The 144,179-nt window shown below is 43.1% G+C and overlaps 3 protein-coding genes across 3 annotated transcripts in view; 2 read left to right on the top strand and 1 right to left on the bottom strand.

Moving 5' to 3' along the window:
* Positions 1-12,255: 12,255 nt before the first annotated feature.
* LOC137676309 (neuronal acetylcholine receptor subunit alpha-7-like) lies at positions 12,256-74,040 on the top strand. Its single transcript, XM_068423016.1, is given in 11 exon segments — positions 12,256-12,334; positions 37,888-38,027; positions 53,123-53,166; positions 54,939-55,049; positions 57,488-57,567; positions 60,121-60,288; positions 63,012-63,206; positions 64,504-64,590; positions 67,205-67,314; positions 73,280-73,636; positions 73,638-74,040. Coding segments are annotated over 11 exon segments (1,536 nt in total). The 3' UTR covers positions 73,803-74,040.
* Positions 74,041-111,297: 37,257 nt separating this feature from the next.
* On the bottom strand, positions 111,298-122,131 carry LOC137676905 (monocarboxylate transporter 13-like). Its single transcript, XM_068424018.1, has 4 exons — positions 121,930-122,131; positions 116,867-117,010; positions 113,386-114,192; positions 111,298-111,524 (listed from the first exon to the last, which is right to left on the bottom strand). Exons 1-4 carry the CDS (start codon positions 122,129-122,131, stop codon positions 111,298-111,300), a joined length of 1,380 nt encoding a protein of 459 aa, XP_068280119.1.
* A 13,169-nt stretch (positions 122,132-135,300) lies between these two features.
* ERMP1 (endoplasmic reticulum metallopeptidase 1) overlaps positions 135,301-144,179 on the top strand; it is a 19,990-nt gene continuing 11,111 nt past the window's right edge. Inside the window, exons 1-7 of the mRNA XM_068422736.1 lie at positions 135,301-135,581; positions 136,502-136,803; positions 139,476-139,603; positions 139,959-140,064; positions 141,000-141,146; positions 142,658-142,750; positions 144,150-144,179. The exon at positions 144,150-144,179 is cut by the window's right edge and continues 183 nt beyond it. Coding sequence (XP_068278837.1) covers positions 135,301-135,581; positions 136,502-136,803; positions 139,476-139,603; positions 139,959-140,064; positions 141,000-141,146; positions 142,658-142,750; positions 144,150-144,179 — 1,087 coding nt within the window. The remainder of the gene's footprint in view (positions 135,582-136,501; positions 136,804-139,475; positions 139,604-139,958; positions 140,065-140,999; positions 141,147-142,657; positions 142,751-144,149) is intronic.

The following is a 144,179-nucleotide window of genomic DNA, read 5'->3' on the forward strand; positions in this document are numbered from 1 at the left end:
CATAGGGATGGGGGTGTTTAGGGGCATTTAGGCAGGGTGTGGGGCAGTGGAGGGAAGCAAAGAGCTGTTGAGGAAGGTTTGTGGTGGGCTGAAGCACAGTTGGGGGTGTTTTGGGACCCTGGGGTAATTTTGGGTTCTTTGGCGTTAGTCAGGCAGGGATTCACGACCCTGAAGCTGAGTCTCTGGGGGCCTCAAGCAGAGCTTTGGGAGTTTGGGGCCCTGGGGCTAGGTCGGGTTTTAGTGGGGGCAAGCGGTCTGGTTTGGGTGCATTCATGGACCGCTGAGTACCCTGAGGTAGGTGTGAGTGTCTTTTTAAATTGAGAGTAAATGCAGTGAAGGGCTGGCTCAGTGCTGGTGGCACATGTTCTGGGTTGGCTCTGCCGCTCCCCCGGCTCCCGGCGGCGACGGCCCCCGCACGCAAAGGACAACCCGCAGCCACCCGAGGGGCGGCGCCCGCCTCACCAGCCGCGCGCCCCAGCCCGGCCCACCTGCTCCCACCACTGCGCCTGCGCCGGCTGGGGAGGGGGGGAGGGGGCGGCTGCGACGGGTCACGACTTCCGAGACTGCGCAGGCACCGCCTTCGGACATGCGCACTTCTGCCGAGCCCATCCCCGGCAGGTGGGTGGCCGCGGAAGGAGAGTCGTGGTGCACGAACACCGCGGAGAGGCTGCGCTCACTCCCGGCTGACACCGATCCTCAGAAATGCTGTGCTGCCTGCCAGTGAGCGGCGGCGGCGGCGAGAGCGGCGGCCGCGGCCCGTCATTTTTCTGTTACTAAGGCGCGGGGAAGCAGTAAACACGCCCAGTGGCAGCGGGCACGCGTGAGGGGCTGGCGGCTGTGCTGCGGCGTAGCCCCGGGCAGGGCAGCGAACGCCCGTGCTGCCCGCCCGGGCGCAGGGGCCAAGGGCGATACTGAGGGCAGATTTCCGCGCTGCGCATGGGCAGCGCTGTGCCTGCAGTACGGCGGGGCTGCGGGAGGAGGGACTACGCATGCGCTCGTCTGCGGCCGCGGTGCTGAGTGCAAAAGGGGGCAGTGCGCATGTGCTTATCTCTACCCGCAGTGTGTCGGGGCTGCAGGGGGGCTAATGCGCATGGATTTACCCGCGGCGCTGATGGTAAGATGGGGGAATGCGCATGGCTGTGCCCGCCGTCCTGCGACCGAGGGCGAGAGGGGCACTGCGCATGCGCCCTGAGCGCGGTGTAGCCGTGCGCATGCGTGAGGCGGCAGCGGCCGCCACCCGGCGGGAGTAGCAGGTCGGGCGGCGGGCATAGCCCGGGGGAGGAGAAGGCGGAGGGGCCGGAGGGACGCATGGGGCGAGGGAGGAACACTGACCCGGGGGAGGACTGCCCGACGGGGAGCAGGCCGGAGTGGGAGAGATTGGGATCAGGGGAGGGACAGAGAAGTGGGAAACACGGGTGGAGTGAGGGCACTGGGACCGAGAGTGGAAGGGAGGGACCGGGAGAGGAAAAGGGGTTGTGAGACAAAAAGTGGGATACAGAGAAACAGAAACAAGGAATAGAGCAGGGGGTGGGGAAAGCGAAAGGGAGATGGGGTTAGAGATAGACGGGTGGGGATGGAAAAATAAGAATGAGGAGCCGAACAATGTGGTAAAGGAAAATGTATGAGGGCCTGCTAGAGGAGTAGAGGAAAAAAATTGGGATGTGACCAGAACAGAGGGGCAGAGTGAGAAAACCAGGGGATGGGACACAGAGAAGAAAAGGGGTGGAGAGCAGGAAAGAGGGACAGAGGGAAAGAGGGAGATGGACACTGAGATGGGGAAAGAAGTAGAGATGGGGAACAGGACAGATAAGAACATCCCAAGTCCTGGAGTCTTCTGGAGCACATATTCCAGGGCTGCATCCTGAGCTTCACCACCAATTTCCCCTCCAAACCAGGGACAGGACGCCCTTCATTTGTCACCACCCCACACAGGCATCAGGGGAAGCTGTCTCTCCAGCTGCCCTTGGCAGCCAAGGCCAGGAGGGAGAGGTGGAGCTTGGAGTCAGCATGGCGTCCACAGAAATTGGTGCTGCATCTTGGACGTTCCCACAGGTCAGCAGAGAGCAGGGTTGCTTTTTGGGCCCTACCATGTGACTGGGACAGCCAGGGCTGACCCCAGGATGAGGCCCCTGCCTGTGCATTGCACAGGAGCACAGTTTCCATCTTGGCTGGGCACTGTCCTGTCCCCAGTGAGCCCCTGACAGCTTGGCCAGGGGCTGGCAGTGCCCCCTTACCAGCTGCGCTTCTACCATTCCCAGCGGTGCAGACCCTAGCATCTCGGCCTCCTGCTCTGCTGCTTGCTGCAGTCCACAGGGCTTGGTTGGATGAGTACCTCAGTCACCAGTGGGGCTTCCCACTGCCACATGCACTTCCAGGGCCCATGCAGCACAGCTGCCCTGGCTGCCCATGTTGGGCAAGGGGTTCCCAGTCCCCACTCGGCATTTTCTAGCTGCTCCACCACCTCTCGCAGGTGGGCTAGTTCATGATGGAGCACTTGGGAGAGAGAAGGATCCAAGTCCATGTGGCCACTGCAGCCTTCCTCCAAAGCCTCCGTGCTAGTGTGCACCTCGCCATTCCCTTGTCCCCTTGGCATGGCCCTTCTCCACGCCTCTTGCCCCCACAGCTGCTCTTCCAGCTGGGGTGAGCACTATTTCTCCTGCAAAGCAAGGGGCACACAGTGCCGGGTAGCTAGGCTGGGACCTAGGGACACCCGACTCTCTCCAACCCTGGCACTGCGCCCACTCACCAGCTGCCCCCCTGCTCCAGGGCTCAGGGACACCTGGTGGTGACTCACAAGGCACATGGAAGTGATGGACCCTGGGACCGATGCCTTCCCCAGCCACGCTGCTAGCTGAGGGTGCTGGGGTGCACGGCCCCAGCACTGATGCCCCCTCCCTGTCACTGCCAGGATGCATCTACTTCACCCCTGTACCTTGTGCAGCCCTTTTCAGCCTAGTAGCTCTCTCCTGCTTCACTGTCTGCAAGTGCTCCTGCAGGAGAGAGAGGAACTGGTGAATCAAGCAGGGCATGGCGGAAGTCGGGAAGAGGGCGTTGGCAGTCCCAGGAGACCTCTGCCTGGGAGGAGGTCCTGGCATTTCCCCTCACATAACCCTTTGAGCATTGCTCTCACACTTAGGTCTCCTTTCCCAGCCAGCTCTGCAGGCACTGGGGGACAGGGAGAAGGACCCCTGGGGGCAAGGGAGGTCCTTACCTCCATCTGTAGCTGTGGCAGCAGCTCTTCCAGCCTGCAGAGCTCCTGGTGCCTGCTCTGGTACCACTGGGCTAGGTCGTGGCTCTGGGAAGAGGAACCAGAGACGGGGGTGAGCTCCAGTCACTGCCCCAGCCATGGCACAAGGGTTGAGGAAGGGACATCAACCTCCCAGCTGAGCTCGTATGGTGCACTGCGCCTCTTCTCTTCCTCCTGTGTGGGGAAAGCACAGAGCAGGGGCTGAAGTGTCAGAGCCTCAGCCCCCAGGGATGAGGGGCAACTGCACACCTGCCTGACACTGCCAGAGCTCCTTGCTCCTTGCTTTTATCATGCAGCTCTGCTCCATGTGCTGTTGGAGCATGCAGAGCCAGGCAGCAGCTGCACTGCCACCTTGGCCATCTGCTGGGGCCTCTGCTGCATGCAGGAGTGGGGCGCCATGAGAACCCCAGTTCATGCAGCCCCTCCTGCCACCGTCTGCCTTCCTTTGCACCAGCACTGAGGCCTCCCATCGCACACTTCCCCAGCCTCCTCTGTCCCAGCACCCAGCAGCGTTGGGATCACCCCCGCTGGCTCCCTACTCCGCCAGCCAGGCATTCGCGTCCTGCAGTGCCTTTCTATCCTCCTCCAGTGTCCCCAGCTTTGCCAGCCAGGCTGCTTGGCCTGCAGATGCATGCCCTGCTGTGTCAGAGGGATATCAGTACAGCCCTGCCATCCACCGTCCTTGGAGGGGAGCTAAACCCAACAAGTAGACTGTGCAGCTTGACATGCATGGGGAAACCCTGGTGACATTACTGATGACCAACGCACTGCTGAGCACATCCACGCCAGCACTTGACACCTTTGCCGGACTTCCCAAAACCACTCATAAGACACCCAAACCACTCCGGCGGAAAAATAGCTTTATGAAAATCAGAGGCTCTCCTGAAGATTCAAGACAGTCCCATGTCTTTTCCAGGGAATCAAAGCAGAGGGTCTTGGGCCTCTGCTCTTCCCTGGAGCCTGTGGTAGCTGACAAAAGCCAGCAGCTACACCTTGCAGTGCTGCCTTCAGTACAAGTGCTTTCTTCATCTGCTTTTCTCCTTGCTCAGCTGTTAAGCGTGTCTGGCTGACGTCCTTTATCTGTGTTAACTCCCAGACTCGGGTGCTGGGGTTCGGCTTGGAAGTCAAGCCAATGCTGAAAGGGCTGACTGGGAACACTCAGCAGCGAGCTTTGGGAGAAGTGGTCACAAGGGAAGAAGCAGATCTGGCCCCCCTGCAGGCACACTTGTCTGTAGAGGAGGGATGCCCAGTGCTGAGTTTGCTGAGGTGCAGTGCTGTGACCAGCAGGAGAAGCGACACCATCGCATAAATTCACAAGGTCGGAGCACAGCCCAAACCTGTAGCTAGAGCTTTGTTATGGACCTTCTATACAAGCCCCAGTCTGCAGTGGTCTATCCCAGTATTTCACAGAGGGAAATGGCAGCAAAAGAAAATGTTTACCTCACAGCTCTTTAGTGGAAACTCTTAGTTTCTATATTCATTTCATCTGCTTCTATAGGAAAGGGGGGCCGACCAATGAACCTAGCCAGAGCTGAGGGGCAGGTATGCATCCTCCCTGTAGGATCTCAGCCAGAAAAGCCTGTTTTTGTCATCTCTTGGAAAGCCTTTTGCAGTGGCAGGACAGTTCAGATGAACAGGAGAGAGGAGGAGCAACACAGACTTGCACGGTGAGCTTGCTCTCGCTGTTCCCTTCCTTGTCAGCAGCCTGTGAGCCAGGGACATGCTGTGCCTTGTAGCACCAATGCCTTCTCATGATTTTGAAAGGAGAAAACTTGTTTGTGGTTTATCCTCAGCCCCCACATGCCTGGCCTGCCAGGATCCTGTGCTGAAGCTGGCCCTTGCTTCTCACAGCCCCACTCTGTGGCACCAGGCCTGGCCCCCAGCTTCCCTCTCCCCAAGCATGTGATACAAAAAGCATCCATAGGTACCTGTCCGCCTGCCTTCTAGGACCAGAGTCAGAAAGGGTGATTTTTCAGTATGATTTTCTAGGCTCCGGGGCGTATATTTGCTAGTAAGACATGCTAATTTCTGACACCTGGCATGGTTAAATAGCTGTGGGACAAAGCAACCCAGGCATTTCCAAGGATTCACTTGTAGCCTAATTTTGGAACATGATTAAGGGCTGAGTAGCACAGAAAGCAGCTGGACTGCAAAGCCTCAGGATCCTGGCTGACTGCTTTTGCAGTCTTGAAGTGGTAAAGTGTAGCTCCACGCCTCCTGCCTGCAGGGAGCCGTAGAGTAGGTGTATTTGCCGTCCTTGTGGCACCAGCCACCCCTTCAGCCCGGGCCTCTGTGAGCCAGTTTCAAAACGGGGCTTCGCAGCTCTGGGAGAGCAAAAGTGATTTCCAGCCGTGTTGTGAGGAGTGGACAGCCCCATGCTGGAGGCATAGTGCAAAGACCTGTGGGATGAAAGGCTCAAAGCATGGGAACGGAGGTTTAGCAATGGATCCTGTTTACAAGATAAGGAAAGCTATTAAAAGCAAGGGGGACCCTTCATGCAGCTAAGGCTGTGTGCAGACAGGGCAGTATGAAGGAGCACAAACTCTTCCAGGTGAAGTGTAGTGACCGTTGGCCACAACAACAGGAGGAACACCTTGCAACAGCAGAGTGCAGGGGGTAGGAAGGACGGTTGCTGAGTAACCACAGCATAGCAAATACCTGTTTGGGGGTGAGAGGTGGCAAACAGGAGGGGAAGGTGATTTAATTTCAAATAAAACCTCTCATGTTTGCAAGCACCAAATGCATGGCTGTGGTGCACAAGAAGTCTGTCCTGCCTCAAGCATGCATCAAGGCTCTGGCTCCAGCTACAAAATGACCTCCGTGCCCTAGCCTGGGCTCGGCAGCAGGGTCCCAGGCCTGAGGCTGACCAGTGCTCTCAGAGCTGCTGCGAGGGTTGCTGCGTCCTGATGAGCCCTCCAGGTCTGAAATGAAAGCTCCTGCAGAGTCCCAGGCTCTCAGGGGCCAGCAGGCCCCTGTGTGTCTCACCAAAGCAAGGGGAGCCCTGGCCTTACACAGCCAAAGGCAAGACAAGGCATGGTGCTGTTTGGGCTGTGCTGAGCTGCCTCCCATGTCAACTGAGGGGGCAGCTGCAACTCAGCATCCTGGTGCTGGGGGGGCTTGCTCCAGCGCCACCATCCAGCCCCACCCTTGCCCCCAGAGAAAAGGCCAATTGCTGTGGGGCAGGGGACAGGAAGAAATGCCCCCTGTGTGGGCAGAGGCTTAGGGCTGGCTCTGTCTGTCCCCAGCAGCCCTTTGCACCCTCCCTGCTCTCACTGAGCTGCCTGTCTCTGCTGCACACCTCTCCTGGCAGTCCCCAGGGCTCATCACCTGCATACCTGCCCCAAGACCGGGAGCCTGTATTTGCAGCTCCTCTAACACACAGAGGACCTTTCCGTCCCCAACGAGCAGGCAATATCTCAAGACTCTCATCTTCAGGAGCAAAGGCAGATGTGCCTGGAGCACAGAGTGAAGTTGTCACATGTTGTGGCCCTAATCCTGGAAGGGAAGTAATACTCCAGGGCTGTGTTTTTCTCTCTCATTGTGGCTTGGGGTTACCTAACCCTGGGTCAGGATGGTGTCGAGGCTGTTCTCTTCCTACCTCAGGGAGCAATTGCAGCTGCCTTTGCCTTTTCTGCTCTGCCTTGAGCACTGATCCACTCTGGGAGAACTCTGAGACCCGAATTAAGGTAGGGCCTGCCCAACTGCCCTCCTTGGTTGCAGCCCAAGGCCTCTTAGGAGACTGGAAGTACAAGGTGATTGGCATCTAATTGCGTGTAATTAAGAAACTAGTAATTTTGCTTTGATTTTGAACGATTTTAAGCCATGTGAATTGAGCACTGTTCCCCTGCGACAGTGGAGGAATCAGAATTAGCTAGCTGAGGGAGGGACAGCAGTTCAGTTAGCATCATTTCATGGTGCAGGCTGTAGTTACCCCAAAGAGAACATGTGCCCTGGCCTGTAACTGTTGTTTGCACCCACTTTGGCTTGTCTTACAGGACACCTTGCCATGTCACTATATAGTGCTACTCTTGGTAAAGGAAGCCCTTGAAGATTTGGGTTTGTGGCCACATATGGGCCTGTTTCTAACATCCCCAAGCTGTAAGCACTCTGAGGTCTGACATCTTCATGCACAAGTAAGCCTTCACATTTCACAATGGTTGTCCCCGAAACGTGCATCACATCCCACTCCAGGGATGTGGAGTTACTGAAAAAGGAACAGATGAGGAAGCCCAGATCAAAATGGGCGAAATCAGTTATCTGGGAGTAGCTGAAAGGAGAGCTTTTTGATAACTCATTTCTCTGGCAAAATAATTTAAGTGTTCAAATAAGTCATGGATGCATGCCACCAACAGGAAACATCCCCCAGCCTCCATGGGAGGGAAAGTGCTACAGCATTTAGCAACTTAAAGGTGAATGATGAGGTTGGGAGGAAAGAGATCTGGCCTTGTCCAAAGCTGTACTAGAAGTCAAATACACATTGGTTGGGAGTCTTGGCTGGATTCATGGAGCAGGGTGTCTCTCGTGGAGTAGCAAAAATGTTTCGTCTTCCACCTCCATTAGCAGTGTTGGTATTGCTCAGCATGTCACATTGCAAAGGAATCCCTTTTCTCCAGATATTGATGTGGGTAAAAATGCACTATGATCTGTACAGCCGTTGGTCTGAATATGTAATTTTGCATTTGCTTTTTTCGTGTAAAAGTTCAAAAAAAGTCTTGCTAATTTTCAGGCCTATGGTAATGAATTTGGTTTTCATCTCTCTCTGGATCTGACCTCCTGAACGTGGTCTTTTCTTCCCCTTCTAAGGGGTGGCTGCAAGCAGCAGCGCAAGAGCTTTGTCCAGAGTGCATGGTTACTGTTGCTATGGTACTATTGCGTAACAGCCAACATGGCTTCACTATGGGCAAATCATGCCTGACTAATCTAGTGGCTGTCTATGCTGGAGTGACTGCATCAGTAGACAAGGGAAGAGCTACAGATGTCATCTACCTGGACTTCTGAAAGACCTTTGATAAGGTCCCCCACAACATTCTTGCCTCTAAATTGGAGAGATACAGGTTTGATGGATGGACTGGTATATGGATAAGGAATTGGCTGGATGGCCACATGGAGATCAGTAACAAGTGGAGTCCCTCAGGGTTCTCCACTGGGACTGGTACTGTTCAATGTATTTATTAATAGCATAGACAGTGGGATTGAGTCTTTGTAACACCCATCATCGGTCAGCAGCTTCTTTAAACTAGTACTCTCCTTTTTGGTGTTTCTCATTGCCAACATTTTTCATGTTTCTGTCTTGTTAGTGTAGGTCGGGGCTGGCTATCTGCATGCACAGATACATCGGCATGTCACATACACAGACCTTCCAGAACCTAATACTTCCACTCTTCTCCCTGAGCCTTGCTCTTCAGCAGAACAATGTCCCTTATGTTGCACCACAGGCTGAGCCATCTTGTGCAGAGACCCATGGATGTGGCTGTGCCTCCTGCAAGGCTGTACACAGCGTGTTCATAGGGTGTTACACTGGGGGAATGAGAAGAACGAGGAGATAAAACATACAAAACTCTGTAGTGTTCAGGCTGTAGTAGCTCAGTGCCCACCTAAGAAGAAAGGTGGAAACATTTCAGAGAACTATCAGTCCAGAAATGTAAGAGGCAATGGTTTTAAACTAAAAGAGGGTAGATTTAGATTAGATGGAAGAAATTTCTTATCATGAGGGTGGAGAGACACTGGAACAAGTTGCCCGGAGAAGCTGTGGATCTCCCATTCCTGGAAGTGTTCAAGGTCAGGTTGGACAGGGCTTTGAGCAACCTGGTCTAGTGAAAGTTGTCCCTGCCTATGGCAGAAGAGTTGGAACTAGGTGGTCTTTAAAGGTCCCTTCAAACCCAAACCGTTCTATGATTCTGTGATTCTATGAACTGGAGAGCCTGCTACATGTCGTAACTTGATTTTAAGTAGTCTTACGGACAAGCAAGTCTGCCCATCTGGTGCACTTGCCTGCAGGCAGAGCGAATGTCCTTCTCTGTCCTGACTCTTGCACTTTATCAGCATTTTGAATTTGGCTGGTGCTGGATATACGTAGAAGTAGTGACTAAAATTAAACGGGCTGTCAAAGCAAGTGACTCAGCTTCAAAGGAGAAAATTAAACAGCAGGAATCAGGCAAGGTACAACTTCCTAGTTCTGACTCTTGGAAATGTTCGTGTGGACAACAATAGCCTTTCAGCCGCTCTGTAAGCCCTTCATTTGGCCTATTTATTTGTCTTCCACCTCGCAATTTACAGATTATCCAGACTGTTATAACTGCTTAGAACTGAGAAGGGAGCCACGTTATGATGTCTTGCAGAGTAAAAGCCCACGGGCAAGGGAAGTGACGGGATGTCTCTGAACATCTCAGTGGAGAAGGGGAAGCAAGTGTCTGAAGTTTCTGATCATAAGGTGGCTTACAACCAACAATAATCATCACTATGTTTACATCAAAAATATGCAAAGGAAGTAGAACCCAAACCTACAGTGGCTAAAAAACCTGGGGCTGAACCAGCAGGAAGCGATTAATGCCTCCCACTTTTAGTGGTGTGACTTTTTGGACTTGCTTTACAATGGAACATGAGATGATCAGCAGTGATCTTAAGGTCAAGGGGTATTGCCTTCAACTTTCTATTTTTTTTTTTATGGCAACTTTCTGCATGGTTTACCAAACTAGTGATATTGTATTTGACCTACTGGATAAAATAAGATAAAACTGTTGATTAATACATTGCCTTTCTTTTTAGAAATACACATTACCCATGTTCTTGTGCCAAGGTCTTCCTTTTCTAGGGAAGGAAGCATGTCATTCCCTGCAAACACATCTCTCTTGTCACTCCTTCACCAAGAGTTGGGAAGGCTCTGCTCAGGGTTGGCACTGACAGCTGCTCCTGAGGTGTAGCTGCAGAGAGTCTCAGCGCAGTCAGTTTCTAAGCTTGTGCCAGTGCCACTGTTTACTGCTGTACAAAGCTGTGCCCAGAGCAAATACAACTTACAGTATGTTAATATCTACAATTCTTAAGTGCCAAATGCCAACTATAATCCCTTTACAGAACTGGTCCTAAATCACTATCCATGCACCCTGCTCAGCGCTGAATGTCAAGCGAGTGTTAGAGAGCACACCCCAAGCAGCAGAGAGCTCTGCCTGCCAGAAGAGACTACATTTACTGTCTCCTCGCTACTGGCTTAGCCTGCTCTAAAGAGCAGGGAACTACCCCTGTACATGCACAGTTGCCAGTACACCATTGCAGTCCTGGCTCTAAGCAGCATCATATAGTGAAAAGCTGTGGTTTCCTCTTTCTCTAATCTTAATTCTCCGGCGAGCCCTGAAGAGGAGGGCCAGCAGCTCCGAGGACCCTTCCCAGCCCCCCAGGAAGCCACCCTATCATCAGTGACACTGGGAGGGTGCCTCAGGGGCTGGCCAAACCAGGGCGGGGTCACAGCTGGGGCACACACCAACCCCTTGTGGTCCTGGCCCCCAGATCTAATTACCATATAATAAAAGAAAATTAAATCATGAAAACTGCAGAAAAAGTCTCAGTATTACTGAGTATTACACTCAGTGGTGTTGCTGGCCCCACCTGCGCTGCTTTTCCCCCCCTTCCCCTGGTGCTACGGCCAGCGGTTCCTCACGTGTCTGCTGGGCCCTACGGCCGCTGGGGTCAGCCTGGTGGGAGAGGGTGTGTGGCAATGCAACCCCTGGCCAGGAGGGCTGGGATGTTGATGCTGACAGGTCTTTCCACATGTGTGAGGTACTACTTTATTGTTCCCCCAAAAGCAAGTGCCACCCAGCTCCAGATCTGTTTCTCTGCAACTGGTCCCAGAGCAGATGTTTCCAGTCAGGGGTCTCCAGAGCCAGCCTGTGCCCCATCGCTCATCACCCCAGGCCTGGCCTCCTCCTCCCTGCACCCTCTCCCCCACGTCATGAGGCTCTGCTCTCCTAGCCGCTTGCTGGGTGCAACCTTGCTATGGCAGTGCCCAAATCATTCCTGTGCAGAGTCACGTCTTGTTGCTGCTCTCTGTGTCAACTAGGGTTGCAGCCTGCCAAGGCATTAGCCCCAAAAAGTTGAACCAGGGGAAGTGAAAAGTCCTGCACCTGTTTTCAGTTGAAAGAAAAGTTGCAAAGAAAAGAGAACAGGCAAAAGAATAAAAATGCCCCAATATTGAATTTCATGAAATGTATTCAAGCCTTTGCCTTGCCTTGCCTTTGCCTGGCTGGTGAATTAAATGGAGTGGGGAGGTAGAGGAGATGTCCCAGGAGAGCCAGGGTGTGTGCAAAATTCCGCAGTAGGGAGCCAGCAGCACTGGGCAGCTGGGAAAGAGGACATGCAGGGCAGTTCCCTGCCTCTGGTGGAAGTGATCACAGGAAGAGGTGCCTCAAAAAGGCTAGGACGCTGGCTAGTTTCACCCTCTCCAGCTTCTGCACTGTTGAATCTTCCCAGCCACCTCTGTTGGGAGAAAGGGCATGTACATGGCAGAGGGACCATACCACATGTGCTCGCTGCAAGTTGCACTGGCAGCTGAGAGAGAGCAGAGAGGGACACAAACTCATTTTGCTGGGAAACAGCTCTAGAGGCACTCAAGTACAAGCACTGGAAGCTCTGCTCGAGTTAGGTACAATCTGTGGAGATGTGGAAAGCATCTCCCAGGCAGCACGCTCCCCCTCCTTGTCGTACACACGCAACTGTGTGTAGGGATCACTAGCGTTTGCTTCTGACCAAAAAAAGACTCTGAGTGCCTGGGAATGTGAGTCCCAAGCAAAGTAACCAGCCCCTTTGTGTTTGGATTTACTGACCCAGCACTGAGCTGATTTGGCTCCTGGGGACTGGAGAAGCACACGAGCAAATGCACTTCTCTCTCCTAGTGGGAAGCTAGTTTGATGCCTTATCAATGATGGTAATTGCCAAATCCATCAGTCATTGCAGGCTGTCTCCAGGACGTCATCCTCTTTCACCCTCTGCTCAGGAAGGATAGCCAGCCTATTTTGACAATGCTCACAGGAAAGTGCTTGGGATTTGTTTATTCTGGACTATGTCTCTGGGCATCCTTGTTCCTGTCTTTCTTTAAAGGTAAGCTCATCTGTGGTTGTCCATTTTTTGTTGTTTTTTTGTTGTTGTTGTTTTTCTTTTACTTTTTCTAAACTCCAGTCACATTCTACCCCAACTCTATTTTCAGAAGGACTTCTATCTGTTTGTAGTTTAAGCTTTCTTAGAGTTCAGTGCTGGTCCCACTGAGTTTTGTAATCAGTTTGAACAAGTTTGTGGATCTTACAGTGCTGGGCACCTTCTTTCAAGAAAGGAAAGGGTGTGGAGGTTTTTTAATAGAAAAGTGTGTCATTTTCACTTTCAGAAATGAACTGAAATTATTGTGTTCCAAAAGGAATATGTTCTTGCTCTCCTTTAAAAAATTAACCTCTCCATGGTTTTTTGGGAATGAGAAATTGTTAACTCCAGGCTGGACAGGATGGCTGTGAGAATGCTGTAGGTGTGAGGGTGAAATTATGTTTTTCTACAAAGAAAAATGACCAGAAGAAAATTCTTAACTCTTTACTTCCCAAATATATCATTTGGGAAGATTTATAGCTGCATAAATACATAAATTTACTATTTCTGGTTTGTTTTTATCTTCTTTTAGGATGTTTAATAGGAGTCCTTCCAGGCAGTGATGGATATAAGTTGGAAACATCTAATAAAAATAATAATGGGCTTCTGTAGTCTAAAGTGTCACCTGTGACCAAGCTATCTTTTGAAGTTTCAGTATGTTACAAACAAAAGTAGGAACTGTGTGATTCTTCCAAAACATGGAGGATTGCAAGGCTAACAGTAAAGAATTTTTAAATGAGGAGGGAGGCTGAAATAGCCACAGTGTTGAAAGATATTCAGGATTCTACACAAAATGTGCTTTTATTGCTTCCTAACAGCTTGTTATATGAAACACGGACGCCTGCAGCAACTATAAATTCTAAAACTGATTATTCCATGCGTGAGGGACCATGTCATGTTACCCACGATTTATGCATAGAGAAAGGATTGTCTTTTAAAGCAGAAAAAGCGGTCCGCATATTTCAGAAGCCCAGGAGTACGGGAAACTTACATATATGTGATGTTGCACTGGACTATTCATGCCATGCAGATAATTCCTCATTAGTTTATGTGAATCTGCAAAACATCCATGCATGTCATTATTGCAGCTCCACATTTCAGTTGCCTAATATAACAATGGTATTATAGAAAAATGTTTCCTCGCTTTGCTAAATTAAGAACCTTGCTGTCTTTGTAAGACATTTCTGTGCTACTTCAGGAGCTGAACTATCAGGTAGGTGATGGCAGCTAGTTATAATGTGACTCACTTTGTGTGCAGTCCCATTTTGAGCAGTTGTGTAATGTGTAAATATTGCCTTTTAAATACTGAGTAATCACTAATTCATTAGGGGGGGTGCTTAGTTTCTCTGAGCAGCACATGAAGTAACAAACTGCTTTTATAAATAATTTAGAGAATTTTTTTGTTAGGTGCTTCTACCAGCAGTTCACAAGTATTCACTTTTACAGACAACTGCTAAAGCAGAATGAAATGAACCTCTGATTAAAATGGTCTTTATTTGACCTCTGCTTTGTGGAGAGTTTTTTTTTTTCTTTTCTTTAAAAAGAAAAGCCCTAGGAATTGTGCAGTTGGGGGAGAAGAGAAAAAAGTCAAGATGATCTTAGCGTGTTATCAATAGCAGAGTCTTTTAACAGTAAGCTCCACATGAACTCCTCTAAGATTCCTCAGTGCACCTACATGGAAGTAACAGCATGTCCATCCTAACTAATATCGCTTTCACATAGTGCTGAGTTGCTTCAACAGAATTCATAACAATTCTCAACTACTGAAGACTCCTGCAGGGCTGTTCGACAGGGAAGTTGTGAAAAGGACTACATAAAAAATAAACCAAAACAAAACATTAAGAACTCGGTCATTTTTTCCAGTCCTTTCCACAACTTTTTGCTTCAACTGGATTCTGCTTGCACTACTGCTAGGAGCCCTGATGATAGACATGTTATTCATGTTAGGTCATTGTGTCCCTCCTTCCTGAACAGTCTGAAGCTAGTGATGCTTTCCTGGGACATGGGCCCTGGAGAAAATCAGGAAACTAGTCCTCAGCCTCCCTGGGTCCCAGATGACATCTCTCAGAGCCAGGCATTCCTTCAGGCCAGGTGCAATCCTTGAAGGAGCACCCAGAGAATGGAAGGACTCTATGAGTCCCAGTAGCTACTTAACAACCTCAGGTGGAGGGACTTGAAAACCCTGCTCCAGGGAGAGACTGGAAGGGAGGGAACAGACCCATTCCTGCTTCTTTCTCTGAGCACAGAGCAGTCTGGGATCCAGGGTGCAGACGAACCTCCAAGGGAGTTCTCCTCCTGAGAAACATGTCCCAGTGACCACATGGGCACCTAGCCTCTCCAAGGAGCATTACCTTCAGCTCAGTGCACAGGCACCTGCTGGGTTTGAACATCCAAGGAAATTAAACAGGAATTTTGCTAGTCTCCAGTCAGCCCACACATTCTAATTACTGTGCTTTTATTTCCTTTCTTTTAAGTGAGGCCACTAAAGTGCCACATATGCCACACAAAGCAGAGCCAGACCTCTTAGTTTCTTTGCTTTGTGCAGCCTGACATCAGGGTCACGCTCTGGCCATGTGGCTTTGAAAAGCCCAACAAAAGCAAAGGTAAGCTGAGGATAGAGCCTCTCCTCAGCAGTTCAGTAGGAGTGTAATTGCTCAGCAGTATGGGACAAATCCTAAGGCAGGGGATGCTGCAAGCGAGCTAATCAGCTAAAAGATGTAAATTATGAAGTAACTCAGCCTGACTTGCTGTACCCAGCCGGTGCAAAACAGCTTTTCTTTGGCTCACTCACAATACAGAGTTGAATTCCTGTGCTACACTCATTTCATGCTTTCTCACAGCTTTTTTTGATTTAGATGAACTCTAGTGATCACATCAGAACACAACCGATGATCTCTAGGAGCAAAAGCTCACAAGGTTACTGTTCTTGCTTGAATTCTGTGCAAGCAGGCGCTATTTCTGCAGCAGCAGAGGCATTGGAAAGAGTCTCAAAAGGTCAGATTCTGCTGCCAAGCTACAATTTCTCTAATGTGAGCTACTTAGACTGAGGTGGCTTGAGTTTAGAGACCTGTGTAGCAGGAAGAACCAAGGCTAGTACTTGAATACCTATATATGGAGTCTAAACTTCGGGCCTCAGCTGGATAGGACTGATGGAACCACAGTGAGCTGTTAATCAAACTGGTTTACTCTGAAGAGACACTATTGAATAGATGTGAGAAGTTCTGTGCCTTAATAGAGTACAATGTAATGTCATTGATAATTTAGGTGGTTGGAGAACGAGCTCCACCTTTAGAACTCATAAATGTTACCACGCTAGAACCAGGTGTTCTAGTGTCAGACCATTTAGAATCTTTCATGCTCTTAATTTGAGGTCTGAAGGTTGTATTCACCTCAGTTCCCCACATTCTCTATGCTGATGCTCTGAGTTGTATCAGCCCACTGAGGGATACACAGTTTCAAAGATAACAAGATTTCCTGACGCAAATTTAAAACAGAAAAGATATGAGGAAGACCTTTGCTTGTACAAGTAGGTCTTTTCTTCCATATTGGTTAAAAAGGTGCCACACATGCACCTTGAAGAAATGGGAAATTACTGCCAGATCCTTGCCATTACTATGATATCTGGGAGCACAGACGCCAGAGTCTGGTCACTCTGGATTCTGCGAGCATGCTAAGGCATCACATACGCATGGAGTCAGATGGGATTGAATGTACTTGTCACAGCACATGTCTGTTTATAGGTGTCACTCTGTGATCAAGAACACTGGTGCAGAAACATGTGTCAACACATTTAAGACAGGCAGGCAGAGTCCTAGGCAAATCTCTGAGGTAATTTCCTGTGAGTTACTGTCTCCTACAGTAACTTGCTGTACATGCTTGCCTCTTGAGATTGGCTTTTGAGTTCAATGAACCAGACTTGGTGTTCAGACACTAATCTTCTATGTGTGTTCACTTGCACAGCTCTAAGGGTGCTCTGTATTATTGTAGGCACAGCTGCAACTGTGGAGCTGGCCCAAGCTTGTGGGAAGTCCCCAGGCTCCAGGAAAGTTGGAGGTATTTCCGTGCACATTTGCTGATAGTGATCTGGGCTAAATCTTCTTGTGTTAACTTTCCTCAAATCTCACTAGAAAAAGTGGGAAGGTCCAGAAGCACCTGGGCCCTGTCATCACCAGCACCTATTGTTATATGCATCTATTGGTGTAGCACTCTGCATGTAGGGAGGGGTCCAGAAGCAGATACAGTGCACGAGAAATTAGCATCAACCTGGTTTTTGGGATGATGCTACATGGTGCCTTGGGAGCCTTCAGCCTTGCTCCAGTGCAAGAGGCCTTCTGACAGTCTCAGAGCAGAAGTTCCCATTCCATGCATAGGATTCATGTCCTAAAGACATCTCCAGACGTTTTTTCTCCCTCTGGTTTGTTCTCCTAAGACATGTGGAGGAGAACATGAGTTAGTGATGGCGGTAACATATTGGATGATTTTGTCAGCAACAGTAAACTTTTCCAAGCAGTGAAAGAGGTATTTTATGTCTCTGATGTAGTGAGAACACTGAACAGAAGCATTCCTTCTCATATCTGCATGATGAAGTAACTCTTTCCACAGTCTAAGAATGGGCTACATCAGTCACAAAACAGGAAATATTTCTGTCTGAACATGGTGGCTGTGATTTTCAAGGGAACACATGTACTGAAGTACCATTCAATTTCACTGAATAACCTGAACAAAGGGTTAGTGCAGAATTTCATTGGTATGTTTCAAGCAAGGAGGGAGATACAAAGTATCTCTGGCCCTAGGGTGTGATTGAAGATCAAAACCCTTTGCATCACTCCTGACAAGGTTGTTCAAGGATTCCTACTGCCTAGAGATCCTGCATAATCTAATTAAGGAAGAGAGTAAATCTGCCTGAGACAGGTAGGGCTAGTCCTCACAATCAATCAGTAGCATCCATGGGAATGAAAGCGGTAGACAGTTTATTGCTCTTTTGGGACACACTCCTGAGCAAATATGGCTTGAAGAAAGAGTTTTTCTTATCAAGTATTTTCTGCATTGAGCAAAGCAGGTAATAACAATGCTGAGACCAGAAACAGATGACGTGTTTGGAAATAAGTCTTCCCACTTGGGGCTTGCATTAAGTCAGTAAATTGCAATGGAAAGAGAACTTGTAGTCAACATGAGTACTTACGTGTGTCAACAGTGAGGTGCAGGTGGCTCTGTCCTGCCTTGCTATCAATTGGCTTTGCTCAGAGAAGCTGTGGTTACCAGAGGGCTGAAATGGATGTCTGCAATCCTTATCACCTTCGAGAAATGGATGTCTTCAGTACTTATTGCATTCTGGAATGTTGCAGAGAAAGCCAAAGTCCTCATTTCTGTCCTTAATGCAACATAGATTTGGACAGAAAAAGGACTTAGAGAGAAGGGGAAGGCTTGAGGGGATCTCATTTCACGTTAAGGACTCAAACAGCCTAAAGCCAGTTTGCAGATTGGGCTGCAAGACTGTACACTGTGTTCCTTGAAGCTCTGCTGTGGCTACGTGGAAAAGAATCTCTGGTCGCTTAGATCTCCATCATGCCAAGAGAGAAAATTACATTGTGAATTGGAGAAGATATGTTTGTGGCAGCTGAGGTGAGAGAGGATCTGATCTATATGGATGCATAGACTGGTAGAATAATTTGGCTGGAAGGGACCTCCAGAGGTCACCCAGTCCAACCCCTCTTCTCAGAGCAGGGACAGTTCTATTATGTTGCTGCTTGGGCAGTCAAGCTGGGAAGATCTCCAAGGACGGTGGTCTTCCCTGTGGTGAGTAAACTTCAGATGCAACTTGTATCTGATTAGTGCTGTCCCTGTGCACCTCCCAGAAGAGTCTGGCTCCTTCATCATAGAGACCTTTCTCATGGCAGCTGAAGGCAGCCAAAAGAGCTCCCCCTTGCTTTCTCATCCCCAAGCTGATCAAAGGCATGTCTCTCCACCTCTCATTGGACATGCTGTGCTCCAGCAGCCCGTTGCCTCAATGGCCTCCACATGACTCACTCCACAAGGTCAGTGTATGTCTTGTGCTGCGCTGGAGAGACTTTATTAGGCACAGAGCTACCTGTGTGTCATGCAGTGGGTCTCACCATTGGTGAATCTAGGCTGGCTGTAGAGAAGGATGCTGCTTAGTGTTTTCATCATCTCTGAGTCAGTAGGTTTGGGAAAAAAACAAACGTAGGAGGTCATATAGTGATGCAGAATGATCTTATTTTGTGTCATTTTTAGAAAAGTCGTCGGCAAACTGAAATCTAGCTTGAGAAGCTATAACAATAGGAAGAGGCGATTAAAAAAATGAAATAAATAGTTATTAGATGGTTTGCAGTTTTCAGTGTTTCAAGTGGCAAATGGGAAGCAACTTTGAAGTGGACCCGTTCATTCACAGGCTTCACACACAATTCATAAAAGGCAACTGGACAGCTTCAAGAGCTCTAATCAAAAGACTTTCCTTTCTAATATAGCCAAACAGCTATCCTGCAGCATACTCTATGCAGCAGTGTTTCATTCAAGGTCTAAATGTAGTCTTCAAAGATATTAGGGTGCCCAGTTTCCATTTACTTTATAATTTACATCTGTTGGATTGGTATGCCCAAGCACTTCAGCACTCCTGAGTTCCTCAGATCTACTTACATGTTGCCTGACAAAAAGACAAGAGGGCAGGATGATAAAGGGTAGATCGAATGGGAGCAGGACTGTGGGTAAGTAGAAGAGACATCCTTCTCCAGAGGAGGCCTCTTCCCAAGTGGGCAAATCATTTCCCCTTTGTGTCAAAATGCTTTAGCAGACTCAGGATGTCTGTATGCTGGGGAATACAGGAGGGCAGGCCAGACAGCACAGGGTGACTTTCTGCTTTTCAGGGGATTTCAACTACCCTGATATTTGCTGGGAGGCCTACTCAGCCAGCCATCCTCAGTCCAGGAGGTTCCTCCAGTGCATTGATGATAACTTTCTGATGCAAATGGTGGATGAGCCAATTAGGAGAGGAGCGCTGCTGGATCTTATCCTCACTAACAAGGAGGGTCTGGTTGAAGAGGTGAAGGTTGAGGGCAGCCTTGGTTGTAGCGACCATGAGATGGTAGAGCTCAGGATCTCATGTGGCAGGAACACAATAGCTAGCAAAATCACAACCCTGGACTTCAGGAGGGCCAACTTTGGCCTTTTCAAGCAATTGCTAGGGGAAATCCCATGGGACAGGGTACTAGAAGGTAAGGGGGCCCAAGATAGTTGGTTAGCATTCAAGGACTGCTTCTTCCGAGCTCAAGATCAGAGCATCCCAACAAGTAGGAAGTGAAGGAAGGGTACCAGGAGACCTGCATGGTTAAACAGGGAACTGCTGGGCAAACTCAAGTGGAAGAAGAGGGTGTACAGATCATGGAAGGAGGGGCTGGCCACTTGGGAGGAATATAATTCTGTTGTCAGAGGAAGTAGGGAGGCAACTAGGAAAGCTAAGGCCTCCTTGCAATTAAACCTTGCAGGAGAGGTCAAGGACAACAGAAAGGGCTTCTTCAAATACATTGCAGGTAAAGCCAACACTAGAGGCAATGTAGGCCCACTGATGAATGAGGTGGGGGCCCTGGAGACAGAGGATAAAAAGAAGGCGGAGTTACTGAATGCCTTCTTTGCCTCTGTCTATACTGTTGGAGGCTGTCCTGAGGAGCCCCGGACCCCTGTGGCCCCAGAAGAAGTCAGGATAGAGGAGGAATCTGTCTTGGTAGATGAGGGCTGGGTCAGGGACCAATTAAGCAATCTGGACATCCATAAATCCATGGGCCCTGATGGGATGCTCCGCGGGTGCTGAGGGAGCTGGCGGAAGTCATTGATAGGCCACTCTCCATCATCTTTACTAAGTCGTGGGCAACGGGAGAGGTGCCTGAGGACTGGAGAAAAGCGAATGTCACTCCAGTCTTCAAAAAGGGCAAGAAGGAGGACATGGGTAACTATAGACCGGTCAGCCTCACCTCCATCCCCGGAAAGGTGATGGAACAACTTGTCCTTGGTGCTGTCTCTAGGTACATAAAGGATAGGGGGATCATTAGGGGCACTCAGCATGGCTTCACCAAGGGGAAGTCATGCTCAACCAACTTGATAGCCTTTTATGAGGACGTAACCCGGTGGATAGATGATGGTAAAGCTGTGGATGTGGTCTATCTCGATTTCAGTAAAGCGTTTGACACGGTCTCCCACAGCATCCTCGCAGCTAAACTGAGGAAGCGTGGTCTGGATGATCGGGTAGTGAGGTGGATAGTGAACTGGCTGAAGGAAAGAAGCCAGAGAGTGGTGGTCAATGGCACTGAGTCCCGTTGGAGGTCTGTGTCTAGCGGAGTCCCTCAAGGGTCGGTACTGGGACCAGTACTATTCAATATATTCATTAATGACTTGGATGAGGGAATAGAGTGCACTGTCAGCAAGTTTGCTGATGACACAAAACTGGGAGGAGTGGCTGACACAACGGAAGGCTGCGCAGCCATTCAGAGAGACCTGGACAGGCTGGAGAGTTGGGCGGGGAGAAATTTAATGAAATATAACAAGGGCAAGTGTAGAGTCCTGCATCTGGGCAAGAACAACCCCATGTACCAGTACAAGTTGGGGGCAGACCTGTTGGAGACCAGCACAGGGGAAAGGGACCTGGCGGTCCTAGTGGACAACAGGATGACCATGAGCCAGCAGTGTGCCCTTGTGGCCAAGAAGGCCAATGGCATCCTGGGGTGGATTAGAAGGGGTGTGGTCAGCAGGTCGAGAGAGGTTCTCCTCCCCCTCTACTCTGCCCTGGTGAGGCCGCATCTGGAATATTGTGTCCAGTTCTGGGCCCCTCAGTTCAAGAAGGACAGGGAACTGCTAGAGAGAGTCCAGCGCAGAGCCACGAAGATGATTAAGGGAGTAGAACATCTCCCTTATGAGGAGAGGCTGAGGGAGCTGGGTCTCTTTAGCTTGGAGAAGAGGAGACTGAGGGGTGACCTCATTAATGTTTATAAATATGTAAAGGGCAAGTGTCATGAGGATGGAGCCAGGCTCTTCTCAGTGACATCCCTTGACAGGACAAGGGGCAATGGGTGCAAGCTGAAACACAGGAGGTTCCACATAAATATGAGGAAAAACTTCTTTACGGTGAGGGTGACCGAACACTGGAACAGGTTGCCCAGAGAGGTTGTGGAGTCTCCTTCTCTGGAGACATTCAAAACCCGCCTGGACACGTTCCTGTGTGATATGGTCTAGGCAATCCTGCTCCGGCAGGGGGATTGGACTAGATGATCTTTCGAGGTCCCTTCCAATCCCTAACATTCTGTGATTCAGTGATTCTGTGATTCTGTGAAAGTTAAGACAAAATCAGGCTCCCCAGATCATCATTGTACCTCGTTTTCACTGTAGTTCATTTCTGCTCTTAGTCAGGATCAGTGACTCAGTTTGGCTGGCAGGGTGCAGCAACGACAGCCACATATTTCGTATCTCCACAGATCCCAACAAAACCAGGACTTGAGGCCTGTACCTGAGGAAAAGATAATAGCATCTAGCATTCTGAAAACAGACAGATCAAGGCTAACCAACACTCAGCTGTCACTGAGACCTTGTGACATTCAGAGTCTGGGAAAAGAAACAGCTGTAAACTTCATGATACAGACCATGCTCAGCCACTTCATATGCACATAAGCAAATCTGGGCTGAATTAGCAAAACAAAGCACTTCTTACAATTTCAAGTGTCCTATATCAGATCTCCGCAGACCTCGTTTGATTGGTCACAAGTCTAATTTGCTCAGAGCCAGTCATTTGTGTCATCAAGACACTCTCAGAAGCAGCTTTTGTCTTCAGTGTGAAATAAATTCAGTCCTTGCTGAGAATTTTCATGCCTGTATTTACAGCTCCCTTTTTCTTTGAAGACCTGGACCACCAAAGCCTCAGACTTCTTTCCCTTGGAAAAAATCCCTCCATAGCAGCCATTTCTGCTGTCAAAACCTCCAAACCATCACCAGCCAGCTAGCAGCACAGCATCTTTCACATAGACAGGCAGCAAGTTTAGCCTGGCCTAGTGAAAGCTCAGCAGTGCTGCTTGAAACAGGGCTGAGTCTCATCTATAGATGTTTTATGTAAGTTTTGCTTCCCAAATGGGAAACTATTTCAGATTTGGGAAAATACATCTTCATATTTCCAGTTCAGGTACTGAGTACTGAAAAGGAGGACAAATAAGCAGCCATTCAAGATGCAGTCAAAATTTCCATCAGGGTAGCCCACATCCCTTTCACAGGGCTCTAACACCATGTTTCACATCATCCAGCATTTGAGCTTCTGATATTGGAAAGTCAGGCTTGCAACTTTCTCTGAATTTCCAGATCCATGTTCACTTTGGACATTTGTGCCTTGCTTGTGCCTCGCAGCCAGTGCAGCTCAGTTTGCTCACAGGCAACAGCTGAAGCTTGAGCGATGTGGGAAGAAGGCAGAAGGAGCCATCACTAGCCTTGCCTATTGCATCCTCAGTACCTTTGTTGCTTAACATGGTTATGCAAGTACAACTGGCAGGCTGGCAAAGTTGTTCAGGAAACTAGCCATCTGTGGGATCATAACCATTGCCACTGACCAGCACTGCAGAAGGAGAAGGGAAAAGAATCACTGCAACATCTTTGGGTACACTGGGTGGTTCATTTCCACAACATTACTGTCTGTAACATTTCCACTCCAACCTGTCCTCTGCATGGCCCAGAGAAGTTAAACAATATCACCACTGCTTCGCTAACACAGTGAGGCAATGGTTTTGAGGCAAGATCCCTCCCTCACCTCTGAACTATGAAAAAAGGAACAAGCTTTCTATTCCTAGTAAAGGCATGTCTGTGACTAAGGAATAGCACTTGGGAGAACTAACTTTGTTTTTTTTATCTTTGCTCTCTTCATGTCTCGGGGACAAAATAACTTCTCTTTCTCTTCCTGGGAGGTTAACTTATCTTCCTCCTCTTCTAGAGTCCTGCTGCCCCTGGATTTGGCTTCTTTCTAATTATACTGTGATATTTTCAAGGTGGGAAGTAGAGTCTGAAGAACTGTGTTGCACAGTGAACTGAAGATTTCATTGCAGCCTCTATCACTTCTATTATCTGCACTGGGTTTAGGAAAAAAACCCTCTTCCTACCTATTGCCTTCTCAGCTGTAACCAGACTTGCTGATCTGTTTCCACTGGAATTATTATTACACCTGTCTGTTCACATATGGCTTTCCCAGATCTGAGCTCTCTGCATGTGCCTGGCATGGTGATGAGTGGGCTTTTGTTGGGGAGGTGCAGATTCCCTTTTCAGAGTTGTCTGTAATGCTGTGCAGATTGGCTGCTTCACTGACAGACTTGGTTAGTGAAGTTCATGATGCTTTCCCAAGAAGGACTTTCCCTTGCTTTGCTGGTTTGAGTGCTGAAACATGTAGAGGTGAAGGGATGTGACAAGCTGCTCTGCAAGTCAGTGAGAATGGGGAGTCCAGAAGCCCACTCCAGTACACTGATTACCATATCACTGGTATCTCACTTTTGTCGTATGATTTTGTTTCTTTCCATTGGCTTCCATTACTGCTCCTCCCCACAAATCCCAGGATGTCTGGCAAGAGTCACCTTAAGACAGCCACAACTCTCTGTAACTTTTCTAGCAAGGGGAGTCCCTCTCTTCAGCATGGCTCCAAATCCCTCCTCCTGTGCTCCCTCTACATCTAGTATTGCAGTAATCACATTTACATTGCATGGAGCTAATGTAAACTAGTATTACACTAAAACTACAGGTTTTTTTCCATTTCGGCCTGTAGCCAGTTACGTTTCTGACCTGGAGTAATGAGGCAGTTTAGATAACTGTCATACATTTGAAAGGTATCGCACTGTTAATATCTTAATGTGTATCTCTTCACCTTGCACACGTATATCAGCCTTTGAAACATCTGCATCAAGCCAGCAGGACCAAAAATGTAATCCCATCCTTTCATTATGTAATGGCCTATATTCTGTTTTCAGCATGTTGTCATGTGCCTAAAGTCTTTGAGATGAAACCTTTCCTAGCATACCCTTTAATATCCGTCTCTGCTGGAGCTCTTTATCTGCTATGAAAGAACAGAAATGACCAATATCAGGAAGATTAGGTCCTTTTTTTGCCTAAGAAAACATGGCATTTCTCACATACCTCTGTGTATCTATCTAATGAGTTTTGTGTGTAAGATGCAGAAAAAATCTGCACAGTGAGAGCCAAAAATTAGAGTCAAAGATTACCCAGAAGGGAAGTAGATTAAAAAGAGGTTTTAAATGAGAGAGATATACAGATACACAACATGCAAACACACACACACAGACTTACAGAGGGTTGAGGCAGCTGATGTGATTCCATTGTTACTTATGTGAGGACTCTTCCCTGAAGCTGTGATGGCATGCATTTTAAATCAAAGGATACTGAAAGAAATAATGCATTTGCAGCCACAGATAAAAGCCACAACACTGCACATAAGAGCAAAAGTAGATGGGCCACGTGTCTGTCTCTGGGGATTAAGTGACATATGACAGTGACATGCTTTACATTCTCAGAAACTTGCAAAATATACAAAATAAGGTGGGTGGTTTTTTTACAGTTACCAAAGCATTAGAACATGCCACATTTTTGTAGGGCTGTTACCATGCCAATTCTTTATGCCAATGAAGTGAAACAAATTGCTTTTTCTCTAATACTACTCCTGTTCCTTCACAGATAATTCATAATTGCATATATTTGCATTCCCAATGAAATATCTTAAAATCCCTATAGGAGTACAGTGATAAACTAAAAAGAAAATAAATAATAGAAGAGGAGATATGGCAGAAGAGTCTGCAGGCTGTTAGGAAAATACTTGGAAGTTCTAGGATTTAGCTCTGGTACCCATAGGTTTTCCTAATGGCTTTTTGCACTGTAAATGTTCCAGTTATAACAAGATTGTATACAATCATTACACAACAAAATAGAACAATACCTCTCAGTATAATGACACTGTTATTCAAAAAAGGCCAGAACTCCACTCAGTTTCTTTTAGGAAACAGTAAAACAAACAAACCAACCAAAACAGAGGGAGTGTGGCAGAGTAACAATACAGAGAGAAAAAAATTACATAGATGTGGTGAAATACCTGCAGAAGGTACAAGGGGAGTGAATAAATACCACAACCACAATATTGCTGCAGTTTAGGACCTTTTATGAAGTAGCAGGGGACAAAATATTTAAAAGCACCAATGTGGAGGACCAGGAATATGGTGTTGATTTTAACTTACTGCACTCTGCAAATAAGTTGTATATGCAAATGATTCTAGGAACCGTTTTTGAGAAGGGAAGAAAAAAACACGTTTTGTAATTCTGAGACATGTTAGCATGCATGTGTGTAAATATAAAGTGATACAGGAAGAATATGATATTTGGTCTGAAAACCATTGGTTCTTTAGGCACCAATAACTCCCATAATCTTGTATGAATAAAGTAATAACTTGTGGGTAAGGCTCAGAGCTCTGCCAAAAAGAAATGAGCAACAGCTAGACAACATTCAGCTAGCAGCTGGCCCAACAAAAAGTTCAAAGATTATGAAAATAAAACCAGGGAACACTATGAACCAGAGGTGGAATGGACAATAAATACAGGTACCATGGCTGAAAACTTCTTGAAAATCCATGTCTTTCCATCTACCCTCTTGTTAATATTTCATTACTTATTCTTTACGGTGCACAGCAAGCCATTATGTGGCCCACACCAGGGATGCTCAGTCAAGGAGCTGACCACTTTTGGAGCAAACCTGGGAAACTGGCAAGGGCTGGACTCTTGCCTTGTAGCTCAGGGAGCTCTGCATGCAAAGCAGAGCAGGACTATCGACCAGCCAAGATCAGACACGACAGCACAGCTCCTAGGAAAGGAGAAAGCATCTGCCTTCCTTGGGATGTCATATGGATAGTCTGGCCAGAGCTAGCTGCAATTTTGACAGCCATTCCTACCAGACAACACTGCACATCCTCCAGCCCCAACAAACACTCCCCCGGATCTGAACCCAAACCTGCAGAAGAAGCAAGCAGTATTATGGTGGCACAGCAGGGAGGGCAGGATGACACTCAAGCATGGTAGAGGCAATCCATAATCAGAGGATCACACCCAGAGAAGGTGGAAGAGAAGAGGTTTGTTGTTAGTCCGCAGCCACATGCCTAGAGCCCTCTGTCTCCTCAACAGGCCAAGCAAAATTGTAAAGGAAAAAACCAATGCAACCAGTGAAACCATACGCAGCACACAAGGAAGGAAGAAAGGCTTTGCTAGTTTTAGTCAGGTTTATTTTATTTTATTTTTATTTTATTTTTATTTTATTTTTATTTTATTTTTATTTTTATGTTATTTCTTTATTTATTTTTCTCCTTCTCTTTCTCTTTCTTTTTCTCTTTCTTTTTTTTCCTACCTAGAGGTAGTATTTATTTTACTAAAGAGGGTAGAGGGTATTTATTTTATTTTTAGCTTTGCATCCAGAGCAGATATCTGAGTTACACCAAGATCAGCATGTCTTAGGTCACCATTAAACATGCAGACCAATTGTGGCAGCTCTCCTTGCCATCACTGGCAACAGGGCATGACGAGTTCAGTCTGAGCTTGAGCTTAGCCATGCACAGCTGCTGACTTCGAGCTGACATCAGCCAGTACCAGGATGATCTAATTTAATTGCAGTGTCCCAGAGAATTCAAGCCCCTTTATAGATATCATGAGGGCTCACACTCAGTATGAGACCATCTGTGCAAGCCTCATCAGAGGTGTCTCTCTCCGTCTAACTATGAATCCACACTTTGTCCAAATACATGGATGCAGTTATTAACTTACTTCTAGGCTTGGTCTGAGTTACCTGCAATTTTTTTTAAATATACAATTATCCCATGTTTCAGTCCTAGTCTCTCAGCTTAACCTGTCTGTGACATTGCAACAAGTCTGCATTTAATAAAGAGGATGAAATCTCACATGCAGACCATGCATGTGGAGGGAAAGACAGAGCTCAGACTGTAAACTAACACTAAGATGACTTATTTCCTGCTTAAATAATTCCAAGTAAGCGTGTTATAGGGGAAGAAAGGAGGTGAAGGACAGCTTTTGAGATACGTTACAGAAATAAGCCCATAGGAAAGCTGCCATCTTCTGTTTTCTTGCTGTAGGTTCTTCCTTCACATCATAGGACTCCCTGATCCAGCACAGAGAATATCACACAGTGCCACCCTACCTAGGGTGTTCCCTGGTCTCACAGCAGTTTGGAGGGACCCACATTTTCTTGTGTCTCCTGTTAGAGCAGGTAGTAGCATTCTGCAGTAGAGAAATAGCTTTTAGGCAAGTTATCTTGCTTTGCAATTCTCAGCAGTTCCATCCTAGAAAGAAAGATGAGATTCAACTATAGCATATATTCCCAAGAAACTGGTAGCAGTTTATAGGTCATGTTTATCAATCAGCGGGCTTCTTGCAGACTTCTTTCCACATGCAGAAACATGAGAGGAGCTTCAGAGAGATATTTAAGAGTGGAATGTAGTCCATGAATACCTCTGTTTTCCATAGAGCTCTTAACAAAACCACCAGGGGATTAGTTGCCTTGTGCTTCCCAATTGTCTGCAAACTCCAGGAGAAGTTTAGGGAACCATTTCAGATTATTCAGAGAGTAAAGCTTGAGGGACAACCTAGTCCTTGGTCTAGTAACTCCATGTCTCCTTTGTACTGAGGAGCCCAGAACTGAACCCAAGACTTGAGGTGTGTCTCATCAGTGCTGAGGACAAAGGAAGGATCACCTCTCTTGACTTATTGGTGAGTCTCTGCCTGATGCAGCTCAGGATGCTGGTGGCCTTTGCTGAAAGGGTGCATTGCTGGTTTATCTATAAGGTATCTATAAGGACCCCCAGGGCTTTTCTGTCAACCTCGTCTCCAGCCAGTAGAGCCCCTCAGTCTACCCTGCTGCCTGTGGTTACTCCTCTTCAGGTGCAGGACTTTGCACTTCCTTTCGTTGAACTTCATGAGGTTCCTGTCAGCCATTTCTCCATTTTTTTGAGGTCCATCTGAATGGCAGCAAACCCATGTGCTGTATCAGCCACTCCTTCCAGTTTTGTGCCATCTGACAACTTGCTGAGCGTGCACTCTATCCCATCATTCATAACGATGTTAAACAGCGCTGGCTCCAGTATCCATGCCTGGAGTATTCCACCATTGGCTGGCCTTCAGCTGGACTTTGTGCTGCTAACTACAACCTGTCTGAGACCGTGGGACATAAGAGGCTCTCAGTAGCTCAAAGATCTTTTATCTAGAAAGTGTCATACCCTTTGCCGGTTACTCGTACTTTCTTGTAACATACATAGGCAAATAAGTCTGGCATTGCTTTTAGGAGACCGACCTGGCAATCTTAAATATTGTCATCCAGCTTCTAGCCTAGTTTAAAAGATGAAACAGTGTCACTGCTTTTGGTTAGATTTCTGTGACTGAAGGGTAGGCAGTGGTAAAGTTTATTCTACCACTACTCCTGAGAGATCCAGACTTCCCCATCAACAGCAAACAGTCCATTTAGCATACAGAAATGTAGTGTCACAATGCATTAGCACAAGCATTAGAGGAGAAAAAAGCAGCAATCTCTCTGAAGTATGAAACATTAAGCATTTGAAGATTACAATTTAAAGAAAACGTCCATGAAAATACAAATCTGACTTGTCATTCACCTCAGTTCTTTCTCCAAAGAAGCTGTAGCAGAGAGATGATAGTGTGATTAGACTAGCCAGGTCTCTGTGGTACCAACAGCTACCATGGCTATTTGCCAGGACACCCCAAAGTCTCCACTGCAAGCACACAAACATGTGGTCACCAGCGCCAACTCAGCAGACTAAGAATAGATCAGCTAAGGCTATGTTAACAATTTCAGATACAAGAAGTTGCACAGTAATACGGACACATTAGAGAGGGGATAGCTGAAGAAAGGATGGAAAAACAGGTGCAAAATTGCAGTACTGGGCTACTTCAGCTCACAAAGTTTAACACGGAAAAGGGCCTGGCTTCAGCATAGTTGGAGCACACAGTACAAAGACAGCTTCCCGAAGGACACAGTAAAGGGTCATGCTCAGATCTCTCCGAGTCAGACCTCTGTTGGGGTGGGCTGCTTTAATGCACCATAACAGTGATGGTACTAGGGCACTCTAGCAGCCTAGTCAACTTCCAGAGACTGGTGAAAGGCACTTTTCCCTTGTAAAAGCTGAGGCAGCCAGTTTGAAAGGAAGGTTAAAGGCAAATATTACATAAGTACTCAAGATGAGAGCAATAGTGCAGGAAGTCATTTCTTCCCTAACGCACAGGAACATAGGAGGGTGGTGGTGGTGGAGTGGGCCAGTGAGAGAAAGGACAGCAGATTTGCTCAAAACACAGACCCTCTTTCCATAGAACCATTTGTAGTGATTTTCATTGGTTTCCTTTCCACAGAAGGCTCTTACAAGGGAGTCGCTGTCTGCTGAGGCGCTGGAAAGCAAGTACTAAGGCCATAACAGAGGACCTAAATCACTACCTTGCAGAGAAGCTTACTTGAGCTGGTGAATGACAGATACTGTGGCCAAAGCTTGTCTTTGCTGATAGTGAAAGCGTAGCATCCAATACTGACATGTCAGCAAGGGCTATTGGCGTAGCACTTACAGCATCTGCTCCTCTGGATCCCCATGATCATGTAATGTATTACGCAAGAGCAGAGAGGGCCCATGAAGATGATGTGTTGGTGTAACTTACCAAAATAAAAATGCTCTTCCTCCTTGTTCACCAGGCACTGCTATACTGGAAAGCTACAAAGCTCCCTTCAGTATCAGGAAAGATGAAGAGAACACAAATTAAACAGACTTGTAAGCTGTTTGTAAACTAAATTTATTATTAGGTTTAAAAGGCATGACTGCTGTGTTGGAGAGCAGCTTGTTCCAGGCTTGCAAGGTTTGCTCAGCACAGTAAGAGTCTGGGGAAAGCAGAACTGGTTGTTATGGTTTATTTGCATTGTCAAAAAGATATTCATCACAACCACTGTGAGAGGAGTCCTGTCTCAATGTGCAGAGAGTTAACTCTCAGCTCTGCTCAAGAGTTAAAAAAAGTCACACTCAGAGACTGGGAGCTGCAGTAGATAAAAAATGCTTCAGTTCAAAGTAATAATAATGTAGAGTGCAGACTCCCTGCCAGGGATTGGATTTCTACCGTTCACAGAACATGCACTCATGCTGACAGTGTTACCGGAAAATAGTAACCAAGAAAACTCTCCAAACCAAATGATAGTTTAGAAAGCTGACATTGGTTTATTGCAGCACTGGGTGCATGGGCGATCTCTCCTCCTAGCATGCATACCTAAGAACAAAAGCTTGCTCCTCATATACATAATTCCAAGAAAAGCCCACCCATTCCAAAAAAAAACTTATGCATAATACGTTATGTAATGCATTACGTAATGTCTTTACGCATGCGTACTAAATTGGGGAAGGGGTCTTGGGTGGTCTCTGGGGGTCGCTGGTGGTCCCAAGCTCCCTTTAATCGTGCTTGTGCGCAAGCGTGGTCAAGGTCTTCTTGTTTACAAGTACATGTGTTCTCAAGAAGAAGATATCGTTCTGGACTTATCTCTCCTCTGACACAAGAGTTTATGAATCAAGTTAATTTAGACATCACAAAGTTGTTCTTCACAGTTTTGTTTTGTCTTTTGGCCTTATATAATTAGCAGAGACCTTTATTTTTCTGGGACTAAGCGTAAACAGCATGAATCTTTGTTTACTAGAACCTTGTTATCAATCCCCTAAACAAACTCTATCTACAAAACATGTAGTTTGCTTCAGAACCTATTGTTATTCTCTATTATTCTAGCTAAAAGGAAAATTATTGACAGGAAATCTTGTTCTGTGTAAAGGTAACACAGAGCAGGCCTTTTAGAGCCTACTCTGAGGCCTACTCTTGCTAAACCATTGCTGAACTGAACCGTCTGGTATCAATTCCCCCCTTTGGAAGTAGTTAGATTTATTATCTCACTACTTCCATATATTTTTCTCAATGATTCTCTTAACACAACCCATGCAGATCCCTATGATAACTATAATCACAACTACATAAACTATCCCTTCTAATAATGCAGCTAACCATCCTTTTAGAGATAATCCACCTAATTCTTGCAGGATTTTGTTGAGCCAACTATTTTCTGCTGCATCCCTGATTGCCCTGCTGTCTTTTGCTACTCTCTTCATTTTATCCAATTGCTCTTTCAGGTTATCAGTGATGTTTGGGATGTGGATGCAGCAGGACTCTTTGTCTAACTTAAGATATCCACACACTCCTTGTTTTGACTAATAGCAAGTCTAAGGCCAGTCTATTTTGCAGAGTCATTTTAGTATTGGCTTGGGTCTGTTTGTTAACAATTTGGAATCTCTTTTGAGTGGCTCTTGATAAAGATTCTACTTGCCACGTTAGATTTTCTATTAGCATCTGATTTTCTAAAGTCATCAGTCCTGGTAAAAGGAAACTTTGAAATCCCCATTCAAGTTGTGACCCCAGGGGACAGGCTGACTGGCTGAATGAGGAATTGGGATGCATGCTGTTACACTAGTAAGATTGCACATTCTACCAAACCCTTGTATCAGAGTTAGAATTAAGTTCTCATTTATGTCTGTATTGGCCTCTCCATCTGTATCAATTTCTGCATTTCTGAACATCACTGCAAGAGAGATAACCCAGAACCTTGTGATCCCCAGGTTAATCTTAAATGTAAAGGTCCTTCTTGTTATATAGTCCATTCTGATTCTGGTGATGAAGCTGGTTTTATCCTGCTGTGATGTATCCACGGAGTGACTCCCTCGAGCTTGACAGCTGTGTAGGTGGTGAGCAAAATCTGGAAAGGTCCTTTCCACTTCTCTTTTAGCAGTTCATCTGACCATGTCCTCAGGCACACCCAGTCTCCAGGTTGGTATTGATGCACAGGCACGTCCAGGGATAATGGTGCGCTCACAGTGATGTACCTGTGGAGAGAGGACAGAACCTTTCCTAGAGAGATAACATATTCTTTCAAATACTGTTTCTCCATGATCTCAGGATTAAGTCCTGTTCCTGTCACATGATAGGGTTTACCATAAATTATTTCAAAAGGACTAACCTTTTCTTTAGTTTTAGGATTAGTAGCAAAGCTAAGAGTAAAGCACCTGGCCATTTTATCTGAGCCTCTTGGCAAATTTTTACTCATCTGTTTATTTAAGCTTTGATTTTTTTTTTTTTCTACTTTTGCACTTGATTGAGGTCTCCATGGGGTATGGAGGTCCCATTTTACCCCTAACACTTCAGCTAAATTTTGAACAGCCTCTGCTATAAAGTGTGGACCCCTATCTGAAGATAGTCCTATAGGAGTCCCAAATCTCAGTATTATTTGCTTAAGTAATATTTTTGTTACTTCTCTTGCCTTGTTGGTGCGACAAGGGAAAGCTTCTAGCCAGCCTGTGAAAGTATCTATCATTACTAAAAGATATCAATACCCATTTTGCCGCAGTAATTCGTAAAAGTCTATTTGCCAATAGTCTTCTGGATTGTTTCTTCTCTTTGTTACCCCTGATAAAGGTCTCTGCTGGAGTATGTTTGTTCCATCGCCTGCAAACAGTCATGTGTTAATTTTTCCTACCAGGATCTGTAGTTAGAAAGGTTGCTGGATTCAGGATACTGGTTACTTACAGTTCCACATCATCTTGTTCCAGAAGGAAGGCTTGATAGTTCAGCATCCGGCTCGGTGACAGCCAATGTCATCCTTTTTGTTCTAGAACAGTTGTAACTGCATGGGGCACAAACACAGTTAGCTTTTGCCCGAGTGTCAATTTTCGGGCCTCTTGGATCAGTAGTACTGTAGCTGCCACTGCTCAGAGGCATGCTGGCCATCCCTTACTGACATTGTCTTGTTGTTTTGAAAAGTATCCCACAGGTCTTTTCCGTGATTCTAGTTTCTGGGCCAACACTCCTAGGGTAATATGCAGTCTTTCATGTACAAATAGTTCAAATGGTTTTTCTAAGTTCGGGAGGCCCGGAGCTGGAGCACTCATTAAAGTCTGTTTTAGTTTTGCAAATGCACCTCTGAATGCAAACAAGGAGGTTTCCTTTCCCTTGTACTACTTCATATAAGGGTTTGGCAATGAGTCCAAAATTCATTATCCACAGGCAATACCATCCGGCCATCCCGAGAAATGCTCTAAGCTCTTGTTTCATTTGCTTTCATCTTACCGGTCCAGCATCTGGCTTTGACTGGATGGTTACCGGTCCTGCCGCTCGGGATCGTCCTGGTGTTCCTGAAGCCCATACGAGAGGTGTCACAGCATCTTCTGGTATCTCCTGTAACTCAGCTTCCTTCTGTAATATAAAAACTTGGGCATCCAAAGCTTTATTTTCAGGGATGTGGTTTTGGATTTTCCCTTTTGTAAAAGTAACTTGTGCATTCAATTTACTTAGCATATCTCATCCTAACAGCGGCATGGGGCAATCTGGCATGTAGAGAAATTGATGGGTTAACACCCTTTTCCCAATTCCAAATTTTAAAGGCTGGAAAAATGGCCGATCTTCTTTCTGCCCTGTGGCACCAATAATTGGCATGCTTTGATCACTCAAATTACCCTTGCATGTATTTAATACTGAATAGATAGTTCCCATGTCTACTAAAAATTTTACTTTCTCATTTTCCAACTTTAATATAACCAGGGGTTCTGTTGGGGAGGGTTTCGATTCTTCCCCCAGTCCTCCTCAGTCTGAATCTAAAGTCATCATGTTAGCAGCTTTCCTTGGCATTCCCCTAAGGCCTCCCCGACCTGATTGTGGACACTCCTTTTTCCAGTGCCCTTTCTGCTTGCAGAAAGCACACTGATTTATTTTTTTTTTTAATTGCTTTGCAGCACCTGGTACTTCATTGGAAGATTTTCTTCCATTTGCCCTCCCCCGATAATTCCGTTCTCTAACCTCATTATTTTCCTGGGCTATAGCTGCTGCCAGTTGCTGGTTGTTTTTAAACACCTTTTTTTTTTTTTTTCTCTAACTTTTCTCTGTTGTTATACACTTTCCAGGCATCTTCCAACATTTTGTCTAGTAAGCAGGCATCTGCTGCCTCTATTTTCTGCAGTTTCTGTTTTATATCTGCACTAGATTGTCCCATAAAAATGTGTATTAACGAGACAGCATCTACATCATTTTCTGGATTCAAATCGGTGTATTTTCTTGCAGCCTCTGTTAGTCTTTCAAGGATAGAGGAGGGATCCTCATTGTTTCCCTGAACGACCTGATACAATTTAGACCAGTTCTTTGACTTTGGAATAGCATTCCGAACACCATGCAAAATCAATCGTTAGTATTCGGTCAATAACAACCTCTGTTCATTATCCCTTCTATGACCAACTAACATTTGAACATCCTCATCGTTCTCCTCTTCCTCTCTTTCCTCCTTATACTTGTTGCACCGCCTGCCGATGCTGCATGCTGAACAACAACGCTTAGGCACTTTCTTTTTCCCTGCCTCTAATGCAAATACCTCACCTTCACTTACAATCGAACCACATTCCTTTCGCACATCATAATCATCCCGTAATGCAAAGAACAAATTCACATACGGCATCTCATCCCACTTTCCCTCTCGTCTACAGAACAACATTAATTTCAGTATTGTGTTGTAACTTACACTCCCGTTCTTTGGATATTTCTCCTTATCATCTAGGATATACAAAGGCCACCATTGATTACAATGTTCTACAAGCTGCCTCTGGATGAGAGAGTCTCCCCCCCCACACCTTTTTCCAATGTTTCAATATACATCCTAGAGGAGATTTTTCAGAATCCCCCTTCCACCAAGGGTTGTTATCCATTGCAAAATAATATCAGAACACAAAAGCAGTGTTAAAACACAGAGACACAAAAGCAACGACAACACAGACACAAAACCAACGACTTAACACAAAATAACAAGATTCTGGGGTCTCAAACCTCTTATACATTTTCAGGTGACTCGAATCCCTTATACCACTTTCAGGGGGACTCTAATCCACCCCTTCAGTAGACTGTTTGTTTCCCATTTTACAAAGTTTCAAAATTAACACGAATACCCGAACAAAGTTATACAAGTACCACAATTACCACAATTACAAATAAATCTGTCACAGTTCAAAGCCGGACTGGCTGTTAAACTGATAGCAAACAGTAAACGGCAAAACGCCGCTCACCCCCCCTTTTCTCCTTTCCCTCCCCCAAAAGGGAGGAACGGAGAACACAGAGAGAAACTTGCAAGCCGAAAGTCAAAAGCAGTTTCGCTAAGCAGCAATGAATATACAAATATATACAAATATATACAAAACCAATATTCAACCAAAATCCGGACTCCAGGCATCCCCGTAGTAACGTACGGATTATCACAATTGTGCACACCGATACCAATAGCTTAACAACGCACACTTAATTCAGGTACGACTTATTTGTAAGCAATCAAACAACCAAGTTAAAATACCGGTACCAATACTCACAACCAATGTCGTTAATATCCCAGATAGCTGTTAGCTGTCTCGGAAACTCACCCGACCAGGGAATCGGGGGCTTCCCGAAAATACTCCGGTGCGCGCTGGAGTCCTCACAATTCCTCTGGTCTGTGGAGATTCTGGAGAGCTTATCCCATCTGGGTCACCAAATTCTGTTACCGGAAAATAGTAATCAAGAAAACTCTCCAAACCAAATGATAGTTTAGAAAGCCGACATTGGTTTATTGCAGCGCTAGGTGCATGGGGGATTTCTCCTCCTAGCATGCATACCTAAGAACAAAAGCTTGCTCCTCATATACATAATTCCAAGAAAAGCCCACCCATTCCAAAAAAAAACTTATGCATAATACGTTATGTAATGCATTACGTAATGTCTTTACGCATGCGTACTAAATTGGGGAAAGGGTCTTGGGTGGTCTCTGGGGGTCGCTGGTGGTCCCAATCCCCCTTTAATCGTGCTTGTGCGCAAGCGTGGTCAAGGTCTTCTTGTTTACAAGTACATGTGTTCTCAAGAAGAAGATATCGTTTTGGACTTATCTCTCCTCTGACACAAGAGTTTATGAATCAAGTTAATTTAGACATCACAAAGTTTTCTTTACAGTTTTGTTTTGTCTTTTGGCCTTATATAATTAGCAGAGACCTTTATTTTTCTGGGACTAAGCGTAAACAGCATGAATCTTTGTTTACTAGAACCTTGTTATCAATCCCCTAAACAAACTCTATCTACAAAACATGTAGTTTGCTTCAGAACCTATTATTGTTATTCTCTATTATTCTCTATTATTCTAGCTAAAAGGAAAATTATTGACAGGAAATCTTGTTCTGTGTAAAGGTAACACAGAGCAGGCCTTTTAGAGCCTACTCTGAGGCCTACTCTTGCTAAACCATTGCTGAACTGAACTGTCTGGTATCAACAGGACTGCTTTGGCCTCAGGGAACCTGCAGCCCATGACCCTGACTCTATTAGATGCAGCCCTTAGGTAGAGCTCAGGATGCTACTGGCCAGAGCACCACCACCTACACTGTTTTGGGGGACCCAAGCTCCTGGGCAATATGTCCCAGTAAAGTGCTCACCTTCCCATGGGAATAGACCCAAGCCATCACTGTTACCCAGCCCTGTCTGTGGTTGTTGTGGCAAGGAAACCTGGGCATACAGGTTAGATGGATGCTCTTCTCACCCAGCCCAAAGCTGGGGAACAGGGGCATTTTGCAATTTAAGTGTAGACTGAAATTCTGCTAGTCTTTAACATGCTCATGTGTTTTCATGACAGCTTCTGCGTTGAGGCTATTCCCACTGGAAACTGTTAAGCATGTAACACCAGAAATTCAATATCATCATATATACCTGTCAAATACTCTAGCCTTCACACCACTACCTCATTAGGTGTTAAAAAAGTGTGCTACCATCAGAAGGAAAAAAGGCAAGGGAAGTAACCCAAAGCCTAGAAAGACTGCTACACAAAACTGGAGAAGGTATGAAGAAGGTTTGTTACTGTTTCTTAAGCATAGAAAAAGGTCTGATACATCAGCTTCAAGAAATAAGGAGCTGATGTGTTACTCACGCTGGGTAAACACACAATATGTCTAAGTAATACCAGCACTGGCTTACAGCAGCCAGTCTCTAGGAAATAAGAACAAGGAAATAAAAGCACTTTGACTGCCTTCCAGGAAGCTGTCTGGGGGTTTTGGAGCCAGATCTGCACTGACCACTAGCAGGAGGGGCACCAAGGGAGGGAGCTATTTACTCAGAAACCCAAAGGCTGTTCAGTAGTTTCTGAATGTTAGTAATGAGTTAGAGTGTTAGTCGTTAATTTTTTTTTAAGAGCTTATCAGTCACATGTGCAGAAAAGCTGTATCTGTCACACCCATGTGCAGAGTTTTGGGGATTCTTTGGGGAACTGGTTTCAAATTACAAACCCATTAAGCGGGGTTTTTCAACAAAACAGATGAACAATGGGAGCAGTGTGACCAGTCCTAATGACAGATGCCTACTTTCTTTTCCCCTAGTCTCTCAGCAGGGCGAAAGCCAGAGACACTTGTACAGAGAACTGCTGAGAAACTACAATCGTCTTGAACGACCAGTAGTGAATGACTCCCAACCCCTTGTAGTTGAGCTCCAGCTTTCTTTGCTGCAGATAATTGACGTGGTAAGTTACTTGCTTTTCTGTTCTCTATGGCACCCATTCAGCATAACTAATCTGATGTCTCATGTAGGGACAATACTTTTCCTCTTAGTCAGGCTATCAGAGATGAAAGCAGACTGTCTTTGGCTAAGCAACCTCCCTAAATGCTAGAGTACATGCTTTGACACTTCCGAGAAGTGAATATCCTCCTAAAAGCACAGCCATCTCTGATACAACATGAGCTGCAAGGAGATTAATTATGTAGTTTTTTCCATTTCTTTTAAACAGAAAAAAGAATTCAATAAATTAGAAACCATGTGATATTACAAATTATTAATGGTACATTCTTCTCAGAGCCTTGTGGGATGCAATAACTGAAGACTATGTGCAATGTTCAAAGCTAACATCACTGCACTTACTTTTTCATTAGACGTTATAATGGCATTGGTCTCTTCTCCCATCATGTCTTTACCATGCACTTCATTTGAAGGAGTCTACCCTGAGCTGAGGTTAGAAATATATAAAAGCAAAACTTGGAGGCACAGTCCTCTAACTGTCTTGACTGCAACATGCCTTTTCATGATTGGATATTTAGCCCATGGAAAATTTTAACACAGTAATCCAAATCCCTTTTGTCATCATGAAGAGAATTCTGTATGATAAACCATGATATATAGAGAGAATTTCTTTCATCTACATGGAAAAAACAAGCCAGAAGAACAATTTTGACCACCTTCACCCTGTCAACACAGCAAACAGCTGAACACGTTAGTGCTCCTTTCCTCATCCTACCCTCTCCATCGTCACTATTATGGGCTGGTTTCCAATACACCATCACTGTCATGGATGGAACAAGAAATAGAGAGATGTACAAACATTTGTGTAGTTGCAATTCAATTTGACAGAGGCCTCAAATATTTAAACTTTTTAAGGTCTCACAATCTTTCAGAAAATGCATAGTGCACCAGGTGCTCTCCCTGAAGGGGTAACCAGGACCCTGGAAGGCTAGTCCTCCAGCACTGTGCTGTACAAGTGGCAGGTCCAGCCAGATGTGGTGCTCCTGGAGGCAAGCAGCAGCCACTCAGGCAGGGTAAGCAGCTTTCTCTTTTGAAATGTTAGCCACTGCATTGAGCTGGAAGAGAGAGAAGAATCGTACTCTCAACTAAAGTCACTCATTCACAGGAGGAGTTCACAGTCCTCTTTGTGAATGAAAGAGCAGAGAAATCCTCCAGCTAATTTCAAGTAAATTTCAACAAGCCATTGCAGGTTTAGCAGAGGCTTCTTAGCTCCAAAGATCTTGCTCCAGCCCTTCTTTTTCTGATGGTATTTTCTTGCAGTAATTGGAAAGTTGGGCATGGTAAAGGGGACTTTATAGCCTTAGGGTTATGACAATATGTTTTCAAATGCAGTCGGGAGGAGTTACATAAAATCTTTTTTCAGTTGGGTTTTCACATATGAATGTGAAACCCATCCTTTCAGGAAATCAGGATGACTTTAAATATTTTATCTACATTATGTCAATGTCCATTAAAACAAATTTAATTCCAGTCTTCCCTTTTGATTGTCCACAATAGGAGAGGTAATCTAAATGTTCATACATACCAGAAACAAAGCTTTGCTTCCCTCCATCTCTGCACACACTACGGGTGCTAGAAGGTAAGCAGCTCAGACCATTAATGACTTGTCCCAGGCTCATGGTCTTGCAAACTGCACTTATGGTCTTTTTAAAAAACATCCAGAGTCACCTGAAGTGTTTATCTTGAATGATGTAAAAAGGTGCCTGTCTCCTCTAAGGAGGGACAGAAATCCCTTAACAGTCAAGTCCCTGTAGTAGAAGGGTCACTGTGACATCAAGTGGCTAAACTAACCAGACTGAAAATTCACAAAACACTGCTCCCATGGGTCCCTAAATCAGGAAGCAATGCAGGAATATGCCATCAGCAAGCAGGTCATGAGCATGGACACAGTCCCTCAGCCTCCATGACTGGCTGGGCAGACTGAAGTGTCTGGATGCTCCACCTGCTGAAGAAAGTGTCTGTTTAAAAGGAGGGTCGTGATAGCCACAGTGATGTAAAAAAGTAGCAGGCAAGGTACCAAGGAAAAGTAACCTCTATTAGCTGACACACTGCAAGGCAAACCAAGCATGGCATCTCTCTGTTCACTCAGATGGGAGGCCAGAGGTGAGTAGACTCTGCCTTCTCAGCTGCCCTGCCTGGGACAAGACAAAGCAAGTAGTGTACAGTTGCTTCTCCCTCGGGGAAGGGGATAGACATCACCACAGTCTTGACAATGGTGTATGCACTAACAAAGTACAAAGCTACTCTTTCCGACTTGTGTGTGTCCATCATGCTCCGTTACCATAACAGAGCATGACGCTAAGCAAGGTCCCAGCCTGAGGGGACTTCATGCACCATGCTCCCTGGGGAGGAAACAAGGACTCCGTGCTCAGGGGAGTACGGTGTGCCAAGGTATACAACAGTACTGCTGGACTCACTGGAATGTTTTGCAAGTAGTCACTGTGACGGACATGAGACAGTGGACCCTGCACTGCTTTCCCTGTGAGAGGAAACAATGTAAAGAAGATGAAAACAAGTCTCCTGTTTTATGGAAGGAAGAAGGGGTCTGCCACTGATACTCACAGAAATTCACTCCTTACCCTTGTCAAGACCTGGCATCACATCTAATGCCAGGGACAGTTTCTACCTGGTTCATCTACAGGTTCATCGCTTCTACCTGGGACAGGTTCCATGATGTGCCTCCATAAGTCTGTTTCCTACACATACTGTATTATAACATAATGAAATCTAAATTAATCTTCTGCAGCCAGCCTGCTGAGAACAACACTGATGAAAATTTAGATTCACTTTGCTACATAGAGAGGAGAGACAGCTCTGAGGTCCCTGTGGTTTGCCAAATAGTAGTGACAAGTGACTTTACTTAAAATCTCACCTCCTCTTCTTACATCCTTTCAAAGAAAATTTCACAGCATGACTACCTTGGGTTAGGTTTTCTGCTCCTGCCAGCATGTATTTACCTGCACAGGATCTGTGTAGGTTTTAGCACTCAAAGCCAGCCATCATACTCAAAGCCATGAAGAACATGTTCTCTGCTTGTCACAGCTGTGGTAGACAAACGCACGTGAAGGACTTCTTGTCATTAGGGTTAGGACTTCTTCCAAAATTATATTAATTCACAACTACAGCCAAGACAGGAGTCTTACATCTAGGAAAAAAATGAGCAGAAAGAAGGACAGTTACACCTCCTGTTTAGCAGCAGGGCTCAGTTCAGTTTGCCTTGTCCTCTGTGCATAAGGACAAGTTCATGCTGAGCTGTCTCATGTGTATGCAGTTTCTGAGGGTCACTTTTGCTTCGAGCCTGCCCTCTACCCTTCTCTGTCAGAAGCAAGGCATATCCTGTGCATCAGCAGGGCATAGGGCTGGTGACATCTCCCACAGAGCACTGTCAGGCTCTGACAAGTGCTGCCAGCCCAAGCAAGTGTAGACCACATCTAAAAGTACCTGGAACAAGAATTCTTATTTTGACTAAGAGCCCAGCCTTAGCAGGCTAAAGCAATTAAGAAATGAGGCATGACATTTTTCACAATAAAGGAAATGCAAGCATTTTTCCCATGGCTCAGTGTGATAGGAGCCTACTAGGTAAAAACCATTTGTCATTATGAATGACAGTTTTCATCGCTCCTGTTGGCATTTGCAGGAGACCTTATCTGAAGTGGATCTACATCCTTCATGTGGAAGTGCTGTCGAGGTATTTAAAAAAAAAAAAAGATAGAGTCTTTCTTTTGCAGCTACCTTTCTCCTAGTGGTACTATATACCATTATCTTTGTGTCAGTGCATCAGTACCACTGAAACAATAGCCTCACTGCACTTGGTGGTCCACAGGAAAAGCGTGTTTTATTAGCTTCCTAGGCCACGTGTTTCTTCAATCTGCAAGTTTAAATGTACAAAGAGAAAAAGAAAACAAGCAGTCAACCAGCAGGAGAGCATGAAGAAGAAAACCATGGCCAGACCAGAAATGTATCACACTTTTTAAAAAAACCTCTAAATAAAGAACCTGATTTTAAGAAGTGTGCTACAAGGTGGCTGCACAATGCTGCAGAGATAATAAATGCCTCAAAATCCCCTTCCAAAAGCAAACACAGCTCTGAGGTTTCCAGTAACTACTGCGTTGTTGCCCTTCAGAGACTGAATACTGATAAGCACACTCATTAGCCTTGTGCAAGGAAGAGGGCCTAGCCACCATGCTGTCCCTGACAATGTTGCCTTCTGCAGAGCCACCCCAAGGGTCTGACTGTTCAGCTCCCTGCATATGGCTAAGTCCTGCAATACTTTTCTTCTCCATGTTCCAGCTGCCACTGACCCAGAAAACCGCCCCAGCAGCTAACAGGTTGCTTAAGTATGTAATGCCACATGGTTGTTCAGGTGCTCTTGTGGAAATTTCCTCCTATTTCAGAGGGCATAACAACTGGAAACAGGGACTGCGAGCGCCCAGTGAGAAGCCACAAAAATACTGAAAGTACCCCCAACCACCTGTGAGTCATTTTGCACTTCCAGAAGCCAAAAAACACATCATTTTACTGCATTTTGGGCTGCAACCCCAAAACAAATGCTACATCTGGAATATTTAGTATGTACTGTTTTAATTTGATTGAACAGTGTGTAAAATGGTTGTACATCCTAGGGACTTCAGGATCATCCCAAACCTGATCACATGCTTGCAAACAATCCCACTTAAACTGCACATTTTGTTGCTGCAGTGTGTTAAAGCTCTTGACAGGTTTGGAAAGCAGCAAGACAACATAACAGAAGAGTTTAGTGGGGCAACAAAGAACAAAGATTGAGGTTTTCTCCTGAAAACTGGGTCTGTGCCTTGCTGTGCAGTGAAACCAAGGGAAAAGATACTTTCCTTGAGTGCTCAGATGCAGTCATTACCACTATTAGCAGCATACTAGCTTAGCAGTACAGCAGTTTTTATCTTCTCTACCAGGAACTTATCAAACCGTTGGGGTCAAGCTTTAGCTTGCACTGGTTTTCCCTAAATCAGAGACTGCAGCCCTGAAGGCTGGTTTGTTTTTTTTTTTATTTTGTGTTGGTTTGGGTTTTTTTTTTTGAGGAAGTATTTGGTGAGAGAGCAACTTTTAAATGAAGGCATCTCTTCACATCAGAGATGCCCTCATCAGCCTGCTCAGTTCCTGGGTGATCTGCTCCTCAATTAGCAGGATGCTCGAATTCAGTCCTGAAGAGCTGGTGTGCAACGAGCTCCTTGCTGTAGAGTTCTCTGTTTGAGTGAGAACTGCCAAAGCTAGAGGGTGCCCATCAGTAGACTCTGTGACATAAGGTGAAGGTGAGAAGGCAGGAGGAAGGCAGTGCCCAGCCCTGTAGTACCTTCTATCTGACACAGCCCTCATAGTGTCAGTTTCTTCATTTAATCTCTATCAGGTCTGAATGCCTTTAGCAGTTGATTTCCTTGCTTTTAAGTGCTTTTGTTTCATAAGCTACAAGATAAAGAAGGGCCTTGCTGAACTTCACCAAGTTGTGAAAACAACTCTGCTTTCTCATCTGAAAGTGTGCTTATTCATTCCATCAAGCGTTAATGTAGTGCAGGCACTGTTTCCCACTTTGCGAGGTGTGGCTGGAGGTAAGAGCTGCCACAGGGCTGCGAGGTGGCCAGTGCTGGCAGTGGTCCTGCTAGTGGGGCAGAGGAGGGTGGCAGCCAGCTGTGCTGGCCCTGGGTGTTGCCCCGGGGGCAAGGCAGGCCATTAGCCTCCTAACCATCCCATCCTCTAGGACAGAGGCTTTCCAGGGCTGGTTCTGCAGGTGAATTCAATGGCAAGAAAGTTCAAAGGTTAAATTTCTAGCTCTAATTCTCCTCTCCCTTCCTAAAATGACTTTAGAGCAGCTAGATCATCCCCTCTCATCCTTCATCCCAGCACCATCACATGTCCGAATCTCTGCACTGGGTGTTATGTAGCAAACCCAGATCAACAGACAAGTGAATCAAGGAACCAAATACAAATATGCCAGTACACAAAAGCACCTGTTCACATATTATTCCCAATACAGTATCAGTATCCACTAGATTAAACCATAATCCTGATAGTACATCCTGTACAAATCTTTTATGGATAGTTAACTTCAACAACATCAGCTTGGCCACTCAAGACTGAAACACAGAGTGTATGAAAGAGAAGTAATAAGGAAAGGATTATGAAGCAGGTATTCTGAATTTAATTTAATGACAAAGCATTGATAAGTGCTAAAGAGAGAAACTGACTCTTTCAACCCTTCTAGATTAAAGTATCTTTCTTTTTCCTCTCGTAGTAATGCCTTTGCATTTATTTGTAGGCTTCTCGCATAGTCTTTATGAGCTATGTTTACTCTGTTTCTCCTTGTATGGACCTACTCTACCAAAGCACATATCTTTTCAGAAAGTTTTTTCTCCACCAGAAATTTCAGTTTCATCTTGCACAAGTGAATTCAGTGAGACAAGAACAGTGAGACTGATGCAAAATAGTGTAACTGAGAAGGAAAACAGAATGGACATCATTATAAAAGCTGAAAATCAGTAATTAGTGCTCATGAATAGTAGTCATTAAAATTCCAGGCAGAAAAATTACAGAAAGGTTGCTAGACCAACAGATTCATTAAAGTTATATCCCAAACTCTCTCTCCTGGCCATAAAGCTCACTTACTGTGACCAATTTTGAACTCTGGAAAGAAAAATTAAATAAATTGGCCTCTTCATTAGCATGGAAGGAGCTAGAAAAGTGGGAAAGCCAGGGCTAATTGAGCCACAAATTAGTATTCTGGCTGCTTTCTAAGTGCCAGGCATTATCAAAATGTCAGTCTTGCTAAACCAATTAAACACATGACATGACTTTGCTAGCACGATGAAGTTAGGCACCATGGGTATTACGGCTTCCAATCTGATACTACTTCACGCACAGACTTGCATGAGGCATTATGATGAAGCCCTAATTACCTGAATTTTACCTGTGGCTTTTTTTCATTGGCTTCTGCTTGCCTCAGGGCAAACAGTGGAGGGGGCTCACTTAGTGAGCAGCAATTCAACTGTTTTCTCTTGGCATGGTTCCCCAAGCTGTACTTGGTGGCTGTGGCTCTAACAAAAGAATGGCTACTTACTTCTGGGATTTTCAGTGGTGGTCATTGTTTAGGCATTTCACAATAACTAACCAATTTTCTGCCTGGCTGATGAAAAGGCTGCACTATGCTGTTTGAAGATGTGGGAATTTAGATCTTGAGCCCATGGATATTCCTTAATCTTGTGTAACTAATTTGAGCGGTCAAGGATAGCTAAGACACTAAGAGACTTTAGTACTTTTACATCAATTCCCCAAGGTGCACAGAAGCAAAATTTATTTACAGTCAGATTTTCCTGATTATCACTCAGAAACTTAGTTGTAATGGCAGGGAAAGAAAGTCATTCTTTAGAGAAGCATTCAGCTGCTTGAAATGGAAAACCTTTTCCACATCTCCTTCCACGAAAGCCAGCAGGGTCCCCAGAAATCAGAGTCTTCTCCTGGCCATGCCTCACTGTTGTCAGGGGACTGTGGAAGCTGGCATGGGGCAGGGGCACTGCAAATGATCACATTTCTGAAGCCACCAATTGCAATATCAGTTGAACCAAAGCTGTTGGGTGGCCTTGAACCTAGTATTTCTTCGTTTCTCACTGTTTGGAAGGTTAGTGTTTTAACACTGTGTTCTCTGAGTGTAACTCCTGAGAGACAGTGACTTCAGCTCCTCAGTAAAAACCTTTCCGCCCATTTTTCATCCCTTATCCCAGGCTTTAAGAGCTCAGATGAGTTTTGGATCAAGTCCCCTTACTTTGCTGTGCTGTCACAGCAGCATGCAAATACAGGAAGAAAAACTAAAGGCAGCCTTGCAGATAGCCTGAGTGTGAGTCTCTGATAAGTATTCAGGGTTGGTCTATTTGGGACCTTTCTCAGCCCTCCTTCCACTGCTTTCCCTGTGATTTCAAATGCTGAAAAAGGCAATGAATAATGAATAGCTTGGAGTAACGATTTGTGTCTTGTTCTGTTTATTGAAACACCTGCCAACTGTGCACAAAACACACGGAGGGTTATTTCAGGATGAAATATTTTTATCCACCCTGGAGAATATACAAATCACCTACATGCTATGTGTGGATGACTTGGGATTTTAATGGAGGACTGGCTGCTTTTGGAATGTGACATAACATCCTTTCCCCCAGGAACCAAGCATGTATGTCAATTCATCCAAGCAGTCAGAGAGCAATGCTGTGCTGGAAAGCCACGTGAGGCCCTCTGACCAAGTTCCTGGGATTTCCATGAGAAGAATCTGTGAACCAGTGGGACAAAGCTAGTGGCTTCACTCTCCTCAGGAACCTGTAGCAGTGTGGGGACAGGGAGTCCCTGCAAGTTGCAGGTCTTTGTTGAAGGGCTTGAGGTCAAAAACAGTCTCAAAACCAGTGGTGGAGTATATAAAGTGACACACTTCACAGTAGTGATGATCTTCAGGCACTGCTGAGAAGCTGCATCTTGGAAAAATAACAGTTTCCAAAGGCAGGTACCCACAGCCCTGGGCTGTAGTTGAAGGTCATGCCACATGTGCAGGGCAGGAACAAGTCTGACTTTTTTACCACAGAGGCAGTATAAATTGGAAAACGTGGGCAAAAAGGCAGGTAAGGCACCAACCTGCAGGCTTGGCAGACTCTCAGTCATCAGTTGTGTGAGTGAGTGGGAGGGCTGCCTCCTCTGACGCCCTAAATGGCAGCAGAAAATGGCATTTCTTCCTTTGTTTCTTCCTCCTGCTCTTGCCTTTAGGGAATGCACAGGTTCAGTACTTCCTGCAGCAGCTTTTGCATCCAGGCCCTTGTGTTTAATATACATACCAAAGCAACTCTCTGATGTACGGGGAGCCAAGGCCTTCACAAGGAACAGCTTTCACAGACTTTATTGTCCATGCACTATTGTTTCCTGATGAACATGGTGGGCATCACTGCATTTGCAGGCTGTTCTCACACAGTCCCTGTTTGAACACTGTCCCCCTCCCAGTACAGGGTTCTCTTATCTCTCTGCTCTCACCACAGGTGATTTCTCCTGGCTCCAGGGGTTTGCAAGGGGATGAGTTTGAGCTCTGTGTGGCCAGACCCTCCAACATGTAAAGCTCCTGCTATGAAAGCAAGTGTGCACAGGGCTACTGTAAGCAGCAGATAGGCATGCGATGATGCTCCCCCTAGAATACTCTTCTGGGGAGGAGGGCACTGTGGGTGGTTAGAGGCAGTGGAACCAAGAAGCCTCATGCTGCTACCCAGTGCAAAGACCAAAGGCAGGTTGCACTGCTTGCCCACAGAGAAAGTAAATATGCCTCTCCAAGATAAGAGAGGGACCAAGAAAGACATGACCTCAAGGAGAAGCCAGTGGCAACAGATGGGAATGTGGCTCAACTTTAGGTGAAAAACATTCACGAGACATCACCTCCAACCAGTCATAGGAGAAAAGGCCCAAGCAATAAAATGAGAAAAGCAGGAGGGCATAGGTGTTCAGCTATGAGCTCTTAACTATATCCTCCTTGGCTTGACAACACTGGCCTGGCCGCATCTCCATCCTGATGGGCAAAGAAATGCTCAGCAGGCGTTAGTGGATGTTTGTTCATCTTTTGTTATTCCAGTGTATTTTTGTATGTCTCCCCAAACATTCACCTTGACTCTGGGCGATGCCCTCTGATTCCTGTCTTCTTCCTGAGGGTGCTTTATCAAAGATATTGAGATGACGTACTTAAACATCAGGTATCTCTTCAAAGTTCATGCTACTATGGCAATATTTATTCCAACTTTTTTATGAGACCCGTGAAACTTAAAGGCTGTCCAGCAATGCTTACTGAATCAACATTCAGTTGCCAAGGCAACTCAGGTTTTCCTCAAACGGTCTGGTTTTCTGGGACTTCAACCATATGATTCATGTAAGCTGAGTTTTAGTTAATCAGCTGAAGGTTGTGGACAGATGGGTGTTTCAGATGGGACTCAGCATACAAGCATTTGAAAGCCTCATCAATTCCTTTTGATACTCTTGATCAAAATTGCGTGCAGAGACCAATGCCTCTGCTAACAAAACTTTCCAAGTCTGCATGTCAATGTCTCCGTGTCTCTTGACCATATACCTCCTCATATTCAAGCACAAAAAGAGTGTGAAAAAAAAAAATGTAAAAAAAAATAAATTAACCAAAGAAGCCACATATGGCCTTTAGTGACCTCTGAGAGTTACCTGTTCAATTTGGGACTTTCCTGATCAGTGTCTTGCGATAAATCAATGGTTGATTCAACTCGCAGTTCTGTGGCTTTGTGAGATACCTGTAATACCTGTCAGTCACCTGTTAACAAGTGCCTTGCTACACAGATGACATATTAGCATACAATATGACTAATGAACCAGCAAGGGCTTTGTTTTTTTTGCACTGTGACCCAGCTAATTATGTGGCTGAGGGCAGTTACATTTTATCTAGGTGTTGGCCTGACAAGGGAGAATCTACTGACAATCAGTGGTGCGAAACGCAGGCAGACCTACATATATTGCAAGCTTTGGATTGAGAGCAGGGAAAAGAAAACCAAACTAAAACATTCACATGTCACAGCATGTGCACTGCAACAAACCAGACTAACTCTGTCACTCTGCATGGGCCAAAGATGGCTGTAAGAATAAGCAGTTATCCAGGGCAGAGGATTAAGTGGGATCAGGGGAGAAAGTGAACCAGATAAAGACAGGAAGGATCTAGAGGACAACTGTTGCACTAGCTAGTGACCACAGCATTAGCTTTCCCAGCATTTTTGAATACCAGAAGCAAATGGATTTGTCTGAACTGAACATTTTCAGCCATGGGAACTGCCAAGGGGGTACTGGAAAAGCATCTCTGAGGGCCAGTCATCTCCAGCCTCACCTGGGACCTTACCAGGACTACTTTGGTTGCTCTGCTGCAGGGAGAGCCTGGAGCTGAGAGCCTGCTAAACATGGAGGGAAAGTCATCCCCAAGGATGACAGTGCCAAGTAGGACAGAAACCTTGCACAGGAAAAGCAGTGTGATGGATTATTCAAGTTTTCTTCTGAGATGAAAGGCAGCCTTACAACTAACCTTAAATCCCTCTGTACAAACCAATGACGCACAGTGAGGGAACTGCCTCCAGCACTTCTCAAGCTCAAGAATTAGCTTTTACTTAGGCAAAGCAGTGCCAGCCAGTGAACTCTTGGGACAGAGTAAGGCACACACACTCTCATGGTTGTCTGTAAGTATCTTTGTAACAGACAAATGCAGTCTCTCCTGTGGCCAGGTGTCTCACAGATGCACACAGTCCACCGGTCACAATGAAGACAGCAGGAGCTGTGATTCCGCTGAGGCTCTGGAAAGGCAAGGCAACCAGCACACTCCAAAGGCCAAACTATTTCCTTATAGAATGCCAAGCTACGTGACTCAGTAAACCACCACACCTGAAAAAAATGGAAAAACTCTGTAAACACCTCTGCCCTTAAAAGTCTTTAACAGGGGATGGATTCAGACTCTAGACTGGATTCAGACTCTAGACTCCCACAGCCCTCACCTCCTGGGCAGCCCCAACATGCACTCTTCGCCTGGCCAGGCTCTTTGGGGTCCTTCTCTAGAAAGGGCTTAGCAAGAGCACTACACTTGGACAAATGCCTGCCCAGTGTAAAGTGAGCGTTGCTGCTCCTGCAAACCAGGCACTTCTGGCAAACTCAGATCCCTGTTTGGAAAACTTTCTGTTCCATCCTGCAATAAGAAGGACCCATCAGGCTGCATCTGTTGATCAGTGCTGAATAAGGAAATAAAATTTTCTGTGTTTTGCTGTCCATAAAGCCAAACACCCTGTGACAGCTCAGTATCCTGAAGGCAAGGATGAGAATAGACTCTGAATAGCCATGGAAACATCCTGAAGTGACAATTTTTTTCCCCCAAGGCTGATAGAGATGTAAATAGCCCAGAGCCATGGTTAGACTTTGAGATTTTTCTGACTGCTGTTATCAAAAGGCAAGACAAGGAAGACCATGCTGTAGATAAACCTCTGAGAACTCTAATAGACAAGCTTGCCTTTGACTGCAAAACAAATCTGAGAAGTGGGACAAACATGGTGAGCACAGTACCCCTGTGAAAAGAAGGCAAAGTGCACCCAAGATAATAAATTTAACACTAGCTGAAATATAAGGCTGATTAATTACTTGGGGTCAAAACTGATTACCAAGGTCATTAGCATCTGACTTTGAACAAGGAGGTCACAGAGATGTGACAGGGGACCAGGTAAGGGCAATAGACTGTTTTGTGAAATACAGAAGTCAACCCTTAGATGTTTTCCTTTGCAGACATGGAGTGTGTCAAGTATAAACTTACTATGTCAGGTAAAAAGGAGTTTCCTTGTAAATCCAGAGCCACACATAAAAGGCTCCCAACAGGAGGCATCTCCACATGCAGGAAACACATAGGCCTCCCAGATCTACATTGCACTTTAATGCATTCCCCCTGTGGCTCTCAGGTTGCCAACAAAAAGAGGAAGGTCCCTCCTCCCCTTTCCTATAGGGTGCAATTTAGATGGGGAAAAAATCTTTCATTTTACACCAGAAAGGAATTGCCTAGCTGTTGCAGCCCATCTTTTCAGTCACGGTGTTTGGGCTTCTTTAGCAGTATGCAGAAGGACTTTGCAAGGAGTACATGTGCAGCTTACAAGTATAAAGCAATTATTGATTGGCTAGCTACACAAAATATTGTTAGGATTTAATGAGCAACTTGGACAAGCATCATGCTCACCATCCCTAGAAGACATCTGAGGAGTCATTGGTGTCCAGGAAGGCATCAGTCAGATGGGGAAAGGCTGGCCTCTGAGGATACCTGGAACATAGCCTCTGTATTGCTGGATTGCTTTCATTTCCCAGGTCAGATGACACAGATGGCTCTGCTGACCCCATAAATTACCAGCTCTTGTTTTTTCACTTTAGGATTTTATACCTTTCTAAGTCGGTTTTTATCCCTTTGAATCCTTCAGCATCTAAAAAACATGTCTCAACAAGCTTAGTCTTGTGTGCTATTTTTCTTTTCCTGTATTTCTGCAGACTTTTTTACAATTGCTTCAGCAACTCCAACCAAGGGGACAAAGGCCGTTGTAGATGGACAGAGCCTCTGGAGGCTAGTTGTGGTTTGCACAAAGAGTGGCACATATTTGCTGCCATGATTCGGGGAGCAGCAGAGAGATGAAAGGGAAATGTATGAACCATATAACATGATATAAAATCCCAGATGTGTGGCATCTCCCAGCAGCAGAAGCCATTTAGTCAGGTCTCAAGGGGACTCGAGAGTAGCAGAAGAGGAGGTAGTGTGATAGACAGTTTTGCGTGAAGGACTACAGCAAAGGCCTGTTTTATGCCTGAAGTTTGCTTTTGCTAGGGACAGGAGCCGGGCTGCAGAGGATAACTGTGCCAAAACAATCAAATCCTGCAGATCAATGATGTCTCCCTTTCTAGATTGGGGTTTTTCTGCAGTTCCAACAACCCAAGTGACAGAAGAGAGGAGATCATGACACGGACAAGGTTCACGCTAAGGGTTCAGTAGTACTAGCATCCTGTGTACTGGGGAATCAGTAATTAGGAGGTTTCTCCAGGCACTTCTGCTTCATGCATTAGCCCGGGAGTCTGCACTCATGCAGTGGTTCCTGCATGGGACACATGAGAAGTAAACCCAGAGGCCTCACAGAAGAAAGCACACACCTAGTGATGCAGCTCAGTGTGAGATGATGCAGTCTGGTTTTGAGCAGTTCACATCTTTCCTGGCACTTCTGGGGTAGTTTCTTTGTATATGTACTGTGAAGGTAGATCTGGAGAAGAGGAGGGGAGGAAAGAGAGCATGAATGTAGCTTGAGGTGAGAAGACTGGTATTTTTCCAAAGTTAATACAACAGCTTTGGCTTTACTACCTTGTTAGCCAATAAGTACTGAAAAAAAATAGTATAATTTAGGGTCAGAGTGAACGAAAAAGCCGAGGCTACTTCAGAACTGTGGTTTATCTTGTGGTTTTAGAGACCAGGCTTTTTGGATGTTGAGTGCCAATGAAGAGTAGAAGTGCCACGGACTCAAGTGAAACAGTAGAGGTAGTAGTGAGATAGGCATTTGGCATGGAGGACAAGGGCAAGCACATGCTAACTCATCCTCTACATTAAGAACGTGACCAGAGAGGGTCTGTATGCCCAGGGTTTAAATGCCTGCCAGAGCAGTCTGCAATTGCAACATCTCACACCCTAAACACTGCAGACAGCTATAGCACTTCTTAGGGCATGAACACACACAGACACACATGAATAGGTAGCTCAGCCATCCTCAGGAGCTGGGCACTGGCACCATGTGGTTATCATCATGAGACTGGGAAGTAACTTGATCAAGGGAGAGCCTGGACCCATGGGTAGGCAGTGGAGATTATCCTTAGAAATTTGCAAGGCCAACACATCATCTTGTATCTTGGTGAAGCTCCCTGTGTGGCTGTTCTTACAGCATACTTGCCATGAGTGTTTGCATCCTGTTGGTGCCTCCACATTCCCACACTTCTGCATTGTACCCTGAGGTTTGATCACTGCAGTCCAGCAATGATGGGCTGCAGCTCACAGGGTTTGCTGCAGAGTTTCACAGCAGCTTTGTCTGATGCTAAAACATATCTCTGTCCTTAAGAGATCTCCTTATCTTCCTTCTAATGTAGTTAATTCGTGGTCTCTGCATGAGTTCTATGTTTCTCCTTGGCTATGGAAGAATAGGAAGAAAACAATCAAACAAAAAGTTTGCCTCTGATTAAAGAAGAGTAGTGTTTCAGGGGCCCAAATCAAAGTTTATTTCAACTTATCTATAGGAAGAGGAGTCAAGTCAATGCACCATGGGGTAGCAATCTGGGAGAAAACAGGTTGAAAGTATTTCCGCTTTGCTGTGGACAAGTGAGTCACCTGGTCCAGGTCATAGCTGTGGCTTCCAACATGTGCCCAAGAGAGCTGTAATCAAACCTGTAATCAAACTGTACTTTGAGTCTCATCTCTTTTTCTCTTCTTTTCCTTCCCCCTTTTGTGCAAAGGACGAGAAGAATCAGGTGTTGATAACAAATGCTTGGCTGCAGATGAGTGACTTGTGTCAATAAAGAAAAAAAAACCCTTTCTAATAGCAAACTACTGAATGTGATTTCTTAGCTGAAAAGCAAGAAAATCACTTGAAAAGCAAGTCTTTTAATCTGTCTATAATGTGAAATAAGCAGACGTTTTGAGTCCTTTGAAATTCCTCGAGTGCTTCTTTTAGCCTCGAAAATTAAATGCAGGAGACTACATGAATCCTTTGGGCAGACCTCTTGGTCTTTGGAGGGTGAAACCAACTATGTTGTTATGCCAGTGGATGTAGGGCTCTAGTAACTAAGAGCCCAAAGTTATGGTCACACCACAGCAGAAGGAGAGACTCTTCAAGGGGCTCAAGGCCTTCTCCAAGGCCAGTGATGGGGACTTGTTGTGAAGGAGCCAGACACCCAGTAAGACCTGGGCACCCTGCACTCATGGCTTCTGGGAAAATCCCCACCTCTGTCTGAAACGGGGAGGCAGGGGTGCCCTCATGGAGGGCAGGGCACAAGGATCCCCAGTACTTGCCCCTGAACACAGAAGCAATGCAGCCATGCTGGACCATGTGCACAATGCTTGGGCTGATGGTGAGGTGGCCAGGGACTGCAAGGAGCCCTGTGCTGCATTGCTGCTGGCAGTGCTCAGGCACATCAGTAGGAACATTGCTGTCCCTCGCGATTTACAAACCTCATCCATAAACATTCCTCCTCCCTCTTCTGCAACCTGCTCCAGCTGAGGAGTGTCCTGCACCGGTCATGGAGGATAAGAAAAACTGATCTTCACTGAGGGCTTTGAGGGAGGGAGTTTCTCCTGAGGTCTGCTTCTGGCTGCGTACAGTGAGATATATGGTCTTTTTTTTATGGCATGTAAACCAATTTCCTTAATGGCTTGCACTCAGTAAAGATGCAGCTCTGGAGGGAAAAGCCTGTGAGAGACTTGAATGATTGAACTAATTCTGCTTTGACTTTAGCAGCCAAACAGTGTCTCATGTTAATGGGTGCAACTGAACAGGCTGTTTCTGCCTCAGCTACCTGCTGGGATTTGCAGCACAAATTAGTTGTTTTCTATTGCAAAAACTAACTCAGACCAACCTACAGGACTACAGGATTGTTTGGACAGAACCTGTGGGTGTCCTGTCCCTTGCAGAGGTGTTCTTCAGTTATAGCCCTGGTAACTCTTTCCCTCGCAGCCCTTCCACAGAGCTTTGCTGTAAGTCACAAGGTTCAGCACAAAAGCTATGCCTGCACCTTTCTTGAATTAACTGTTTGTATTGGAGTGGAGGAGGAGGGATCAGAAACAACCCCTTGGAATATAAAGTTTGCTTGCCTACTTCTCATAGCAAGGTGGTTATTAAAAGAATCACCCAATCTTTCTAACAGATTAAATTATTTCCACAAAAGAGAGACTCTCAGACTGCAATCCTCATATCACTGACAATAGCCAAGTCATTCAAACCACCTCAGCTCAGAACCAGCATACCTCATGGAGGTGCCTACTGCCAGTGTTTCTGCCAGCCCACCAGAAAAGGTTTGGGATGCCTGACTTCAGGCCAAAAGGTGGAGGGGTTAGACACTGAATTAAAATATAGCTCACAGCATTTAGTTGTCACACTGTGGATTCCTCAGTATATATGCCAATGTTTCTTAATAATTAAAGCTGAGCATTAAACTATTATCATACTCCTGCTGTTACTACTGGCAAAATCCGTTCTGTTCCCATAATATTCCAGACAACTTAGAAGATTTTTGCCAGCTCATATAATCTGATGTATGTATGTATTTGCCAACAGCACTGGGTCGATGTTTACTTGTCTTGGGATCAATATGAATACCCAGGGGTGCAGAACTTGCGATTTCCAGCTGACCAGATTTGGGTACCAGACATTCTTCTGTATAACAGGTAAGCAAGATGCGCAACGGCCTAGGACTAGAGCATTAGATGCTGGAAATCAGCCATGCTTCACTGATATTCTAGGGCTTTTGCCATCTGGGGATTTGGCTCTTACTTTTGAAACAGTAACAATAAAAGCAAACAAGTGCCAGCTAACAAATTTTTCTAATAGCCAGTCTAAGTCTTCCTTGCTGTGGTTCTGCAGATGTCTTCTTTACTGTTTCCCAGTGAATGCAGAAAGAAAACAATCCGTGTTCTATTTATAATTACTATGGCTCTCCTGGAAATTTATTATCATGCCTCTGCCATAGTGTTCCTGCCAGAACTAAACAAATGGATTTTCTTCTCACTTTCCCCATCACTCGTGTTTTATAAATCTCTCCATTATTCCTCTTCCCCTCTGAGCACTCTCTGATCTGCTTTTCCTCCTCCAGAGCTGAACCCAGCCCTCTAGCCAACACCTCTGCAGTGTTGAATGGAGTGAAAGCTCTCTAGACAGATGTTTCCTTAATATTTTCCAGAAGGAGGGAATTTGGGGTTTGTTCTGACTAACATCTTAGTTTTGGACTTTTTTTTTTTGATTTATCACAAATCCCAGATGTACTTCCGCCTTTCTGTCGTACTAGATTTTCACTGACCTGCGTTTCTCTGACAGTTTTAAGGGTAATACTTTCTAATCATCCAGATTGAATTTAATTCTGTTGGTTTCCAAGATCCATTTTCCATTCCAATCCCTCACTACAAGGTATTCGAAGAGATATTGCAGAGATCTGGATTGTTTTAGCATTCTTCTTTACTTCAGCTTTATTCCTCACAATCTCTTTATTCCTTTTCAGTCTCTAAAAAAGAGGCAGGTAGCATGGTCTATATTGCTGTAGTTTGTTTGTAAGAACATGATGTGGCAAAGGCCTTCTGAAGTTCAGATACATCACCTGCCTCCTCTTACTCAGTTAGTCAGTAAGAAAATTGATTTGATGCAGTTGGCCCTTGACAAATCTGTGCCACCTGTTTCACCTCATTATCTTTGAAGTTAGGCCGATACGTCTATAATTTCACCTTAAAAAAAAAATCAGAATTCTCTTTGATCTTCCCTAATTCACTGAGCCTTTCCCTGTTCTCCACGAGCTCTCATAGATAATTGTTAATGCTTCAGAGGGTATTTTGGCCAGTGCCTTGAGTTCTCAAGAGTAAATTTCATCAGCCCTACCAACTGGATTCTGTCTTATCTACGCTTCTTTAACCTGTTCCTCCCCTATTCCGTCCTGGACTCCTGCCACTGTGCAAGAATTAATTATGGTGAGCCGCAGTTCATGAAGAGTGAAGCACAGACGGTGCAGGATACTGCAGCTCTCTCTACTCTGTTGTTTCCTTTCCTTCCACAGCAAGTAACGGATCTATCTGGTCCTTTGTCTTTTCCCTGGTTCCTTGCATTTATATAAAACTTTCTTGCTGCCTTTTATGTCTTTTGGTAGTTATCAGTCGTTCTGCACTTAGCCTTTTCAATTTTATCGCCTTTGTTTAGTGCTGGGGACAGTACTGAGGACTGACGACTCAGACATGAATAAAGAGCAGGTCACAAGAGGGATGGAGGGTCTGAATTTTCCACATCTGTTTCTGAGACAGGGTGTGTGAGATGCTGTAGTCATGCAACATAGACCTGCATATAGCCAGGCTCCACAGCATCAGCCAGGGGAACCCTCCACAGTCAATCTCTTTCCAAGAGACCCCTGGAGCAAGACCCCAGGCCTCTTCCCTTGAAGGATTCTTGTCCTCACCCAGCTTATTACTCCTTTAGATTTCTCAGAATTGCTGGAATCCTAAAGAAATTATCTTTTGTTGGTCCCTTTCACCTGGTTTCTGCTCTTAGAGTCTCAATGAATGTCCTCCAACAAGCCCCAAATCTAAGACAACTTCTCCCTAGTGCTTTCCTCCTTTGCTTGAAGCAAGCCCTTGGCCCTTCTGCATCCTAGGAGACTGCAGAATTGTTGCCTCAGGCCACCATTACTCTTACAACAGATATCTGGGGAAGAGAGAGCTTGATTTACTCTGTGAGATGCCTGATTCTGACAGCAGCCCCAGAAAAGCTTCATCCTCCCCATTGTCCAGTCTTTGGGTAGAGATACTGTGACACTTCTGCTCTTCTCACTTCTGCCTTTGCTCTGAGACATAAAATAGCTCTGTCTCTCACTTCTTTGAGGACATTGCAGCATGCAACCAGCATGCCTGGGTGCAGGCCAGCAGTGTCTATGAGAAGCTGAGATACTGATTGAGGATGGACTCTTCACCCAGGCGCAGGACCTTAGTTCAGACATTCCGTGCATTAAATTCAGCCAAAAGATTATTTTTATGTTGACAGTTACTACTGTCAACATAAGTTGCGTTACTTAACTCAAACATCAGCTTGCTTTTTCTTTTCTTTTTTTTGTTTTCTTTATACTGTGTTACAGCGCAGATGAAAGATTTGATGCGAGATTTCACACAAGTGTGCTGGTGAATTACTCCGGATCCTGCCAATATATTCCTCCAGGTAGGGCACAGAGAGCATTTGCTTGCTTTAAGTCAATGTGTAGCTTTGAATAACTGCAAGCAGTTTTCCTTCATGAATGGAACCAAGGCTTTTAGAAGCAGTCTGTGGAAATTTTGCAAGCTGTGTAATTATGGGAAAAACCCACTGAAATAATTTAGGTTCATTATTAGTGGTATATTTCCACTTCACAAATCAATAAATCACTCTCCTGAGCAGTTTGCTTAAAACATTCAGAGGCCCAACTGAAGTGTTGTCTAAAGCCAGGTAGTGTACACCTTCACATCACGTTTCATGTGCAATCTGATTAGCTCTTTCTTGAGAGTGAAAAGGCATGTGACCATAGGACACCCCACGAGCAGCAATCCCTCTGCACTGAAGTCCTCCCTGCCAGGCTGAGGCTACAACTCCAGGTGAAAAGACAGAGGCTGGTCTTAGCCAGCCAGAGCCTGTTTTTCATCTGTATTACCAACTCAGTGCCTGTAGGGCCCAGAAGTCAGGACCTACCAGCAAATACAGAGGCTATGCCCACAGTCAGTCACTGTGGTGGAGAAGAAATGCCCAAACTTTGTGTCACAGCAGCTGGCAGACTGAACCCAAGTATGTTCACAGGGCCCTCCAGGAAACAAGTGGGTCTTTCTTGATGGCTGGTCCTCTGTTGATCCCTACCCCTGAGACCCCGTAAAGTATCCCTGTGGTTTCACTGAGGTGGACCCATGGGTAAGGTTTCTCTCCAGGGAGCAATACGGCATGTATCAGAGCAGAGCCTTCTCCATTCCTCCATGTAGGGAGGTGACGCAGAGGGTGCCTATGTGGGCAGATCTGGTGTCCTGCTCATCCCTTGGTGAGCTACAAAGTCCATGGTGAAGAATTGGTTATTTAAGAACCCAAGGAAAGAGTAAAAGAGAAAAAGTAATAATGGAAATGTGTTTTGTGAAGCACAGGAAATCCTTTGTTACAGGGATTTAATCGCTGCCAAACTACTTTGTGAAATTTTAGAAGGAAAATCTTGATAATCAGCATACTGACTGGCAACAAGGACTCACAGGAGCAACTACATTAATCAAGACACTGGAAAACATGGAAGAGTGGAAAAGATGATGTTTCCAAAGCTTCATGAAAGTTTTATTTCCCATGATGCTGAGAGCAGGCTGTACTCACTGCTGCTCTCCATTAGAGAAACAAGATAGGTGGAGGAGTAGAGAGAAAGGACAAGAAGGGGACAGCTGTCTGCTGTGAAGGAAAGGAGCACGGCCAAGATTCAGGAGAAACTGGGAGAAAAGCCTCCATGTAGCCCATCCAAAAATTGCCATGACAGTGGGAGTCAGACCTCTCAGAATGTAAAGGGACAAATGAAGGGAACCCAGCCACCTCAGAATAGCAGTGTTTGTGCAGGGACATGGTCTTGCAGACATGGTTATGCCACAACGCCCTCAGCCTTTACAGCAGCAGGCAAATACAATAATGAAGGATCTCCGTTTTGGGATTCCAGCTTCAAAAGGCACAGTTCAAGCACTTAGTGCGAAACATCAAACTCTGCTCAGTTAGGTGACTCAGACCTTGGATTCACATTAGCTGGTGTTTTAGGAAGCACACAGAAACAATTACTGCAAACAGGTAGGCTAAGTGCAGTGTTGGAGAGGATTTTCCAATGAAGCAGTAGCTGCCTCTCTTTCACTCAGGGCCTCTGAGCTGGCCAGCTCGCGGTGGACTGGTAAGGTAAGGTGAAGGCTGCAAAGCCACCGGCATAAAGGGGTGAGGGCTTGCAGGGGTGACCTGTGTGCTTTGCCACCAACTGCCAATGATGCAGGCTGCACAGATCATCTTCCCCACTCTCCAAGCCCTTCATGCTGCTGGACACCTGGGGAAGTCCCACAGACGTGGCCCTAAGAAGAAAGTTTGGAGCATCCGTTAGGTTTTTCTTTTCTTTTCTCAGCTGAATAAAAAAAATAAAGAAATCATTAGATTGCAACAATATAAAACTATTAATCTCCTAAACTGCTTAAAATGACACATGAAATAATGATAGTGGACTAGACACGTCCAGAGTAAAAATCAAGACCCAGGTTAACACAGAGAAGATAAAGGCTAGCACTGAGCAAAGTTTAGCATAACGATGTATTTTCAAGGGATTGTGGGTCTGATGCAGGGCCCGACAAGGAACACCTTTCAAAGAGCTTGTCACAGTACTTCCAGACACACTGCGTGGACATCTATGTATTCTAGACTCCTGTCAGGCCCTTCAGCAATGCCTGTGATCTGCAGGGGCCAGCCAGCTTTAGGAGACAGGCTGGGCTGCTCCTGGGTGGCCAGAGCGTCTTGGGCCACCTGCCTCAAGGATGCCATGAAAGAGAGAGGAATCTTCACTGGTGCTCCAGGAAGGGAGGTTATTCCACTCATGGCAGCATCTTCCACATGTGCTACTAGTTTGGTTACGCTGTGACTGCATCACACAGACTTTTGGAGGAGAAAGTTGCTCACAATCAATCGGACAGATAAGGGTAGAGATGAATTGTATCCTGCACACACTTGATTCTGACTGATTTCTATCCACAGGCATTTTGAAGAGCACATGTTACATTGATGTCCACTGGTTCCCCTTTGATGTGCAGAAGTGTGATTTGAAGTTTGGTTCCTGGACTCACAGTGGCTGGTTGATTGACCTGCAGATACTTGAGGCTGATATTTCCAACTACATCTCAAATGGAGAATGGGATTTAGTGGGTAAATCGGCTGGCCTAAAAATTTTCAGTAGTCTAATTTTCAAAGGCAAACCCCAAATATATAGAAATGATCAATCCAACTGGGACATGAAATACAGATATTAAAAGTTTCTATGTAAGAGGCAGCAAAAAAAAAAAAGAAAAAAGTCACAGATCAGAGACAACCTTTCAGCTGCATTCATTGAACTGTGTCTGAAAACACTGTATTCTGAAGAAATTGCCAGCAACAGAGTACATAAATGAAATCTATCTGAGCAGTTTGTGAATACTAAACTTGGATGTGTCTCCTGTAGGTGCATGGAACACTACTGTTACATCTACTCGAACATGTCAGACAAAAACTGATTGGTGTAGCAAACACGATTTCAGCAAACCTGAAATGAATCAGAGATTCATTTACAGAGATGAATCTCTGTCACCCAGAAAAACCATTAAAGTGTCTGCCAGCTCATAACTGCAACTAACTGCAGTTCAGTATGTCTCTATTCCCGTCTGTGTTTTGGAAGATACCTGTATTTTTACAAGAGGAATCTATACCCAGAACTACTTATTCAGCTTGAGCTCCTAGTGAGTTATTTTGAACCCATTTATGTAGGTGTGAGTCAGAAGCAATGCTATGAAAATTGACAAAGCTTAGACCACCCTACGGAAAGCTTACTGAAGGGACATTTCATCTTCTAGTCTGGATATGTAGACAAGGAAATAACTGTCACTGACCAACTGCATGCAGTAGTTTTACCATTCAGGGCATCTGAGAAATAATACAATAAGAAACATAATTGGTATTCAGTTTCATGGGAAGCTGAAGGACTCCATAGGGAAGTCCTCCTAAGTCAGCCCATTTCAGAGCACTCTTGAATTTCCAGCACTCCTTTACAGAGGTTACTGTCCAATAACTTTGCGTATCTGATTAAGAGACTGGCCTGTGGTTTATGTGCCTTCAACCCTGAGCAGGGCTGGACAAAACAGGCCCTTATGTAGCTTATACAGCAAAAGCATTAAGTGACGCTTCATGCAAACCATGGCCATATCCTTTATGGAGATTTTGCCACACTCCTGTCAAAACATACACATTGTCACATCTTCTGTCATGTGCACAGAAACAAAAAAAAGAGGTGAGCTACAGTGGCATGAAAAATGCAAGGTGCTGAGTTCTTCCAGCTCCCCCGACATTTGCTGTGCTGCTGCAGTCACTGCCATGCAGCATCTCAAACAGTCTACTGCAGTTGGGTCACCATGGCCAACCCTGCAGTACAGCTGTGTTGCACAACTATGTCTCTTAACCTTCAGATATGACAGATTGTGAGCTTAACTTGACATCTTTTTTGAAAATTAAACCATTTCTTGTTTGTTTTTCCTGACAAAACTAAGCAAATGTGTATAAGAGAATGACAGAAAAATAAGAAGCAGTGGCACTTGTCACATAGAAAATCTGCTGCATGGGCTAGTGAACATGACATCAACTGTGTGTCACCATTCTCTGCATGCAGGAAGGCAGAATGTACATTTTTCTGGGTTAATATTTGGCCACTGCTTGCAAATCTTTCCTCATTGAGTTTGAGATGCTCAGAACTGTTTTGAACTGGTCCAGAAGAACTTTCTTGGCTAAGCCAGGTTCTAATGACTCAAAAGGCATGAAAATAAACCCTAGAAAACACAGAAGGTGGACTAAGAACAGCAGATATCTTGCATTGATGCCTCAGATGTTACTGAAGACACTGACACACTAAGAGTTACCTTGGCTCATTTAACCCTGTAGTGATGTATTTCAACTTTCAAACAACATTGAATTGAGGTACATTGTCCTTTGTCCACTTTAATCTCTTCATCTATGTGTGCATCATTGGCCACAAGTGTTAGAAAATGTCTTTTGCCTGGTAACTGATTTGGGCATATCTTTTCTCCCTCATCATGTTACCAATACTCAAAAATCAAATAAAATTCAATCTTAATAAGATAGGTATACTGGGAAAAGGAGTACTGTGTTTGCTATAGAGTCTGTAGAGTTAGCCATAGGTTGTTAAATTTTAACAGGTTACCGTGGACACCCCATTAGGTGAGTTACTGGACCTTTTGTGCTGTTAAGAGACCGTCATGGACACTAGTTGAATACAATAGGGTTACCTGGACTTCTTGCTTTGGAACCAGCTAGAATTGGTCTTGAGGTTTGACCAAGAGCCAAGGTGCTAATATGCCTGCTTAAGAAGGAGAGGTGAAAAGTGCACAGCGAGGAAGATATACGGCCTTCATTGCGGAGACCCCGGCCCACAACCACCAGAAGAAAATACGCATGCGCAACTAGGAGGAGTTAAAGGCGGAGACTATGGAAATGATTTCTTGGAACTCATTATAATAAAGACCACCTTTTTGGGGAAAAGTTATGCATATGTATAGGAATTCTTAGAATTATAATGAATATGTAACATTTTACTGCATAAATACAGAATGATTTCTCAGGGGAGGCACGCACGGCTTTAGAGGGGCTACCCCCTGTGCTGCCCAGCGCTGCAATAAAGGTGTGCCTGCTTCTTAATGCTACATTGGTGTTAAGAGGTTTTATTCCCGATTTCGGTGACAATCAGTTGCCACAGAACACTTCGAAGCACTCTTCAACACAATGTGTGGTGGAGGTGCCACACTTTGGCTCATAAACCCCTTGACCCATTCCTTGGTTATCTGTGAATCCTGCACCTCTCCCTACTGCTCTCATCTCCCTCTCTATAGGTGTCCCAGGAAAGAGGAATGAGATGTACTATGAGTGCTGTAAAGAACCATACCTAGATGTGACGTATACCATCACCATGCGCCGACGCACACTCTACTATGGCTTGAACCTACTCATTCCCTGCATTCTTATATCTGGCTTGGCGCTGCTTGTTTTCCTTTTGCCAGCTGATTCAGGGGAGAAGATTTCTTTAGGTAAGTGCTAAAGAATTAAATTCTTTCACAAGCACTTCCTATAAAAGGGAAAATACGCACCTCATGGTGCTTGATGAATAAAGATTTCCCTGGAGGACCAACAGAAGCCCTTGTTTAGTTGCAGAAACCAGGGTAACAGCTTTCTGTATAGCATTCACACATCCTGTGCTAAACAACTCTAAAATCTTTTGTATTTTACCTTGGGATGAGGCACAACTTGTTGCTAGCTTAGGCAGCAGTGATAGTACTCTGTTGTCCCTGTTGTTCTGTTCTTTAGTATGTCTCAATGCACTTCACAGCTGATTAACTCTGTTTTTCAGATAGGACATACTAATACAGAGAGAGTGAAGTATTGTGAGCAGCAGCAGCTCACAATTTTCACCTCCCAAGTTCGGTTCCCAAAACACTGAGCCATGAGTCCACCATGAACACAAAGCAGTGACAGCCAAGGAAGGGCTAAATGAAATTTGCTATTGTGTGTGTCGATAAAGACAGGAGGGGTGATTCCAAGAGAAGACAGCAGAGAGCTGGAAATTCACAAGACTGGCCTGGGTGAGACCTTAGGGGTTAATTGTGCACAATTCCAATCAGGACAGAGACCTTTAAATCATATGAAGTGCCCTCGGTGTTAGCAGAACAATCAGGGAGCTGAGCAGCCTTTCTTACAAGAAGTAAAATGCAGGCTATGGGGGATACATTTGCTGTCTCTGAAAGGTAGGATGGAGACAAGGAAAAGAATTATTTGAGCCGAAGTACAACATTGACATAAAAATAGGAGATAATGTTCATGCATTGATCTTGTGATTTCTCAGCACCAGAGCAGTTATCTTTAGCAACAGTCTTTCCTGATACAAAAAAAACAAAGAGCTACTTCTAAAGCAGGCTGCAGCTCTTTGGAGGGTGTTACATAATATGCAATAGCTGAAAACTAGATTCATGTCTGTGCAAGTCTCTCCTAGCCCTTAATGACCATCTGGGCTTTGTGCTATGTTTCGGAAAAGCAATATAGCTTACCAGTTCTGCAAGCTTCATTTCACTCAGCAGGAAAGATTTCTCCATTACTTTAAGAGGAGCAAGGGTTTGAGTGTAACTGAGAAAAGTGAAAAGACAGCAGATAAAGTTGCGTCCAAAAATGTTCTCACTTTGTGGAAGTTCTCATCTGCACTGACAAACATGAAGTTATTGATTTGTCTCAGCCATAGATCAGGAGAAGGTTATATTTAACAGCAAAGACAGCAGAGGAACAGCTGCAGAGTTCATTTTCCTCATCCTTCCCCTGCATGTTCACTCCCTGCAGGTATCACTGTTCTGCTTCCCCTGACCGTATTCATGCTGTTTGTGGCTGAGATCATGCCTGCAACTTCTGACTCAGTCCCACTAACAGGTAAGTTGATTGTTCTGTGCATGATGTATGATGCTTCTCAAGAGGTGTTCAAAGCCTATTTGAGAACTGACTCTTTTTGTCACTATAGTCTTGCATTTCAGCAACGTCAGGAGTAAATCTCTGTCAGGGCTTTACTGTTTGCATGTATGAAAAGAGCCTACATGAGGGATACATCTGGAAATATCAGATAAGCTGGTAACTGCAAGGATTGAGGGGACACAGAATCAACACACAACATGGAGGTTTGGGTGGGCAAAGCACAAAGCCGAGTGCACAGACATGAATGGAATACTGGAATAGCACTCAGCCCTGGCTCTGGATTCATTGAGTTGATCCATAAAGTCCCCTCAACAGCTCTTTGGATGAAGCTGTGTGCTCAGAGAGCTTTTGAAGGTCTCAGTGCTGCTGGCTGGAGAAAAATCATCTTCTTCTGCATCACCCACCCTCTCTCCGGTTATGCGTCTCTTCTTCACCTGTACCTTTCTCCTCCTCTCTACCCCAAGAGCAACTCAAGGTACTACAGTCAAAATTCAAATATATCACTGGAGCATTTTAGCATGTGCTGAAAACTATGGGACAGATTAGCATGTTGGGAATGTAGGCCAGTCAGGCATTGTTACATCCTCTGTTTTGAGAGGACCATCCCTTTGCCTTGATCTCATGGGGCCTCAGTTTCCCAACTGGGAACTGGAGAAAGCGTTCCCCTGTCACTGTTGGTTCTTCAGGGCTGGCAACATCCAGTCCTACAGTAGGTCTGGGCTGCTCCAGGGTTTTCTCCCACTGAAATGAATACAGCACCTGCACCTACCTGGGCTGCATAAATCTACCTGCCAGTTCTCATTCCACAGATATCTTGTGACATTGATAATAGGGCTGAAGTACTATGCCCTATTTCTTCCATCCTTACTTTCCAACTGAAAACTTCACTGTGCCATGAACAGAAGGCCGCACCGCCCCCCCCCCTCCAAAATGCAGGTGATGCACACCCAGACATCTTCCTTGCCTATCACTATCATCAGGCAAAAAACATAAAATGTCTTTCTTTATGGGTCCACAGGTCCCCTACAGTTCCCACTCTGTTCCTGAGAGAACTGTTTTCCCTGTTTATTAGCAGGTCTCCATAGCAGTTTCCTGACCTCTGTTCCTGGGTTTACAGCACAAAAAAATGAGAGTGTGAATTCTTCTGCTAAACATTGGCTGGGATCTTGAGTCAGATGATACCAAGTTGCTTCCAAGTTCAACCAAGTGGCTAATTTTCCAAGTATCTGTGAAAAATCACAGCCAAAGCCATTTTAAATGAACCACTTCAGGTCTTTGAAGTCTGGTGGCATCAAAATGCATAGAATTTACAGAAGTTATTTAGTGACTTATGGAAGTAATTAAACCAGCAATATCAACACTGCTGTGTTTCTGTTGCATGGGACATATTGGAATCAGATCAGCCAGCTTCCCTGAAACCTGAGTTCCTGGTTTGCTCTGCTTCTGCCTGGGTTGGCTCTGTTCTCTCTTGAGTCAGTGCAACAAAGACCTCTCCATTTACCTCACCCTTAGGACTATTCTTCTAATTCAGCTGCATAACTCATTTTGCCACAGAAAGCCATGCCCACCTCTTGAAGCAGTTCTAGAACTGGTTTCAGGAAGGCCTGAGAAACTCGTTTTTACGAACAAGCTTTTTGCTGCTGAGGCAGTGAGAAGTGGTATTAAGAAACAGAGCCAGAACAAAACTTGCCTTGGAGCCTGTATTGAATTTTTGACTTTTCCTGCAAGCTGCAGGAGGGAGGGCTGGGGTGGGAGACTGTTGTAGTCTGGGACAGTGTCACATGGTCTCCCACATCGCCCCATCGTATCAGCCAATCATAACAGTCCCTGATATTTTGCCACAGCAGCCTTCAGATGTCATTAGCCCTGTGGGTAATTCCTCTTTGCACTCCAGTGCATTAACCTCACTCCTGGAATGAGGAAGCTGTACTGTCACTTAGGAGATATGGTTTCAAATATGAATTCTGATGTTCAAGATCTTGATTTCCTTCCTGTATGGCAGCCTTAAATTTAGCACTCAGCAAGGGTGTAGCATGCATCATAGGAATCAAAAGAAGTGGTCTTGAAGGCTGAGGAGGGTGCTGAAAAATATGCCTAAACCCTTGTAAGCAGTGGTGGGGCAAGGGAGGAGGTCTGGTGACACTTCCTGAGGAGATCCAGTGACACCATAAGGACAGCATTTCCCTGCATCACCTCTGGTGGTACAATGCGGGGTGGCCCAGGGCTGGGATGCTGATGTTCAACGGGTCTGGTCAATCCAGCTTCTCGCTGTCCTGGCAGCAGGCAGGGAGCAAGTCCTTAGCAGGGAGCCCTACATCCCTCTCTGGGAACAAAACCCAAGCAGTTTACACCTTTCACTGCTTCTAGCCCTTCCCTCACTGGAGAGGAGGGAGGTGAGCAGATACACTGAAAACCTCAAAGGCCTCAAATGCTCCAGTGTGGAAGACCAGAGAAGAGTGTATTTGGATGTGATGCAGAACTTCTCAAATTTAGATCTGGGGATATGGCCAAGAAATATTATTTGCCTTTTTTTTTGCTTTTTCCCCTCCTAACCAAGTCCTCCTTTTACTCGCAGCTCAGTATTTCGCTAGCATCATGGTCATTATTGGTCTGTCTGTGGTGGTAACAGTGCTGGTTCTGCAGCTTCACCATCATGACCTGCAAGCAGGAAAGATGCCCAAATGGGTAAGCAGCTTTGGTGGTAAATATTCAACAACCTACTGAAAGAAAAAAATAATCTAAAAGCTGTAGTAAACTAGTTATAGATGAGGGGCAGAAGCTGTTCTCCATTAATCGGAAGAGTCAGCTACAGACAGTATGTGTGACAGTTAAGTTTGCTATTGAAGAGAAAGAACAAACATGTTAAATTTGGGTTTCCATTAAAAACAGTATATGTTATCTGGGTTTTCTATTTAAACTTACAATGGGGTGGTTGAGTCATGGCAGAGTAATACTGCTCAGCACCCTCTTTGCAAGTGCTTAACCCCATGCGCAACACCTTTGATTTCTTATCCAGCAGACACCAGTACTGATAACATGCGACATTTCAAAGTACTAAACAAACATTTACTGGTCTCTTCTGGGCAGTTTGTCTGCTTTGCTTTCTTACAGACAGTTCTCACTGCAGTTTGTGACAGAGCTGTAATCTCCCAAAACAAAGACAGGAGGTCAAGCCAATTTACTTCTGTCTTGCAACTGTTCCAATTATGAGCTGTCTCCCTGAGTTGCTGGAAGATCAGGAATTCCAATACCTCACTATAGTGAGGGTGTTGAATACTGAACCCAGCTATGCTTCTCACAGCTTGGAGCTCACTGCTGCTACACCACCAGCAGAAACAGAAAGGCAACGCTGTTGGGCTCAGTCTGACTGTACTGAGGAGACCCCTGGACTTCCCTGACTTGGAAATCTGCCTTCTGCTGAAGCCACGTCCACTTGTCTGGGTAGAAAAACAGTTTTGTCTGCTGCCATCTGATCAATTCTCAGTGAATTAGCATGTGGAGCCTCTTTTCTCTACAGCAGCAGACCCTGTTAGCCCAGTGAGGTCTGGCACCAATGCCAGCTGGCTTTCAGGAGGAAAGTGTTTCCTTTAGATTTTCAGGTTAAAAGAAAAATTATTGGTTTTTTTTCTTTCTCCTTTTCCTAAGAATAGATTTTAGAATAAGCAAGGTATGCTTTGTATTTACAAAAAGAAAAGGAACGAAAGCAGAAGCAGATACAAATAGTCAGTCAACTATCTACCCACCCTGGTTTCACAAAAGTCAGACCATACAGCATCCTCTGGTATCCCATTCACCACATTTGTCATGCTAGACAATTATCCTCACATGATGCTGAATGTTGTATTGCTACTGATGTCAGCCTGACTACAGAACAGCTTTGTAATTTAGCGTCTCTAGAAATAAACTGCAGCATAAATGCAAATTAAAAAAAAAGTCCAGTAGCAATTAAGCATAATAACAATTATTTCTTAAAGTGCTGTATCATTTAAAATCATCTTACTTTCAAAACAGCAGAGCATGTGAATTCTGGATCAACCTGCATGTAAGTGAGACCTGAGGGCACAAATATGGGCAAACATGCTTCAGATGTCTGCGTGGACAGGGAATGCAGCAGCATAACAGTGCCCATGGGCAATTTTATTGTTTTGTCTGCTTTTCAAGGAGCCTAGACACAATGGCTCATGTTAAATACGCTCACAGACTCCGCAAGTCAGCTCTTATACTCTACCAGTCTCTTGCTCTCTTGGCTGGGAACATGGCATGCAATGAATTCTCACTCTTGAGGAACCTTGTTCAATGGCCTGACAGCTGAACTGGCATACACTAAAAAAATGCCATCAAGAAGAAAAGACTGCAGAAAGCACTACTGGGAAGCGCAGATGATGATAGACTCTGAAAGCGGTAGACCAGGCAAGCTGACAAGGCTGAGAGATCTCAAGAGAAAAAGCGGGTGAATGCCAAATGTGTAGGGAAGAGGCTGACCCCACAAAAGTGGGCATTAGTCTTCTGCAAGGCATGGGCAAGGCTTAGGATTCATGGCAGTCTCTTTTTTTTTTTTTTTTCCTGTTGACCTATGTCAGGTGTTTCTTATGGAGATACCCTGAAAGATCTTTGCTCAATAAAATGTGGGAATCTAAGACAGCCATTTGCAGAAAGAAGGAAACTGCTTACGTGAAATTCTCTGCAATTCCAGTCCCAGCGGACACCCTTAACATCTCCTTCTCCCTGCATCCTCCTCATCCTGGCAGAGCCAGCCATCAGTTTATTGCAAAGCTCTGACCCTGATTAATAGTCATAGGATTGTTCTCACCTACTGCTTTAATGGAATTAGCTGCTGGAGTAAGTTACAAGGGAAGGCATTTGGCTTCTATGGGAGCAACTCCAGGCCTAGAAGATTTACCTGACCGCATTGCCTAAACACCCGCTTTCTAAACTACTTACAGTTGAGCAGCTTCTTTTCCCTGCCTGTCTCTCAAGGACTCTGTGCTTGGCCTTTGAACCAGAAGAGAGAAGAGATATATATGTGTGTTAGTACTAAGCCTCTCTGTAGGTGCTCACTTCTTTCCTTACTCCACTACTGAGAATTGTGCCTTCCTTTCTATTAATCTTTGGTGACTTACTAAAGCCAACTTTTTCCGAGAGAGGAGTTTCAATTCGAGGTGTTCAGTCAGGGCATTCATTGACTGCTCAGTTGAGAAGCAAGAGCTGCTAGCTACTTGACTCTTTTGGTAATGTCTTCTTAGCTAGCATGGAAAAGAGCACTAAAGGTCCATAAAATGAGCAGTTTGGGAGTGGATAACATAGGGCATGGGTTGCAGCGCCATTGACCTACCTCTGCTGACAACCAAGACTGTTGAATAGGCAAGAGATACGGAGAGACCAAGCACAGAGAGAAGAAAGGGTTTTCTGGAAAAAGGCAAGAGCACTTGGGCTCTTTGCTGTGCCTAAATCAGGTTTGTCAGGTTTCAGTCTTTTCTTTTCATACGCTTTAAACCTGGGCGTGCACAGATTTGCTGAGGTGCTGATGCCCTTTGTCAGGAGAGTTTTAATTGGAGACTCTCCCCTCTGGAGTAGGCCAGGCAGGTGGCTGTGATGGGAGCTAGCAGTACAGATGTATTATGGTTAGGGGAGGACTTTGATGGAGAGGCTCACAGCACAGTTAGGCTGTTGACCGCTGAGGGCAGCTGTACATGTGTCCTTCCTTCACAGAAACACAGATATGATAATGCAGGTGAGCACATAATTCATACCATCATGCCTGGGCTGTTTTCCAACAACCCCTATGCTGCAGCTGTGTCCTGAATTAATTGGTGTGACAAGAACAGATTGATGCCTGAGTGTCTGTGTTTTCAAAGAAATAGGGCATTTGGAAGTTGAAGCAAATTAAAAGCTGTGTTGCTGTCTTCTGTATATTTGTTTTTCTATGGGAAATGGTCTTGGCTGTATTTATAAATGTAATTTCCCTAAGGAGTAAACACTTTGTCTTGAAAGAAAAAGTAGCATTCCTGTAGAATAGATCTTTTTTCATCTCACATCACTTTCCAGAGCTAAGGCAGACATTTTAACACTTTCTAATATGAAATTTTGTCTGGTTTAGTATTTTGGAATTTCACAGTACTGCAGAATTAATCTCACTCCTTTGCCACTGACACGGTTGAAATATTGCTAGCAATTAAGACTTTTATTTTGTTCAATGATGTTCCATTTTGTGTCCATAAGCAGTCAGAGGACATTGTAATTAAGTAAGTTCAATTAAATCCAGGATCAATTTTTTAGGTTACTGTATTACAGTTTTCTATTTGTCTGTGGTGACCATGGAGGAAATAATGAAATATTTAAACACCTGAATGAAAGCAGAATAATATGAAACACAGGAAAACAGTCTTTTGGGATGAACAATAAAAGATTCGTTAGTGGGAGAGAAGCAGAAAGGCTCACAGAAAATGACACGGGGCTACGACCCAGAAGAGCTCTCACTGCAGAATTTAAAAATTGTGTAACCATCTTTCACTGGTCATTGGTTTTGGCTTTTACTAATATTATTCCCTCCTGTGGTAATTAATGCCTCCTCCTTTCCAAAAGTATGCATGTCATTAGAGCAGCAACTCAAAGTGCTAGCTGTAATTTCCCCATCCCTGCATTTGTACTATGCAAACACAGGAGACAACTCATTCTGCATCTAAACAACCCTGGAGGCAAAGTGTGGTCCCCAATCAAATATGGCCAAAGTGACTAGAGCAGGATCACACAGGGAGTCCTGGGCTTAGAAGTGAAGCCAGAGGTCACATCTATTCTCTCCAGGACATCAGATTATTTGACTTGCAAACAGGATGATAAAGTCATTAAAGAGGTCACCTATCTTTCCAGAGGGTGAACATTGCAATGTCCATTTTGTATACATAATACCTGAAGGACTTTACAAGATTTTTACTGGTTTAGTTTGCTGCCCTTCACACAAAATTTTACTGATTTCACAGCTTTTTACTGCCTTTCACAGCAAACAATGTTAATAGTTGGAATCATAGCAGGCTCAGATTTCAGAGAAGACATCTAAAGATCAGTTCACTGGAAAAAAAAAAATATTCTGGACGCATTCTCTAGAGTCAGCTTATTTGATGACCTTAACAAGAAACACATGGTGCACAATCTGCCACATGCAGGTTAGAGCACTCTTGCAATGGACCAGAGCAGTTGAATACCAGAGCACAGGGAAATGACAGCAGTTAATTGTAGCATTCATGTTTTGAACTGCATAATTTCATTGATTTACTGTTATTCTTTTGAAAAAAAGGCCTGCTGTATTATGTGGCTGAACTCTTCAAAGGAGTATTAAAATGACTTTCAAATAAAAAAAAAAAAACAACAACCAAGGCTGTTTATTTAGACTTAAATAATAGAGATGAGTGTGGGGAATATGCTAAAAACACTTTTTTAGCCTGTTGTATAGGGTTTTTTTCAGCAGAATCTAAACATTGGCCCCCCCAAATATTTAAGTGTATCTCTTTCCATGCTGAGAACAGGTTAAAAAACATGCAGCCAATTTTGTGCCCTCTGCTCAATTACAGAGATAGGGCATTGTTTGCTAAAGATAGGACTTCAAGAATAATTTTGTAAAGTAAAATATTCGTACCATGGAATCATAGAATGGTTTGGGTTGGAAGGGACCTTAAAGATCACCTAGTTCCAACCCCCCTGCCAAGGGCAGGGACACCTTTCCACTAGACCAGGTTGCTCAAAACCCCATCCAACCTGGCCTTGAACACTGCCAGGGACGGGGCATCCACAGCTTCTGTGGGCAACCTGTTCCAGTGTCTCACCACCCTCACAGTAAAGAATTTCTTCCTAATATCTAATCTAACTCTCTTTCTGTGAAATCAGTAACTCTCTGAATCTCTTTCAGTTTAAAACCGTTCCCCCTCGTCCTACAATTACAGGGCCTTGTAAAAAGTCCCTTTCCAGCTTTTCTGTAGGCCCTCTTCAGGTACTGGAAGGCTGCTGTAAGGTCCTCCCAGAGCCTTCTCTTCTTCAGGCTGAACAACCCCAGCTCTCTCAGCCTGTCTTCATAGGAGAGGTGCTCCAGCCCTCTGATCATCCTTGTAGCCCGCTGGACTCATTCCAACAGGTCCATGTTCTTCTTATGTTGGGACCCCCAGAGCTGAACACAGTACTCTAGGTGGGATCTCACGAGAGTGGAGTAGATGGGGAGAATCACCTCCCTCGACTTGCTGGTCACACTTCTTTTGATGCAGCCCAGGATACCGTTGGCTTTCTGGGCTGCAAGTGCACATTGCCAGCTCATGTTGAGCTTCTTGTCAACCATCACCCCCAAGTCCTTCTCCTTGGTGCTGCTCTCAATCCATTCTCCGCCCAGCCTGTATTTGTGCTTGGGATTGCCCTATGTCTTTTGCTTTATAAGTTAAGTGGGCACTGAACACCTCTATGTTCAAAACATATAAAAAAAAATTTCATTCTTGGGAAGAAGCCAGACCCCAAAACACTCCATTAGAAAGCAGATAGCTGGAGAACAACAGAAAGCAGTCAGTCTTTTTGAAGTACCATGCTGACTAACTATAATAGTAATGAAATATTTCAAAAACTCTTAAAATGCACAAAAGCTCCCTTTATTTCTATTATGATCACTCGCTTTCAGATACGTGTCATCCTGCTGAATTGGTGTGCTTGGTTTTTACGAATGAAGAAACCTGGGGAATATTTAAAGCCCCTCTCTTGCAAATATAGCTGTCCCAAGAACCATTTGAGCATAAACAGCATGGAGATGAATGTCCTACGTGGGCACCAGTCCAGCAATGGCAACAAGATCTACAGCTACCATGCGATGGAAAATCCGTGCTGCCCCCAGAAGAATGATCTGGGTAGCAAGAGTGGAAAGATTACTTGCCCCTTACCAGAAGACATTGAGCTTGTTCAAAAGAAAGCGTTAATGGATACTATACCAGTGATTGTGAAGATCCTGGAGGAAGTTCAGTTCATAGCAATGCGCTTCAGAAAAACAAGATGAGGGTGAAGACATCTGCAGTGAGTGGAAGTTTGCAGCTGCTGTCATAGACAGATTATGCCTGGTTGCATTTACCCTTTTTGCCATCATTTGCACATTTACAATATTCATGTCTGCTCCAAATTTAATAGAAGCTGTTTCAAAGGATTTTGCATAAGGATTTAAAGATGAGCATGATAATTTTAAAGTGAATATTGCCAGTAATTTTGCTAGATAACTCAAACAGAGAAGTGTACTTATATGTGCTAACATACACAGAAGGGGATGAAAATAATTTCAGGAGGTAATTATTCCTGATGTTAGTGATTGTAGTTACTGAATAGTAAACATATCGAGCTCTGTTACTTATTTCATAGACTAGTTCCACATGTAATTATGTCATGTTCTGTGATATATGATAGACAATAATTCAAATCTACAATATATTTATTACAAGTTAACACTAGTATCAATGTGTTATTATGAATTTGTGAACTTTTAGATAATGTTAATAATTTAAATGATCACTGATGACTATAAACTTCACAGCATTTTGTTGTTTTCAGTATATTTGTCTTTCAGTATATTTGTATTTTATAATTTTTGTTTAGTGTGGCTGTGACATTCACTTCTCAGATTTGACAGACATATCTCCACAGTCTCATGATGCTGTATATTTACGAAAATAAACTATCATCATGTTAGCTCTTACTAGTGTAGTGACTGGAACATTTTCTCAGTAAATATGTTAACATAATGTATTTTTCCCAGAATATTACTTCTTTTTTTTTTAATTTTAAGAAATGTTGTTTGTGAGGTTGGAAAAAAATTCATTCTCCATGCTGACGACCATATATACATATATCATTAACTGTGATGCCTTAGATCTACCTCTGCTTAACTGTTGCTGTCATCTTGAAACTCTACTTAATTTTAAATTTCTCTGATCTCTTGGGACACAGTTGCCAAACTAATACTGACTAATTAGGGCAAAAATCTTGGCTCTGCATAATCTGTAGGAAATTTGCCACAAATTTCATTGGGCTCAGATTTCCTGTTTAGTCTACACCACTGAAGTATTATTTTTTGAAAATTCTATTAGTACACTCCCCTTTCCAACTTGGTCAGTATGGCTTTGTTAAAAGAAGTGTGTAAAAGACTTATTTTATTTTGCTAAATTTTAATATAGCAATGTTTATTATCAATTTGCTGTCCATAAGTACTCTAATATAATGTCTATATATTAATAAAAAAATAATCCAATTATGCCACTTCCCTGGAAGATAAGGGCAAAAAAAGCACATTCTCAATAGCAGCTTCTTTCCCCTCACTATTGTGGGTGGGAATGACACCTCTGTTGGTGTGATTTTTATTTTGCCTACTGATCACAGCAGAGCTACAAAAGGACATGGCCTGATGTAGACACCTTTCTTCTTTGGGCTAACACAGCACTTTTCTGAATGTTCAGTAGAGGAAAACAACCTATTATCTCCTCTGGCTGACTTTCAACTTCCTGTTCTTTCAGTGTTAGTGTACCAAAATTAACATTTCCCATATCTCTGTGATGGGATCCTTCCCACCATCACTGTTGGACAGAAAGAAGCGTGTTGTGGCACTATTACTCAACAGAAAGTATTTCCTTCTAAAAAGTGATGGAGAAGCTGGTAGTTCTACAGACTGAAGGAATATGCAACTGTTTCTTTTAGGATAAGGTACTTGAGTTTTCCACTACTGCTCTTAATTAGATGGCGATGGCTCCCTGTAAGTAAACACTTCACTGCAGTGTTACATGTGTAGATGTACGATTAGATCATCACACCAATGGATTTATCACACTGCCTGGAATTAGGTTGCACATAAATATGAGGAAAAGCTTCTTTACAGTGGGGGTAACTGAACACTGGAACAGGCTGCCCCGAGAGGTTGTGGAGTCTCCTCTGGAGACATTCAAAACCCGCCTGGACGCGTTCCTGTGTGACACGATCTAGGTAATCCTGATCCGGGAGGGGGATTGGACTAGATGGTCTTTTGAGGTCCCTTCCAATCCCTAATATTCTGTGATTCTGTGAAAAGCACCTAAAAGCTACAGGCAGTCCTGACTACAGTGATCTGTTTTGTATTTCACTTAGCTTTTGCCCTTCTTGTGGCTATTTCAGTTCTGGGTGCAGCTCAAAGAGGTAACAATGGCGTGTTGTAAAAGCCTCTACTGAAAATTCAGTTCATATTTCAGAGAGATCTTGTTTTCCTTCATAGGAGCGTTAGTGTTCTAAGTGGCTCTTTCTGAGTCTGCAGGAGAAAATTCCCATGATCTCTGCTTCTTTCTCCTGCCCATTTTGCTGCTTCTACTTACAAAATTGGCCTTGCTAGGTACAGAATGCAATTCAAGAGGGGTTTGCCTAATAGAAACATCTAACCAAACAGAAGAACTGGTCTAGGACTTTGGGTTAGTGGTATTAGCTGCTCTGGGACGGCAGTTGAAATGTTCATTGCAATTTATTGTTTTAGCTATGGGGACAAACGATAAATAAAAAGTCTAAATATACAATTACCTCTGCAGCTTGTGATGCAGGATGCTAAATGACCTTTAGAACAATCCCTCAAGGACCACTAATATTTTTGGTTGAAAAATCTCTATTTTTGAGAGTAATCTTCAGTGACAGGATAAAATGTTAAAAGCTAATGTTAAAGCACACAGTCACAATAACTTAGCAGCCTAATGCAAAGCATGTTTCCTTACATGAAACACAGAGTTGTTGTATAAGAGTATTTTTAACAGGATGCACACATCTTTGGATCAGAAGGAGGACAGAAACTATCTGAAAACAACAGTGAAAAATTAATTTCAATCAGTTTTTTATTTTATAAAAGCCAGTGCAAGTAAAATATTCCATTTATAGCTTACTACCTTATACTGTTAGATTGCCAGGTCTGGGTTGTCTCTTATAGCTATGTCCTAAAACTCAAATTGTGTTAGTGGTATGCAGTTTACAAATCCTTATACTGGACTGAAACTGCTTGCTGTTTACTTTTTCAGATGACAAAATAAGGCAGATCCTTTTGATACCCATTGTCACTTGGCCTTTTCGAACGTAATAATGCTGTTATCACAAAATTTGTAGAATGTCCTAGTGCACAGAACAATGGTTACTGTACATACAGAGCATTGCAGAATAAAGTGCGAATGCATTTAAGATTTTTCCTGAAAACTACAGTACACTTGGAAAGATTGATGCATCATCTGTATATACTGATTCATAGCCCTTCACGGCACCACTACTTAGTGTAACAGAATTATCTGTCAAGGTATTACATACTTCTAACAGAAGGAAAAGTTCCCCAGTCTGCCCTGATTTATTCATGGAACATAAAGAACTGTAGATATCGTCAAACATAATTTTAACTTTGACTCATGGGTTATCAGGGTTTTTTTGAAGCACTTTAGCTATCTTGACTGGAATACCTAGATATACCTGAAACAATGTGTTTTGCATTCTTGTTAGAACATTTTAGTCACCCTTGAAAGTTTGCTATTTTATCTGCCACCATGAGAAAGTATGGCTGTGTTACTTCCAACAGTGAATATCAAGTATTTATTTACTATAGTAAAGATACATAGTTCTTTCAATTAACATTAACTTTTTAGTAGTGACTATAATAAAGAAGTAGAGGATCATGAGCTAAAACCGTTTTCTGATTCTAAATTACCATGTGCCCAGAATAAGTGGATGGTATAAATCAGAAGAACAGGACTAATCCGTGATTTTAGACAATGAGGGTGTCAAATAGTGTGAAATCCCCACAGAAATAAACAGAGATGCAACCAGTTGAAATCCCTTTCCTTTTGTGAGGCTGCTCTTAGAATTTGGAAGAAAATTTTGAAGCTCTGTAAAACAGTCAGTGAGAGCATGTCTAGGCTCAGAGTTTGGGCAGAGAGGTGATCATTTGGCTGGAAGACTTCCTCTTCCAGGAGTTGTGTATCCAATTTGGAATTATAAGCAAACCAAGAGTTTCTTAGTCTTTTTTTTTCCCTCTTTATGACATGAAGACTAAGGGAGAAGGGGCACAAAACATACGAAACTCCAAATTTCAATTTAGTAAGAAACCATGTGCTCAGAAAGCTGTCTCCCTTTCTTTCCTGTTGAATAAACTGTCTACAGACAAGAGTAGAATGTCTCTTGGGTATATACCACAGATGTTAAAGCTGGACTCCATCACAACTGCTTTTCACTACCAGTTAAGGTGGTCTTCAGATCTCTAACTCCAATTCCTTATCAAGGCTGTTGAATCATACAAATCAGTCACATAATCTTTATCCTGTCCCAGTATAGGAGTAAGAGCAGCTGTGTCTCAAGTGCTTTCAACAGCTGCTTAATCTTAAACCTCCAATAACAGAGAATTCAGTTTCCCTAATGTATCGCTCTTTCTTAATCTCTTAATCATATAAATGAATCTACTAGACTCAATCACTTAATAAAACCTTTCATATGGGAAGGCAAAATTTCAGGATCGTTAGCTAACTCAGTAAAAAGTTCTTTATGGTGATAATCATGATTACTATTAGTAATCAAAGTCCTAAAGATCATCCATCATGGCACAGTTATTTTAGTATCGACAAGATCTTGATCATGTCACAGTTGTTATGATTTTGGAAGAAAAAGTTTCCTAGTGCTTCAACACAGCCAATTTCTTCTTTGAACAGAAACTGTGAGTTGTTGTGCAGGCTATCAGCACCTTGCCCCTATAGATTTTCGTTTAATGAAAGAAATTGGTTAAGACTTTCACAAATAAAATGCAGTTTTGACACAGTCCAGATGGACTTGTCTGACTAAAGGAAAAAATTGGCAAGACAAGCATTTGAACAAAAATAAATGCAAATACAATTAGAATGTAGTAAAAGGACAGAATCATAGGAAAAAAACATTAAGTCATTCTGATGGTAAATTCTAAAAAGAGCTATTATTGCCAAAAAGAGAACTTTAAAAGATGAGCATTTTCAGGACGCATGTTTATCTCATACAAGCATTGTATCTTCTCGTTTTTTTAAAATCAATTTATCAGAGAAAGCGGGATCTAAATTTCAGATCAAGGACAGGAATATGGCAGTGTGGTTTTAGGAATATCTATTTCCTTATATAGAAAATTATTTTTGTTGAAATAATTTGCATGGTTATAGAACATACAAAAAAGTATGCACAACACAGTACAGTGAGATGTCCACTGTCTTCTAATCAAAATAAATTTTAATATATTTGTGACATTCTTGGCTTTCAGACATATGACATTGCATTCCAAAATTTTCAAGGCACAACCATTATTTAGATTCAATGATAGAACATACTTAATAAGTGGAAGGTATCCTTAGGAATCCCAGTATCTTTTAACTCTTTGCGTCTCTCAAGGTTGCAGCTGTATATTCAGCTATTTTTCACAAGAATTGTATCTTTTAAGAAGCCAAAAAAAGACCACTGCTTTTTTTCTTGAAAATTTCCTGTCAAAAAAAAATGCAGAAACAGATGTTTTTTTCATCAAAAAAAAGCATGAAAAGAAAAAGTAAAAAAAAAAAAAGGCCAAAAAAAAAGGTTCTGTTGTAAAGTTTTGTGAAACTACTTGGAAAAAAAAGTAGGATTGAGGGTACTTCAGGTACAGATTTATGAAATCTATAAAGTACAGTGTTATAGAACACACTGACGTAACCTCAACTCTACCCCTGTGCAGCAAGTCCTGAAAGCAATTTTACCACTCCCATGCTTTTGTGTTCTACTTGTCCTAATGTCCAAAACTGAATACTATACTAAAAGTACACCATATTTCTACACGTTCATACATATAAATGCACTTTGGTCTAACATGATGCAATAAATTCCGAATTTCATTTATGTTTCATCGTGCTGCTGGCAAGACCCATGTGCAGCTCCCAATACAGCTCACATAGGAGAGGCCTTTAAGCGTGGTGGGGGGGTGTCGTCTCACGTATACTTTTGCCTTTTATCACATGCTTGGTAGATGAAAAGGTTCATGCCCTCACAGATCACTTTGCATCCTATTACGTCTGTTAAGATATTGGGATTCATTTTGTCACTATTTAATGTAGCTATACTACTAGTGAATGCAGTTAGTAGACTTAAAATAATTCTTGTTAGATATCACCAACTCTAAAGCAGCGTTGATAAAGTTTAATATATCTTGTGTTCTTCCTTGATGTTATGCATTAGAGTTTCATTAAACCCAGTGTTACAGGAAAAGCATACAGCCCCAGTCCACTCCCCAAGTTTTGTCCCTGGATTATTTGTTTAGAATAAACCATTTCAGGGAAAACAGATCTTGAAACTAAACCATATCCATTCTTGCCAGTGCTTCTGAAAAGCCTAAAGAGTAGTCAAATGATCCAAACTGGACACTCCCAGTATCTTGGGCTCCTTAGAATAATGGACAGCAGCGACTTCTGTCACAATGCCCAGAGATGTAACAGCAGGGAAACAGCTAAAGTGTTTTGAGAGAGAGGTCTAGTATGTGTATTTCTCACAAATAAAGACATTTTCTTTGGAAATGCTTACAACATTACATTTGATCTTTTGTGCATTCAAAATTTTCATTTTACACCTTAAACAACTGAAAGTTTTGAACAGAAAAACAGAATTTCAGAGAAGTGCCTACCTGTCATTGACCGTGTACTTGCTCTGGCCCTGGTTATAGAGTACTGAATGCTACAGTTGTGGACTGGCTTCATAATTCCTCTGCAGTTCAAAATAGATTACAGGTACCAATGGATTCATTTGCCTAGTCAAGGCATCTCCTATAACCATTTATTCGACAACCCAGGAACAAGTAGTCAAAACCAACCCATGATCCAATATAGCATCTTCAGGACGTGACCACTGATGAGTACATCAAAAAGGGAAAACACTGAGTGAAATGTCACAGAAAAAAAAAAAATCCACTTAGCAGAAAACAGTGAAGTTCATGAAGGAAGGGAAAAGGTCAAAGCCTCAGAAACCCTAAAAATAAATTTGCCAAAATTATTCTAAATTTCATTTTAGTTAGAAATAATTCTGAATAAAAAATTTCCCTGATTTTTATGAGCTCTAAAGAAGACATATGATCTGGAGTTAAGAATTTATTTTTAATTGATTAGCACTGTCAGTTTTATTTTATTAAGAAAAATTGCTCCTTGATAACTCTAGTAACAAATATCAAAAGTACCTCCTAAATCTGTAGATGCCTATTTTTCCTGAGAAAGGGCTCCTTAATTTCTATACAAAAAGCCAAGATTTTTAATTTTAGTACCAATAGAAGAGTGGTGCAGAATGGCCTTTGCATGGAGAGTCTGTCAGGCCATGAGGGCTATCCAAAATAGCAGTTGCTGCCTCCCTTTTTCCTCTTAGCTAGGGGCAATGAAAGGGAGGCATCCTGTCAGAAGAATAATACAGACAACTAGCAGCCATGACCCAGAACTCTGTTGAAAACAAATGGCTTTGCCTATAGGCTGTTGTGGTTTTTTTTCTTTTTTCTTTTTTTTTTTCTTTTTTTACCGGTTAAAAATCCTTGTGGAAAAGAAAAAAACAGAGACCCAGAAATACTTTGGGTGACCTTTTTTTTTGATCCAAGACTATAAAACATGAGTAATTATTTAATATTAGTTGTGAAGTTTAATACTGCATACTTGAATTGTACTTGCTAAACTTAGAAGTTCATGGCTAAGTTCAGCCCGTCTGAAGCATTTTTAAAATAGCCACAGTGGGTTGGATGACAGACCCTTCTAGCCCAGTATCCATCTTCTAAGAAGACCAATAATGTCTATGATCTGACTATGCCTTCCTAAACTGAAATTGTTTCTATAGCTTTGCAACTAAGAGTTCTTAATGAATTAACAAGCTACATGGTATGTGTTGAGGAGTATCGAGAATATAAAACATGTTTATGGCTAATGTGAACAGTTCTGCATATGACAAGGAAGTCAGAGATGAGGCACAGAGTTTTTTGCCAGTTCTGAAACCCTGCAATTTTATAATTGTGCAATCAAATGCCTAACTCTCACTGAAAAAATGTGCCGAATCTTATGTAGCACAGGCACACAATAGTAAGAAGAAGGAAGTGGAAGTGACAAAAGGGAACTTTCTACATTAGTGATAGGGTGGGTAAGATCCTGAACAGGAGAAGTTGAGGTTTTAGGACTGTGTAGCACACATAATTCCAAGCACTTGCCTAGCTCCAAACCCAATGTTTGAAACGCTCTGTTTGTTAAAGTCCCTTGGGTATTCTTTGAAGATGTGTCCACTGCATACGACCACTTTAGCAAATCTCTCTGCTAAACTCCTGCTGCTGAATTTTGTTGCCGCTTGTCTGCAGCAAGCTCCGTTCGGTTGCTGGCTGGCCTGAGGCTATCCGCACCCCAGGGCCATTGAGCACTGACACCAATGTGAGGATGCAACAAATGGCGTTTATTTAACTGCGCAACAGCCTTATATAGTCGTCTTGTCCCGTACAAACTCGCATGATACTTGCACATCCTGCTCCTTTCGCCACGCCTACCTTCCGTTACAGCCCGAGATTTTCCGGTCGCCGTACCCTAATCTACCTACAAATTTAAAAAGAATGTGCTCTGGGATTAAGTGACCCAGCATACTCCAGCACAAACAGATGTAACACCAGCAGAAAAAGCTGACAGAGTTTCAGATCTCAGCAGGGGATGTTTGAAAGGCAAGTAGTGTTTGTGGTATTGAGGAAGACAGCTAGAGACTTAGCGCTCTCTAATTATCTTCAAGTGACATCAGTGTAAGTGGAATGCTACTGCCAGAAACCTGCTAAACCACATGCCTGGGAAAGCACCATTAAGCACATGCTATTCAAAGAGAAAAGAGAAAGAGTAGCCCCAGACAGATCAGAAAGAGGAAGGGAATCACCTGATCTCAGAGACTGGCACAGTGCAATGACCGGGAAATCTCAAGCTGCGGAGATGCTGACCACCACATATGCCACAAGGGCTGTGCTTCAGCACGTTCTTCCCACTGATACCAGACAGTTCAGTTCAGCAATGGTTTAGCAAGAGTAGGCCTCAGAGTAGGCTCTAAAAGGCCTGCTCTGTGTTACCTTTACGCAGAAGAAACTTTCCTGTCAATAATCTTCCTTTTAGCTAAGAATAATAGAGAATAATAATAATAGGTTCTGAAGTATCTACATGTTTTGTAGATAGAGTTTGTTTATGGGATTGATAACAAGGTTCTAGTAAACAAAGATTCATGCTGTTTACACTTAGTCCTAGAAAAACAAAGGTCTCTGCTAATTATATAAGGCCAAAAGACAAAACAAAACTGTGAAGAACAACTTTGTGATGTCTAAATTAACTTGATTCATAAACTCTTGTGTCAGAGGAGAGATAAGTCCAAAACGATATCTTCTTCTTGAGAACACGTGTACTTGTAAACAAGAAGGCCTCGACCACGCTTGTGCACAAGCACGATTAAAGGGGGATTGGGATGACCAGCGACCCCCAGAGACCACCCAAGACCCCTTCCCCAATTTAGTACGCATGCGTAAAGACATTACATAATGCATTACATAATGTATTATGCATAAGTTTTTTTTTTGAATGGGTGGGCTTTTCTCGGGATTATGTATATAAGGAGCAAGCTTTTGTTCTTAGGTGTGCATGCTAGGAGGAGAGATCCCCCATGCACCCAGCGCTGCAATAAACCAATGTCGGCTTTCTAAACTATCATTTGGTTTGGAGAGTTTTCTTGGTTACTATTTTCCAGTAACAGAATTTGGCAACCCAGATGGGACAAGCTCTCCGGAATCTCCACAGACCAGAGGAATCGTGAGGACTCCAGCGCGCACCGGAGTATTTTCGGGGAAGCCCCCGATTCCCTGGTCGGGTGAGTTTCCGAGACAGCTAACAGCTATCTGGGATATTAACGACATTGGTTGTGAGTATTGGTAGGTTGAAACCAAGTGTCCAGAAACAGACTTGGCTAACATAATGGCAATAACAATTAGCAGACTTTTCAGTGGGTATGTTGTGTGAAATTTACATTTTAATTACAAATTACTTTTGGAATAATTAATTTGTTTGTTGTTTTAGACAGGTTTTGATGTACAAATACTATATTGTGGCTTTTCTCATTACTTTTATTGTTAATTTTGGACACGAGCTTCCTTCCCATGGACACATCAAATGACCCTGGCTTTTATCTCATTGACTAACCATCACAAAATCGTTCTAGATTTTGTAGCTCAGCGACCACATGTTTTCTACCACATATTAGTAAAGTATTCTTGGCAAGATGAAAAAGGGTTTTGTTCTCAGGCAGACTGTGTAATTCCTCTCAGTTGAGATAAGTTTTCCCAGATGGCACAACTGAAATCTGTCTGACAGAATTGCCAAACAGACAAATGTGACAAGTGAAATGGGGTATTTGGCCAGTGACAGAACCAGGTGTTCAGGGTTCAGTGGTCATCGTGGGCAGCATCTTGCCATACTATTCACCACTTTTAAATTGCAGAGGGCAAGTAAGTTATTACATCTTCACAGAAGTGCAACATATTAACTCCCTTACAGTAAGAACTCCCTGGTGTGCTCCTAACGGTCTCCTCTGCACCAGGAGGAAATCCCACTCAAAGTTCTGTATTGTCCTGAGCTCAGAGCTGGGATTATGGCAGTTACTTCCCATGGAAGCACTAATCTGTTGCACAGTGAACATCTTAAGAACAGAGTACATCTACTGACTATTTAGCAGTGGTTCACCATGCCCACAAAACACTGCACCCATCGAGGCAGTGACAAGCTCCCTTGGCTGATATCGGAGTCCATTCATAACCAAGCTCAACACCAATATCACCAAATATCTGTAAATCTAAGGAGTGAAGGTGAAAGTTTCCTGACAGAAAAATCCATTAAGTAATTACCCGTATCACAAAATGATGAGCTGTTGCTAAATCTCTTTTCCCATTCAGCCAGACTTCCTAGACCTCCTCTCAGTTTATGAAATAGTCTCAGAGGTAAGGCTAATGAATACTAGTGGTGGCTGCAATTTTTTTTTTTACCTGCGCTGGGAATTCTTCTCTCCACAACATATACAGGAGTAGAATACATTTGTTCTTCTCTGACTGCAGTGTAGGACTTGGTGCTTGCTTGTGCGCTGCTCTGTTTGTACTTAGCGTGGAGAAGGTAACTGCGAAACACTCTAACATGGTGACTTGTGGTGAGGTTCTAATGGAGAGGGACACCCACCCGCGATGAATGGACCCAGAGCTGCCTGATACAGACTGACTGACAAAAGAAAAAAAAAAACAACAGCCAAAAAAAAAAAAGCTGTCTATGCTGTGACAGACATTACTAGAGAACAGCAGCTGAGAAAAGAGTACAGAGACACAGGTGCCATGCTTCTGGCTGATCACTTGTGGTGAGTGTAACTTCCGGGTAAAGACAGACAGACATGGGAAACTGTGCTGTCTATACTCAAGGCAGAACTAGACCTTACTTCAGTAAAAACACTATAATTGTCAAGTTACTTTTGTTTACTGACTGAAGGAATCACAAAGGAGTGAATGATTTCCACAGTGAGAAACACGTAAGCTCACAATATCGGCCAGTTTATTCCTGTACTTTTCTCTTCCAAGAAACATTAATGCCACATTTTCTCTAGGATTGTTACCAATTGCATGGATGTAATGAAATCCTGCTAGCTTTGTTGCTTACAAGTGGCATTGCTAAAATAGCTTTGAGATCAAAGAGGACTAACTACCAAAGCACAAACATATATTTAGTGACACGTGGGTCCTTGCTTTCAATTCTCAAGGGCACCAGAAGGGTGATTTCCAATAGGGAGCGTCTAGTCAGGTTTTTGCATTCACACCTTAGTACCTAAATGAAGATTGTCTTTGTATGATCTTCAGAACCTTTGCTTTCCACAGGTGTAAACTAATGGTTCAAGTACTTGAACGTCGAAAGAATGTGCTAGATCTATTTTACAGTTTTGTACAGAAACATTCATCTTGCATTTGCAACAATTTAGGGACCCCCTGCAAGCTCACAGTAGTAAAATTAACTTGGAACATTCAGTGAGTCATTGCAAAGCACAAGCGAAAATATTTCTATAATATGCAAGCAGTAGACTGAAATCTTGTTGTGCTTGCTATGGAGACTGGATGAAAGAGCTTTTCGCGTCTGCTGGACATTGAAGTTGCTAAGACAATGAGTTCAAATGACTCCCAGCAGCAGAATGCTGGTAATAGCAGAGTAATACAAAAGCACTTCCACTTCCCACTTTATTTTCCTTCTATTTCAGAGCTATAGTAAAAGCAAGAGATATCCTAAATATTCAGAGACTTCTGTTAAAGAAAAAAAAAAAAAAAACCACAAACTTGAGGGCAATGCAGATTTTCATCATAGTGTAGTAAAAATTACTGAAAGAAGGATTTAATAAAAATTATTAACTCTGTGATGAAGGGCAGTTGGGAGCAATCAAATCTAACAATCATTATTTGCAGTTCAAAACCAGAATTTACAGAGTATGACACCTATCTCAGCTGTCACCCAGTGCAAAATGAGCTATTTGACTGCTGTACTTTTAACAGTTCATGCAGATTGTTAAATCTGTCCACCTCCTGGCCAAGCACCATGGCTAGTAGCTCGCAGGAACCTCCTTTCCATCACACAAGGAGAACAGTTGATGGAACACCAAGATATCTACCTCCCAGTTTCACTCTGCCTCTGAATGTCTGCCCCGTATCTGTATGCAGAATCCCTGCATGCAGCAGGGACTTGTTTCCCATGCAGTTGTCAAAAGCTATGCTGCTGTAGGTAGGAACAATCTTCTGAGAGATATCGCTCTTTCTCATATCAGGTACAATAAGACAAAAACCCCCACCCAAACCAGATCTCTCATGCTGTGTCAGCCAACTAAGCAGCAGCTCATGGTATCATACAAATTTATTTCCATGGTGGATCTAGTCACTCTTGAATTGCATTTAATGCTTCTCATGTTACACAGTGACCAGAGAGCTGGCTTTAAACAACCCTTCTCTAAATAAAAGATAAACCTGGCAGAGTTTTCCTAAATTTGTTTTAAAAATCAATGTTTTTCATGATGTTCTGAGCAGAAAACATCGAAGTGTTAAGATTGCACACTTTCAAATGTATTACAAAACAGAAACAAGCTAAACACCTTCAAAATTATGGTGAAGCCAACAATAGTATTCCTGTAGACAAACAGAGGCAGGAGTTCATGGGAAAAAAACACGGCATGAGAGTGACTGTATCTGACTTGCTTGTGTATTGACTGCACTGCCTGCCTGGGAAAAGAAGGCAGTATTTCTAAATGGATTTCGACTTCTTAAGTGATTAGAAATATCACCTCTACTGCTCAAATAAATTTTCATTATGAGGTATCATAGCAACAATATACATCTTTTGTTCCACTAGGGAAAATATCGCTTTTTTTTTTTTTCTGGCGAACAACTTTCATTACACATTCCCTTAGCTCTTATTTTAATTTATTTTCTAAAAGAAAATTTAAACACTCCATCACCTGAAATGCATAAATCTCACAGCTGTTTATATGCTCATCCAGCAGCCAGAACTACACTGGTGAAATGTTTTGCCTGCTTTGATTTACACTGATGTATTGAAAAGGCATGGCATTTGCCAGCATCCATTCTCACTGAATTGTTCCACTGGCTTGCTTGAATACAGCACTGAGACTTTTACTATTGTACCATAAAACGCCCAGTGCTTGCTTTGGGTCCAGGAGTCTGTTGCCCCTCCTCTCTTCCCATACAGCTGGTGGGCCCATCAAAGAGTTGCTTCTGGAAAAGAGCAGACGTGGGAAGAGCTCAGCTAGAGAAGGGGTTGAACCTAAGTTAATCACATGTTTCATGCACTTCCCTTTCCTAAGAACCATTTTCTCAAATGCAGGCAGGTTTTTCTGATTAAGGAAACTGAGGAAATCCCTAAAGTATGTGCTTGACAAACTGAATTTACCATGCATTATACCACACGTATTCCCCATTGTGCCTGCAAGAGCAGCAGGTCAGTAGGAATCTATGCACTGGTTTATCCCACTCACCTATTTTGATGGCTCTGTCTAGCCAGATATGTTATTTACAGCACTGGTGTAACAGCATATCTGGCTGTTTACAGCCCCACAGAGTGGGACACTTTGAAAGAGGCTGTCAACACTATCATTTGTCCCAGTAGTATGCTTTTGATTGTCATTCTTATTTCTTGAAGCATTTGAATTGCTACTCCCAAAAGTTTATGCTCTGTAGCAGTTGTTATACTTAGCAAAAGAACACTTTCTTAAAAAAAAAAGGGTCTTGATTAACCTTCCATGTTTTATATTCACTAGTCAAAACACCTTTGTGAAGATGTTCCAAAGCACAGATGAGAAATTGTTGCTCAATGATGGTTTATGCAACAACTTCCATGGATTAACCATGAATTATGATCAGGGTTTTTTGGGTTTTTTTTTTTCCCTTTTTCACATTCAAAGCACAGAAAATATTAATGAGTATTTGAAGCTTTGGCTTTTTATATGTAGATTTACTATTTCATTAGGTAAGACTGGCATCACCAGAAGCACATTTTTGTTAGAACTGAGTTTCTTAAAGATTGAACCGATTTTTTTCACTCTTTAACCAACCAACTTTGCAATACAGAACAGCAACACTAAGAAGGACAGAGGTGACACTGTCATACCAGGATGTTTGGACAAGATTGTCTTAGCATGCACTTCAACAATTTCGGCACTACTTTTTTCCTGATCCTTGTGCTGTTTTTCATGGCTGCAACTCAAGGATTGTTATAATTAAAGTATTTACCTCTTTACAAGGGATAGATGGGGGGAAATAGAAAATAGGAATCCTTGAGAGCACTTTCCACCAGAAGCCTCATCTTGTCTTTCCTTCTTTGTTCATAGGAAATACTTCCACAGAATATTTGGGATTATGATCTCATTTACATGACTCACTTTAAAATCCAGGCCTGCTATTCTGCACCAACTTTCTATTTGCTCTCAGCTATTTAGCAAAAGAATAACTACACAGGAAAAAATATAGTTCTTAAATTTCCTTCCCAGGTATTAATATACAATATATTTTTAAATTCTGCACAGCATCCATTCTGTTGAATTATAGACCATGAATGCTATTTAAATTCAAGATAGATGCTTAAAATTAGATTAAATTGTTTATTAATACTTTATGCTGATCATTCTAAAGCAAATTTTCACTGTTTCCTACATTAAGAAACTTGTTGTTCTCCATATGTTTCTAATTTTGCCATTAAACTCCTTATGTATATTTCTGAATTAGAATTTAAATATAAGGAAATGAGTTAAAATTTTAATGCTTTTACTTGATTATCTTATTATGAGATGTTATTGACTCCTTGTTTCAAGACCAGAGGAACAAAGTTTATTAAATACTGTGTTCTTTATCTTCCCTTTTTTCTAGGGGGAGGCATCTCCTTTATTGTCCTAGTACTTCAGTTTATCGCTATAGAAGTCTAGTTTTTATAATTAGTATTATACTACAGACAGAAACTGGAGCTTTTTTTACCGAACAGAGAGCTATGATGGAAATAAACAGATTTGGTTCAAAAGCTGCTTCTAAAAGTTGAAGTTGATACTATCTTCACAAAGAGGCTGATATGTGTTTTGTTGCCTGATGGATTTCGAATAGAAATTTAAAGAATTACAAATCTTGTAGAAATGGCAGATAAATGGTAAAAATATGATTTACAGATCAGGTTATTCAGAATGATACAAGGAGTATTAACACATGTATTTCTAAATTCATGGGTTGTCATTATTGAAGACACAGAAGCACTCAGAGAAAATAATAATCAAAATTAGTTTCTTACGTGCTTGGCTGTCTACAGTCAATCTGAAGAGCTTTTAAATTAAATAGAAAAGGTATAGCAAGAAGGTATATCTCATCATCTATTCTGATGAGTGGAAGCAAAGACAAAAAGAGGTCAAATGATTTACCATGGGGATCTGTAGCACAATCAGAAATTGTACAAAACCATTGTAGTTCTACCCCAAAACCTTAAGCATAAGCTAACATTTTTTTCCTTCTTTTTATGCATCCATTAATTTGTGTTGAAAGTCTCAAACTTCCTTATCCTGAGTGTTTCTAAGCATATAATATTATTTTGGTTCAGCTACTATAAATGTCCTGCTTTAGCAGATTTTAAAGGATTACTGAGGTGCCCCTAGGAAAAATAAGATTTAACAAATACAATATTCAGAATTTGGATCTGAACAGCTTCTTAGTATTCTTTTAAAGTGTTCCTTTGTGAAATCAGAAAATATAAAACCACGAGCCGATGAAAAGTGATTGATCTGTGCAAAACCATGGATAACATGTATATTAGTATATATAATACAATGTATAAATAATAAGAAGCAATTCATTAACATATGAGTTGATAGGAAATGGGTTGAAGAGAACATCAAAGAATCCTGTTACATACCTACATGAGAGAAGCCAGAGCTAAAGAACAGTACAGCCATTCCTCCTTATTATTTCTGCTTAGCAAACTGTGATTGTTAAATCAAATTTTCCCTTTAAACTACAAAGTATAATTCATTTAAGATAATTAGTTTAGAAATGTATTTTAAAAAAGCCTACAAACCTGAAACACTAAATTGGCATTCCCATGCGTTCTGAAGATTCCTGGATCGAAGCCTTCAACGTATTATTTAAAAAACTTGGAAAATACACACCTCTTGCAGAAATGTATATATATATGGCATACATATTAAAATACTTTCTTCTGACTTAAAGAAGTAAAAATGAAGTATCAGGCTACACGTATAACACATTATCAATATAAACCAAGGATTGTCTTTAAAGTATCTGAAGATATACATAATTCACTGAGAGGGCACGGAGTAAATGCACGCAGACCAATATGATCATTAAGCAGATCTCGTTTATTTTCGTATCTGAGGGTACATTTATACTATTCTATTGAGGGTACACTCCGTGTATGTGTCATTTCTATTATGATTGGTTAGTATGGTTTGTTCACACGCCTCTATATTAGTTCTGATTGGCTTATGCTAAAAAGTTATATCTTGCAGGTGCTGCATTCTTTCTTATTTTTCAGCTTCCCCATATCTTATTTTTCTCATAGCCAAGGTCCTCAACTTCCCCCATATCTTGTTGGTCTCATAGCTAAGGCCCTTGTTCTGTATTATGATTGGCTAGTTCATCACCACCCCATTACCACCCCCTGGACATGCCTGGACATAGCTCGTTCAATACCTCGTTCCCACCATTGTCCCGTGGGAACCCCACAAATCCCCCTTTTTGTTTTTGAACGAGCTATGTCCTATCTTGTCTTTTTTGTCTTTGTTTCTTACTCAAACCCGGTTCCCTGTGTCTCGCAGAGCCCGGTCAGAGAATCACAGCCTTGGTTACCCATGAATCCTGCTCTCTGTTGTTGTGCCAAAAAGGCCGTATTGACCATTCATTGCACAGCTTTCTGCAAACATGCAAACAAACAGGGTAACACAAGTAGGATAATGCCTATTACAAACAGTCCCATAAGTAGACTTTATCTACAAAACATGCAGTTTGCTTCAGAACATACTGTTATTCTCTGTTATTCTCTGTTATTCTAGCTGAAAGGAAAATTACTGACAGGAAAGCTGATTCTGTGTAAAGGTAACACAGAGCAGGCCTTTTACAGCCTACTCTGAGGCCTACTCTTGCTAAATCATTGCTAAACCATCCGGTATCAATTTCCCCCTTTGGAAGTATTTAGATTTATTATCTCACTACTTCCATATACTTTTCTCAATGATTGTCTTAACACAACCCACGAAGATCCCTATGATAACTATAATCACAACTACATAAACTATTCCCTCTAACAATGCGGCTAACCATCCTTTTAGAGACAATCCACCTAATTCTTGCAGGATTTTGTTGAGCCAATTATTTTCTGCTGCATCCCTGATTGCCCTGCTGTCTTCTGCTACTGTCTGTCGGATCTCCGGATCTGGATTCCACCTCCACATATGGTTTAATACATTTGATCGGAAACCACCGTACTCCTGTGCCTGTAGAGACAGAAGCATAACCTCGACCCATTAGTAATAGTTCCCCTGGTCCCAACCATTCCTTAGTACCTGGTTCCCTATACCACACTTTGCCTTTGTTTTGCACATAGCTTGCTCCCTGTCGGACTGCCTCCCAATGTATTACAATTGGGGGTCGCTCCTTATCTCCTGCTAAAGTTAAATGGTTAAGTACATAAACAGCTTTTGCAAGTCTCTCAGAAGGTTCAGTCACCTCTCCCCCTTTTTGTTTTTGCAGAAGCTGTTTCAATGTACTATGAGCACGTTCCACAATCGCCTGACCCGTAGGCGAATGAGGAATCCCAGTGACATGTGTAATACCCCATAGTTGACAAAATTGACGAAAAATCTGTGAACAATATGCTGGTTCATTATCAGTCTTAAGTTGTTGTGGAACCCCAAGACTTGCAAAGCAAGCAAGTAAATGTCGTTTGACATGACGACCTGTTTCCCCAGTTTGTGCTGTTGCCCATATTACATGTGAAAATGTATCAACAGATACATGAACATATTTGAGCCTTCCAAATTCTGCAATGTGAGTAACATCCATTTGCCACAGTTGCAACGCACACAGCCCTCGAGGATTTACCCCTATTCCAATTCCCATGCCAATTTTCTGACAACTAGGACAAGCACTAACTAATTCACGTGCTTGTGCCATGGTGAACTGAAATTGTTTCGCTAACATTTTCGCTGATTGATGAAAGAATTGATGGGATAGGCGAGCTTGTTCAAATATATTTGGTGATATTTGCGTATAGGACACAAGTGTGTCTGCTTTATTATTGCCAATGCTCAAACCTTGATCAAATTGATGACTACAAATGTGATTAACAAAATAAGGTACCTCCCTGAGGTTTATTGCCTGATGCAACTGTAGCAAAATGGTGTAAAGTCGTATCTTCTTCACTGGTCGTATAAAAGCTCTTTCACCGATTTACGATGCCTGCTGCATAAAGAGAGTCTGTTACAATATTTACAGGTAAGTCCTTCCATTTTATAAAGACCTGGTAGATTGCAAAAAGTTCAAGTGTCTGCAATGAGTTTGTCCTGAGAATCTGCAATGTTTCCATTGTCCATCCTCTTGCCAGGTAATAACTGGTGAGTGTGATCGCTTTCCTGCATCAGTAAAAACAGTTAGTCCAGTCACAGGTATCTCTGATCTGACAGGTTTTTCTTCCCAATCCTGTTTGCAAATAAACTGTAGCTTTTTATCTTTTGGTAAATGTGTTAACGATTGTCCAGTAAAGTCCTGTAAGGCTATTTGAAAAATAGTTGACTGATTTGTTAACCACTGTAGATATTCCTTCTTGATAGGTAAATAGATAACATCTGAGTCTAGTCCAGTAATGTCTGTAATTCTTTTACGCACTTTGACAAGCAATTGTGCTGTTGCTTCCACTCTGGTACAAATTGTTGTTTTAGGATGAAAAGGTGGAAAAACCCATTCAATAATTTTGAGAGTTGGTTTTAACTGAACTATTAATGCTTTCAAATGCTTATTTTCCATTGATGTATTTGCAATAATTGCTGAAAGTGGCTCATTCTCAGTAATGCAAGCCACGTCCCGTGTAGCCACTTTGTGTGCAATTTTGTTTATAGCTGCTTGTTGGTCTGCCGTGAGTGTACGGCTCACAGTGACATCAGGGTTTTGTCCAAGCAACGGCATTAATGGTGCAATATCATCATTTGTAATGCCACAAGTATTACGAACGCACTGCAATTCTCCTAACAATTTCTGAGCATCAGCCAATGTGGATGTATCAACTTTCAGGGTAATTTTTTGAGGTCGAATGGTTTGCTTAGTTACCTCCCAGCCTAAGTACCTCCAAGGCTCTGATCTTTGTATTTTTTCAGGGGCAATTTTCAGTCCTCGTTGTTCTAGCATTTTTTCTAACAATGGTAACACAAATTCCACCTTTAAATCCTGTCCAGCAATCAGAATATCATCCATATAATGATAAATCAAAAGATTAGGAAACTTTTGACGAAAAGGTTGTAAGGCCCATGCAACATATAATTGACATGTAGGAGAATTTTTCATACCCTGAGGTAAGACTATCCACTCATACCTCTTAGCAGGTTCCTGCTTGTTAATACTCAGAACTGTGAACGCAAATTTGGCACAATCTCTGTCATGTAAAAATATTGTGAAAAAACAGTCTTTTAGATCAATTACTAAAATTTGCCAACCTTCTGGAATCATGGTAGGAGTGGGTAGTCCAGGTTGTAATGCTCCCATGTCTTCCATAACATCGTTTATGGCCCGCAAATCATGAAGCAATCACCATTTGCCTGATTTTTTCGGAATTGTGAAAATTGGAGTATTGTAAGGGCTTGTGGACGGTCTGATATGACCTGCTTCTAGCTGTTCTTGGACTAACAATTCAATCTGTTCCAGCCTGTCTGATCTAAGCGGCCACTGATCCACCCATACCGGTGTTTCTGATTTCCATTTTAAAGGTAGAACAGGCCCTTTTTCAGTGACCGCTCCTAAAAAGGCGTTATCAATCGTGCACCTAATTGTGTTAAGACATCTCGTCCCACAAGCGATACTGGCACTTCCATGACATAGGGTCTAACATTTACACAGGCTCCATCTGCAAATTGCAGCTATACCGGTTGTTGACTCATCATTGGCAAAGTACAGCCTGGAGGCTGCTAGCGTTACTGGAGCCGCTTGCACAGGCCAAGCAGATAGCCAGTGTTGCTGTGCAATGATCGTAACATCGGTTCCTGTATCGATTAGCATAGACATCTGCCTTTCTTCCCCATTCTGATTCCGCAATGTTACTCTTTCACGCGGTTGGTTTCTAGTGATGTCAATAGCAAGATTAACCAATGCTTGTCCCGTCGATCCGAATCAACCCTCCCCCCGTCTTTGTTTTCTGCATTCGGAACACAGCCCTTAAAGGGAACTAATTGAGCAATCTTTTGGCCCTTCGGAATAAATACAGGCGGGGATAAGGTGTATACCATAGCACATATTTGACCTGTATAATCTCCATCAATAACCCCTGGCAGTACAATTATTCCCTGCTTGGAAATAGATGATCGCTCAAGAAGTAACGCATTCAAACCATGTCCTAAAGGTCCTTTCATGTTAGTTTCAACTACAGTTACTTGTTTGTCTGTTAAGTATATGTCTAATTTTGTTTCCACATCCACTCCGGCACTTCCTTTTGTGGCTGCGGAGTGGCGGTCCAAGCACCCTGACTTGTTGTCTGTGCGCGCGGGTGCGGCGCGCTCAGACGGGAGTTTCCCTGTAATCGTTTACACTCTGCTGTATAGTGATTTGATTGTCGGCAGCTAACACACCACCTCCTTAATTCTTTTTTGCAATCTTTTCTAAAATGCCCTATCTGTCCACAGTTGAAACATTTTTTATCTTTGTCCTTCGCTAGCAGCAGAGGTCTCACTGCTGCTCCGACTGCAGCTGCCATAACTTGAGCCTGTTCCATTCCTAACATTCTTTCTACTGCTTCCAGCATAGCTGCCACCCCCGCACCTCTTGGTAAATGTGCCAATGCTTTTCTAGTTGTCTCATTTGCATTATCAAAAGCAAGAACATCCAGTAACTTGTGTCTAGTACTTTCATCTAAATCAGGCGTGCTTCGCAAAGCTCCATACAGACGATCTATAAATTTACCATATGGTTCTCCTATCTGTTGAAAAACTCTGGTATATGCTTGTTGAACACCTTCACTAGGAACTGATATTAATGCTTGAAATGCACTGTCTTGATCTGCCGCTAATGCCTCAACATGAAACTGCGCTTTCCACTGTACAGTTGAAAAAGGACCCTCTCCTAACAGCATTTGTGCCGTGATGTTAAAGAGAGGATCATCCCGACCCCTAGGTGTATTAGCTATTCTATTACAAGCGCTATTCCAGGCATTAAGAAAATGTAGAACTTGAGAAGGAGACAGCAGCATGGACATTAGTTGTCGAATGTCATTTGCCGTGAAAAGGTTAGTTGCAAAAATATGTTTAAGCAAGGCCTGTGTATACTGAGAGCCCAAGCCGTTTGTCTGTATAGACTGGCATGTTTCTTTTATAATTTTCCAATCTAACGGTTGCCAAAGATTTTTTCCCTCAGGACCCGCACCCACAATCACAGGATATGCTTGTGGAATTATAACTCCTTCTAATAACGCATCTCGAATGATCCCTTTCCATTTCACTCCTCCCCCCCCCTCCCCTGTATACGCGGGCGGATGCTGACCCTCTCCCTCACCTCCCACATTACCAGATGGACGCAAACCTCCCCCCCCGGCCCTGATCTAAAGGTGGAGTAGGGAATTGCAAAGGAGGTTGAGGTGGCCCTAATACTTGTCCCGTACACAGAGGGGGGTTTGGGGGAGACATAGTCACGTGTCCCGAGGCGTTGGCTGAACGATGCTGCTGTAATTCTGTCTTTAATTCTTGCAGTCATCTACCAAGCTCTGTCATGTCAAGTTCGTGTCCATTTTCTGATGGTAACAGTCCTTTAAGTCCTTGTGATTCTGGTGCTGCTGACTCCGTAAATGGCGACTTTAACAGTGGTCGTTTAGCGCCGGAATATAAACTTTGTTCAACAGACTCAGGAAACGGCGAATCCGGTAAAGGTGGATACAAAGCAGGTTTACACTCCTTCTTGTTCTCCTGCTCAGCCTCATCCGTAGAGAGATCAAAGAGAGGAGGACGGGGTTTCGGAGGGGGTTTTGGCCAAGTCTCCTGTTCAGCGTCTGAATCAATTAGTCCAAACTGAGTTCGTGTTTTAGGGCGCACTATCGGTTCTGATGGATTTGTATCTATTTTTCTCGCTCCCCACTCCTCGGCTTTTTTCGGAGCCGTCCGTACCAACGGCGATAAAGGAGCTGCCACCGGTACAGCCACTGGGGCCGTGAGAGGTGTTGGTCCCGTAAACAGTGAGGGGGTAGTAGACATCTGCGGTCCTAAGCCATAAAAGCTGTATGTGTGATTTCTCTCTCTGCTTTTATTCCTTTTAACGCTTCGCTAACTAGCCTCCATGTAGCAGACAATTTAAAGGCTTCCTTATCACCACTTGACACCGCATTCCAGAGAGAGTCACCAATCTTCTCCCATAAAGGCACTTCAAAGACATCATTAAAGGTTGTAAAATGTCCTTTATCTTTTGCCCAAAACAGTAACTCCTTTAACGCAGCTTCATTGTATTTAATTCCTCTCTTAGAGAGTATATGTTGGAGGAGTTTAACCACTGCCACTTCTGTCTTGGTCAGGGTAGACCCCATTCCTCCCCCAGCTGCCTGGGAAGCCCTACCCAGGTTTTTCTTTGCTAGCAAAACTCAGGCTTACTGCATCCGTTCCTGCCGGTGCAAAAATCCAGTGCCGGGGCAGCACTCTACAGCTGGCTTCCTCTCACCCTTTCCTTTCATGCCGTTGTCCGCTGCTTCTCCGCAGTCTCTGGCCAAAGGCCCCTGGTCCAGGGGAAAGTCCCTGTTCGGGCGCCACTTGAGAGGGCACGGAGTAAATGCACGCAGTCCAATATGATCGTTAAGCAGATCTCATTTATTTTCGTATCTGAGGGTACATTTATACTATTCTATTGAGGGTACACTCCGTGTATGTGTCATTTCTATTATGATTGGTTAGTATGGTTTGTTCACACGCCTCTATATTAGTTCTGATTGGCTTATGCTAAAAAGTCATATCTTGCAGGTGCTGCATTCTTTCTTATTTTTCAGCTTCCCCATATCTTATTTTTCTCATAGCCAAGGTCCTCAACTTCCCCCATATCTTGTTGGTCTCATAGCTAAGGCCCTTGTTCTGTATTATGATTGGCTAGTTCATCACCACCCCATTACCACCCCCTGGACATGCCTGGACATAGCTCGTTCAATACCTCGTTCCCACCATTGTCCCGTGGGAACCCCACAATTCACCATAAGAAAACATCTGTAGGAAGACACTTGCATCTGCACATGGTTAGCAAACTTTTTCATAGGCAGTGACAGATCTATATCAGCTTTTGACGTCCTCAAATTAACATAAGCAATATTTTAAAAAATTATTTTTAAAAGTTTCACATTTATGTATAATGTACTAACACACATCAGCAATTCAGGAAAAAAGTTTTGAGACAGAATATTTCCTCCTTCTTTTTACACTTCACATCAGAAAGCCAAATTGTTGCTTGAGGGAACAATGTAAAAATAATAGCTGGATGCAAGGTGTGGCTTGTGATACCATTCACACAAAACAAATCATACAGAAAATAAAAAGAACAATACAGCTTTCCAAAGCCTGACTGCTGAGCTAAAAGTCTGAAAAGAATCAGCTTATATATATATTGATCATTTATCTGCCTTGCCTTCCAGATCAGCTGAATTATTCTCAAGCATTGGTAGGGAAGTTTAGGGCACTTGTGCAAGTATTCAGGCATGGATCTGAAAGTGCTCAAGCCCAGACATCGAGGATAACTTCATCAACTCAGAAGATGCGATTTTTCAGCAGCCGCACTGATGCCAGACTTTTTTGTAAAAGTAAGCCACAAAGTAGGCCTTAAAAGGCCTCTGTCTAACCTTTAGACAGAATCAACTTTTCTTTCAGCAACTTTCCTTTCAGCTATAATAACAGTACATTCCGAAGCTAACTGCATGTTGTGAAGACAGGGTCTGCTTCTAGGACTGATAACACTTAGAGTTATAGTCATCACTGATTCTTGCTTGCACTTAGTCTTAGAGAATCCCAGGCCTCTGTTAAATTCCTCACTAATTACAAAGAAGGGCCAGAGATAGCCAAGACTGTGAACAACATCTTTGTAGTGTCTTAGATGACTTGATATATAGCTCTGGCGCCAGGAGTAGAGATAAATCCTGTAAGAATCAGAACAGTATCTTCTCCTTGGAGCCACCTGCATGAACCAAGAGAAAGGCCTCGACCATGCTTGCACAGAAGCGGGGGTCATACAGCAGACAGCGTCACTATGGGGGGGACTATGACCACTAGAGACCCCCAGAGACTACCCAAGACCCCTTCCGCAATTTAGTACGCATGCGCAAAGACAATTACATAATGTATTAGCATATGCATAAGGTTTCTTGGAATAGGTGGGTTTTCTTGGAATTGTATGAATATTAATTTTTCTATAATGTATATAATGAGTGTGCTTTTGTTCCTACGTGTGCATGCTAGAAGGAGAGATCCCCCATGCACCCAGCGCTGCAATAAACCAATGTCGGCTTTCTAAACTATCATTTGGTTTAGAGAGTTTTCTTGGTTACTATTTTCTGGTAACAGCACCAGATAATGGAGTTCCCTCCTCAGCCATTTCTCATTGCTCATTTTCTACCTTTTGGTCTATCCTCCTGTAACACAGGCTGCTGTCCTATATGTTGTGCCGGAACAACTGGATGTGTTATAATTACAGCCTGTCATATAAAAGAAAAAAACCAATCCATACTAGTTCATCAGACAGTAACCTGCAGTGGATCAGCAATGGCCATACAAGTACTTGGGCTATCCCTGTAGAAGGCACTCCCCTTTCAGGCATTGTCATGGGATGGGTAGAAAGCTGCTGGTTGGAAGCAGTACAGCTGCTCTAAAACAAGCCATTGCCTTCATGATACACAAGTCCTGTTCTCGTGTTTTAGGCATGTATTTCACATACAGAAAGTCAACGATGTGCAGTGACTGCAGCTTCACTCTAGGTAGAGTGTCCACCTCAGCCATCTGCTGAACGTGGTGTTATATACCATGTCAGAGCTTTCTGGGGCTCTCATATTTTAGGGGTGTCATCTTCCTCTGAAGCTGGCAAAGTCAAAGAACAGATGCATTGAATGAATGCGTTGGTAGTAGGATTCAGGAAATTCTCAAACCTCTTAGGAGTATATAATCTTTATAGTTGTGCCAAATCCAACAGGATCTCTAAGGATTCAAAAGGCTGTATAAAATATAATAGTCTCTTTAGTATCCATATAGCCTTAAGATCTGCTAACTTTTTTTCGTAGTTTTCATGTCAGGTTCACTCTGATCTAGAACGTTTCTCTGTGAACCGTCAGTCAAGTATCACACTTGCTGCCTACTCTTTCAAGTTTTACAGAACAGGTAGCCTCAGAATGAAGCCTGAAATGAATGGGATTGTCCCCATTTCCTATCCAGTTGTCATTCTGGAATACTCTGCCTTAACTATGGAGGACAATATGAAGTTTGCCACTCTGTCACACATGCCAACTGTTCTGCAAACAACATAGAGTTACGATAAACGCAGTAGAAATCCCAGAATCCGTTTCAAATTTTAACACTAAAAATTAAATCCCACAGTGCAACCGAGCCAAATGAACCACCTGCTGTTACTGAAAGGGAGGGGGCTAATTTATTCCTCTTCTTCCCTCTGACATGAAGAAAGCATTAAGTAAAACCATTAAGTCAGTTTACCTATTTGCAGATAATACTTCATAAAGTAACAGTCAAAGAATCTACAAGAAAGATTCATCATAGAAGACTACTAAATAATGCCAAGTTTGAGTCAAGAGTGCTTCCTTGCTACTCTGCCTACTGATCAGTAAGCTTTGCATGTTGGAATGGAGGGACTCCACCATACCATGGAAAATAACAGTTTTCTCCATAAATATCTAGAAACACTTGAACTGAATTTTAGCATATTTCACTATGGTCATTGCTGCAGGTGCATATGTGTACTGTATATCCTTTCTTTGCTCATTGCCAATGTGGATGAAGAACTAATTTTGCCTGTCTACTTGCACAAGTGCCTGATTTCCTATGTAAACAGAATCAAACCACATGCGAAACAAACACTTGTTCTCTCTTCTTTCACTTGCAACCCCAAACTCTTGTCCTTAGTGTAATCATCAACATTCTTGAACTACTTTTGTCTTAGTTTCAGATAAAGACTGTATAAAAAAAAAGGATTTCAAATTGTATGCAGAAATACTAGTTTCCTAGTAAGAGGTAAATAAAACTTAGTAGACATACAAGCCTTCTAAAACTTGTGTTACTTCATCACTGTTTAATTACACAAACAGACTCTATCAAAGACATCAAAAAACATTTTCATTTAGGTTGCAAAATTAAAAGCAGAAACATTTTTCAAGGCAATGAGAAAAATGAAGACAGGTATTATTATGTGCTCTGACTTTTATCTCAAAGGGCAAATATCTGTGACATGGTAATCAAGGAATAACAGTTAATAAAGAAGTGAATATGAGAAGGCTAAAAGAATGCTATACTTCCTAAATCTGATAGATTTCATGACTAGAAAGAATGCCACTGCAGAGAGGATTTAGTATGATATTTGTTATTTTATAAGTTAACAAATATTTGTTAACTTGTCCGTTTGAAAGGACTGACTATTTCCTTTCGTTGTGAAAGAAGAGCTTGAAAACCTTAATTTCAATATACAAACCTTGATCTCAGTATACAACAGTGTGTGAAATCATGTCAAAGGAAATACAGCAGTAGCTAAAAAAAGTAGGCTGCAGTGAATTTTATACCTGACAAAGGAGAAAAAAAAAAAAGTCCTTTTACACACTCAAGGCAACATAGTGAATAAAAAAAAAAAAGAAGACGCAAAACATTATTTGTATTAGGAAAAATGCCATATTCTGCAAAATAATGGTGGATTGTTTAATAACACCTGGAATTATAATTTTGAAAGGAAGTTAAATAATTAGAGGAGATAGCGAAATTAGGAACAAGAATATGCTGGAAAGAGATGAACAGGAAGAAGAGTTTGCAGAAACACTTATGAAAATGGAAAGGCAGAACAATCTTTGGCCACGTAAGGTGTCAGGACATGCATGGAAGATTAGGAAAAGAAAGGTTGAGCAGCTTTATTTTATCCAACCCCATCTGCCTTACCTGCCCACTCCTCTTCCCCCTTTTCTCTCCTTGCTGCTTCAACTCCCGGCGCAATGCATTTGATTTTGTTTCCTGACTGCAGATTTAACCAAAGCGACGAGGCGTTTTTTACATGAGCTGTCCACCTGTATGCTGTGTTCCTGCCCCCAAGCCCTGCGTGCTGTTTTGAGGCAGGAGGGATTGTGCAAGTGGTTGATTCTTCATTTGGTCATGATCTGTAGCTTTTACCAGGCTAAAAAAAAAAAAAAAAAACTTAGACAGATGTGCTCAAGGCCCTGTTGTGTCAGGAGGCAATGTCCAGGAAAGTCAATATTTATTCCTTACAAAAAGTGCAGCGGTGTTGCAACTGAGCACAAAGTATAGAGCATGGACCTTTTCAAAATGAGAAGATGACAACCTCTGTCATGTGATGCGTGGAGGTTTTTAACAAACCGTGGTGCTACAAAGTGGGGATTTTTGTGTGTGATTAAAGCCTGCCGACATTGTAGGGCAGAGAACGAAACGTGCACAGATAATTGGCTACTGCCCGGCAGTACAAGATGCTAGAATTAAAAGACATAATCAAATTTGTGAATTATTAATTGGAGAAATCAAAAAGAAGGAATGGCTGGTCTTTCAAGAACCATTCTTGAGAGACCAAAAAGGAGAATTGTTTAAACCTGATGTGGTATTTGTTAGGGAAAAATGAACCTTATGCTGTTGATGTTACAATCCGATACGAAAGTAAATTAACAAGTTTAAGTGAAGCCGTGGGAGAAGTAGTAAAGAAGTATCAACATTTAAATGATCAAGTTCAAGAAATAACAAATGCTACTATTATTAAATGTGTTGTTTTTTTCCCTAGGTGCATGAGGAAAGTGGTACCAATGCAATTATGAATTACTGGAAAACCTAGGACTTTCAAAATCCTGACAAGACAAAGTTGTGCGTCGATTATCCAGTCAGGCGCTTTTTTACCTCTGTTGATATCATCCATACGTTTGCTGCAGAAGCGCGTGTTTAAAGTAAGTATTTGACTATTATTACCTATTGTATTTTGACTTATAGTTATTTAGTTATTTATATTAACAAAATCAAAGGGACAAAAATGGGATCTCGTGGTGATTACAATAATCGTGATGCTGTCACATAACTGGATATGATGATGGGTGGATGGGATACCTCTTCTTAACTCGGAAAAGGAACATGTAATTATTATATGCTCAATAAATAGCTGTCTCTGGCCACATGAGAAACCAACACGGGTGGGGATAGCAACGCCATCTACATTCTTAGAGATACCAAGACCATTTCTGTAGTTTTCACACATTTATTGTAGAATTTGATCCCTAGAGCTAGACTAATAATGACAGTCTCCCTGTCCCCTTGGGGGCTGGCGGGTGCCCCAGCTGCTGGCCCAGCCGGGTCTCGCCAGCTCCTGGGGCAGCCTCCTAGTGTTACCGGTGGGGTGGCCTCTTGTTTGGAGGTGAGGTGGCCTCAGGGCTGCCGGCCCTCCTCTTCAGGGCTCACGAGGGCCCCCAGGGGAGCGTCTGCTGCCCCGGCTGGAAGTGCAGGGCCCGGCCACAGCCTCCTCCTGTGGCTCTTCTTTCTCCCTGTGGGTGGGAACGGGGGCATAGAGGGGGCTGCCATCACCCCCACAAAGGCACTGGGGAGCTCTTGTGCTTCGGACCTGCCATCGCTGCTGGAGGGGGATGGGCAGGGGGAAGGAGACACACACACACACACACACACACACACCCCCCGAGAGGCAGTGGGGCATCCTCCAGGCCCATGCAACATCGGGCCTCCCCGCCACACCGGTCCCCGATGGTGGCAACGAGCCGGCGCACAAAGCCCCTCGTGTGGTGACCCAGAGCAGTCTGCAGCAGCTGGATCAGTGTTTCCTAATCCAGCTCAAAGAGCTGCAGGCAGGACAGGATGAACCTTTGCGCTGCTGCTTCCCAGGCATTCTCAAAGATCAGTCGCAGCTCCTGTCGCAGCCACAGCAGCACGGGCTGGAGCAGAGCTGGGTCCTCTTGGAAGAGGAGTGCCCAGATGTGGGGATAGAGGCTGCCCACAGGAGCCCTGGGTACCAGCCCCGCAACTGCTGGCTGGGATGCTGCAGGGTGATGGGGATTGTGGATGGCTGGAACGGCCAGGAGCTCCTTCTTCCAGGTGGACAGCAACTGATGGTGCGGCCGCAGGTGGTGGGATGACACGCTCCTGAAAGTCATCATCCCCCGCACTGAGTGTAAGATGGAGTTCACCCTCCTTTTGCAGAGGGGGCACTTGGGCTTGCACTCAGCCCACTGCAGGATGCAGGTGTAACAAAATTGGTGGAGGCACGGCATCACGTAGCTGGCCTCCTCCCAGCTGTCCAGGCAGATGGGACAGTGGTTGTCCAGCTCCGCGGCCATGCTCCTCTCCACAGGCTGTGGTGGGATGGGGGGAGCTGGTGATGTCAAGCCGCTCCCTCTCACAGGCGCTGCAGCAGTGGGTGTCACGCTAGAAAAGAAAGAGAGGCCATGGTCATGGGCTGGCCCGGGAAGGGGTGGAAGTAATGTCCAGGTTCCCCCAAGAAGGAAACCCTCCCAGCTCCCCTGGGTGAGGTGTCCCCTCACAGCTCACCTCTGCTTCTGCGAGCGTGCCTGCTGGGTGCCCCGGCTGCCTGAACCTGGCAGGGCCGGGGAAAATCCTCCGGTGGCTCTGGGGTTGGGCACTGAGAGCTGCAACGAACAACTCCCCGAGCACGACACCAGCACCAAAGGCCTCGCTCGGCACTCCAAACCTTGCGACCGCGCTCAGCAGGCATGTGGGCACGAGCCGGCTGGGTGAGACTCGGTGCCCAAATTTAAGCAGTGAGGGACGCCAGGTCACAATCCATAGCTCAGGGATGTCATAGTCCATCGCTTGGAAACATCGCAGCTTATCCCGCAGCTACAACAAACCCCATCGCTCGGGGACATCACGATGGTCCATCCTCGCCCAGACCACTCGCCCCGGCAGCGCTGCAGCCCCAGTACACACCTCTGGGGTTACCGCAGTGCCACTGCCCCTTCCATCCCCCCCCGCTTTGTCTTCTGCTCGGCCTTGGTGTTTCATGCCTCAACGTGGCCTCGGCCGTGTCTTCCCAGGGCCCCATCAGGTCTCGCTGGCTGGGGCAGACATCTCCAGGCACGTGTAGCGAGAGGGTTCACAGAATCACAGAATCACAGAATCAACCAGGTTGGAAGAGACCTCAGGGATCATCGAGTCCAACCACTGCCCTGACACCACCACGTCAACTAGACCATGGCACTAAGTGCCATGTCCAGTCTTTTCTTAAACACATCCAGAGATTGTGACTCCACCACCTCCCTGTGCAGCCCATTCCAATGTCTAATAACCCTTTCTGAAAAGAAATTCTTCCTAATGTCCAACCTGAACCTCCCCTGGCGAAGCTTGAGGCTGTGTCCTCTTGTCCTATTGCTAGTTGGCCGGGAGAAGAGGCCAACTCCCACTTCACTACAACCTCCCTTCAGGTAGTTGTAGACTGCAATAAGGTCACCTCTGAGCCTCCTCTTCTCCAGGCTAAACAACCCCAGCTCCCTCAGACGTTCCTCGTAGGTCAGACCCTCCAGACCTTTCACCAGCTTGGTCGCCCTCCTCTGGACTCACTCCAACAGCTCAACCTCTTTCTTGAAGTGCGGGGCCCAGAACTGAACACAGTATTCAAGGTGCGGCCTCACCAGTGCTGAGTACAGAGGGACGATCACTTCCCTAGACCGGCTGGCTACACTATTCCTAATAGAGGACAGGATGCCATTGGCCTTCTTGGCCACCTGGGCACACTGCTGGCTCATGTTTAGCCGGCTGTTGATCAGCACCCCCCAGGTCTCTTTCGGCCAGGCCGCTTTCTAACCACTCTTCCCCCAGCCTGTAGCGCTGCATGGGGTTGTTGTGGCCGAAGTGTAAGACCCAGCACTTGTTCTTGTTGAACCTCATGCCGTTGGTCTCGACCCATCTATCTAACCTGTCCAGATCCCTCTGTAGGGCCTTCCTACCCTCCAGCAGATCGACACTCCCACCTGCTATTTGCACCAGCTACCGTGAGCACAGGAATCCTGGTGATAAGCTGGATATCAGAAATACACAACCTGCTGCCTGCAGAATTGACACTGCAGCTTGCAATGTGCTCTCTTACACTGGACTGTAGTTCTTGGTTTTGGGAGGGAGGGAAGATCCCTTCCAGCTAAGAGAGTTTGCTGTTCTCTAGAAGCTGAACTTTTTTCTCCCCAAGGTCGGCAGGTGGAGTGAACAATCTGCTCCCTGTTTTACATTTAAGCCTTCCACAACTCTGTAATTATTCCTTCTGCCCTAGCTGAATGGGTGGCTGAATGTTGAAATTTGGCTGGTAAGTCATGCATTTTAGTCACACATTCTAATGTGTGCTACAGCCACCTAAAAATCTGTACAGATCTCCTCTGAAAGATAGCACCCAGCATGCTTCTCAGTCATCTAATGAAGCAACATGCTGCCCCATTAACATTCGAACACTTGCTGTGGCAGTTCGCACGTGAATATCTGTGAATGCCTTGCTGAAAACGACAATGTACAAGGGAAGGGAAAAGTACAGAGCAGGGATGTGTGTGTGTGTGTGTGTGTTAGGGAGTGTCTAGACACAACAGTGTCATTCAGCTCAAGTCCTCTGAAGCAATCCAACACCTGTGCTTGCTAGCACAGGCCAGGCCACACCACCTTCCACTACAGCCATATAAAAATAACCTTGAGTGCCAAGAGCCACCACTTCAGGTCCAGCTGAACTTCAAAATGCCCAAGTCCCTCAGCAAAGGCTTTTAGGGATACTCAGACATGGAATAAAAAGGAGGCTCCTGGATAAATAATTATGGGAAGATAAGAAGCAGATGGTAGGAATAACTAGCAGATTTTCACACTGGAAGAAGCTGATGACTGTAGTTCTGCAGGCATGTGTGCTGGTAGCCGTGCTGTCCCATATGTTTAATAAGTACATGGAAACTGAGTGCTTGGTGATGTTTTAGAGCTTTCCAATACATTAATTAATTTGAAACAATGAAGACAAGGATCAGCTATGAAGCATTGCAGAAGAACCTTATGAGACTAAATACTGTAAGGAGATGCACATCAAGAATCAGTCATTTCTTTACATTAAGGTGCTGGGCTGTCATTTGTCCAGTACCACTTAGCAACTTGTATCTTGTGAATATAATAGATTGTTCCATGCAAGTGTCAGCTTAGTATTTGGTGACTGTCATGAAGACAAAGAGGACATTAGGAACGGAAAAATAAAAGAGAGAGAATAAACCAGAGAATATCCTTAAACTCCTGTAGAAATCCAGGATACATACACATGTTGAATACTGTGTGAAGTTCCGTTCCCCACACCTCTAAAAAAAAAAAAAAGGTGTAGCAGCATTGGAAGAGGTTTGGAGAAGAACATGGGGGTGAGAAGAAGTGTAAGACATGTTTCATACAGGGAACAACTAACTGGACTAATACCCTTCTGGCTGGAAAAGAGGCGGCCAAAGGGTGTTATGAAGTAGATATAGAGAGTCATGAATAGGGATTGACTGTTAGTCGCTTTCAATATGAAAACAACGGGACATTGCATGAAGCAACTAGTAGTAGCCAGGTTCAAAAGGACCAAAAGAAGTGCTCTTCATACAATGCACAATTAGCCTGTACAGTTCCTTGCTGCAGGAACTGCTGTGGATGCTGAAAGTTTACAGAGGTTCAAAAAACAAGTGGAACTAATGAATGGGAGAAGACTCCATCAGTGGCTATTAAATAACTGGTCCCAATTTTGCCTCGGGAAATCTGTAAAACGCGGCTTGTTGGAGGCTTGGAGAGTGTCCTGGGGAGAAGTCCTATGTGCTTGTCCTGTTCTTATCTCTCCTTCAGAAATCCTTTGTTGGCAACCGTCAAAGCAAAGATCATGGGCTAGACAGACCTTTGGTCTGAATCCACACTGCTGTTCATGTATTCTCATCTTCTACAGAACACATTGTCAGCCATTAGGCCCACCACCTTCAGCACTAGCCCTTCGAGTCCTCCTCTGCTCTGTTCAGGCAAGTGTCTGTGGAAAAACTGCTATAATACATCCTTCACCATCCATTACCGACTTTGAGCTCAGCTATTCATTCCCTTAGAAGCACTATACAGTTCCTTGGGATCAGTTGTCGCAAATCTCCTCAACACGTAGCTCTCTGCTGGTGCTATTAACCAGCATTTGATGCCCTTGACGCTTCAGCCTTCCTGTCTTCCTGGATGTACTATTTTTATCCCTCATCACCCTCAGTCTTGCCCTGCACACTTACAGCCTGAAATGCATAAGCGGTGGAGGAGAAAAACCTGGTATTCCTTGAGAAATAGCACAGTAACTTCAACATCAGTGGCAACAGAGGCAGACAGTCCCCTATGTGGTAGGGCCAGGCTGGCTGTATCTCATGAACACAGGACAAGATGTGGAAGTTTTTGGTCATAAATCTTCACTGCTATTTCTCATCTTTAATAGCTTCAGAGGTACATTTGGCCTCTTCATGATGGTTATCCCCCATAAATTTGTTGTGCCTCTTTGGAATAAGGCCTATCTTCCTGTCTGGCAGGTGTACCAAGGTGACTTTAGGATTTCTCAACATCTTGTTAAAAACCAGACAGATAAGCAAACAAAATCCTCCCCATTTTTGTGACTATTTTGCCCTTTTCATTTCAAAATGGACAGCCATTATCCTTCTGAATTACAGTGGCCCAGCTCGGATACTCCTGCTTTGGCAAAGCTCAGAGTTTAGGCAACCAAATTCTAGCAGGGTGGATAAGTAATATTTATTGAACTATTTTATTGATTTTTATTTGCTTGCTGCATGCTCTCCATCTGTGATTAGATTAGGTGCTCTGTTGAGTATATGTTCCTAATACAGGATGACATTGTTCCCAACTCTAAATAGCCTTCAGAAATAGCAAGAATGGTCCTGTAGGCAACACTGGATGTATCTCTTGTGACTCCTGACTTGGTACATCCTGTGTTTCTTTAGAACTCTAGTCTTCTTAAACAGGCGAATGTATTTATGGAGGACTTTCTTCAAGGGTGTAGACTAGAAGGGCGTAACTAGTAGCATGTGCCATGTCTTTAACTCATGGAAGAACTCATATTCTTCAGGAATCCTGCCTTTGATGCTGGCAGTAGGACCTACCTATTGGGTGCATTCATCAGGAATATCATTGCTCTCCTAGAGGATCAGATTGCCAGGTCCAGCTGAGCTGTGTTCAGGGTAGAAAGTGAGGGAGGACATGAAGGAAGCTGGTAGTCATCAGCTGACAGTATCCAGGTGACTGATATAATTCAGTGCATTTAGCAAAAAAAAAAAAAAAAAAAAATTACTTTTCATTTCTCCCTTCACAGGGTCACAGGATCCTGTTCAGACTGGTGGACACCTGGGGAGGTCTCCAGCCTCAGCCTCTGCCCAGAGCAGAGCCATTTTCTGGGTTCAGACGAGGCTGCTCAGGCCTTTACCCAGTCAGGGCATGAAACCCCCAAAGATGGAGTCAGCCTGGCCTCCTTGGGCTCTCCTCGTGGCTCCAGCCTGACCCGCTCATGTTTCAGCTTGTGCCTCTGCCTCTCGCCCTCCTGCCATGCACTGCCGTGAGGAGCCCCACTGTATCTCCTCCATCCCTCCCATCAGTGCCGGGGATGCTGTTGGGTGCCCCCAAAGCCTCCCCTCCTCCTGGCTGAACCAGCCTGGGTCCTGCAGCCTCTCAGTGGCCCTCTGCTGAACTCAGTCATGTTTATCAACTTCTTTTCCAGACTTGGTGCCCCAAAAATGTATGCACAACTGCAGAGAAGAGGTGAATAATCACCTCCCTTGATCTATGGTCTGGGACCCTGTTCATGCAGCCCAGGATGCCACTAGCCTTCTTTAGTGCCCGTGTCAAATGTCTGGACGTGTCAAAATACAGAAATCAGTGACAGGGCTTGTAAATAAAACAGAGAATTTTAACAGAAAGTCAGAGATGTGGAAACTGCATCTATTAACCATCTTTCCATTCCTCCCCGCCCCCAACAATTCCCCTTCCTTTCATTTTATAAAATTAAGTGTTATTTTAAATATTGGAACACTGCAGAAGACTGAAGGATAATACTTTATAAAAAATCTAAGTTTTTCAATTCACATGATTGAAAAATGGTTTGTCATAAATTTCAGACTTTGCCCACCCAGTTGTGTCTGTCCCTTCCAACTTGTGTTCTGCAATCAAGCCCTCGCAGATTGTTGATTTATTAGTGATTCAGCTAATTTCTTGTAAGTTAAGTTAAATTTTTGAAATAATTGTTATTCTTATGAGACAATAAATAATTATATTAGATGAGTGATTTATGTTAAACTAGGGTTCACAGATAAAGCTATGTTTTTTCCTTTTACTGCTTCTTTTTAAATGTGATCCAGCCATTCATCCCTTCTTTACATTGTCTTCCCCCTGATAAAATAAAATGACTAAGAAAAAAAAAGTGATTTGGATACCTAGTCTTTTTATTCTCATAAATCGAATATTTGCTCAAAGAGCCTCAGGATAGGTGAAATGTGGGACTAAAGAGGCTCTCAGGAAGTCATCTAGTTCATCCCGTTGTTCTGAAGCACAATTGAATATATTCTTTCTCATATCTTAGCTATTCTTTGATATCTCTGTGTTTCCATATTCTCCCTATAATCTGTTTCTGTGCTTAACAGCCTACAATGAAGTATTTTCCGCCATTACATAACTGCCTTGCTGTAAATTATATCAATTACTAATTGCCTTAACAAGGAAAGGAATTAATTGTGTCTTCTTCTTCTCAAGCTATTATACATTGGAAGGCTGTTCTTATGCTCTGTACAACCTTTTGTCTTCTAACCAGACAAACTTTATTACTCACACTTTTTCTTTATGCTGTATTTTCTTAACCTTTCTCATTCTTGTTCCACTTAATTCTTTGCAACTTATGTACCTCTTCCAGTTAAAGGCCTGCAAGCATCATTATCTCCTCTATCTTACCATAGCACAGAAAGACATTTACTATTTTTAATATAGGGTTGCATTTGGAATTCTTACTTGGTTTGAAGTCCACTGTAACCTTAGGTCATCCTCTGTTATTCTTCAATCCTTCCCCATTTTATGTGTGTGTATTTTGCTTTTTCACTTCGGATATTTAGGACTGCATTTATCTCTACTGCATTCCATTATTCTTGTAACTTTCCCCATTTATCAGATTTGTTTATTTATTTATCAGATTCTAGCCCTGCTCTTTAGACTACCTGCAAGCTATTTAGCTCAAAACTATATTCATGTCCTCTTCCTTTCACATCCAACTTGCTTACTGAAAACACTGAACACTACTTCCCCAAGCTAAACATCTGTGAGCTGATGCCTCTTCCTGTTTGATAGTGATGGCTGCAGTCTGTATTTGGGGGAGGGTTTCTATCTGCTGCATACATGCTTCACGGTAATTTCATTTAGACCATAGTTTCCCTAGTTTGCTTTTCATGGCCCTGTGGGACTGTGTTGCAGACTCATATAGTCAAAATGCAACTTCAACATCAAAATAATACAACAATGTTTACTGGTATGTTTTGCCTGTAAACTTACTACTTTCTTCCTCAGTTTCAAACATTCCTATCCAAAACTTCCAGCATTTTATAAATCCTACTGATATTGAGTTTGGAGAAAATAAAACACTTCCATATATCCTGAAATGCTGGAAGAAGTTCAATGTATTCATACCACTACATCATGTTCTTGATACCTTCTGTTTTGAAGTTTCAGGAGGTGGAGGAAAGGGTAGAGTAATGTTGACTTTTCTGGTTTAGTACTAGTCTGGCTTCCCTTTTCTTTTCTCTGTTGGATTTGATCTAAAGTAACTAAAAATCCAGCTGATAGGACAAGAGTGGTCCCTGCCATGTAGAAGCTTGCTCTGTAATCTCCAGCCATGTCCATGATCAGACCTGGAGAGAAACAAATGACAGCAACGTGATTGATGGAAAACAGGCTAATGTGAACTAGCTCAGCAGTGTGAACATACCCTCTGCATACCTGTCTTGCAGATTTTTACATCATGTGTGTGGAACACCACCTCATTATAGCATTTTAAAATCTGAAACACAATTCACATCTCATTTACTGTGCATATGTGAATCGCTAGTAGAACAAAATGCTGTACAGTTTGAAGCACTTTCCAATCTATAACATGGCAGACAATGAAGGTAATGGCAGGAAAAAACCCAAATCATGCATCTTTGTGTCTGAGTAGTCCCATGTTCTGTTGTGTAGCTGTAATCAGTTGCTGTAATTTGGACCATAGCTGTACAGTATGAGACAGTTTAAAGAATGAAAGGAGAGGCCTCTGCTGGAGACACGGTTGGAGAGGTTACCTGCAGTGTTATGGGCTTTGCTGTACATCATTTTACAAAGAGTCACAGATATTAAGAACAGAAAAGACCCCGGGTTTTAGGTAGCTTTACGCCAAACAAAAGACCTAATGCCATCGTGTACTGTACTAAAAAAAACAGTAGTATAGTAGTAGTACTGCAGTAGTATACATGGTAGTATTGGCTGCTCTGTGGGATTGATGGCAGGTTCATTTGTGGGCTGATGAGTGTTGCTTGCTTGGTCTCCCACTGGAAAGTTTGTCCGTATTTAGCGTACTCCCTAGCCCTTGTTCCAATATAATATCAGTGCTGTTAGGCAAAGGAAGTCTGAATCCAAATCTTTTAGATTTTACTCTTAGAGTAGGCAAGGAGAGCTCAAGAAGCACTTAGCGTTCCCTCCTCTTCCATATCTTCTTTTTACCTTACTGTATATACACAAAGGGGTCACACTAACCCCCCAGGTAATAAGTACTAGTGACCAGCCACTACATAACTGTCCTGATAACTACATATTATCTTTGTATTTTATTCAGATCTTCCCAACATACTTGAGATACTGTTCTGTCGCAAATTCTCTATAAATCTTCCTGGCTTTTAGATTTTTTCAAAAATTAATTAAAATGTTCCAGTGCTCAGTCTGACCCATTTGCAACCTTTTAGTGGTGTCATTACCACAAAAGTCACTGTAGTGCATGAGCAGTGGTCTTTTGATGAGGACTCAGATTTGCATTTTACAAGTCACATTGGGCATTTTTCTGCCATATTACTTTGTAAAATCCCTACAGCTTGCAGCTTGTTTGTCTTGCATTTTTCCAAGATGACTTTGTCTCATTGCCAGCCCATAAATCCATGTGCTCTCTTGTTGTCTGCTCTCTCTTCCCACTGTTTTTATGTGCTGTCTCCCCATTTGTTATATTGGTTAGCTCAAATGCTGTCTGAAAACAGCAGGCATCTCTGTGAATATTTCCTTGAGGTTCATATAGCCTAATGTTTCAAGCTGTTCAACTTCTGTAGAAACTCTCCCAACAATACCAGCATTTATGCAACATCACTAGTCTCAAATTTCAGTTTCTTCTCTGAAAGTATGGACCTGCTGCTTGTCCCAAAGGTACACTTTCATAGCAAGACAATGGGAGTCCATCAAGTGGGATTCTGCGGGATTCAGGAATCAAGAACACCACCATTCAAACCCTGCCGTTCTTCCCTGCTTTCATGTTGAACAGGTATCTCTAAAACCACAGAGAAGAGAGGGAGCAAGGTATTTTGGAGAGGAATTGACTGAAACTGACTCTTTGTTTTCATATAATTCTGGGTGCAGATACCCCTGAGCTAAAAAAAAGGGGAAATCTGGGCCTAGACACAGATTTTTTTTCTGTTTGGGTTACCATTCACCTTTCTTCTTGTAAACTGTATTTGGCAGAGTATCATCTTAACTTACCAGCAAGAGGAGGCCCCACAAAACCTCCAGTGCTTCGAATGAGCATGAAAAGCCCTAGAGCACTGTCAAAATCTGGCATGCCTACAACATCTGCTAGCGCTGTAATGTGAACGGCAACTGTCGTACCAAAGAAGAATCCATAGAAGCCAGTGAATATTGCCAATGACAGGTAATTGTTAGCCAGCGGCAACAGCATCAGGGAAGTACTGATCAGTGTAATTGTCATTGTCAGCAAATGAACAGTTTTGGTAATGTGGAGATTGGCATACCAGCCACATAGCAGTCTGCCTGCAAAGTCCACTATAGCCAAAATGGATAGCAGGGATGCAGTCCACGATTCATCTGTTCCCAGACTGTAACTCAGTGGAACTAAAAATAACGGAGGAACAAAAAAACTCATAGCAGCTAATATGCCAAAAATGGCATAAAGTACAAACTCCGGTCGCCTCACAAGCATCCAGTTGAAGGCTTTGTGTGTGATGGGAGACTTATCTTCTTTGTCTATTCTAGACGCACCATTGCCAGGTGGTGTCTCAGTTTCAGAATGGCTAGCATCAAGGAGGCAGCTGCTTGCCAGGGGTCGCATCAGTACTCCACAGACACAAATATTGAGTTGGATGCCACCTATGATCAAGAGGGCACCTTTCCATCCATATTGACTAATCAACCACTGGAAAAATGGCCCAAACGTGAATGCAAAGGCACATTCTCCAACACTGGCAATAGCATTGGCGAAAGCTCTTTTCTTGGAGAAATAATGGCTGACAATGCTAATGGCTGGTGTCCATGAAAAGGAAATCCCAAATCCTGAAAAACACCAATACAAATAGCACCAATTAGAAACTATTGAGTATTTTGTGAAGGTGGAAATTAAAGCAGTCAGTGCTCCTAAATTTGCAAATCTAAAAACTGGTAAAAGAAAAACGTTTTTGTTTTTTCTCATGCTAGCAGAAGCATGAGCTCAGCTGTACAGTATAAGACTGTATTTGTGGCATATGTTCCGTAAGAATAAGCTGTACGTTCCAGCCAAAAAGCAGAAGTATGAAGTATGAAGTATGAAGTACACATTATTATATTCTCACTGTGCTAAAAAAAAAAAAAAAAATGGTTTGACAAGTTTGCCACTGGGTGAGAAATCACATGGCCGTGTAGCTGAAACTAGACAGATCTCAGAGTGTCCATGCTGTCCTAATTAAGGCTGGTACTAAATCAGATTGCCAGGTCAAGCTGAGCTGTGTTCAGGGTAGAAAGTGAGGGACGACGTGAAGGAAGCAGGTGTATGAGCTGGCGGAAGTCATTGCTAGGCCACTCTCCATCATCTTTGCTAAGTCATGGGCAACAGGAGAGGTGCCTGAGGACTGGAGGAAAGCGAATGTCACTCCAGTCTTCAAAAAGGGCAGGAAGGAGGACCCGGGTAACTATAGACCGGTCAGCCTCACCTCCATCCCTGGAAAGGTGATGGAACAACTTGTTCTTGGTGCTGTCTCTAGGCACATCAAGGATAGGGGGATCATTAGGGGCACTCAGCATGGCTTCACCAACGGGAAGTCTTGCTCAACCAACTTGATAGCCTTTTATGAGGATGTTACCCGGTGGATAGATGATGGTAAAGCTGTGGATGTGGTCTATCTCGATTTCAGTAAAGCGTTTGACACGGTCTCCCACAGCATCCTCACAGCTAAACTGCGGAAGTGTGGTCTGGATGATCGGGTAGTGAGGTGGATTGTAAACTGGCTGAAGGAAAGAAGCCAGAGAGTAGTGGTCAGCGGGACAGAGTCCAGTGGGAGGTCTGTGTCTAGCGGAGTTCCGCAAGGGTCGGTTCTGGGACCAGTTCTATTCAATATATTCATTAATGACTTGGATGAGGGATTAGAGTGCGCTGTCAGCAAGTTCGCTGATGACACAAAACTGGGAGGAGTGGCTGAGATGCCGGAAGGCTGTGCAGCCATTCAGAGAGACCTGGACAGGCTGGAGAGTTGGGCGGGGAGAAATTTAATGAAATATAACAAGGGCAAGTGTAGAGTCTTGCATCTGGGCAAGAACAACCCCATGTACCAGTACAAGTTGGGGACAGAGCTGTTGGAGACCAGCGTAGGGGAAAGGGACCTGGGGGTCCTAGTGGACAGCAGGATGACCATGAGCCAGCAGTGTGCCCTTGTGGCCAAGAAGGCCAATGGCATCCTGGGGTGTATTAGAAGGGGTGTGGTCAGCAGGTCGAGAGAGGTTCTCCTCCCCCTCTACTCTGCCCTGGTGAGGCCGCATCTGGAGTATTGTGTCCAGTTCTGGGCCCCTCAGTTCAAGAAGGACAGGGAACTGCTAGAGAGAGTCCAGCGCAGAGCCACGAAGATGATTAAGGGAGTGGAACATCTCCCTTATGAGGAGAGGCTGAGGGAGCTGGGTCTCTTTAGCTTGGAGAAGAGGAGACTGAGGGGTGACCTCATTAATGTTTATAAATATGTAAAGGGCAAGTGTCAAGAGGATGGAGCCAGGCTCTTCTCAGTGACATCCCTTGACAGGACAAGGGGCAATGGGTGCAAGCTGGAGCACAGGAGGTTCCACTTAAATTTGAGGAAAAACTTCTTTACTGTAAGGGTGACTGAACACTGGAACAGGCTGCCCAGAGAGGTTGTGGAGTCTCCTTCTCTGGAGACATTCAAAACCCGCCTGGACGCGTTCTGTGTGATATGGTCTAGGCAATCCTGCTCTGGCAGGGGGATTGGACTAGATGATCTTTCGAGGTCCCTTCCAATCCCTAACATTCTGTGATTCTGTGATTCTGTGATTCTGTATCACCTCTATTTGCTCTTCATTTTCTTGCCTGACTGCTCTGAGCAGGCTTGAAACCTGCTCTAACTTACAGTGATTTTAATGGCTCCCTAGAAACTATTTGGCAGCCAGGGCTGCCAAAGGGCTCAAATTCCAGACATTTTTCTCGGGCATCCAGCATGGAACTGGGAATGGTTATTTTATTCCCTGCCAGCTTCGCTTCCTGTTCCAGGAAAATCTGCTAGCTGCTGGAGACAACTTTCTTGCCTGTTTTCACCTGGAGTAAGGGAAAGGATTTGAATCAACTGAGAGCCTGGGACTGTGTTCAAAACACAAGATTATTTGACAGACAGTACAAAACGTAGGCTCTCTATGTCCTTGTACTTCAGCACCCTTTAGGTTCTTTAAAGTTTCATAGAGCTCTTGGCTCTATGTAAAAAAAAATAAAACACTTTTCATTTTCTGGTTGCATGTAATTTGCAGGTGAAAATTACTAGCATCTAATTATTCGCCTTCTTTGTCATTGCAGGTTTCTAGCACAAAGTCTTACTTCCAGAGTGGGACAAGAGGGAAATTACCTTTAAAGAGGGTTGCTGGTTCTAGTTGCTCATAAAATCAAAACAGAAATCAGATTTGAAAACTCTGACCATTAGCAGCCTCAAATAAGGGCTCTGAGTTGCTGGTGAAAGAAATCCATGAAGCCATAAAGTCATACCCTGTAGGAAGCCAACGGTTCCATACATCCAGACCATGTTGAGCCCAAGAAATCCCAGTGCCATTCCTGAAAAAGCCAGGAGTCCTCCAGTGATCACAATAGCCCGATGAGTGTATCGTACACATAGTGTGCTGGCAACAGGGGCTGGATCAGCAGCAAAATAGGAGAAAGATAAACATATTAGGAACATTAAGCTGACCAACAGGACTGAATGATCAAATAAAGCATTTGGAGGAGAAATACCCTTATAATGCTTGTTTCAAACAGCCTGAATTCTGCTGGACAGGAGGGAGCAGTCAGGATTTTAAAATTGTATGCTTGCTGATAGGGAAATGACTGTCCCTGGGGCACAGATTTTAAAATATTTTCAAAATATGTGGACTTTTTTAAAGGGAACGGGCATTTCAGTACCTTTCTTGCAGAACAGTTCTACTGAGTTCCATGTAAGGATACAACCAGCAACATGACAGAAATTCGTGTAGTGTTTCAGCAGAAAGTGAAACCCTAGCCATAGAATCTCTAGGTTAATCTATAAAAATTGTATTATTGAGAGTGTATTATTGATATGGCTGGCATGAAAAATTTATGCAGAAAACTAATCTTTATCTTCTAGAGCGTTGCAAAATCATTTGTTCATGGAATTGCAAATGTTTTAAGAGGACCAAAATTCGAGGTTTATTTTGAGGGAATACTCTTCCAGAAAATTTGCAATTCATTTCTTAAATTTTTATTTCAGTGGTACAGTTTCTCTCAGCAGACTGCAGGAACACTTCAACACATGAGGACAAAGCTGCACCAAGTACAGATCTGACTTGGTGCAGCAATTCCAAAAACCAAAGCAGTGGTCTCGAGTCACTGTCTGGAAGCACCTGAAATTTTAGAGATATTTTTGCTTAATTAAGGATCAGCTATACTGCCTGGCTGTTTTTCCATCAGCACCACGGCCTTAAGATCAAGGCCATACCTGTCATGGGAAATCACTTCCTGTTGTGTGGGGATGGTAGCCGCTAGGTTAAGTTGGACTTGATGATCTTAAAGGTCTTTTCCAAGCAAAACAATTCTATGATTCTATGATAGTTTCAAAGCGCAAGTATGATTTATTTTAAATAACCATGGCCACTAGAGGGATCCCAAGTGACATCTGACACGAGCAGTTCTCGGTGGGGTTTCCTAGTGCAAACAGGGACTGAGGTCCCTGCAATTTATTAACATTCTGGAAATTGGAGTTCGGGGATAAAATGAAATTCGGTTAACAAGGACCTTATTAACTGAAATAAGTGGAGAGACAATGAGGAAAGGGCAGTCAGCAACAGAGGTTTTATAGTATTCTGTAGGGGCAGGTTGTTGTATGTGCACCTGTACATTCACCTGTGTTAAGGCAAGAATGAAGAGAATTTGGGTGCTAGGACAAGTGAAATGAACCTGGCAGAGAGATATTAATGCCTGCAAAATCTGCAGGACATACATTGTCTGACAGCAGGTAGCTGGCAGAAGTTATACAAACCCCAAAAGTCTCATCAGCATTGACAGCAGAAATACAATGATTTGACAAGCATGTAAAAAAGATACTGGAATTCAGTCATGGTGTGTAAGATGAAGTGGAAGTGATGAGACAGGATAAAGCATATAAAGTTGGGGAATCATACATATATTAACAAAAGAAGAGAAAAGTAGACTCAGGATAACAGGAGAGAACTATGGAGTGCTTAATGACAAGAGAAGGATCTGCAGCTCAAGCAGAAATACTACCGAAAAGCAATTTTTTTAAATAGAGAATGAGGAGAAGAAATTGACAGAAATTGAACAAGGGGTAGCAGGAGGAAGAAATAGGCTAGCCACAGAACTGGAAATGGAGAAGATAGCCAGCGTCCAGAGTCTGAAAGGATAAAGGGCAATACACAGAAAAGTTACAAACAATGGAAAGGGATGATAATCACAGTGCAAAGAGAAAGGTGATGGGAGATGTACATCAGTACCAAGAGAAGGCCTATGTGTGTGTGATGGGAAGCATCCTTGCTGTGGTAAATTGAACAGCCTGTTGCAGGTGCAAACCCCAAAAGTAGAAGCACGGGCTTTCCTTCCACACAAGATACAGAGCTGCTGTTGAAATCATCCAAATGGTAAAAATTAATCATTCACTGATTATCCTTCTTACTGAGCCAAATGACACTGAAGGTTTCCCAGAGGAACACATTAAGAAAGACTAAGCCAGGCCAGGAAAGATGCTTAAGGAACTGGAGGCTCAGATGATCTTCAGCAGAAAGTCTTCTGGTCACTATAAATGAAGCCAAGGCAGGAGAAGATAAGGAAAATGATCTAGTGACCCGAGACATTATGAACAGAAGGGTTTTGGAACGTTTGGCCATCAAGCTGCAGTCACTGAAAGAGGATTATTTGCATAGGATTTCAACAATTTCTGCTGAAAATTATAGTTGCTTTCTTTGAAGTAGGCCAGCCTCACACCTAGTTAAGCAAATACAGCTTTGCTGGTTTATACTGGATATTATTGTTTAATATGCTCTATCCTTGATACACGCTTATATAATGTAAATATATATTAAGAAAACCCAATCAAACGAAAAACTAACACTGGACTTTGAGTTCTTTTATCCTCCTATGTTGGCTTTTCTTTTCTCATTTAGTTCACGTACCTGAATGACAAAATAGTATCACAATAGGTCAGTGATAAGTCTAATTTGTAAACCACATTGATAGATTCCCATTTATTCATTTCTGCAGTCCATGAAATAGGTGGAAAAGCATGTTTTTCATTGATTTTACAATTAATTATTTCTGTCAGAATGAAAGAAGTTCTAAGACTGCAAATCAAGCACAAGGATAGCAGTTTACGGCACTGATAAATCTTTTCAACCCATGATTTGCTTTATCTTTTTACTTTGACTTTGAGTTACTCTTTTGGTCTTCTGAATAACCTTTCAAAGATCAGTTGCTCATGATCTTTGGAAGTATTGCAATTACAAACAATAATACCGATAGGTGTGCACGGAGTAGGATGCATATAATTATATAGTGTTTATATAATGAAGCGTCTTCACAAACAAAATTATGATAGCATTTATTACGTAAGGATACTTACCTACTGCAACTATGTATGTATATGAGAATATGTAGACTAGACTTCACTAATTCTGTACAGTTCCTGCCTGCATGTTGAAATCCTCATCACAATGGTGAAGGATCACCCAGTTTACACGGACACAAAGGAGTCTGCAAACCACTAAGTTAAGAGTCAAATGCAGTATGTTTGATATTTTTCCCTCCTTCGTTTGGTGAGGTGTGGTATTTGACTTGATCCCATAGCTCATTGCCTTTGACTGTGATAGTTCACTCTCCCGTTACTCTCTGTTTGTGTTGTCTTGTCTTCCTTATGCTCTCTATGAGTGAACAGCTTTCTTTTTATTTTTTAATTCCGTGAGCTTTCTGTTAGATCAATGACTTGGAATCATTCTAAGGTGGGAAAAGGAGAGCCAGGACTGGCAATACATGGAAAGAAGGGGGATGTTGGTGAAGATAAAAAGGAAAAATGGAGGGAAGGCAGGACTGAGAGTCACCATTTTGGCAGCAGATGGCTTGTCTGCTAGGCAGGGTCACGGTCATGGAATCATAGAATGTCCTGAGTTGGAAGGGACCTTCGAGGATCATCAAGTCCAACTCCTGTCCCAGCATAGGACAACCCCAGAATTCACACCACGTGTCTGAGGGCATTATCCAAATGCTTCTTGAATGCTGTCAGGCCTGGTGCCATGACTGCTTCCCTGGGGAGCCTGTTCCAGTGCTCCACCACCCTCTGGGTGAAGAACCTTTTCCTAATATCCAACCTAAATCTCCCCTGGCATATCTTCCTGCCATTCCCTCGAGTTCTGTCACTGGTCACCAGGGTGAAGAGGTCAACGCTTACTCCTCTACTTCCCCTTGTGAGGAAGTTGTAGACCGCAATGAGGTCTCCCCTCAGTCTTCTCTTCTCCAAGCTGAACAGACCCAGTGACTTCAGCTGCTCCTTGTACAGCTTCTCTAAACTCTTCACCATCTTTGTGGCTCTCTTCTGGACACTCTCTAGTATCTTCATATCCTTTTTATACTGTGGCGCCCAAAACTGCACACAGTACTCAAGGTGAGGCTGCACCAGTACAGAGCAGAGCGGGACAATCTCCTCCCTCCGCTGGCTAGCAATACTATGCTTTATGTACCCCAGTCCTTATATCTTAAAGTACTTTGAAAAAGTGACAGTCACTGTGAGATAGTGAACTTGCACAAACTGCCTTAAGAGGTTGAGCCAACAAGCTCTGCAGTTCTTGGGATTATCTCCAATGAGTTTGATTCAAAGCCTGTAGGAGAACTGAATCATGAGTCCAGGTACATGAAGTTCTTTAAGGCAGCCAGATTCCTGTGTATGTACAGAGTCCTTGTCCTGGTTTCATTGGGATTTTGTTTCAGTTTGTGGCCAGCCATGGTGATCAAGGCCCTTAGCAGTTAAATGCAGGGCAGCTGACCCAGGCTGGCCCACAGGTGTATTCTATATCATTAACATCATGTTCACTATAAAAGGGAGGGCTTGCTGGGGAGGGGTCAGCCTGGTTTTGCTCTCCTCTCTTCTAGCCTCCCTTTTTCTCACTGCCAATGATTGGCATTCCTGGAATGACATGCTGTGACTCTGTAGCTAAGTATACTTTTGTGTGTTTTGTGTTATTGTTGATAATGGTTTCTTTATTTTATTAAATATCTTTGATTTTAACCCACAGGTCTCCCTCTTTTTCCCAATTTGCTTCCTCAGCTAGGAAAGGGACATTGGGTGAGAGGAAAAACTGCTATTGTTTAGCCCTGGGTGCAGGCTAAATGAAAATGGTCCTCATTAACCCATTCCATGTCTGAGGCATGGATACATTTTTATGAGAGGAAACAAATGCCAACTTTCTGTAGAGACAGCAGAAGGAAATATTGTCCTTACATGTTTTCATTTTGTGGGAGCTTTTAAGGAAGCTCTTCAAAATTTCTTGAGTAGCTAAGACACTAAAACAAAGTCCTACTGGAGTACTTCTACCTACCTCCTAAATGAAAGACAGCAATAGTTACTGATGTGATCCAGGAAGTGGTGCTTGCAAGTTCATCAAAGTGCTGCTGGATTTCAACAAAGAACAGACAAAAAGTCTTGAGGACAGCAGCAGTGAGGCCCATCACCATGAAGGCTGACACTACCACAACCCATCCATAGCCACCATCGGGTGGATTGCTGTCTTTGAACTGCATCTCTTCTAATTCTCAGATCTTCTCTCAGGACTTTTGCTGGAATGGTAGTGACGGTGGTGATGATTTTTAACAGATCTGCAAATTAGTAGAAGGCCTAGTGTTAAAGAAATTAATTAAAAGATTCTAGGAATGACTTACAAAAGTAATTACCAAAGATTTCACCTTCCATGTGGCAAATACCAAAATTACTTTTAAAAACTAAAGAATTCAACTTGAAGGTATTGGCTATGGAATCCTCTCAACCTTCATGCCATCTATTAATCATTGCATAAGTTCCAGAGATGCTGCAAACCTCTTTTTTTCTGTTTGTGTTTTGTCTCTAAAATCCCATGTGAAGTGGCAACTTTGAAGAGTGGAAATGCATAAACTTAATACTAACTCTTGCTGTTGTTGTAAGCAATACTCTAATGCAGAATCATGACAATGATTTCTTAGTAATTCCAGTGGCAATAGGTCTTCTCCCTGTGTAAACGGGATGTGTGTAATCTCAAAAATGGTATTCAACATGAAACTGGGTGTTACTCTGGTCTCTGAGGAGTATATTAGGGAAGCAGTATTAGATAATGGTACTGGACATCTGAACACTACCTGTACACTGTGAAACTTTGGAGCTCCCTGTCACAGAATACTACAGATACTACATCTTTACATGGAAATGTTTGATAAATCTGTGATGTACAAAACTATTGAGGATTACCAAATGCTTAAAAATTGGTCCCTGGCTCAGGAAGTCTTCAAGCTGCAAGTAGGCAGAAACTGGGAAGTATCACTTTATGCTTAGTCTATTCTTAATCTTAAACATCCCCTTTTGGCCTGAACCAATATAGCCATTTTCATAGTGTGAGTAACTTGCAAGGAACACCACGTAAGAATTTCAGGGTCCTCAATATTTGAGCATTTATAAACATTCATGGCTCCAGCAGTGCAAAGTGTTTTTGGCAAAATGGGGCACATGCTTCCCTGTGGAGGCAGTTTAATAAGCAAGCACATATTAAATGCATAACTGAAAAAGCATATTTCCCCTTAGAAGTTTTGTGACAAACTTGGAGTAATCACGCAGTGCATGGAGGACATAGGATCTGGCTGAAGGAAGGAAACATTCCTACCTTGTTTCTTCATGGACACTAAATTCTGAGTGGGCATGTTGTACAAATGCAGGAGACTGAAAAAGACAGCACGGAAAGCAGTTTTGTTCTCAGAGGGAGAATGTGAGCTAAACATAACTAAAGATGTACTATACTTACATTCATCTTCCCTATGTGCAGCTGGGAAAGATGAGAGTTAAGGGAATCCATACCACTAGAAGCCATCCAGTACAAAGCAGCAGTCACTAGTCCTGTGACTTGCCCCACTGAGGTACATGATTTCAGGAGGACCTAAAACTGCAGCGGGGAGGGGAAAAGAAGCCATCAGAGCCTTGTAGGGATCAGAAGCAAAATCATTCTGCTGCCACGTGTCTGGCTCAAACTTTGCACTAACATGTGGCACTGGGCACATTTGCATGACAGACATAGCCAGACAGATTAATCACAGAATCACAGAATGTTAGGCATTGGAAGGGACCTTGAAAGATCATCTAGTCCAATCCCCCTGCTGGAGCAGGATTACCTAGATCACGTCACACAGGAACACGTCCAGGCGAGTTTTGAATGTCTCCAGAGAAGGAGACTCCACAACCTCTCTGGGCAGCCTGTTCCAGTGTTCAGTTACCCTCACTGTAAAGAGGTTTTTCCTCATATTTATGTGGATCAATTTAATCAGTTGCACAAGATCTCAGACAACATCCTGAAAGTGTTAAAACTCAGCCACAAGAGAGAGAAGAATGTCTTGTGGTTGAGGTCTATATGAAGGAATCTAGTTTTCATTCCCAGAGTTTTTGGTTGACCTTGAGCAAGTTGTTTGATCTTGCTGTGCCTCTGTTTTCTCAGTTGTCAAATGTAGCGAATACTTTCAAAGGTCATGAAGTTTTTGAGGTTGAAAACATTAAAACTTGTATTAGTGCTCAGATACTGTAAGAAAAAATTACAGAAACAAGATCAAGCTGTAGCCATGTCGTCTTATATTGCTGGGCTCAAGTGGCATAGCCATGATTTGTTTTGAGGCACTGAAGAACATAAAAAAAGATGCAACACAGGCTAAATCAGCCTGTCTAGGCAGAGTGATACTGATATTACTGTACTCTGCATGGACATGCCTGGGCAAGGGAATTATGATTTCTGCCGCAAGACAGATACAAGAAATCCATGTACTTACCAGGCAGCACCCAGACTAAAATAGGCATGATAAAATCTACTACTTCCTGACACCACCCAGCACCCTTCACCTTCATTAGGCAAACTCTGCCCTAGGAGGAGTACAGATTAGGCCCTACTGCTCACAAGACTTAAATGAAGTATTTTTCCTGTCCACAAATAAAATCTTTTATGTCACAGCTCAGAATTCAGCCTCTAGTCTCTTTTAATGATCACAGCATTACATGCAACTCCAAAATGAAATTACTGCTTCAGTTGCATGATTAATTAATGACGTACTTATCTCCAAGGAGCCCTACAGATTTGAAAGCAGTGCAGCTACATACTGTAGGGAACAGCTGGAATGCCTGAACAGAGTAGAAGAAAGCACAGACATTGCAATGGGTGGACATGTTGTTTCTGACACCATGCTCTGCTTTCTTCTCTCCTTCATTTGCAAGTGAAAGTTTACTACAAGCACGTAATTGAGAAACAACTAAGCTGAAAAAAAACACCCAGGATCTCTTTTTGCTCTTAGCTATTGAGTAATGGTAATTGGTAAAGTTTTAATGTCTTCACTTTCTCCTCTTGTCCCTGAAATGAACCTTTTAAAAGAAAGGAGGAAAAACCTGTAGGGAAACTTCCCTTTCTGTTGTGCTTGGCCACACACAAGATCCCTCAAAGAATGTAAAGCCATGCCTGGAAGCATTAGCATTCTGCCTAGCATCCCACTGCTTCCTACCTCCAAGCTTTCCCGTGGCAGCTGGGATGGATGCCCTGTGAGACAGGGGCTTCAATCAGAAAAGCCACAATGCTGTTGCGTGTGCTTGGTGTGTGCATCAGCAAGAGCAGACAGCTGTGCTAGTAGTACCATTTCTCTTATGGAGAAATTTGCCAGCATGAACATGCAGGCAAAAGTACAACCTGTGTCTTTGCAGCTGGGTAGATACCAAGGCGCTTCCTGTGGCACTGGGGATGTTCCTCTGTTCATGCTGTACAAGTCCTCCAAGTTATTTCTGCTTTTATTCATGTCAATGACTCAGAATGTTTATCAGACAATAATAAAAATAAATTATATAAAGCTTGTCTGACTGCTTGTATTCCAGGATGCCATATAAACTTGTCAAGACTGATGCTTGCATGGTTATCTTCTGTTGCATGTTCTAATTTGCTTTTTACAGAAGAGTAAATGAGTTTAATATATTTGCTGCACATTGCAGAACAACATGGTGGTGGAACCAAGAAAAGATTGTTGTTGCCATGAATCCTAGTGTTCTTGTTTTCATGCAGCTCGTACATAAATCTCCCCAAATAGCTGTATTCACGTTCTCTTAGAGGTTGTGTGGACTCCCTGTGGGCTGGTGATACTTAGCACTTTGCAGAAACAGGTTCCCCAAGACACAAAAAAGGCAAACATTAAGTTTTTCCATGCTTAGGTGAAGGAACATGACTTGTTAATGGGGGTTTGGATTGAGTTTCCAGTACAAGTACTTCAGCTTGGATTTAAATTTACCAAAAAAAAAAACAACGTAAAACACACTCGATGTACACAAAGGTAAAACTACTTTTACCAAAGGCTGATATTGCAACAGGATCACCTGCTACTTACCAGGCAGCACCCAGACTAAAATAGGCATGATAAAAATCTACTTTAGACTACCTTGAAGTAGGAACTATTCAGCAAAATCAACTACATAAACCAAAATACAAACTAGCTCTTTAATAAATTGACAACAGATTAACCAATATAATCTTGTTTTAATTGTTCTATTAGAAGCAAGATGGAAAGACATGGAAATAAATTGTAATTTATGCTGAAACTTCCTTCACGCCTGTTGCTTTGTACATAGCCAGGGAACAGGTACTTACTATGTTTGTCACATTTCTGGTTTTCATCTCACACTTAGGCTGGTTCTGCTGATGCTGTCATGCTGCCACAGCTTCAAATACAATAGAGCAGTGCTAGTTACTGCTCTTCAGACACAAATGCAAGAAGACCCATTAATAGAATTTTCCTTTCTAACTTCATTAACATCATTTTAGTGAGAGCTGGTCTAATGAATATGGTCTATAACACAATTTACTGACAAAGCATATCAGGATAGAAAAGAGGTGCTGCATGCTCGAGCAGCCAGTTTGAAGTAACAAAAATAAAGTATAGCATAAAGAAATTACCTTATTCAGGTAACCCAGGCTTGTATGGGATATGAAGCTCTTCCTTCACCTTCCAGTTGTATGTAAGTTCTTAAGTTGTGCTGCAAACCACCAGGTCATCTTACTCATTGTTCCTTGTATGCACAGGCTAACTGAACAAACCGATCGGTCTCATTCAGGATGTGTAAACTGTCAGATTTTATAAGAATCCCCTCCTACCCTCCCCAAAAGTCATTTGACTCCACCTACATTCAGAAAAACAAAGTTCTGGCCTGACTAGAGATCAGACAAAGAAAAATCAGGAACAGGTGGAGGGAACAAGAGAAGGAAGGCAAATTTTGTAATATTTTATATCTGCACTGTGCATGGACTAGACTTCGACTGCAGTGCACAGTTTCTATTGAACTCAACTACTGGGCCCACCAGAAAGTTCAGATGTGTCAGCTGACCTCAAACAGCTGATGAACTGATCCAGCTGGGCTAAACCCTACTGTGGGGCAGTTCCTCAATTCGGAGAAATTCATTATGTGCCTTCACAATGCAGAAGGCAGAAAAAAGTAGCCACGAACGAAACCTGGTAGATGGGACTGCTTAATCCAGAGAAAAAATTCACATGGCAATTGTAGCACTATTTGTATATTCACACACCCTGTGAGGCTGTGAGCCTAGAAACTCTGCCTTATAGATAAGGAAAGGTAGGTGACTCTAGCAGTGCCAATGAGGAATGGTAACTGAATTGTGGACTTTAAGGCAAAGTTTCAGAGTAACTTGTCAGCAGTGACACCGCTCACATCTCCCTTCTTCAGTCCTCCCCACACTGGAGGAAGTTATGTGCTACGTTGCTGCACAGCTTCTGTCTGAGAAACCTGGGAGGCCGTGAGCTGAAAGATGTCTTTATGCTGGATTTTTTTATACTCTGATATGTATAAATTGGATCGTTAGGTCCGGTTCTTTCACAGGCTTATTTTCCCCCCTAATTCTGTAGGCCTACATTACCTTCTGGAGCCCCACTGTGAAAATAATAAACTGTGTATCATTTGTATGTGCATAGATGGATAGCACTAAGCTATATTGTCCAGACAGATATGCATATGACACTGATCGTAATAGACAAGACTACGTTTCTTACATAGTTAGAGCTGTAAACCAGATGGAGACAAACAGCAATCCAAACGGATTTTGTTGATCATAGCAGAGATGAAGTCTCTCTGGACAACCTGTGCCAGTGTTGTACCACTCTCATTGTGATTTTTTTCCCCCTAATATCTAATTTGAATTTTCCTCGCTGTAGCTTATGACTTTGGCCTTTTGTCCTTTTCCTGTGCCACTCAATGCGGAGCAAAAGATAATTCTTCATATGCCCACTGCAGGCCTACGGAGGGTTTTGAAGTGTTGACTTCCGTTCAGTACATTAGAAAATATGGCAAGGTATAATGGATAGCCTAGTGAAGGAGGAAGAATAGGCGCTTGAAACTGCCAAGCCTAGGAACTACTAAATAAGGATATGCCATATAATCAAAATGACAAGATTTCCATCAATAGTTTGCATCCATTTTTTTTTTATCCATTTTAAATGCATGAGACGTGTTGGTGCTTAGGAATCAGACAGTAAGTCAGCAGTCAGATGAGAGGTAGCCTTTAAAGATTAACAACCTCCAGGGTTTTTTTTTTTTGTATCTGGTAAAATATATGGGTCAAGAGCAGGATTCTTTGTAGTAAAGAGTCTTGGAAAGAATTCCCTGCTATTTTGAGTTTATTATTCATGAATAATTTTTCATTATTCCAGTACTGTGTTATTTTTTAGTCATGGAGGTTCAAGTCTATAGACAAAATAATGATCTCTGGAATAGTTTACCTGTCAGTCCATCAGATTATTTTTTAATATTATATTCGCTGCAATCACCGGAGATAATATGCGAAGGAATATTGTCATGACTGTGGCTTAAATACAGAACGGTCTTATTAATAGTTCACTGAATGTTTACTTTTTACAGTCCTCCCTACTACATATGTTTAATCTTTAGTCATGTCATTTAATTTGTGCTATCCAGAACTACTATTATTAATTACTACCATAGCAGCTTTTGCTCAGCTGATCAGGCTAAAACATTATTTTCACAATTTTCTGTGAGTGTATGGAATTTTTATGCTATACCTGCAGCTTTGTACAGTACTTCTCCCTAATAATCTATTGTTTTTCTCCACATTTTACATTTGAAAATTAAATCTAAACCTCTCTCAATGCTCCTTAAGGACTAAGAAAAAAATGTAGACTGCACTTCTATAAATACTACTTACATTATTTCTTGTTTAGCATTTAATTATTTTAGAACACTCTCAAGAGAGCTTTCAGGTTTCCATTCATACATTGGAGAAAAGAGTTTATTCCAGGGGGCACTTCTGTTCAGATCTAGTTTGTCAGCTCAGCTTTCACTAAGTCCAAGGGCTAGCTTCCACTTTAAGTGCTCAAGTAAGCACAAAATATGTTCACAGGTAGACTGCTACGTGAAATATTTGGTGTGAAGTGAAATGAGAATCTGCCTGGAACATCTGTACTTCAGAGAATAACAGCAATTCATGATTAGGAAGAGATTATGCTTAAAATCTGTCCAATCAAGTCATAAAGAATTATTTAACCATTTGGGAGTTAGCCATGTCTTGGCTTTTCTTATTAGGTTTGAAGAACAAAATTGGCAATGGTTTAAACAGAGGCTGGCTATACATGCTTTTCGAAATACCTTATTCATAATCATCTAGAAACTGAAGTTAATGACTGTGTTCTCTGCTGCTGTAAATGGTTTCAGCTCCATTGATTTCAAAGTTATTTCACCCCTTTCACCACCAGGGAATTTCTTCACTGATTTCTCAATTGAAACAGGGCTGCTTTCGAAGAAGATGATAAAAAACATATCTATAAATGATGATAAAAAACAAGCCTCTGGAGTGTAGTTCCTATTTAAATAAACTGCACAAATGTAAAAGGCTAGCCTGCCATAAATGCACACAGAGCCTGGCAAAGTTTCCTAGCAGTCAGCTGTGCTCCTGTGGAAGGACAGATAGCTTATGTAACCGTGACTCCTGCATTCAGCTGTCCTTGGTGGTGATCATGTTTGTCCCTCAACCTGAAACTACCAGCTCTTATCACATACACACTCTTTCATACTGACCAAAGCTCTCTGAGAGCATTACATAAACAGATAATAAGCCAAGATAAAATATTATCAGGCTACATGATTTCTCAACTAAGAGGATATTTATCAAAACGACAGAATCAAAATGACGCTATGGTTTGTGGTGTTAAATAATTGCTGATGTAACATGGGTAGCCTGAACATGAATTATCTGAGGACTATATGTAGGAGGGCTGTTAGCATGGGAAAGGAAACTATTATGGAAGAAATAAACAGGGTGACGTTACTGGCAAAACAGCTGACATGGGATGCTAAACCAAACTGGGTAAGCAACGTAGGTGAGTGTGGAGAGACTTGAGGTCTTGAAGGAAAAAGAGAGATTAATCTTGATGTGATTAGAGAAGGAGAACCAGGGAGGTGATTCAGTTTTATAATGTTGTCAGGTTGATGAAGGAGGCGATTTCTGTGCTTGTGTTTTGTGGAGACAGGATAGCTGGCACTGATAGCTGGCAGATATTGGAGGGGCTAAAGAGCAGAAAGAGGTAGCAATCAAGCTATCAATTAGGGTTTGGCATAAGCTGTCAGACTGTACAAGGTGAGATATTTAATAGATGAAGGAAGAATAAATGGCTTATGTTTGGACTGGGTTCTGGTTATCCTACTATCAGCTTAACAAATTATTATTAGTTTAAGATTGACTGAACCATTCCAGCCTAGGAGCAAAAAAAGAAAAAGCCTTCTGAAATCACAGCAGGGGGTGCTGACCAGCCCCCTCCCCTCTCTCCAGGGTAACATCAAGCCCTGGCCTCCCTTTAATAACAAAGGGAATGCTGAGCCTGCATGGAAAAGGGGGCAGAGTATCCATAGGAAAGAGGGTGACATAGAGCCTGAATTGGCTGTGAAAGGAGGGTATGTCTATCTATCTGAAGAAAGGTAATTTGTTTTGTTTTTCAACAAGCAATAATCAGTTCATTTTCTCTATGTAATTATTGGTTGTGATTACAGCTCCCATTACAAAATAACAGGGTAAGAAAGAGAGAGAGCACAGAAAATGAGTACTGCTAAACAGGGAAGAGGGAAAAACACTGCTTAAGCTTATCCAAACAGAACGGTTAAGTACAGTGCTGATGCAAACAACAGTCACCCTATCAATCTAGAATATGTGGTTTGTTCTTCCATTTCCAGTTCTGAAATGAGTTACCAGGGTTTACTCATTCTGCTTTAATTATAGGGTGATGGTAGAAATGCCTAATTCTTGGGTATGTCTGGAGTGTTGATGAGGCATCTTCTATCATTGTATCTTGGGAAAGAGATGGATGTGCTTGGCTAAATGAGCCCTAAATGTCCTCTGGTTGATGTCTAGGAAAAATTTTTACAAGGATTCAGTTAAGAGCACAGACATCGAAGTATATAAGCTCATCAGATTCCCTGTGCCATTTTCTTAAACTAGACTATCATACACAAAGCCATCCATGGCTAGGTGCTGTATTGTGGAGTTATGTGATAAAATGAGGCAATAAAGACGAACAAGAAGAAACCCAAACTTCCTTGACAGCATGAAGTGTGCCTGTGTAGAAGAGCTCTCAAAGTGAACAGCTGCCTATATCTGAACTGAATACTGGCTAAAGACTGCCCTGTATTTTTACAAGGGTGGATTCTTGTACTGAGTTCTTACAATATTCTTCCTGGTTTTGTTTTTAAGACTAGGGTAGCTACAGATAACAAAGAAGAACACCTGTGGATTCCGAGCAATACTGAATGCTTTCCAAGTTAGCAAGGCAAACATTTTCAAGCTTGTATATAGAATCAGAGGTGGGCCATAGTTAAGGGATGGGAATTGGACTGTGGGTGGTAATGACCAAATAAAAAAAACTTGAAGACAGGGTAGAAAACTGATTCAATACGAGCTTCCAGTTACAGCACGGTGACTATAGGAGTGAGATGACTGATGGGTATATGATTGAAGAGAGGATAGACCTGATGCCTGATGGAGGAGTGAAGATCTAGCTCCATTGCAGCAGGAGGGCTCAGATCCTCCATGGTCCAACACTGTCTTCAGCACGGGGAAGCAAAATTTTTCCAAACCCACAGGTGTCACTAGGAAAAGCTCACACAATAGGCCCTGGAACCTCAGGATGTAAAATCTGATTTCTCCTCTTCAAAGGGCTTCCTGCTTCCTGCCAAGTTTCAATTTCACTGAAAGCTGGTATGGGAGATCCTGCCTGTCAGAAAAGCTATGGGACACGGAGTGGATGGCTGGAACATGCTGTAGTGACAGAAAGATTCCCAGGACAGCTGGACAGAACTGACACTTCAGAACTGTGGCAGCATGCTTATGTTAAAGCAAACAAACAGCTCTGCCTCCCTGCAGGGTAGCGATTATTTTACCTTTGTATTTGGCACTGGTGTAGGTGCTGGAATACTACTTCTCCTTTTGGTTCAGCAATGCAGGAAAGTTACTGAAAAACTGGAAATCACCAGAGAACAGTTAGGAGAAGGATGAAAGGACTGGAAAAGTAACAGCTTATAAAGCTCAAGCTTGAAGATGAATGTAAGAAAAGTCTTGATCATGATGTATTAATACCTACAGTGGACTATAAATCTTGTAACACAGGGATTTTCAATTTATCAGTGAACGATATATGAGGATCCGATGGATGGAGAAGAGGAGCTAAGAAATTAGTACCACAAATAAGTCACACTTGAATGAAAAAGATGACTGACTATGGGAACAATTTACCAATTATTTGATGGATGCTTCATCATTGTTTATTTCCAGTCAAAACTAAATGCTTTTCTGAAGACAGTGTTCTAGTTCTCTTACCCTAAATAGCTGATGGTGGCCTTAACCTATAAAATGTTCATATTTGCATTTATTTGTTAAGCAAGAATGTTATCCTGCTATCATTTAACTTGGTTTTGCTACTAAGTTAGAAAACAAAGCAGGCCCATAGTCCCTGTGGATGAGAGATTGGATTTTTACTTTTTCTGCTTAAAACATAGTTTACAACTCATGCTCAGTGGACAAGGTATTTCCCTCTGTTGTGAGCTGACAAAATGAAGCAGCGTGGATTGCAAGAAACTAGGTTAAGCATCAGCCTTCTTGACATAAAGTCAAACTGAATCTATGCTGAATCATTTGTTTGGAAATTAGATCAAATTATCTTAAATCGGTTGTTCCAGACTAACAGAGTAATAAAGGGCACTGTATTTGTTGATGTATGTGACCCTGACGTTCCAGTCATGTCAAAACGTGTATGCACTATACTTCCAGCTTAATTCACATCGCACGGTGCCCTCCCAAATGCTGTGCTCAGAACAGATGGTAAAAGGGCTGTCGGTATTCCTAATATCAGAAGTCTTTCTGATCTAAATCAGAAAATTACTTCTGAATTTTGAATTGACAGAATATTAAAAATTGTTTTGACCTGTAGAGTATGACTGTCACCAAAATCAGTACAGTCAGGTCTTTTTCTTAACTGAAGAGTTTTTAGTGCTCAAATGTTGCCCAAAGAATGAAATGAAAAAGACCATTAAGAGAAGAATGAAAGTCTTTTACAGTTCTAATCCTCAAGCAATAGAGACAAAATAAGCGAATAATGTGTAGCTCCTATTTTCTCAAATTGTGTGTTACCCTCCAGATCAAGAATGTATGGCCTGTTCTGACACAGTCAAATTGAAATGCAGCAAAATATGTTACTGGAGAGGCTGCCTCTGCATAAAGTTGCTTAGGTGAGTTTTTCAGGAGTGGTGAACCCCTGTACTTCAGCACTGATTATTTTATACATGACATCAATACAAAAGATGAAAGTCCATACTTCATTCCTTGTTTGACTTTTCTATACAACTTCAAGACCTACTTAGGAATTTCAAAGGAGAAACACAGATCCACACTGAATATCTGGCCACACCTTTCTTTAAAACAACATTTCTTATGTATATTAGTAATACTACTTTACTGCCATACCGATTATTAACATGACATTTTCAAAGGACGGCTTCCATTCCTTCACATGGTGGGAGGTGGGGGGTGGGAGGGAGGGGAGGGGGGGGGGCTTACATTTAATTAGCTTTGGTTATTTGTGTTGTAAGCATTTCACTGGACTAATTATGCACTTCTATTTTTTAATAAAAATTTACATTGGAATTTTTCATAGTAGAGCCATTTCTAATGTAAAATCTACTTTTGAGAACCAAATCTTATCTCCAAACCTGGAGGTAACACAGGTAAGTGAAACAAAACCAGGAAGAAAAATGGAACGAAACAGAGTAAAACAAACCTCTCAGCCTTGAACTACGTTACTGAGTCTTAAATGTAGTATCATAATCTGGAGTTTTAAGTCATAAACTGCAAGCAATAATCTTGTCTGTACTGAGGGTGCAGTGAAGCAAATGAGAAAACTCACTAAGCAAGAATATGGAAATTTACTAAAGCACCTGAGGTACGCAGAGAGCATAGTCATCACATTTTAGTGCACCACTCCTTCACACTTTTTCCTCACAAAGCGTATTGCAACTGCTTTTAGAAAACTTCCATGTGGCAGCAGAGATGCAGGGTAGAAAGCAGCAATGTTCAGTGTGTATCATCTGCAACACTGGATATATTGAAACAGCCAGTTCTCTGGATCACGCCAATAGATATTTGTTTCCAGATTACATCACAGAGCACAAGAGACAAGTAACTTAGGATATCTCCAAGACTAGGCAGGTACATTGCAAAGCAGTATGATAAAGATAGGAAAAATGACCATTCAACAGCTCTTCCCCATTGCTCAAAAGCACCGGCGAGAGCAGGCAGAAGCGTGTTCCCCCGGAGAAAAGCAAGGGGAGCGCTGCAGGGGCGACAGCCCGTGTCACAGCTCAGGCCCCCATCCTCTCGGGTGCTCTCCTTGGCGTGACTTTGCTGAGAGCTGCTACTCACTGACACCTCCACGAGTTACTGCACTTCTCCCCGGGCTACCTGAGCTCCAGGCAGGGCAGTGCTACAGCTACGAGATGCCAAAAATATAATTCAGTGGGGGGAAAAAACCCAGCAGCCCGGAGCACCGCCGGTGCTGGGACTTCATGGCTGCGACGCTTCACCGTCCCTCGTCTCTGCTGCGGTGCTTCGTGGCACTCTTTGCTGCTCCCACACTGACTTCACGGTTATTTCTGCACGCTGCCCTTTGTGTTTAGTATTAACAAAAATAAGAAAAAACACCGCCGTGAAAACAGCAGGACTCGTACGCCTTTGCGAGCGAGGCAACGTCGCCGCAAAGCACAGGGCAACCCTCGGCCAGGCGCAGGGTCAGCCCATTGCTCGCCCGGGCGCTCTGGCAGGAGAGAGGGCTCCACCACCACCGGGCCGATGCCCTTCACGGGCACCCACCGCCACCGAAGGCTTCCCGGCCCCGCTTCCCGGCCCCGCTTTTGTGGCCGTGCGCAGCCGCCTGCCCACCATCCCGCGGGCAGAACGAGCCACGGCGACTGCGGTGGGCGGCTGGCGATGGGGCCCTGCCCCCAGGTGACTCGCCACAGCCACGCCCCCCGCCCTCTGGCCGCGCCGCACCCAGTCACTCAGGGGGCCGGGATGCTTTTTGACCCTCGTCCGTGCCCGTATCACGCGTTTGCGCGACGGAGCTCGCGCCGATAGCTGGGGTTGAGCGCACGGCCCATGGAGCGGGGCGTGGCGGCGCCTGTGCGGCGGCTCCGCGCCACCGGCGGCGACCGCGACCGGCACCGTCGCCTGCCGCCGCGGGAGGACGGCGACACGGGCGGGAAGAAGCCGGGCGGGCCGCGGCGGTGGCGGCTACTGCCGCTGCCCGAGGCGCGGGGCGCGCCGCTGGTGCTGCTGTACCTGCTGGGGCTGCGGGCGCTGGTGGCCCTCTCGCACCGGCGGCTGCTGAGCCAGCCGACCCCCGCCGGGCCCCGCGACTTCAGCGCCCACCGCGCCAGGTACGGCGGGCAGGGCGGGGCGGGGGCTGTGGGACCTGCCCGTGTCGGGCCGGCCGCGGGGCAGAGTCCGCCCGGGGTTACCCCGCGGGCCAGGGCAGCTGCGGCCGCCGTGTGCTTTCCGCAGGGGGCCACGGCGGGAGGCCCGCAGCGGCGGCCTGGCCCTGCCTCCGGGCGGGCGCACGGACGAGCCCGGCTCTGCAGCGTCCCGTTAGTAGTGTGGGTGCAGCGGGTGTGCGCCCCGGGAGTCCCGGCGGCTGGCTGAGCCGGTGGGGCCTGGCCCGTCAGCTGCTGCGTTACTGTCCTCTGCAGAGTGCTTGTGTCGTCCCCTGCACCGGCAAGAGCTCAGAGCTCTCTTGCATGCTTGCAGAAAGTAGGTAAAAATATTTTAAGGGCTCCAGCTCTCGTATACGCTGCCTCTTAAAGGTGCTGTTTTGGGCTGATGAAACCATACATCCTCCATCATACAGATTGCATGGTATTATAAAGTACTTAGTGTTTGGGAAAGTTTGTTTGCAGATTTTTAGTTGGTGTACATCTTGCTAAGAGTGTGCTTATTCAGACATTGAGGAGAGAGCATGTATGCATATGCAGAACTTTACTAAAGATAAAATTTTTAGTTTCTCCGTTCACCCTTTTGTTTCTTTTTGGATTGATATGTGCAAACCAGAAAACCAGTAGTTTGGTTTAGTGCTGTGATAGAGAGGATGTGGAGCTCTGAGTAAAGATCACTAGTACTATATGTCCATTACCGGAATGAGCTTTGGCATTTTGAGTACAGTTACCATCTTAATTAGTTTTAGCCTCTTCTACTTACTATGAGTTTTGAAATAGAACAGTGTACAAAAATGTTACAGTTGTAGATAAGTTACATATTAAATGTTGAACGTGTTGATGCTGAATGTGTAATTTATCTCTTACAGGGGATATCTTGACAACATAACAGCAATTGGGCCCAGAACAGTTGGAAGTCCAGAAAATGAAGTTCTTACAGTTAACTACCTCTTAGAACAAATTAGGGCAATACAAAGAGAAAGCACAGCTGCTCACAAGATATCTGTAGACGTACAGAGGCCCACGGGCTCCTTTAGTATTGACTTTCTAGGAGGCTTTACTAGTTGCTATGCAAACATAACCAATGTTGTTGTGAAGCTGGAACCTCGAAATGGAGCTGAACATGCGGTGTTATCCAATTGTCACTTTGATTCTGTACCAAATAGCCCGGGTAGGTCCACACATTCATTCTGCATTTCTGTATATTACTGAGCCACAGAGCTTGGCTCGCTGTCTTCTTATACCAGGTAGCCTTATAGTCACATGCTAGAATACTGCTTGTGTCAACTAATCTGCTTTATTTCAGTGAGATTCAGTATTTAGCATGACAGGTTGGTCCTATTAAAGTCAGGATTTCACTCTCACTTTCTGGTAGACAGCAAATTACAGATACTATATTTAGATTTCTAGAAAGTTTGCTTATATCTGCCTTTCTTGTAATTCACTGCTTATGCATGTAGTTCATGTGCTACTTCCACCTGTTGTTGAGGTCTTTCCATACTTCTCTACTGATTTAATCCTGGCTTTCCTTTCACAGGATGCTTTGTGCCAGAGACTGTTCCCACCCCTGCTAGCCCGTCTGTTTTCCCCTCCCTTTGCTGGTATCATACTTTATCTCAAATTTTTAGTGTGATATCCTTAAGCCATTTTTTTTTTCTTTCTGCACTCAAAGCTTCTGTCTCAAAAGACTGTAGTGATCAAAGATTAAGGTAGTGTTGCCCTGCTAGTGTGTACATCTCGCTCACTCCTACTTTCACTGTTGCGCGCTCTCTTATTCTTGTTCCTCTGCATTTTTATAAATCTGATAATGTAAAATAATTATTACAGCAAGAGTGTAAACAGCTTTGTAAATACATGGTTTTAACAGTGCCAGGAAGGTAGGGAACTGAAAACCACATGAAAACATTTGTTGTGACACTCAGCCACAGCTGCGCGCCTGTTATTGCAGCTGAAAAATACCTACAGATTTCAGTCACCAACAGCTTAGCTTTACTGAAGTTTCTTCACTTACACTCGACATGATTTTTTTTTTTGGGGGGAGGGTGAACCTTTTGTTCTTTAGCACATGCAAAAAGTTTTCATTATTGAGAAAACAGTTGAGTATTAGCTAGAGAAACAAAGCATTTGCTGTACTGTTTGTGCTTATTTTCTGTCACCAAATAGTATACAGGACTTCTCTTTCTCCTCAGTCATACTTAGGCCAAATTGAACTTAATAACTGTATGATTATTACACATGCTCTGTGATTTAGGAACTGCAGAGATGCTAATTACTGTATTTGTAGACTAAATATGGCTGCTTAAACTTAGAATACTTCACAAACATAATATGATGATTATTGAAAATGGTCTTTAAATTGATGCCCTATGTAAATTGTGTGTCCGCTTCTACAGGTTTTCTACATCAATTGATGTCTATATCAATTACTTTCTTTACAGTTACTCAGACACTAAAATATTTCACCAACCTTGCACAGAGGTGCCAAAAAAAATTAGTGATTTGTATAGGATTATACAGAAAACTGTGGAGGAGCTAGAAATCAGCCTGCCCTTAATGACAAAGCAGCCTGGCCCTTTACCACAATAGTGAGGAACTGCTCTGGTTTTCGTTTTCTTAGTGTGAAACTTGCACATAAGCTAAGCAAGAACCTTTTGTTTTCTGTTCTCCTGTATTTCTGTAAGTTATTTGCTTACAGATTTTTGAATTACCAAAAATGTGTTATTTAAACAGAATCAGCAGGACTCAGTGATCAATGAGTAACATATTTGAAAATCAGATAATAAAACATAATCTGCTGTTGATGCTTATGCATACAAAATGAGTAAAGCAAAACTCAGTAAACCATTAGAGCTTCAGTGTTAGAAAGTTTGACTTCCTTGTGAAGGAAAAATGTAAACTGTAAACTCCTAAAACATGTCTCATGTTCTAGTGGTACTAATTTTCAGTTTATATGGCCTATTTGTTTCTTTTCTAATAAACTTGAAGGCAGAAACATCCTTGAATTTATCACCACAGAGGTAGCTGATAATGTGGTTTTCTTAGGTTAGTGATATTTGCCATAAAATCTGTTTTACCCTCTTGCCAGTTTTGCTGTGTATGAAGTATTTGAGAGCAATACTTTCCTGGTGAGCTTGTGTCATAGTCTGTGGCTACATGGCTTCTTTAATCAGGTGTAAATCTGTATGTCTGTTGAAACCAATAACTTTTGTTTTTCTTAGCTTCACAGCAAGGCAGGTAAGTGACTAATCTTGCTGAAAACTGTAATAACTTATCTGCTGAGTTTTCAACACAGCATAAGTTAGATAAAAGAACTCAGTGTGGCTAAGAGTAGACTACTGATAAATTTGTGTAGCAATATAATCAGGGCTTTAAATCAGATACTTTGGGGGGGCTTTTTGGAAAGCTTTTGGCAGAACAAGGCATTAATTTCTGAGAAACAGATTAGAAAACTGTATTGGAAAGATTTTGGTTTTATTTATTTATTCTAAAGTACTTCTATACAATAAGCTAAGGCTGAAATTTGGACTGAGATTTGTGTTTGTATCAGGAGTATGCCCTTTTCACAGAAGGAGCAGATATGTCTAAATTTTGCCAAGTTACAAAGTTACGGCTTTGGAAAAGCTGCTTTTTTTAATGTGTAAATTAAACAGTTTTAGCAGCTAATGAGTCGTCCCTAATAGCATGCTGAGGCCTGACAACATCTCAATGCACGTTGGCCTCATAAAGGTAACCCAGGCCTAAAGGAATGAGGTTAAATTTCTCTGTTTGCTTTTTTCTTCTCTGGTCTTTGTTGCAATTCTATGTGTTTGTTGTAAGCCATTCTATTCTGCTGATTTCTTTAAGGTGCCAGTGATGACGCTGTTAGCTGTGCAGTGATGCTTGAAATACTTAACACACTTTCAAAATCATCAGAGCCCCTGCAGCATGCTGTCATATTCTTATTTAATGGTGCAGAAGAAAATATTTTGCAGGTGAGAATATGCCAGAATTGTAAAGTATACATCAAAGCTTTGTATTAAGACTCTGACAGAGGAAGGATTAACTGCAGATATGGCTTGTATTTAATCTGTTGAAATATTAGTTAAATGCCAGTCTTAACATTCTCTAAGGAAAATGTATTTGATTTCAAAGGGAAAAATATACTTAGGTTAAGAATATTGTCCATATTAATTTAATTAGAAGACTTGGATTTTCTGCATCTGTTTGTGCTGTAAGTGATCTGGCAGCTTCATCCAGTCTTGAGTTATGATCATACATGATGGAAAATAATATTTAGGCTGGTCTGGAAGATATTTGACCTATATTTTTTTTTGTTTTCCCGTCAAGGCTAGTCATGGCTTCATTACACAACATGAGTGGGCCAAGTCAATTAGAGCTTTTATTAACCTGGAGGCAGCAGGTGTAGGAGGAAAAGAACTTGTTTTTCAAACAGGTATGAGCTTGCAGTGTGTCCAGTCTCTACACTGGGATAATTTGATAATAAACAATGTAGACATGAAGGAGTATTGAAAGTGACTCATAAGCAAAAGACAGGAGAACCTCTGTGCCTCTTCTCTAACCCTGTGCAGCAAGTAAGTTGCTCTCCATCTTGAGATACATGTAGGCTAAAGCACTGCCACAGAAGTTGCCTCGTAGGTGGGAAGCCTGTGTAGAACAGAATTACAGAAGTTGTATTTTCCTTTTACATCAAGGTAATAAGCAGAAAAACAGATTTGAGTATCTTGTATATCTTGCATACTCATATTTTCATATACTTTATTTAATTTTCACAGCAGATCTTTCAAAATCTTTGCAGGGAGATGTTGGCATTAGAATTCCATCTGCTATTCACAAAGCAGCAAAACTTCTGTGTTTTGTAGGCTACAGCAGGAGAGTTGGACTAGATGACTTTTCAAGGTCCCTTCGAACCCAAACTATTCTATGATTCTATGAGTCTGCTTCATCGTTGGATTGCAGACTTCCTTCTACTGCTGGAGCTGCTTAATTGTTTACTTGCGTTGGTTGCTTTAGTGGAGAGACTTTCCTCTAAACAACAGTTTTGAGGTTGTTACATAGATGATAAGTTGGAAACTCTGCTAAAGGTTTTGACTTCTTCATTAGTGCTGGGTCTTTTCTGGAAGATGGATTATGTGCTCTACCACTGAACACTCAAGGCATCAGTGGGGTCTTTTTTTTCCCTAAGCATAACTCCTTTCTCTCAAGTGTGAGTGATTCAGCCAACACATGCACTTAGTATATACCCTGTGGGGCAACAGCGTTAAAAGTCTGGTGAATTCCTTTGTGTTATGTCTTTGTTACCATAAAGATACATACTTAACTGAAGGTCAAAAAGTATTTGTTGTGAACTTTCTGTTCATTTTCTGTTAGGACCTGAGAATCCTTGGTTGGTACAAGCATACGTAACTGCGGCCAAACATCCCTTTGCCTCTGTGGTGGCACAGGAAATATTTCAGAGTGGTATTATCCCAGCAGATACTGACTTCCGTATCTACAGGGACTTTGGCAATGTTCCAGGTATGTTGTCAGAAGACATGTCAAAGCATGTTATGCAGCCATTTATTTTAAGTTTATAACAAGGAGACTGTTCTGCAGTTCACTATGTGAAGGTCCTCAAATTTGGTTTGTCTTTCAGTTTGGGAGCAAATTTTCCTGCTTTTTTTCTAAGGCAAGAGCCTTTAGATTTGATTTCTCATGTAGGTGGTTAAGGATGTTTTTTGGAGACTGCTGTTTTTCAGAAAGACTACACGGTAGAAAAGTTTCCTGAAAATGAGAACACTCCAGGAATTAACAGTACATGATTAAATATTCTGTCTTGAAACATGTTGGTGATGATGCTTATAACCTGCTTGCAGGAATTAAATGTCTGTATCTAATGGATAAACCAAAATAATTTTTTTTAAGATAGTGACTTAGTAATTAATGCATTTTCATTACTTTTTTTTGTCATCAAGCATAGGACAGCAGTTTTTGGTTTTGCTAATCTGTTAACAGTTTGCTATCCATTCTGCAGAGAATGACCAGTGGGCAAAAATGTGGAACAGACAATGCAGATGCAATTCAAAGAAATTTAAACTTCTGTAAAATCTTTGCTGCTGGCACAGGTCGCTTTCTAGACAAGTGATATTTCTGAATTGATTCTTAGAACAAAACATGTTGGCATATTCCGAACTGTTCCAAAGTACGCTTCTAGACTGAAAATAAAGTAGCTGATTTTGAACAATGTTCTTTATTTGTTCAGAATCATACCTGGATCATAAATGGTAAATGAATTCTCACTGACCTCTAATCAAATAGAAATGAAATAATTGAGTTAAAGAACTAGTTTGTTCTCTTTGTCCACTGGTAGAATTGAGGTCTGATTTGTTAAACCACTGCAAAATGGTGAGGGTTCAGATTGCAGACAGTGGCTTTTTGCATATGCAGCTGAGAGGGTGTGTGTTTAGGATACACTGAATGTATAATTAATCTAGCAGAAATTTTTTTTTTGTAAATATTTTTTAGTTTTTTGTACAAATTATTTGTACTTTTAAATTAAGAGTTTTCAGACTGGCTGTTTGAAAAGCTGTTTACAAATTAGAAGTAAAAAGAACACACCTGGTATTTTGAGAAGGTGTTTCTGTAGTTCCACAGTGCTATTTTTTATTACTGTTCAGTGTGACTATCTATTGATGTTTTACTAGCAAATGTTTGGAAAGCACCCTGTACATCTTTTCTGAAGCTGAGATGATTAAGGATTTTCATGTGTTTCACCAGTAGAGATCAGTTTGTGTACAGATGTCATGCAAATCAACATGTTAGAAAGGACAGATATTTTAAAATGTTTTAAAAGTGTCCTTTTTAAAATGCACATAAAATCCCAGTTAGTCTTCTTTCTGCAAAGCAGACTATTTTGTTCATCTTTAAGGATAGTGAGTGGGCTACAAAGTAGAGCAATGTTTTGTGTGAAATATATCTGAGGCTTTCACGTGTTTGTTTTGAGGTTTTAGGTTTATGTAATTTCAAACATGCTTTTTTTCTTTCTATAGGAATAGATTTGGCTTTTATTGAAAATGGCTACATTTATCATACAAAATATGACACATCAGACAGAATTTTAACAGATACCATTCAGAGAGCAGGTTGGTATTTCAAGAATTTGGGAATTTACTAACAAGTAGCATGGTAGCTGCCTTTTCATTTTGCTGTGAGACTACCATCGCAAGAAACTAACAATTTTAATTACAAATTTAGAACATGTTAGACATGTTCTAAAGAACTAGCTGAATGCATGTCTTTAAAATACAAAGGAAATATGTTTGGTCAACTTGGGAAGATAAACTTTATCAGCATCCAGTGGTGTTGATTTGAAAGTAACTGTGGAATCTAATTAAGGTTAGAATGTAGCCATTGATACATGATAGTTCAGCATTTTATGTTCCCTTTCTCTCAGTAAGTCCCTTTACTGATTAGTGTTCATCATGAGAAGCTTATGGTTAAGTTGGTGGCATAGAGACTGATCTGCCAACAGAGGTTTTTCTTTTAGAATGTATCCAATTCAAACTTATGTGGTAGCACATGGACTGTGGATAAACAGGATTTATTTTCTACTAACAGGTTGTGCTCATAGTAGGCAATTTGACAGACTGCAGTAAAGAAAATTACAGTAAAACCTTTAGTTTCCCAGGAAAACTAACATAATCCTAAATGCCTCCAGGATATTGACCATTTCCCTCTTTAAGCTTATACAGAAGCCAACTTAGATGACCAGCATAAATAAGAGTTTTAAACACTTCCTTGTGCCAACGCAGTTGCAAGACAGAAAGTAACATTTATAAATTCCTGCTGGAAAGATGATTTTACTGGTCATGGTGGTTATGTAGAGCATCTCTTGCTAAAAGTGTCACAGCTTAAAAAAAAAAAAAAAAAAGACAAGCTTTTCAGCCAGTAAGCACTTCTACAGGTCAAGTAAAAGCGAAATGAAAGTTGAGAGCAATTGCTCTCACTTGATTACATGTGCTTTGGCTGTACTGTGAGAAAGGAAAAGGTGGTTGGTACCTATAGGCTATAAAGGAAAATAGCCTCCTTGTCTCCTACCATACAGTCATCTAAGGAAAGAAAGACAGGTAATTCGTAGTTGTTGAGACATGGAGGGGTTACTAGTGGCACAGAGAATAAGAGGAAGATTAGGAAATTATAAACTCTTCTATGGGTTAGCCTTGAAGTCCGATGCTTTAATATCAGACCTGAAGAAGGACTTATGGGCTGAAAGCCTGACTATTCCCTTCATTGCTACGGTGTTTAAATACATGAAGCTTCTCAAGTACACTTATTTTAGTGATAGCTGTATAGATTAACTCATGAAAATATTATGCTGTCCATACCATCGAATACCTGTTTCAGAATAATCAGTTGTATATTCCCGTCTTTGAGGGTATTTCAATACAGTTTTATTTTTAAGAATGCTTATATTTAAAAGAAAGCTGTGTACTAATTCATCAGCCCTGATGTAGTTGTGTTTTGTATCTGCTTTTTTAATAGGTGACAATATTCTAGCTGTCTTAAAATACC

This window comes from Nyctibius grandis, chromosome Z (genome assembly GCF_013368605.1).
Source record: "Nyctibius grandis isolate bNycGra1 chromosome Z, bNycGra1.pri, whole genome shotgun sequence".
Taxonomy (NCBI): domain Eukaryota; kingdom Metazoa; phylum Chordata; class Aves; order Nyctibiiformes; family Nyctibiidae; genus Nyctibius; species Nyctibius grandis.

Excerpts from the sequence above, each read along its gene's own strand:
- LOC137676905 (XM_068424018.1), bottom strand. The coding sequence starts at position 122,131 with ATGCAGTTCAAAGACAGCAATCCACCCGATGGTGGCTATGGATGGGTT. Across the intron at positions 114,193-116,866 it reads AACCGTTGGCTTCCTACAGG|GATTTGGGATTTCCTTTTCA; the intron begins GTATGACTTTAT and ends GGTGTTTTTCAG. Across the intron at positions 111,525-113,385 it reads TGTGGGGCCTCCTCTTGCTG|GTCTGATCATGGACATGGCT; the intron begins GTAAGTTAAGAT and ends GTTTCTCTCCAG.